Consider the following 139,180-nt stretch of genomic DNA (forward strand, 5'->3'; position numbering starts at 1 on the left):
AAAGACAACATGTATGGTGGGAAAAGCTCTGAAAAACAGCCACTGACTAAATCATTTAAAATGATCATTTTTTAAAAGTTACATTCTTCCCCCACCCCCAGGCAATTGGGGTTAAAATGACTTACCCAGAGTCATACAACTAGGAAGTATTAAGTGTCTGAGGGCAGATTTGAACTCAGGGCCTCCTGACTTCAGGGCTGGTGCTCTATCCACTGTGCCACCTAGCTACCCTGTAAAGTGCACTCTTTTTTGACAGACACTTATTTTTAGCAGAGTAGAATCTAGCTGGCAAGAATTGAGGTATTATGAAATAGTGGATAGGGCAATGAATTTAGGAAACTCTGGGTTCAAACCTCACTTCTATTGCTTAACTAACAGTGTGATTCTAGGCAAATCATACAATCTCTGCTTACTTCAGTTTCTTCATCTGTAAAATGAAATGTGGACTAGATGACCTTTAAGTTTTCTCCCAGCTAGTACAGGACCTTAATTAGGCAAGGAAATGACGGTGATTATCCCCATTTTCACATTTACCTTCCTTTTCCTAGACTAGACTTCCTCTACTGTCAAGACTGGGGTGGGCTCCAAATCTGAATCTACCCTAACTGACCATTAGGCTGACCAGCTTCATGTATGTTTGTTTTTGTCTCACTTCCTCCCAGTTGGAAGGCACAGCCAATATCAATGCTAACGTCCAGGTGGCCCGGCTCCCCCAGCAAGGCCAGAACGTGGGAGCAGGAACCCAGTGCCTGGCCATGGGATGGGGGCAATTGAGCAACAACAGGGGTCCGCCTGCCCAGCTGCAGGAGCTCAACGTGACTGTCGTCACCAGGCTCTGCCCCTCTGGCAACCTTTGCACGCTTGTACCCCGACGCCGCTCTGGGATCTGTTTTGTAAGTATCACCTGGTCCCCATTCCCCATATTCAAGTCTACAACTTGTCCCAACTCAGCTCCCAGTTCCTGTCAGAGGCCCATTAAGAACATTTAACTAGACTCAACAAAACTCAGAACATATGAGCATACTGGGATATAGAGGAAAGAGATCTGATTTAGAATGAACACTCCTGGGTATGAGTCTCTCTAGAAAGTATCTCTAGGAAGAGATAGCACAGTGGGCTGGGACAGACCACTGGGCATGGAGGAAAGCAGATCTGAATTCAAATCCTGCCTCACAACACTTGCTAGCTGTGTGACCCTAGGCAAGTCACCTTCCTCACACTCAATTTTCTCATTTGTGAAATATTGGTAGCATAAAAGATAGTATGAAATACGGATAGTAGCACCTACTTCCCAGAGTTGTTGTGAGACTCACATGACATAATTTTTGTAAAGTGCTTAGCACAGTGCCTGGTATATAGTAGGTGCTAGATAAATGCTTGTTATCTTTGCCCCACAGTGAGGGGATAGACTAGATGAATTTTAAGGGTTTCTTCCATCAAGGATGAGTAAGAGTAGGAGCCAGAGAGTCTCAGAATTAGAGAGGGAACCAGCATTCTGGAACGCCCAGGCCTAGCAGATTAAAGAGAGAAATAAGAATTTGGGCTGAATGATAGGGATGGGAAATTGAGGCTGATGAAGCAGGAGGGAGACAGCTCTTTGAACTGGAAAGTCCTCTAAATGTGCAACCTTCAGTTCAAATGCCATTTCTGCTAGTTGGAGGTTATGTGACCTGTAGCAGGGAAACCAATCGTCAGTTTTCTCATCTCTAATGAGAATAAAAGTGAACTAAAGGGGACATCATAATTCTGTGGCTCTTAGAGCTGGAGACCTTCAGCATACAACTGAATATAACTGTTTATTAAGCATTTACTATGTACCAGTGCACAAAGACAGAAACAAAACATGGAATGTTATAATCCTTGTAATGTGCTAAGTACATTGCCTGGCTCACAGTAGATGTCATATAAATGCTTATTTCCTTCCCTGATCCCATTGGAAGAATGACATGGATATGGACCTACCTCTGCTTTAGAAGGATTATTCCACTTATTAGCTAGGGGACCTTGAATTTAACAAGCATTTATTAAGTGCCTGCTGTATACTAAGCATTGTTCTGACTGCTAGGGCTCCAAAGACAAACATAGACACAGTCCCTGCCTATAAATAGTTTATAATCTATTGGAAGGTGCAGAGGAAACAACATGGAAATTGGACTGGAATGCCTCTGGGGTCTCTTTTAGCTTTAGCTAGATTCTATGAACATGGCCACAGATACATAAATGCAAATATTGTCAGATGATCCTCATTATAGTCTCGTAAAGTGGATGCTTCATTATTCCAATTTTTCAAATGGGGAAACTGAGATTAAGTAGCTTGCCTGTTAAGTGTCTGAGGTAAAACTTTTTTTTTGGCTGAGGCAATTGGGGTTAAGTGACTTAACCAGGGTCACCCAGATAGAATGTGTTAAGTGTCTGAGGCTGGATTTGAGCTTGGTTCCTGATCTCAGGGCTGGCACTCTATCCACTGCGCCATCTAGCTGCCCCTAGAACTTGAATCTTGTCTCAGGACTCACCCATGATGCCCCTTAAGAGCTTCAAAATAGATTTGGGAGTGAGTGGGGTAACTACAACTGAGATACTTTAGAAAAGCTTCTTGATGGAAGGAGGCACCTAAACTGGACCTTAGGAGCATTCTGCTTCACACTTTTTTTTTCAACTGGAATAGAGAAAAGAGATGACATAATCTATTCCATTTCTAAGTTCTATGACTCTAAGAAATCTGTCCCAGTTTGGAGATCAGGGAAGGTTCCCTGAAAAAGATGCCCTTTCAGCTGGACCTTAACAGATTGGTAGCCAGGGATATAGGCATGAGGTCCTCTAGGAAATAATAAGACTGAGTTTGTATAGAATGGAGTGAGGGTGGGGGTTAATTTGAGAGGGGACAGGATGTGTTGCTGGATAGCTCAAACCAAAGTCAATAGTCTTTGAGAGGCTCTTATCAATGCTAGGGAGCAGGGTCAAGGGGAGAAGAGGAGGCTGAGAAGTTAACTCAGTGTCTCCTCAGCTCTTCCCCAAACCCTGACCAACTCTTTCTCTTTGTCTTCTCCAGGGAGATTCTGGAGGACCCTTGGTCTGTAATGGAGTAGTCCATGGCATCGACTCCTATGTTCGAGGAGGCTGTGCCTCCGGCTTCTACCCTGATGGCTTTGCCCCAGTCTCCCAGTTCATCCGGTGGATTAACTCCATAATACGCCGTCGCAAACACTATGCTCACTGGTCCTGGAGAAGGATAGCCACCCGGAGGGAGAAGCTTTTCTAACCCACTTGCCCTCTCCCCATCATGCTGCTGCATATGTATGTATACTTTCCCATACTACAAGTGAAACAATAAACAATAAAATTGCCTCCCAATCATCCTTTCCAGCTGACATTTGAATGTGCTATGAGATTTCTTCTCACTTCCAAAGTATATGCCAGCAGGTGGCAGTCAACTCAAAGTGGTCTAAGTCTAAGGTGGGCTTCTGAGATTCCTAGAATTTTTCTGTGGGAAATAATCCTCTCTTTATTAGGATGAAGAAGTCTATTATTAAATGGTGCAGAACCTCAGAGGTCATATATTCTAACCTCTACCTAAATAGGGTTATCCACTATATTAGTCCTGGTACATAATTATCTGCCCTACACTTGAAGACCTTTAGGAATCATATCTTAGACCAGCCCATTTGGGGAACAAATATGCCAGAAACAAGCTTAATTCAATACTAAGCATGGTAACTGAGAGAAGGAAGAACCTGAAAGAGCAGAGTACTGCTCTTTAAAAATCTTTAAAATTCTCTTTAAAAATCTCTTGGTCCAACCACTGGTATATACAATTTTATTAGGTATAAGATCAAAGGCAAAAATCCACAATTGTTTGGCCCACCCTAGAGAATCATTTTCCTAAAAATCCTTCAGTGTTTACTTAACCATGCCTAATATTCTCCTTTCACTCTAGTCAAAGCAAGAGATACAGTCATTAATTTAATCATTCAAAAGATTGGTCAAGAAGATAAGGTTTGGGAGAGCAAGTATTTAAAGAAAAGGAGCAAAAAATGTGACAAATTCACAATGAGGCATTCTTTTTGTCAAAAGTCACCTTTATTGATGAGAAAAGGTTATGGACAAAATCCAGATATGATTCTGAGATATGTTTTTAGAAGGACTAATTTTTATGGACAAAAGAAATTTTGGGAGAAATCAGGAAAGAATTGGGGAGATAAAGGATGCTTGAAGAATCAAATCAGGGAAGAGTTTGGGAAATTAAGGATGCTCAATAGAGATCAAGGAGAGGTTGAGGAGATGGTCTCAGAGTGGATTAAAGAATTTTGGTTTTAGGGAGAGAAAGCTGGCCTGAGTTCCCATCAAATAAAATAGAGTGGTTTGCCATTTCTTTCTCTAGCTCATTTTACAAATGAAGTAACTGAGGGAAACAGGGTTAAGTGGCTTACCTAGGGTCATACAGTTAGTAAGTGTCTGAGATCAAATCTGAACTCAGGAAGATGAATTCTCCTGGTTTCAGATTCAGTACTCTCTACATTGTGCCACCTAGCTGCCACTGTTCTTATTATGATCCTTACATTAATGTTTTAGGAAGAACTCTTTGGGCTGATCAAGCCTTTGCTTCTCCCAATTTCCAGTTCACTCTACATCAATTCAACAGCTCATAAGAGATCTCAATTCCTGTGAAATTGTCCATTTTGTAATTTCTTATGTCACAAAAGTATCCTATGTGTGTGCGTGTGTGTGTGTATACATATATATATGTATATATATATATATATTTTAAAGGCTGATGGGGAAAATGCCAACAATCTTAGGTCTTTGTTGGCAGAAATTAAAGAAGAATTAAAAAGCCTCTTGATAAGGGTGAAAGAGGAAACTGTAAAGGCTGGCTAGAAGTTTAGCATCCAAAAAAACTAAGATTATAGCAACTGGTTCCAATACCTCCTAGTAAAAAGAGGGAGAAGAAATAGAAGCATAATCAGAGTTTATATATTCTTGGGCTCAAAGATTACTGCAGACAGTCATGAAATTAAAAGATCCTTGCTCCTTGGAAGGAAAACTGTACAACATAATAAAAAATAGATATCATCTTGCCAGCAAAGGTCTGTATAGTCGAAGATATGGTTTTTCCAATAGCAGTATATGATTGTGAAAATTGGAATATAAAACTGAGCATCCTAGAATTGACATTTTTGAATTGTGGTGCTAGAGAAGACTTTTGAGAGTTACTTGACAACAAAAAATCAAATCAATCAATGTTTAAAGAAATGAATTCAGTTTATTCATTGGAAAGTCAAATACTGAAACTGAAGCTTAAATATTTTGACTATATAATGAGAAGATGGGATTCATTGAAAATGACTGTTGGGAAAGATTGAAGGCAAAAGGAAAAGGGGTGACAGAGAATGAGATGGATAGTGTCATGGGAACAATGAACATGAGTTTGTACAGACTGAAAGATAGTGGAGGATAAAAAGGCCTGTTTGGGTCCATGTCATGAAGAATCGGACACAATTGGACAACAACATGTCCCACAATTTCTTGCACCATTCCTCAGTAGTAGGAGAATCCCATTAATTTCCAGTTTGAGGCGGCTATAATAAGAATAGGTATAATTTTGTACAGATTGATCTGTGGGAATCATGGGAATATTAAGAAAGGATGAATATTGAAAAAAGTCCATTCGATTTGGCAATTAAGAGATCCCCAGTAATTTTGGGGAGGACAGTTTTGATAATTTGAATGATAAGGTAAGAAATCAAATTTTAGAGAATTAAGAAAAGAGTGAGAAGAAAGGAAGTGGAGTCATTGATTGTATATAATCATCTTAAGGACTTTATTCACAGAAGGGAGGAAGGCTAGTAGGACAATCATTAGTGCGGTTGAATAGATGGACACCACTCTTCTTATGATAGATGATGAATTCAAAATACAGAAAAACACCTTTTTGGATGTAGCTAATGTGGTAATGGGCACTAGGTGGTGCCATTTAGCACTGAGCCATAGGCCTGGAGTCAGGAGATTTAGCTTCCTGAGTTCAAATACAGCTTCAGACACTTACTAGCTCTGCCACCCTGGACAAGTCCCTTAATTTCTCTGACTCAGTTCCCATATTATAAAATGAGCAAGATACATAGCCCCTGCACCCCAAGGTCATTGTGAGGATCAAATAAGAAAATATTTGTAAAGTGCTGAGCACAGTACATGACACATAATAGATGCTATAGAAATGATTTCCTTTTTTCTCCTATTTTTTTTATTTGTTTACTTGGATTTTTTTGCTCACCTGAGGAGTTGGAAGGGAGATGTAATGAAAGGGACAGATTACTTTTTTTAATATAATAGCTTTTTATTTTCAAAATACATGCAAAGTAGTTTCCAACATTCACTCTTGCAAAACCTTGTATTCCAAATTTTTCTCCCTCCCTTCCTCCCATCTCCCTCTCCTGGAGAGCAAGTAATCCAATGTAGAATTAGATTTAGAAGAATCCAATTCTTCTAAACATTTTTACATTTATCATGGTGCACAAGAAAATCAGATTAAAAGGGGGGAAATGAGAAAGAAAAAAAGCAAGCAAACAACAAAAAAAGTGAAAATACTATGTTGTGATCCACATTCAGTCTCCATAGTCCTCTTTCCGAATGCAGATAGCTCTCTCCATTACAAGTTTACTGGAGTTGCCTTGAATCATCTCATTGTTGAAAAGAGCCAAGTTCATCACAGTTGATCATCATATAATCTTGTTGCTGTGTATAGTGTTCTCTGTTTTCTATTTACTTCTTTAGCATCAGTTCATGAAAGTCTTTCCAGGCCTTTTTGAAATTATCCCACTGATCATTTCTTATAGAATAATATTCCATTCGATTCACATATTATAACTGATTCAGTCATTCCTCAACTTATGGACATCTACTCAAATGTTTGAGTGCTACAAACACTTTTGCACATGTGGGTTCTCTTCCCTTTTTTATAATCTCTTTGGGATACAAACTCAGTAGAGATACTACTGGATCAAATGGTATGCATAATTTGGTAGCCCTTTGGGCATAGTTTCAAATTGCTCTCCAGAATGATTGGATCAGTTCACAACTCCACCAGCAATCTATTAGGGTCCCAGTTTTCCCATACCCCCTCCAACATTTATCATTATCTTTTCCTGTCATCTTAGCCTTAGATTACTTTTTTAAAAATGCTTAATTTAAAATGCTTTTAAAATTCTGTTGTTTAAAAAAAAACAGAAACAATAATAATAGACCTTTAAAAAGAAGGCACAATTCAGGGAGGATTCTGGAAAGATGGAAGAGTAGGCTGGTAAATTTCAAGTTCTCAATATTTCCTCCACAAACAAATTTGCATCTCAGACCAAATATTGACTGGTGAAAAATCAATAAGACTCAGGGCAAAACAGGGGTCCTCCAGGTACAATCTATGAAAATCTGAAGAAAGACTCTGGGAGGGATCTTTATACCTCCTGGACTGTTTGTGGAGTTAGGGTCTGAATCTGGGAATACTGATTGGGAACACCAGGCCCGGCTGTGCTGCTGAGAACTGGCCCTGGGTGAGAAGGAACCAGCATCCCATGAGTGCAAAAGCATCCGGGCAAGCATGCTGCTGACTGTGGGCACTTGCTGAAGGATGGGGCTCTTGATTTGGGGTTCCTTGTCAGAGTGGAGAGCTGAAGTGAAGTTAGTGACACCATCCTCCCTCCACTCCAGGGTTAGAGGAATTACACTAATTCTTCTTATTTAAAAAAAATGAGCCAGCAAAAAAGAAAGAACCTCACCATAGAAATTTACTATGGGAAAAGGAAAGACTGGTGTTCATATTCCAAGGAGGACACTAAAGTAAAAAGAAAGTTTCTACCCTAAAGAATAATGTGAAATGACTCCCTACCCAGAGAGAATTTATAGAACTCAAAAAAAGAACTTAAAAATCAAATGAGAGACATTGAGGAAAAACTAAAAAAAAAAATCCAAAAAACCCCAAAAAGATTATGGAAAAAAGTTAACCAGCTAGAAAAGGAGATGCAGTCTCAAAGACAAAAATAACTCTTTGAAAAATTAGAATTGGGCAAGGGGATGCCAATGAAGCTATGAGAGATCAAGAAATAACAAAACAGATTGTAATGAATGAAAAAATAGAATAGAATGTGAAACATCTTATAAGAAAAACAACAGATCTGAAGAACAGATCAAGAAGAGAAAATATAAGAATAATTGGACTATCTGAAAGTTATGACAAAAAAGAACCTTGACACAATAATGCAAGAAATAATCCAAGAAAATTGTCCTGGAGTGATAGAACATGAGGGGGAAGTAGAAATACAAGAAATCCACTGATTAACATCTCAACAAGATCCTTTATGGAAAACACATAGGAATATTACTGCCAAATTTCAAAACCTCCAGATCAAAGAGAAAATTTTGTAAGAAACATGGGAAAAAATTCAAATACACTGGAACAAAATTAGAATGTGTAAGAAGCCACAATAAAAGGCCACAAGTCCTGGAATCATATCTACTGAAAATTAAAAGAACTAGGCATGTGGCCAAAAATATCATATCCAGCAAAATCATCTATAATATTGAATGAGAAAAAATGGACATTCAACAAACCTGCAAATTTTCAAACTTTCTATCTACCAAACCTGAACTTAATAGAAAATTTAACATATCAAAGATCAATTTCAAGAAACTCAACACGGACAAATTGTTTATATTTTTTTTAACATGGGAAATGAATACCTTATGTTTAAGATCAACATCAACAATAGGATAGCTCAAAAGAAAAATTGGGATAGAGTTAAGGTAAAAATAGTAATTATTCATAAAACGAGGTGCAGAGCAAGAATAGGTACAGAGGCATTAGAGAGGAGAGGAGGGTTCAGAATTCACATCAGGAATGGATTAAATAGGCAACAGTACATATATACCATGAAAGGTAGAGCACCCTCCAAAATCTATAAAGAAATAGGGGGGAAAGAGATGGTCGGAGGCAGAAGCTAAGGGTGAGGGAAGAAGACAAGGGAGGGATCCATGGTTAAGGGAAGTTAGGAGCAAAATTAAAGCAAAAAGTCAGCAGGCATGTGTGTATGTGTATGGGGGTGGAGGTGGGGGCGAGATATGTGTATGCATGTGTATGTCTATATCTACATATGTTTACATAAATATCTACATATGTTTACATAAATATATTCTTTTTTAACTATAGCCTGCTTGGGGGTGGGGGTGGGGATGAAAGGAGGGGAAAAGAATAAAATAAAAAATTGCACAGCAGAAAACAAAAGAACAGTTTATAAGGAAGTAAAGAAAAGAAGGACACTCATGAAGATAATTTTTTAAATTAAAGCTTTTTATTTTCAAACATATGCATACACAATTTTTAACATTCACTCTTGCAAAATCCTTTGTTCCAAATTTTTTTCTCCCTCCCTTCCTCCCATCCCCCTCCCTAGATGGCAAGTAATCCAATTTATTTTAAACATGTGCAATGAATATTATTTCTTCTACAATATATACACTTTCTTGAACTGGTCATTTGTTGTTCTATATTTTGAATCCTCTCTGGTATTCTGCTGCGTACATTACAATATTCTCTTTTATTTGGTTTTGCATTTTTTTCTGTTTTCCTTATTCTGTTTTTTTTTTAAGTAAAATTAAAAAAAAACTTTTTAAAAAAGGGTAAAAAAAGAAAGCATGATTATATCTACCTTAAGCTTCTCTTCTCCACATTAAATCTCTTCAGTTCCTCCAAGTGAAACATGTATTATTTATTTGTTTTTTTCTTACATCTCCTCACTTTCTACATCACCATTTACTGACCTTATCTAGATTCCTTCCTAAAATTTAACCCCAGGAATAGAAACAATAATCCTGATGGGGTTTGGTGAGAGGAAAACCCAATAAACATATTTCACAGACACACATACTTCAGAATACAAATAGTAAGTAAGTAAGTTTTTGTTGAGAGGTCAAACCATCCTCTGTAAATGGACTCCATCCCCATTGTTCTATTCCAGATCACAAGAACTCCCATCTCCATATCTGTTTCAGGCAGGGTGAGACTCCTCCTTTGGAAGGAAAGTCTTATTCTCCTCTTCTGGGGTTCCAGTTTCATGCACACCTACCTCCCAGGGTTGTTATGAGAATTAAATGAGATAAGAATTTGTAAAGGGTTTCTCCCAGTTCCTGGCACGTAATAAATACCTTATACATGTTAGCTATTATTATTAATAAGAAAGAGGGCAGGGAGACAGCATGGCATAGTGGAAATTATGTAGATTTGGAGTCAGGGGATGAATTTGCATCTTGGCTCTGCTGCTTATTAGCTGTATGATTTTCTTTATCTCCCCCCTTCTGTGGGAGTCAATTTCCAAATCTGAAAAAGTAACGAAATTAGACCAAATGATCCATAAGTTCACTTCTAGCCAAGAGCAAAATAAAGAAGTAGATAACATTATGAAATGCAAAATGGATAATTTTGATTATAATAAATTTAAAAGGTTTTGTACAAACAAAACCAATGCAGCCAAGATTAGAGGAAAAGCAGAAAATGGGTGAAATTTTTACATCCAAGGTTTCTGATAAAGGCTTAATTTCTAAAATATATAGAGAACTGACTCAAATTTATAAGAATACAAGCCATTCTCCAATTGATAGTCAAAGGATGAATAATTTTCAGATGAAGAAATTAAAGTCATTTCTAGTCATATAAAAAATGCCCTATTGATTACAGAAATGCAGATTAACACAACTCTGAGATACCACTTCATATTTCTCAGATTGCTGAGATGATTGGAAAAGATAATGATAACTATTAGAGGAGATATGGGAAAACTGGGACATCGATACATTGTTGGGGGAGTTGTGAATTGATCTAACTATCCTGGAGAACAATTTGAAACTATGCCCAAAGGGCTATAAAACTATGTATACCCTTTGATCCAGCAGTGTCTCTACTGGATCTATATCCCAAAGAGATCATAAAAAAGGGAAAAGGATCCACATATGCAAAAATATTTGTAGCAGCTCTTTTTGTCATGGAAAGGAACTGGACACTGAGTAGATGCTCATCAGTTGGGGAATGGCTTATATATATAAGATTGCTAGAAGAAGCGATCAGCAGGATGATTTCCAAAAGGAGAGATTTACATGAACTGAGGCTAAGTGAAGTGAGTTGAATCAAGAGTACATTATATACAGCAACAAGATTCTGTGACGATCAACTGTGATGGACTTGACTCTTTTCAACAATGAAGTGATTCAGGCCAATTCCAATAGATTTGTAATGGAGAGAGCCATCTGCATCCAGACAAAGAATTTTAAGGACTGAATGTGAATCACAACATAGCATTTTCACAGTTTTTGTTGTTTTTTGCTTGCTTTTTTCTTCCTCATTCCCCTCCCCTTTGATCTGATTTTTTTTTTTTTTGTGCAGCTTGGCAGATGTGGAAATGTTTAGAAGAATTGCACATGTTTAATCTATATTGGATTACTTGCTGTCTAGAGGAGGGGAAAGGTGAGAAAGGAGGGAGAAAATTTAGAACACAAGGTTTTGCAGGGTTGAATGTTGAAAACTATCTTTGCATGTATTTTGAAAAATAAAAAAAGAGTATACTGGCAAAAGTTTTACAATTAGCTCTCCAAGAAATTTTTAAAAAGGAAACAGGACCCCCTTTTAAGTTTAACTACATTATTTACATTGTCTCCTTCACTTTCACAGTAACTAAACAACCAACAAAACAATAAACCAAGTCCCACTTTGTAGCATTTACCACTTTTATCTAATCAACCAACAAAACAATAAACCATTTCGTTGGTATAAGTGTTTACATTGAAAATTTAACAACCAACTCTCACCTTTGTGAGCTAACTCCACCAATCCACTGCTTCCAGCTCTAGATTTCGTGACTATGAGGGAAGGGAATGATGGGAAAGCAGAGGGAGTAGGACAAGAGTACTATTAACTAAAGATCTGGGTTTCATCTTTGTTATTCAATCATGTCTGACTCTCCATGACTCCATTTGGAATTTTCTTGGCAAATACTGACGTGGTTTGCCATTTCCTTCTCCAACTAACTTGACAGATGAGGAAACTGAGGTACACAGGGTGAAGTGACTTAGTCACATAGCTACCAAGTGTCTGAAGCCAGTAAGAGGAGTCTTGCTGATTCCAGGCTGGGCATTTACTGTATCCCCTAGCTGCCCTGAGCCACTTAGCTAGTATAGGTCTGGGGGAGATTGCAAAAGCTAAGTCTAAACCCTGACTTTGGGGAAGAAGAGAGAGGGAAAAGACAGGGGAGTGGGGGAGAGGGGTGGGGAGGGTGAAAACAGAAAGGAAAAGAGAAGGAAGGGGGAAAGAATGGGGAAGTGGGGAAAAGGGAGGGGAAGAGTAAAAACTGAGGGTAGAAGAGAAGGGAGGGAGAAGGCACTGGAAGAGGTATAGAGGAAGGGAGAGAGGGAGGAGAGGAAGGAAAGAGGTGAGTCTCTACGTGCTGGCAGCAGATCCCAGGCACCGGTACCCACTCCCTGCTCAGGTCATCCCAGGTTCTGCCGTGTCTCCCTCCAGCCCCTCAATGACTGAGGCTCCAGATGAGTACCACCCCCATTCCCCACTCCCACATGTTTTTGCCAAGTCCTTCTTCTTGGGAAATCATGGACTTTCCTACAGTCCTGGGCCCTGTTCCAAGTCCAAGCGTGCTAGATCCCCAGGACCCGCCCCAGCTCAGCATAACTTCTCATAAAGGCCCCTGCCCCTGTTCCTACTCTCTGCTAGAGCTCGGGGGCAGGAGAGCACAATGATGATCACCTGGACACGGCTGGCAGCTCTGCTCCTTCTGGGGGTGGCAGCCTGTGGTGAGTAAGGTAGACCTCAGGGGGGCTCCCTTACCACCTCCACCCCCACCTCAGCATCAAAAGCTTCTGGATTTTACCAAAAAAGAGCCTTAGATGAATTAGGAGACCCAGATTCTACTCTCAGTTCTATCATTAAATTGCTGTGTGACCCTGAGTAAGCAGCATACTCCTTCTGGGATTTACTCCCTCATCTATAGGGGAAGAAAGGCAGATCATAGGGTCTGGCCTAGAATCTGGTCTGGAATTTCTGTAACTCTTTAAACTGAGTCCCCATTGGTGGAGTGGGAAATGACCTGAATTCAAGAGTTAGAATCTAGGGAACTGATTCTGGCAGTGTGACTTTTCAGTCACTTACCCTCTCTGTGACTCAGTTTCCTCACAATCATTAGATTAAGCTAATTCTCAGGGCTATGATCCAAACTCTGGGCTTTAGGCAGGATGGGGGTATTTAATTCTCTTGGATTTAACATTATGTGAGTCGGCCATGTGCTATGGATAGGAAACTGAAAAAGAACATGTTTTGTTCCCCAGAAGCATAGAGGGACATATTGTCTTCTGTGGACAGTGAGGTAATACAGTGGATAGAACATTAGACCTGAATTCAAATCTGTTCTCAAATATTTACTAGCTGTGTGACAAGTCATGGCAAGTCATGTAACTGTTTTCTGCCTCTGTTTCTTCATCTCTAAAATGGGCAGAGAAGCAGCTAGATGGCACAGTGGACAGAAGTCAGGAGAAGCTGAGTTCAAATCCAGCCTCAGACTATATAACATTTGCTAGCTGTGTGACCCTAGGCAAGTCATTTAATCAGGCCTGATTTTTAAAAAATTAGGTAAAAATCAGATATAAAATAGTCATAGCAATTAGGACCTTCCTATCCTGTTGTGAAGATCAGATGTGATGATATCTTTAAAAGTTCTTTGCAAACCCTAAATACTATGGTAGTAGCTATTATTACTGTTATGGATGCAAATAACTTTAATACATGGGAGCTTGAAACCAGTGCAAAGAAAAGTTCCAAATAAAAGAACCTGGAGGGAGGGAGAGACTCCTTTCACTTGTCCAAGGCAGGGGAAGCTGGAGAGAGCAATGGCTGAGCAGGACCAGGATGGAAGACAAAGGCTTCTGCAAGGGAGAGTTGGGGAGGAGTACCTGCCAAGTACAGAAGGTTATCTGTGCAGAGGAGGAATGTGGGAGGAGGGATTGAGTAACAGAATGCACCGTGTCTGGTTGTAGCATGGAGTGCTCCAAGCCTGGCAGTTAGAGCTTATGTAATCCCTGTCCTTTGTTGTACATGTGAGGAAACCGAGGCACAAAGTGAATCATGGGGGCATAGAGCTAACTGTGGAAGGGAAGGGGTTTTGTGGTCCACCTTCTTCATTTTACATGTGGAAAAGAGCTCTGAATTCGGCCTCTGCTCTGCTACTTACCCTACCCTGAGACTGGGAGCAGGTTACTGAGCCCGTATATGCCTCAGTTTCCTCACTTGTACAATAAGGGGATGGTCTAAAAAACCACTAAGTTCCCTTTAGAGCTAGAAGCCCATGATCCTCTGTGACCCCCAGTTTTTCCCTAATGTTGCCCAACAGTGCAGGTGTAAGGAGAGTCAGGCTGCAGATGGGGAGAGGTTCTCTGAAAGTCAGGGCCAGATATGGAGGAGGAGATGTCCAGAAGCATGTCCTACCTGGCCCTGGCTGTCCCCCAGGCTCCTTCCCTCAGTTTAAGTCCCATCTTCTCAGTTAAGTCTTTCCTTATCCCTCCAAGCAGTCCAGAGTTCTCCCTTTCTTGGGTTCAAAAACCCTATTTTATTTTGTATTCATTCCATATAAATTGCTGTATATATGTGTGTGTGTGTGTGTGTGTGTGTGTGTGTGTGTGTGTGTGTATTACATTTTTGTATTTATCCCTGGCGAATAGCACTGTGCTTGGCACACAGTGGCTTAAATGCTTACTGGTAAACTGATTAGTCAATGGAAGCAGCAAGCAGTAAGCCTCAATCCACTGCTTGCTTCCCCCTCACAGACTTCTTGTCTCCCCAGCTGCCCGCCCACGAGGAAGGATTTTAGGGGGCAGGGAAGCTGAACCCCACCTCCGACCATACATGGCATCCATTCAGATAGACGGAAAACACCTGTGTGGGGGCTTCCTCCTGAACGAGTGGTGGGTACTGAGTGCAGCCCACTGTGTGGAGGATATGTGAGTTTGAGGGGCAGAGGTGGGGTGGGTCTATGGGAGTGGAGATGGGTGAGAGAGAGAGAGACAGAGCGACAGAGAGACAGAGACAGAGAGACAGAGACAGAGAGAGAGAGAGAGAGAGAGAGAGACAAAGACAGAGAGAGAAAGAGAGAGCGAGACAGAGAGAGAGACAGAGAGAAACAGAGAGAGACAGAGAGACAGAGACAGAGACAGAGACAAAGAAAGAGAGAGAGAGACAGAGACAGAGATAGAGATAGAGACAGAGACAGAGAGATGAAGAGAGAGGAAGTAGGGTTGGGAAGGCTGAGATGGGAGGAGAATGGAGATGGTGAGGAATAAGTGTCGAGATGCTGGGGAAAAATAGGACCCCAGGAAAAGCACAGGCTTCTGGTTACTGTCTCCTCCTCTTATCCTTTCCTTATCCTCCCCACCCCGCCCCCTATTAACTTGAGAAGCAGATCAGGGCCAGTTTGGGCATAGACAAGCAGTGAGTGGGCAAGGAAGGAATAGAAACATGGATGAGACGGCCTAGGTCTATAACTTGCTTGCAAACCCTTCCTTAGATCACCAGGATCCACTGTCCAGGTGCTTCTGGGAGCCCACTCCTTGTCCCAGCCAGAACCTTCCAAGCATCTCTATGAGGTCCAAAGCCTCTTTCCACACCCTGACAGTCACCGTGACACCATAGACCATGACATTCTTCTCATCAAGGTCAGTAGGACCCCTTCTCCCCTACTAGCAATCCCACTAGAAAAGCCCAGGGGTTCTGTTTTCTGTTTTTTAGGGATCTCAAAGCATATAAATTACCCAGCCCTTCTTCCTTTCCCCTGGAAAGTGAGTATGGCTGCTGCTCCAGAAATCTCCTCCACCTAAGTTTTTAAGACATTTCAAAGTACTGAATTTTCCCTCTTAATATCCCTAGGGTTCTCCTCTCTCAAGGTCAACTTAAAAGTAACCTCCTATCTCCTTTCCCTGATTCCTCCCCACCCCCAGCTTCCAGAACCTCACCTCCAAACTACTTTGTATGGACTTTGTACAGATTAATATTGGTATATGTTGTCTCTTTGGATGTAATACAAATCTTCCATCGAAACTTGGCCCATAATCTGCCTTTAATAAAGGTTTGTTTGCTTGAAACGTGAGATAGAGGTACAGAAGCCCACGTTCTTAAGCTTATGATGGCCTAGAAGAACAGATGGTGGGGCAGCTAGATGGTGCAATGGACAGAGCACCAGCCCTGACGTCAGGAGGACCTGAGTTCAAATCGGATCTTAGACACTTAACACTTCCTGGCTGTGTGACCCTGGGCAAATCACTTAACCCCAATTGCCTCAGCAAAAAAAAAGAAAGAAAAGAAAAGAAAAACGAAAGAAAGAAAAGTAAAGAAAAAGAACAGATGGTGCTTTGAGCTCTTTAGCCTAAGTTTTTTCCTTTCTGCAACGAAACAAGGTGGGGTTCCTCGCTCCAGTCCCTCTATTCCTGGGATAGGGTGAAGGGGGTAGGCTCAGGGCCAGGACCTGGAGGATGGGTTGCCAAGACTCCCTTGCTCCCCACACCCTCAGCTCTCTGAGAAGGCGACCCTGGGCCCGGCCGTGCAGCCCCTCCCGTACCAGAGGGAGGCCGGGGACATAGCTGGAGGCACGTTCTGCTCGGTAGCCGGCTGGGGGATCACCACCCACGCGGGTCGGAAACCGGACCGCCTGCAGCAGGTCGACTTGCCCATCATGGACCGAGCTGTTTGCAATCAGCGTATCTACCATGACAACCTCATCACCGACAAGATGATCTGTGCCGCAAGCCGCAAGAAGGATGCTTGTAGGGTAAGGGGCTGGGCCGGGGGGAGGGGCAGGGAGAGGAGGGGGCGTCCTGCGGAGTGGGGGGTGGGGGATAGTGGGGGATGACATCTTGACGGGGGGCGGGGGAGGGTTAAAGGGGGGGGAACTGAGAGGTGTTGGGGGAGGCCTGAGAACTTCCTATAGGCCGATTTTGACTGTAGGAGCAGGAAGCTTGGATGGAGAAAACCGTCCTGGAATACGAGGGCGTGGCCCAGCAGGTGCAAGCAGAGCCCGGGGCCTGGGTCTCCGAACTCCACTATGACTGAGGGGAGGGGGGAGCTTTCAGCAAAGGGGAAAATGAGGGCCTTGATTTGGGCTGGAGTCTTTGAGGAGGGGCCTGGATCACCTTCCCTGAAAGACTTTCTCCTGTAACCCCCTAGGGTGACTCTGGGGGCCCCCTCGTCTGCAATGGGGTAGCTCAAGGCATCGTGACATCGGGCACCCGAGTGTGCGGAAACTGGAAGAAGCCGGGGATATATACTAAGATCTCCAGCTACGCGGACTGGATCGACAGCGTCCTTGCCTCTGAATCCTGAGAGTCCCTGACAGGAAGGGGACCTAATGATCCAAGGGACCTCTGGCTGTCACTCAGCCTTTGAGGATCTCAAAGCACCTAATCCATACTGATTGCCTTGATAAACCCAGTTGGCTTTGGAGCCCCTTTGCGTAAAACGTCCTCCTCTGTAGGGGATCCAAGGGAGCCGGAAAGGAGGTGGAATTGATTACCCTGCGGGGATACGGGTATCCCCCAGTTACTGGAAAGGGTGGGAGAAGGAGGTACTGTTAATGAAGCAGGCTCTCAATAAAGTGTTCACAAAAGCATCCCTTTAGCTTCCTCTTTTGGGGGAGAGGGTTAAGGGGCAGAGAGGAGAAGAAGGGGATTAAATGGAGAAAGGGGAGTGGACAGATTTGCTGCCTCTGGGAAGAGTTGGAAAGCATTAGAACTGAAAACGACTAAAACTTTTCTTCACAGAACATCATTATAGCTGAGAAGGATGTTGGAACAGAAAATGTCAGACCTCTTTCTCTCTCACTTTGAGCAGAGAAAGATTAGGTCCCTAGTGAGCCAAATGATGATTTAAGAATATAGATAAAGGGAAGATGGTGGGAAATTTATCATTAAGATGGTCAGAAAATTCCAAGCTCTTCAGATCTTCACCACAAACAAGACAAAATATTTTCTCAGGGAGAGTGTAGAGTGGTAAAAATAAACAAAAGTTGCAGCAGGACAGTGGAAAGCTCCCAGGACAAAGGTTGTTCCAGCCACAGGAACTTTCACCTCTCAGTGTGGACTCTGGAGAACAAGAAAAGATAAGAGTAATCAAGCTGCCTGAAAGTTATGATTAAAAAAGGAATTTTGATATAATATTATAAGCAATAATTACAGAAAATTGTCCTGAAGAATTAGAAGGAGAGGGGAAAGTAAAAATAGAAAAAAAATCCAATGATCACCATCAGAAAGAGATCCTATGAGAAAAATCTACAGGAATATCAAATTTGAAACCCCCGAGGTCAAGGAGAGAATATTAAAAGCAATAAGAAGGAAAAAAACCCAAATACAATTAGAATCATACAGGATCTAACAGTGTCTACACTAAAAGATCACAGGTCTTGGAACATCATATATCAAAGAACAAAAGTACTGGGGTTATTGCCAAAAATATCATATCCAACAAAATTTAAGCACAATCCCGAACGAAAAAACAATGAACATTCAATGAATTGCCAAATTTTCAGGATTTTATTGTAAAAAGATATGAACTTAATAGAAAATTTAACATACAGGATGCAAGATGTAAACATAAAAACTAATTACAAAGAACTCAATAAAAACAGATTATTATATATGGATAATAGAAATAATATGTCTCAGACTGTCATAAGTAATTCAGTAGTTTTAGGGAAAGATTAGGATAGAGCTGAATACGATGTGATTCTAAAAATCAAAACCATGTAGGAAAAGGTAAAAAGAATAGTTAGGTTATGCAAATGATGTGTGAAAGGAAAAGTGGCACAGAGGAATCAGATGGGGGAGGAGAGCTGGTAGTTTCAGAATCCTACTCTCCTTGGAAATGGGTTAAAGAGAAAACAATACATATATATTTAGAAGGATATAAAAACCTTTTTAAATTCAGAAAGAAATAAGAGGGTAGGGAAAGGGGAGATGATAAAGGAGAAATTTTTAGAACGAATCCTACTCACATCAAATCTGGGCTAAATTAGAGAATACATACAGTTGGAAAACAATAAAAGTCTTCTAAATTTATAAAGAAATAAGAGAGTGAAAGAATGGGATGGGAGGATAATAGAAGGGAGTATGATTAATGAAAATGGAATGAAGCGATAACAATGTATATATTTGGAAGACTATAAAAGTCTTCTAAATTCAGAGAGAAACGAGAGGGCAAGAGGAGAAGGTTGGAGAGGAGAGGAAGGGCAAGGTTCTTGGAAGCAGAATAGAGTAAGTACCTGAAGAGCAAGGTAGCTGGTAGAAATAAAACCAAAAAGTCAGAAAATAAGAGATATACACAAACATAAAATAAAAGTCAGGAATAGAATTTATTAGGTTAAAAAAAAGCAGGTAATAATCATGATCTCTGACAAAATTAAAGTTAAAAAGGATTCAATCAAAAGAGAAAAATAGGGAAACTACACTTTGTCAGTAATGTTAATTAAAATTGTTTTAGACAACTTAAAATAACTAAGATTAGACTATTGCTGTGGTATATTTAGGAAATGATGAGTTGGATTTAGGAAAGGCTTGGACCTAAGAAGGATGATGTTTTTCATCTTCAGAGAAAGATGACAGAGTAAAGTCTTACATAGATGCATATGAATGTAAAAAGGTATAATTATAGATATTTATATATGTGTGTGTGTGTGTGTGTGTGTGTGTGTGTGTATGTGTATATCTGCATTTAATTGTAACCTTCTTGAGGAGGGAAGGAAGGAAAGGGGAAAAAAAGAATGATGCAGAAAATCTGCAAAGAAGCAAAGAAGAGATGAATTGCTCTGCACATACTGTATAGTATTTATTATATAGACTTTCTGGAAATGGAAAGGTATTGCTTTATATTTTAAATTCTCTCTTATATTCTGCTATGTATGTGGCAACTTTTTCTTTTCCGATTTTGTATTTAAGTCTTAAAGTAAGAAAGATAAAAGAAAAAAAAAGATAGATGAAGCCCCTATACTGCCTTTTCTAGTTAAGAAAGCTTTTTGATTGATTGGCTGTGTGCTTGGGTTTAGAGAATGGACCAGAGTACCCAGGGTGACTAATTTGAAATTAGGGTAGGTAAAAAGGAAAGTGTTTAGGAATGTATGAGAGTATATATTATTTTTATTCCTAAGATTGGACTGCAGGATTATAGGCCAACCAATATCCAGGAAACTTTTTTTAAAATACACATACAAGTTCTCAGTGTGTGTATGTGTGTGTGTGTGTGTGTGTGTATATAAACTTGAAAAGATACACAAGGTATCAACATGTCTGTGCATATATTCATATATGTGTATATACATACATACATACATATATATATATATTCAGTTATTTCTTCTACATTGTGACTTTCCCTGATGTTGTTTCCATATATCAAGGATTGGCATAAGAAATTAAGTGGAACAGCCCTGAAGTCAGGAAGACCGGAGTTCAAATCTGGCCTCAGACACTTAACATTTCCTGGCTATGTGACCCTGGGCAAGTCACTTAACCCCAGCTGCCTCAGTAAAAAAAAAAAAATGCATGGAGGGTAGGAAGATGAGATTAACATGGAGAGAACAGAGTGGCTAGAGATGATCCGACTGTGAAGAACCTTCAATGCGAGGCAGAAGAATTTAACTTTTCTCAGTCAGCATGAGAGCCATTATAGGGTGACTCAAATTGAGGAAATGTCAGGTGCATCCCAGAGAATGATCTGCCTGGAAGGAGAAGTGGGATGCAGTGGAGGGCAGGAGGGCAGCAAGCTAGGCCACGAGTGGCTGAGCTATGGAGAGTCTGAAGGTCTTTCCTGGGTCGAGGACAAGCGACCTCTGGAGCAGCCCTGAGAAGGGGCTGACCAGTGCATGTGGCCAGGAAGGCTGTAGTCCAGGAGGGAAACTTTTCACCCCTTTCCCTGTGTTCTGTCCCACCTGTCCTTTTTCTCTTTGGTCCCCATCCATTATCAACGTCTCCTCCCTCCTAGGATTGTCCCCTGGGAGATATGTCAGCCAGCGTCACCCTTGGCTGAACTCAGGGTTATTCCTCTCCGATTTCACAGCCAGGACCTCCAGGGACTCAGAGGATGGGCGGAGTTTCCTGTCTCAAAGGCCTGGCGCTTCTCCATCTGGACTTGGCTCTCCTGTAGCCTTGAGAAATGTCCCCCAGGAGCTTTTCGACGGCACAGAGCCAAGTTAGGGACAAAGCAGGGCTCAGATGCCAGTTCTATCTAAATTCCTTGCTTCTGGGGCCAAATCCTGGACACAAACCTGGGAGTCTTAGAACCCAGGAGGTCAGGGCTGGAAGAGACTTTAGAACCCAGGAGGTCAGCACTGGGAGGGTCTTTAGAACACAGAGTGTCAGGGCTCGAAGAGACTTTAGAACCCAGATGTCAGAGCTGGGAGGGCCCTTAGAACCCAGGATGAAAGACCTCCTTCTCCTCTTCCACTTCCTTAGAACTCTCACAGAGGGAAAATGGTAGCACAGCACGCTAGTTCCACAAGGATGGTCAGACATATGTTAGAGTGAAGTGAGCAGAATCAAAGACAGTTTAGACAGCAACAAGAGCACTATAAAGACAAACACTTTGGTCATGCCCAACCATGTTCCACAGGCCCCAGGACAATTGGGTGGCTCAGCTTCTGCTGGGATATGATGCCCTCCCCGGCAGCAGAATGAGACCCATTTCTGGATCTGACTCTGCAGACTTAAAAAGTCTGTTTTGCTTTTTTTTCAGTTTGGGGATGGGGTGAGGTTGCAATGGAAGGGAGAGATGACTAAATGTTTGTTAACTGGAAAAAAAATTTTTTAAATGCAAAGGCCCTTTGGACATAGAAGCTCTTGCTTGGTCCCCCAATCCCTATTTTGGGAGTGGGTGGGATGGGATAGCATGGGGAGGAGGAGATTTTGGGAGACACTGCGCAATGAGGGGTGGCAACTAAGTCAGGAAGAGCCACTCTCTCAGCAGCTTAAAAGGAGAGGCCCAAGTCCAAAGTGGTCTGAGCCAGGTCTCATCCCCCCTCCCTTCATGGAAACCAAGGGACCAGCCAGACGTCTCTCCTGCCCTTTATTTAGCAAGAGGCCAGGTCTTGCTTCTTTGCTCTCTGGAGCCAAAGCTCACGTTCTCTGGGCTTTCTCTCGGTACAAAACATAGACTGTCAGGGCCGGGAGGAGCCTCAGAGACCAGCTCACCCAAACCAAAGCTGAATGAATGGATGAATAAAGCATTTAATAAGCAATTCCTATGTGCCATGCAGTGTGCTAATTGCAAAAGACAGTCCTTGTCTTCAAAGGAGTTTACACTGTGAACCTGTCCCAGTGGCTTGAATGAGGTATTTGAAAGCAGGAAGACCCGAATTCAAGTCTTGTCCAAGATACTTGGACTCATGTATGCTCTGGACTAAGCACCAGGGCTCTCTCAACCTTACTTTCCTCAGTTGCCAAATGAGCAGGATGCAAACCTTACAATGCTATATAAACATGAAGCTATATTATTGTTCTAATGGAGGAACTAACATATGTAGGGAAGCGGCATCCAGGGGAGGGAGTCCTGGAATAGTAAGCTGAATCATAGGCTTTCTCAGGGAGAAAGCAAGGAGTGGGGAAAAGGATGAGGAAGGGGGCAGAGGCGCAGGGGCAGGGAGGACCTGACCTGGGTGGGGGGGCTAGGCTGGCTTGGGAAGGCCCCGCCAAACTCCCACCATCAGCTCCTGGTTCCCCTGGTTTCCTAGTCAGCCCTCTCTCCTCCAACTCTCATCAAACCAGTTTTTTCTTCTCTAGGGAAAATGCCCCCATTTCCTCCCATCCAGTCTGCAAATCTTCCTGCAGCCAACTCTCATCATCCTGCTCGCTGTCTCTCTCCCCTGGACATTCTTCACTTTGTCCATGTCTTTCCTAACATGTGATTTCCAGAACTGAACACAATGCCCCGGCTGGGTGTGTCTGGGCCCAAGGACAGATGAATATTCCCCTTCCTCATTCTAGACATTTTTGCTCTTCTCTATGGCAACAACAGCAGCCATAACAGCGACCACCACGACCACAGCTGTAGCAACAGCAACCACCAACAGCCACAGCAACCACAACTACAATCCCCATCCCTGCTTCTCTAAGCCCTCAGTTTCCTCACTTGTAAAATGAGCCTTTTGGACTCATGATGAAAGTGCTCTCCATTTCAAGAAAGAGAACTGTTATTCGGAGTGTAAACTGAAGATTAATTTAAAAAATTTTTGCAACATGAATAATATGGAAGTGTTTTGCATGACTTCATATGTATAATTGATACTGATTACTTTTGGCATAAGTAGGGGAGAGAATTTGGAGCTCCATTTTTTAAATGTTAAAAATAAATAGATAATGAAGTCCCAGCTGGCTTCAAAATCTACGACACTATGGTTTTAAAGGGAGCTCGGAGGCACAGTGAACAGTATTGATCCTGATGTCAGCAAGACTCTTCTTTCTTAGTTCAAACCCCATTTCAGACATTTACTAGCTGTGACCCTGGGTAGGTCACTTCATCCGGTGTCTCAGTTTCTTCACATGTAAAATTATCTGGGGAAGGAAATGACAAACTGCTCCTGTGTCTTTGCCAGGAAAACCCCAAATGAGGTCAGAAAAAGTCAGGCACAACTGAAAAAAACAAAAAAACTCGACAAGACCTTTAAAAGATTAAAAGATAACAGCCAGCATTTATACATCACTTTAAAGTTTACAAAGATATCTTATCTCTTTTAACCCTATAATTACCGTGTAAGTCAGGCTATTATTATCCCCATTTTCACATTTAAGAAAATTTCTGAAGCCAGATTTGTTTTGTTTTGTTTTTTTGGCATTTTGAAAGCAAATTTATTACAGTTTAAAATGAGTACATTGTTGTTGTTGTATATAATGTGATTTCAGATTCTGTGATAAATAAAAATTGGCACTGTTTGATAAGATTATAAACTAGGCCCTTTGTTAAACAAAACTTAGGTCTATGCTAGCTATTAAAAGAAGAGTCGCCATTCTTACTAGATAGATTATTGTTTCTATCATCTCTATACTCCAAGTTACTAGAAAATCTGAAAATTCCACAAGGACTTTCTGTAGCTCCTATACTGTAGAAATATGTCCTCATGATAACAAAGTGATAAAATACTAAACTATTTCCCATCAGTTTTGGAAGAACATGAGTTTGTGGAAAACATTTTAAATAAGAAATACTCTAGAGCCTTTCCAGGGCTGCCCATTTGGGAAGTGCTTAACATGAGCATATTAGTCATTAAAATTTTCTTTCTGGCTTGTGAAGCCAGATTTGAATTTGAGTTTTCCTGACTGTAAGGCAAAAGCCCTATCCACTGCTCCCCTTAGCTGCCCTCAGCAAAGGACTATAGCTCAGCTGGTGACTGAGTGTTGGACCTGAGGCAGCAGAGATTTCTGGGAGAAAATGCTGGAAAGAGGAGATGAAAGGAAGCCAATTGTAGTTCGTGCAACAAATCCCAACTTGGTGCCATATGGACTGAGGCGGGGCGCCCAGGCCTTCTGTCCCCCTCTGGTTCTTTTCCCTTCAGAGGGACAATGATGGCAACTGGCTTGCAGCCACTGAATTTCCCACATGATGTCCAGCTGCAGGATGCCACATGAACTTTGAACCTGATTCCTTAAGTTTCCCTCTTTCCTGCATCTTTTACCCAGAAATCTCCACAAAAACTCTTGGCAGCAATATTAGTTCCTACAACTCATTGGCTAATGGCCACTATGTGTCACCACAATGGCAACAACAGCCATTATAGGCCCTTAACAGATTGCAAAGGGCTTTAAATGCCACCCAGATGAGCCTATATTTTACCCATAGGGAGACAGAGCTCTTCCCCCTAACCAAAATACAACATGAAATCAGGTATTGTTGCTGACAGGTGTAACTAGGTCTAAAGAAATATTATTTTAGCTTCATTCTTTTAGGAGATGTGGACAGAGGACAAACAATTGTAGAGGAACTTCGACTTAGATTCAGGAAGAAGGTGGGTTCAAATTCTACCAAAAACCCACACAAATTGTGTGATCCTGGGTAAATCACTTAGTCTCTCTTAGCCTGAGCCTCCTCATCTATAAAATGGAGATAGAATAGTTTACAGCATGGGGTTGTTATGAGGTTCAGATGAAGGATGTAAGTATTCTATTTCCAGACCACTTAGCATGTGAAGACCCTTTTAAATTGATTGCTGAAGCTCTATTTGTGCTAGCATAGAACTGGAAAATGAAGGGATGCCCAACAATTGGGGAAAGGCTGAACAAGTTGTGATATATGAAAGTAATGGAATATTATTGTTCTATAAGAAATGATGAACTGATTTCAGAAAAGCCTAGAAAGACTTACATGAACTGATGCCGAATGAGGAGAGCAGAACCAAGAGAAATTTGTACACAGTAACAACAAAATTACATGATGATTAACTGTGATAGACTCGGCTCTTTTCAACAATGAAATAATTCAAGACAATTCCAATAGAGTTGGGATGGAAAATGCTAATTTCCAGAGAGAGAATTATGGAGAGTGAATACAGATTGAAACATACTGTTTTCACCTTTTTTTCTTTTGTTTTCTTTTTTCTTCTGATTTTTCTCTCCCCATAATTCATATGGAAATATGTAAGAAATAAATATACATGTATAACCTAAAAAATTAAATTGGTTGCTGAGCCAGAGCCAAGAAAGCATTTAAGGGGACACTAATCAGCTAGGACATGTTATCTTTCCTGCTTGGCTATGTTTGAGTGAAAGAAACATGTTGTTAGCCTCTGGATGATGATGATGAGAAAGAGACAGAGACAGAGACTGAGACAGAGAGAAAGACAAAGACAAAGAAGGAGGGGAGAGAGAGACAGAAGACAGAGAGACAAAGAGAGACAGAGACAGAGAGACAGAGAGATAGAGACAGAGACAGAGAGACAGAGATAGTCTAAGAAAAAGTTATGATCCTGTGAATTTCACAAGAAGTTCAGGAGCCTGAATCTATGTTAGATTTTGCTGACAATTGAGCCAGGAGCAAAGGAACAAAGTACCAAGCAATCCATTTATCCAGGTTATATGACAAAAACAAACAAACAAACAAAAAAAAAAAACAAGAAAACCAACGGCCAGCTATGCTGAATCTGAAGGAAACTTGGTAATGTGAATGTTATGTAAATACTGCTTTAAATTTAAACTCAGTCTCCCATAGAATGAAATGCTAGAGGGGAGAACATGCCTTCAGATACTAGGAGGATGAATGTCATCCAATATATCTTCTTAGTAAACATTCTTTCATTTTCCACTTGGTTAGTTTCTTGGATTTCATCATCTCCAGAAACTTTTATTTTGCAAAGCAAAATCTTCTCTGAAAGTCTTACATCTCAATTGTGGGAACTGAATGTGGATCACAACATAGCTTTTTCACTCTTTTTGTTGTTGTTTGCTTTCTTTTTTTCCTTTCTCATTTTTTCCCTTTTTGATCTGATTTTTCTTGTGCAGCATGATAATTGTGGAAATATGTATAGAAGAACTGCACCTATTTAACATATATTGGATTATTTGCCATCTAGGGAAGAGAGTGGGGGAAGGGAGGGACAAAATTTCGAACACAAGGTTTTGCAAGGATGAATGTTGAAAATTATCCATGCATATGTTTTGAAAATAAAAAGCTTTAATTAAAAAAAGAAAGTCTTACTTCTCCAGTCCATTTTCCTTCCCAGTTTTAGTTCTCCATGCCTCTGAGCCAGGTAATCTCTCCACCAATTACCTCCCTTGTCCTTCCATTCTTTAACTTCTTTTTTATATGTGGTTTTCCTCTATCAAATTGTAATCTCCTTGAGGTCAGGGATTGCCTTATATTTTTATTGATATCTCTAAGCTTTGCATAGGGACTGGAACATAATATGTGCTTAATATGACTTGGATTGTATAAAACTAATTTACATTAATTGGCAAAATCATGCTGAGTACATAATCACTGGTGGTTAACATAGAATAGTAGACACCAGAATGTGAGCCCAAACTGATGGAATTAGAGAATTAGGGATGGAATTACCCTTACCACTCAGGGGTACTCCAAAAAATCCTAGGGAGGAAGTGTATCCTTCCTTGGACATTTGAATCATCAGTGTGAGTGAACTACGGTGGGGATCCTCAGGGAACTGTAAGAGTTATGTTTAGAACCCAGAATGTCAGAGCTGAGAGGGTTTTTAGAACACAAGATATCAGGGATGGGAGAACCCTTAGAACACAGGATGGCGAACTTGAAGCAAGCCAAACCAATGCATTGTAGAGTAACAACAACATTGTGTGATGATCCGCTGTGATAGACTTAGCTCTTCTCCTCAATGTGGTGATCCTAGTCAGTTCCAATAGACTTGGGATGGAAAACGCTATCAGCAAATAGAGAGAGAACTATAAAGACTGAGTGTGGATCGAAGCATAGTTTTTTCACCCTTTTTTGTTTGTTTTGCTTGTTTGCTTTTTCTTTGTGATGGTTTTTTTTCCCCTTTTGGTCTGATTTCTTGCACAACATGACAAATGTGGAAATATGTTTAAAAGGATTGCACATGTTTAGATTGTTTGCTGTCTTGGAGAGAGGGAAGGGAAGGGAGGAAAAGGAAAAAAAAAACATGAAACACAAAATCTTGTAAAAATGAATGCTGAAAACTCTCTTTACCTGCATTTGGAAAAATAAAATACTATTTTTAAAAAAAAGAACACAGGATGTCAGAGTAGAGGGAGCTTACAGAGAATATGGGAGCTGCATGGAACCTCAGAATAGAGAAAATCAGAACTAGTCAGGCCCTTCCAAACAAGGGGGTCAAAGCCATCATAGCATGACTGAGCAGGATCAATAGTCCTTGCTGTGGTTGCACAATCATGGACTAAAGTCAAAAGCTAAGGGATGTAGATTTAGAATGAAAAGGAAACAGAGATTGTATGGGGATACTTATGTATCTTGTATATATATTGTACTTGGATAGATAGATAAATACTTGTATACAAATTGTTAGAGATTGTATGGAGATACTTTGTATCTTGTATATATATATTGTACTTGTACTGATAGATAAATAGATACTTGTATATATATAGCTAGAGATTGTATGGAGATACTTGTGTATCTTGTATATATATTGTACTTGTACAGATAAATAGATACTTGTATATATATAGATAGAGACTGTATGGAAATACATATGGGGAAATTGAGGCTTTGAGAAATGAAATGACTTGCCCAGAGTCACACAAATTTACTTTCTGGGGAAGGATTTCAACCCTTCCCCTCCAAGACTGAAGCTTTACCATTTAGAGCCCAGAAGAGTGAAGGAGTCTAACTTGGGGTTCCCCAAGGCCTGGCTGATCCCTTCCTGGTCTTCCTTTTTTCGTCCCATGCTCTGGGGGTGAGCCAGTGACAGAAAGGCTTCCATTCAAATAGGACCCAATACCAATTTATTGTCTAGAATTTGTGTACCTACAGCAGATGGCCACCAGGGGGAGTCCTTACTCCTCGCCAAATGACATTTGTTTTTTGATCTGGAACTCCAACCTGAAGCCAAAAAGTTGTGCTGTTTTTTTTTTTAATTCTTCTGAATATATTTTTATATTTATCATGATGCACAAGAAAAATCAGATCAAAATACATATAAAAGAATTGCACATATTTAACATATATTGGATTACTTGCCATTTTGGAGGGGAGGGGAGGAGGAAAGGGGGAGAAAATTTGGAACACAAGGTTTTGCAAGGGTTAATGTTGAAAAATTATCCATGAATATGTTTTGAAAATAAAAAGATTTAATGAAAAAAATCAGCTCAAAAGTGAAAAAAGTAAGAAAGAAAAAATAAACAACCAAACAAAAGAAAAAAAAGGTGAAAATACTATGTTGTGATCCACATTCAGTTCCCACAGCCCTCTCTCTGGCTGCAGATGGCTCTCTTCATCACTGATCATTGGAACTGTCCTCAATTATCTCATTGTTGAAAAGAGTCACACCCAAGTTGTGACTTTTCAAAAAGCCAACTGGATCTGCCAGGTTTAATCAGTGCCCACACTTCCTTCACTGAGACACAGTCTGAGAGTTCTCTTCATCTTCACAGATGATGGTCCAATCCCAGGCTGAGACCAGGGGAATCTGTCTTCTGCCATAGTGTGTCTTCACCTAGAATATTGTGTTCAGTTCTGAGTTTGAATTTAGGGAGGAGACTGACAAGCCAGAGAGTGTTTAGAAAAGATTGACCAAATTGGTGAGCGAACTAGAGAGAAGCACAGCTCTTATTACATCACTTCTCTCTTCAAAATACTTCAGTATTTGTTTTTTTTCCTCTCCCATAGTTTTTCCCTTTTGCTCTGATTTTTATCTCCCAACATGATTCATAAAGCAATGTGTATTAAAAATAAATTTTTTTTTAAAAAGAAGCTTCAGTAGCTCCCTATTGACCATTGGATTAAAAAAAAACCAACACACCAAAAAACTCTTCTGTTTGATCTTTAAACCCTTCAAAAATTGGTTCCCTCTCATCTATTCAAGCTGATTACACTCTTCTTCCCATTGTTGCATTCTACGTTCAAAAAAAATTGTCTAACTTGCTACACATTTCATCTTTATATACATATATTGTATATATGTATACATATAAAACACACTTCATCTCCCATCTTCCTGCTCTTGCTTAGGCTATTCCTTCATGCTTGATACTGTCCCTCCTCTTCTCCTTCTCCTAGAACCTTAGCTCCTTTCCTTTAAGATTTAGCTCAAAGGCCACCTTTTACAAGGGACTTTCCTGCTTTCATTTGTTAGTATCCACTCCCAATTATGCTGCATTTACTTTGTATATTTTGTATTTATCTGCACATGCATGTTTTCTACACAGTAGAATGTAAGACCTTTGGGGGCAGGGACTATTTTATTTTTCCATTGATATCTCTGATATCTAGTGCACACAATAGGCACTTAATGTTTATTGAATTGAACGAACACAAAAATAGTATTTATTTAGTAAATACTAAATACTAAAACTCTCATTTGAATCTCGAAATGACCCTTTAAGGCAGGAGGCCCCAGAGATGCTAATAGCCTTATTTTATCTATAACAAATATCTTTACAGTATTGTTTAATGCCTGAGAGGAAATTTCCAAGGATCATAGAGATTCCCCAAGAGGAACCTAGACTAGGCAAGACAAGGAAACTGTGCTATTCTGGGGATTAAAGTTAGGGGAAAGAATAGAGGAAACCAGATTTGGACACTGATTCCCAAAGTGAAATATCTTTTGTTTCGGTTCTATTGTTCTTGCATTTCAAATCTTCTGGTTGTCAAGTGGAGTGTTTCAGCAGTTGACATCTGTTATTGCATCTGCAGTTAGAGCTGACCATGCTGACCACCGTGGAGCCCAACGGCAGCTTACCTGAGGATACCCATTGACCAGCTTTTGAGACATAGCAGCCATACTCATTGCTGCATCTGCAGGAGACCCAGACCAAGGCAGAGCCCATGTCCTGAAAATGATAGCTCTGCTGGTAAATTGGAGGGGAGACTGCTTCCCACTGCTTTTGCCCTGATTTCCTCTGTGATGGTCCGTGATTCCAAGGCTGAGCTCCAAGACACAGATCTCTACCTCCCACCCCGTTCCTTTTCTACAATCTGCAAGCATGGGGAGCTGGAGGAGTCCCTCAGCCACACCTGAAGAACCGGGAGAGCAATAAGGGGAAGGGAAGAAGACAATTTGACGTTAGGAGATGACTAGAGACAGGCGGGTCCATGTTATATAATTAAACTTCTTTTCTTATTTTCTCACTATCTGTAATTGTTTGGCCCCATATATTATGAGTCTTGTAAACATCAGGGGAAGTTATGACCAGAAATAAAAAAAAGCAAATATGGGTGAGGGTTCTAGAGTTATAGATTTCCAAGTTCTATTCCATTTCATCCCCTAGCAACTCTGAACCTGAGTAACGGGTTTGAAATGGCCTCTGGAGAGCTGTCTGAATGTTTGTGGGCTGAGTGCCCTCTGGTGATCAGAGAAGATATTGTAGCCTTTAGGAAAATCAAAAAACCAGCTGGGCTTGTTATTGGGCTGATGGCTCTAGATTTGCCACTTTGATATTGCACTTCCTCACTGGATAATTAATAGAGTGACATGCTACCTTACTGTAGGCTTAAGGAGCACAGTATGTGAGTGGATCCGGGTTGCTTATACTGGAGTGCCCCACCTACAGAGCCCTATGCAGGATACTCACATAATAGACAAAAGACAAAACTTGAGTCTCAGAGAGGTGGATTTTCCCCAATCACCAAGCATATAAGTGTCAGAATTAATAATTGCTATTCATGTATAACCTATATTGGATTATTTGCTGTCTAAGGGAGAGGGTGGAGGAAGGAAGAGAGAAAAATTTGGAACACAAGGTTTTGTAAGAGTGAATGTCGAAAGTTATCTTTGCATGTATTTTGAAAATAAAAAGCTACATGCAGCATGATAATTGTGCAAATATATATAAGAAGAACTTTCATGTTTTGGGTTTTTTTTAACAAGTTGAATAAACAAGTTGAATAAACATTTTTATTATAGCTTTTTATATAGAAAACATATGCATGGGTAATTTTTCAACACTGACCCTTACAAACACTTCTGTTCCAACTTTTCTCTTTCTTCCCTCCATTACCTCCCCTAGATGGCAGGTAGTCCCATACATGTTAAATATGTTAAAGTATATGTTAAATCCAATATATGTATACATATTTATACAGTTATCTTGTTGCACAAGAAAGATCGGATTTAGAAAGAAGGTAAAACTAATCTGAGAAGAAAAAACAAAAATGCAAGCAAACAAAACAGAAAGAGTACAAATGCTATGTTGTGGTCCATACTCATTTCCTGTGTTCTTACGCTGAGTGTAGCTAGTTCTGTTCATTACAGATTAATTGGAACTTGAATTGATCCTCATATAGTATTGTTGTTGCCTTACTGTATAATGATATCCTGGTCCTGCTCATTTCACTCAGCATCAGTTCATGTAAGTCTCTCCAGGCCTTTCTGAAATCATCCTGCTGGTCATTTCTTACAGAACAATAATATTCCATAACATTCATATATTACAATTTATTCAGCCATTCTCTAATTGATGGGCATCCACTCAAGTTCCAGTTTTTAGCCACTACAAACAGGGCTGCCACAAACATTTTGGCACATACAAGTCCCTTTCCTTTCTTTAAAATCTCTTTGGGATATAAGCCCAGTGAACTTTCATGTTTAACATATATTGGATTACTTGCATCTAGGGGAGAGGATCGAGGAAAGGAGGGAGAAAAAAATTTGGAACACAAGGTTTTTCAAGGGTGAATGTTGAAAACTATCTTTGCATATATTTTGAAAATAAAAAGTTTTATTTAAAAAAAAGGGAAAATCTATTATTTTTTTTTTTTTAAAAAGAAAGAAAAATAGTATTTGTGTCCAGGCCATTTTGTCTTGAATGCTTAGAGAAGAGATTTAGGAGTGAAGATGTGATAGTTGTCTTCTCAAAGCAATACAAATTACATAATTTTCCCAGAAAGCGGGAAGGCTGGTAAATGTCCAGAAACAATTGAGCTCAGCTCCAAACACATGTTATTAAGAGTTGCAAGTCAAAGCATAATCAGATTACAAGAGTGATTACAGCTCCCTGAGTTTACAGAGCCACAGAATGTCAGAGAGAAAAGGGTGTTTAGAGATTGTCTAGGCACTGGGAAATTGTCCTCAACCTTTATTTTTGCCATTGAAAATGTATGGTAGTTAGTTGGTATAGTTGGCTGATACCTTCTCAGAATGTTAGTTATATATGTTAAAAAAAAATACATGAGATTACAAAGGAAACCAGTAATATTGAAATTTATTGTTGTTCATATTTAACATATATAGGACTGCTTGCCATCTTGGGGGGGGTGGAAGGAGGGAGGGGAAAAAATGAAACATAAGCGAGTGCAAGGGATAATGTTGTAAAAAATTACCCTGGCATGGATTCTGTCAATACAAAGTTATTATTAAATAAAATAAAATTTTAAAAAAAGAAATTTATTGTTGTTGTTCAATCATTTCAGTTGTTGTCCAACTCTTTTTGAGCCCTTTTTGGAGTTTTCTTGGCAGAGCTATTGAAGTGGTTTTCATTTTATTCTCCAGCTCATTTTACAGATGAGGAAACTGAGGCAAACAGGGTGAAATAACTTGCCTAGAGTCACACAGCTAGGAAATGTCTGAAACTGGATTTGAATTCAGGCAAGAAAGTTTTCCTGACCTTAGGCTCAGTGTTCTATCCACTGCCCTTCATAGCTGCTTCTTATATTGAAATAGGATTATCAAAATTAAAAAAAAATGTTAAGCCAATTTACAGACCCCAGGTTAAGAACTCCCAATTTAGTCCAATATGCTTGTTTAACAGAGGAAGAAACTCAAGTCCACAGAGTGGAAAGGACTTGATTTTGAACAAGTCCTCAAATCCAGGGCTCCTGACTTTCAGCCTAGAGTTTCTGAAACCAGAACCCCCATCCTTTTTTTTTCAAACCAATTTAGTCTATTGAGAGGTCTGATTATATAGACCACATTTTCCTCTTCAAAGCTCAAAATCTTACAAAAGTATTTTTATATGTAATTGGGAAAAAATAAAATACTATTAAATAAAAGAAAAAATGGATAGGGAAAGTGCTGCGGATTCCCTGGGAGTGACTGCAGTCCATTAAAGATGGATGGTTGATTATCATGATGGCCAAGATAATCAGTTTGGTTTTGAGGTACACATGGGACATCCAGGGGCAGGTGTTCAGCAGGTGGAGAGGCAGATTCAGAAAGAAAGTGCTAGAACATGTGAATTTGAGAGTCAGGTGCATCGAGATAAGTGAACTTGGACAATGCCAGTGTTTGAACCCAGTCAGATGTGATGCAAAATGTTCTGGATTGAGATTCAGAAGATTTGAGCTTTGGCACCACCTCTTGGAAAACTCATTACCTCACTCTAAACTTTGGCTTCCCCTTCTTTTCAGAGGAAAGAACTGAAGGAGACGGTCTCCGGAGTTCTTTCAGGTTCTAATATTCTTCCTCTTCCAGGTCCTACATTCTTTTTTTTTTTTTTAATTTTATTTTATTTAATAATAACTTTGTATTGACAGAATCCATGCCAGGATAATTTTTTTTTACAACATTATCCCTTGCACTCGCTTATGTTTTGTTTTTTCCCCTCCCTCCCTCCATCCCCCCCCCAAGATGGCAAGCAGTCCTATATATGTTAAATATGTTGCAGTATATCCTAGATACAATACATATTTGCAGAACCGAACAGTTCTCCCGCTGCACAGGGAGAATTGGATTCAGAAGATAAAAATAACTCGGGAAGAAAATCAAAAATGCAAATAGTTCACATTCATTTCCCAGTGTTCCTTCTTTGGCTGTAGCTGTTTCTGTCCATCATTTATCCATTGAAACTCAGGTCTCTTTGTCAGAGAAATCCACTTCCATCAGAATACATCCTCATACAATATCGTTGTCGAAGTGTATAATGATCTCCTGGTTCTGCTCATCTCACTTAGCATCAGTCCATGTAGGTCTCTCCAAGCCTCTCTGTATTCATCCTGCTGGTCATTCCTTACAGAGCAATAATATTCCATAACATTCATATACCACAATTTACCCAGCCATTCTCCAATTGATGGGCATCCATTCATTTTCCAGTTTCTAGCCATTACAAACAGGGCTGCCACAAATATTTTGGCACATACAGGTCCCTTTCCCTTCTTTAGTATCTCTTTGGGGTATAAGCCCAATAGAAACACTGCTGGATCAAAGGGTATGCACAGTTTGATAATTTTTTGGGCATAATTCCAGATTGCTCTCCAGAATGGCTGAATTCGTTCACAACTCCACCAACAATGCATCAGTGTCCCCGTTTTCCGGCATCCCCTCCAACATTCATCATTATTTTTTCCTGTCATCTTAGCCAATCTGACAGGTGTGTAGTGGTATCTCAGAGTTGTCTTAATTTGCATTTCTCTGATCAATAGTGATTTGGAACACTCTTTCATATGAGTGGTAATAGTTTCAATTTCTTCATCTGAAAATTGTCTGTTCATATCCTTTGACCATTTATCAATTGGAGAATGGCTTGATTTTTTTATAAATTTGAGTCAGTTCTCTATATATTTTGGAAATGAGGCCTTTATCAGAACCTTTAATTGTAAAGATGTTTCCCCAGTTTGTTGCTTCCCTACTAATCTTGTTTGCATTCGTTCTGTTTGTACAAAGGCTTTTTAATTTGATATAATCAAAATTTTCTATTTTGTGATCAGTAATGGTCTCTAGTTCATCTTTGGTCACAAATTTCTTTCTCCTCCACAAGTCTGAGAGATAAACTATCCTATGTTCCTCTAATTTATTTATAATCTCATTCTTTATGCCTATATCTTTATGCCATGACCTAGGGGTCATGGACCCATTTTGATCTTATCTTGGTATATGGTGTTAAGTGTGGGTCCTTGCCTAACAGGTCCTACATTCTTGAGTCTTATCCAATTCTACCATTCTATGAAGTGGTCTACATTTTAAGATCCTTTCTAGCATTATATTATCTATTCTGACATCTTCCCATCATTCTGGGTTCTTTTAAGCCTTTAAGGCTTTTTCTAGCCCTAGTACTCTATATGTTCTAATCTTCTTTCTAGCTCTAATAATCTGGGTTCTAAATTCCCTCAGAGTTTGGACATTTTATAATCTAAATCCAGTCATTCCAGAACCTGCATGCTCTGTTTTATGTCCTAACCTTTCTAGCTCTAATAATCTGGGTTCTGATATTTCTCAGAGCTTGGACATTCTATAAACTCCAGCCATTTCAGAACCTGCTGCTTTGTTTTATGTTCTAGCCTTCTTCCTAGTTCTGATAATCCCTCAGAGTTTAGACAGAGCTATTGACATTTCAGCAGTGGTGGGGTCAGAAGCCAGGTGATGAGGGACTGAGTGGATGGCGAGGGAGAGGAGGCCACAAGAGCAGACCAGACTTTCTGGGAGTTTAGTAAGAACTTCACGTGGCCTGAATCCCCTGCAGCCTCCTCTTAGGGGCTGCATGTTCTATTTACTGCTCAATCACAAGGCACAACCTGCTCCTGGTGATCACCTCTTCTGATCCGTGTGAGGTTCCTTGTCCTACTGGCTCAATGGTGTTCTAAAGAGCCCCTCTTTGTGAGCCCACAATGAGACTGGTAATTTCCCCACCACTGTGGTCTTTATCCAATTATCTTCTTTAAGGGCTAATCATTCCTTGTCTGGCTGCTGTCTGGGACTGGGGTTTGGTGATTAAACAAGGCAGGGACACCTGGGGTGACAGTGCTCATTTCTGCAAGCTAGGGAGGTGTGAACACTCCCATCACCCCCCATCAGGCTTATGTTCACAATGTTAGATTCTGGAGCCAGCTTCCCTGGGGATCAAGGCACAAAAGCTTCTTCCAGCTGGCAAAAGGATAACAGAACTCCCCCCTGATGACCTGAACTCCTCTTACCTGCAGAGGAACTGATGGTCACCCATGTAGGGTGATGGGCAGGACGAGGCAGCCCTCCTAGACCCAAGTAATTTCTCTGAGTTGCCCATTTTTGATACTTGGAAGCCCATCATGGAGAAATTCATTTCCCTTGTATATCAAAGCCATAGACTGTCAGAGCTTGCCAGCAACTGGCAGGGGTGCAGGACAAGAGGGAGAGGAAAAGCAAAGAGAACAAAGAAAAAGCTCAGGCTAAGTGAGTCAAGTTGCACTTGACTAGTTTATTCAAGCAGGCAAGGTCCTTAAATCACAGAGAAAATTTGTTCTTTCTCATGGGAAAAGCAGTAATAATGAAGATAGGATATTTTCCTTGTTAATGTTTCATATTATTTTGACTTATTTTTTATTCCCCTTCCTCCCCCCACCCTCCCAATACTAACCGTCACAATGTATGCACCTGTTTTTCTGAACTTTAGTTATTATTTGCTACACATCTGGGATAGAGTCCAAGGACTTATGTCTGTGAGAAGAAGACCTTGCATCTTCCTTGTATCTGAGCTGAGCTCAAGGATTTCCAGACACGGCCCTCTACAAGAGCTGGCAGGATCTTGGGATGCAACATAGAACGTCAGAACTTAGAGGGATTAGAGAAAGGCCCTGCATCTGGGCCAGGCCTAGAACACCGGTCTCTTACCAGTTAGGTGCTGGTCAGGCCTTCTGTCTGCCACTAATTTGGAGCCCAAATTAATGGGGGACAGGGCCATAGCTTGCAGTCTCTTTCCCTCTGACCAGTTACATATAGGTAGTCTTCCCTGTAAACCTACTGGCCATTCACCCCCTGCACTGGGGCAAAAATTTGAACCCTATCTTTCAGTCCATTGGGTTTTCACTGTAAATTCTAACTGACTAAGCAACAGTCAATTTTTTTTTTTTTTGCTAAGAATTTTTGCAAATTTTGCAAATTTGCTAAGAAGGCCTGGAAATGATTTTCTCTCCCTCCAATTAAAATTATGAAAATTATCCATTGAGAAAGTAACAGAAATGTATTTTTCACAGAGGATCTAAAGAGGCTCTTCCTTGCCATTTGCATAACAAATTAATCCAGTTAACGAATGGGCTAATCAAGTACAGCAGATGGATTAAGTCCATAATAGAAGTCTCTGGAGAATGTACCTCATGGCAATTTACATTTCTAAAGTCCTGCTGTGATCGTGTCCTTCCCCCGATGAAGAGCTTTCAATGGCTCCCTACTGCCCATCACAGGTACAGAGCCAACCTTGTCTGACAAGAGGCTCAGCACTGTCTGTCTCCAACCTATCCTTCTAGCCTTCTCTCTGGACACACACCTCCTGGACAATGGCTCGAGGCAAACTTGACTACTGACCACTCTTCAAAGCTTTCCCAACCTCTCTGCCTTTAAACTTAGCCTTATGTCGGAAACATTCTCCCCAAACCCTGAACCACCACATCATAGGTATATACCTATAGGAAGCTATAGGAAGAAGGCAGTGATGAGTGTCATTTCAGGAATACGGGACAAAAAACACCACCTCTTTCGCACTCACCACTCCTCAAGTGTTGTAATTCCAGGAAAATTTAGCCAACAATGGCAGCTGAAAAGAATTTACCTGTAACTGGTAAAGCACAGACCTGGTAGGTCATAAAAACCCATCTACCCATTTAAAAAGACTCATCTTTTTAAAATCAACATTTTTCTGATGACAGTATATGGCTGACTCATGAAATACAGAATGTCCATCCAAACCATTTCTGCCTGCCTCTAACTGATCTCTTGCCTGAAGTGGTTGTGCTGTATCCCAGGGGTGGCGAGTTACCTCTAGCCACTCATAGTAGGAGCCCACTCTTCCCACAGATGCTGATGACTGCTCAGCTGAAAGAACTGATGTTTTAAGCATTTTACAAAAGCAAGTGGCCGGGCTCTGGAAGCCTTTCCTTTTCAGTGCTGAGGGAGGCAGGCTTGGTTTGAGTATGCTTTATTAGATGAAACTTTTCAAGAAAATATTTTGCTCTGTCAAATCAAATGCTTTTTAAAGCCAACAAATAATAATTGTAGTAGAACTACATATTCTCTATGCCTTTCAGTTAATTCTGTGATTGTAAAGATGTTTGGGTTTAATATGGTTTGTTAAAGTCTATTGCCTTTGTATACTTCTGTAAGGTATGTCCCATGTGAGATGTACATGTCAGCATGAATTGTCTATATATGGTTCACAGAGAAAACACAGATAAATATCTTGGAATTTTGCCCACCTCCCTCAAGAGAAACTTCAAGTCTTATGTGCTAAGAAGCCAGAAAACAAGACATTTCCAAACTGGAAAGTCTATTCTCTTCTAAGATTTCTAGTCTAGGGACTTGTTTTGTTGTTGTTCAAGCAGCTTTCCTGTATGTCTCTCAAAAAGGGACTGCAAACTCCAAGTTTATATCCACTAGTTTGTCCCTTTTGCTCCAAATACAAGTTACACAAAAGACCGTCACAAATAGTAAATAATTATTTCTCCAAGTAGCTACCAAACAGAAATTAGGGGCACAGAAAAAACTATCTCAGAAAATAAAGTGAATATATGTACTTATTAAAAGAGATTTCTCAACTCAACCAAGAGAAAGGACTCAAATTTTACCCCCAACCCCCACTGCACAGGAGGAATTTTTCAAAGTTTCTAAGGAGGCAGGTTGGAAATCAGAAACAAATTGAGGCACTGATTCTTCTGTGTCTGATTTCCCAGTCTTTTTTGTTTTGTTTCCAAAAGTTTATTCCCAGAGCCTTCACAAAGTCATGTATTTTTCTCATGCTTTCAATCAAGCCAGCATCAAACCAAGCAATGAAAGATACTCCAGGCTTGAAACCCAGATTACATCTTCCTCATGGACGCTCTCAACATGTGAGGAGATTACTCTCATTAATATTGTGTAGAGAAGAAAAAGTAAATATAAGTCTGCAGTTAATGATGCAAACCTGATATTTTTAGCTGCCCTTTCTTTTTAAGGAAAGATAAGGTTCATGATTTTTTCTGAGTGTTTATTCTCTCTCCCTCTTTCAGGTACTTTTGAGCATCTGAATGTACAAGAAACTAGGCCCAAAACTGAACAGTAAAGGGGTTATACTGCCTGGAAATTTCCCAGTGCTTTTTAATAACCCCAAGCTTCCGTGAAAGACTCATCTTTTTAAAATCAACATTTTTCTGATGACAGCGTATGGCTGACTCACGAAATACAGAACGTCCAAAGAATTGGTTATGAGTCACCCAAAGGGCAACTGGTGAGTGTTAGGGCAACACAGAGCCAATTGATCTATGACCAATGAAATGATCCATCAGGAAGGACTCTGTAAGACTGATGAGGAAGCTTGTCTCCCACTGTGGGCAAAAAGGTGATTCCCTAGGGTGCAGAGTGCATTTTTGGACACTAAGTGCACTTGTTTTACACCAGAGCTTTTGGGGGGATTGGAGAGAATTAAAGAGGAGGAGGAAAGTGATATTTATAAAAAGGTCAAAGTGCAGCAATGGAAAATTTAAAAATAAACAGAAGAGAGCAGAAGGATGTTTCAGAAGAGACACAAACAGCTATGCTGAAACTTCCATATAACATTTTAAATATATTTTACAAATTAATTATAGTGGAGATTCACAGTTCTATTTGCAGCTACCTTGTTATATTTTATACAGAAAAAAATGTCCATACTAGTTGTTTGTCAAGTTCACATAAAAAGAATAACTTTAAAGCTTTTCTTTAAAAATTGTTAAGTTCAAAATTTAACATGTATTGGTCTCTCTGCCATCTGGGGGAGTGGTGGGGGGAAAAATTGGAACAGAAGGTTTTGCAAGGGTCAATGCTGAAAAATTACCCATGCATATATATATCTTGTAAATAAAAAGCTATAATAAAAAAAATTGTTAAGTTATACAGCAGAAGTAGGCAACCAAGATGGTGAAGGAGCTTGACATTAGCCCCATGCTCAATTGAAGAAACATGGGATGGAAGTGGGAGTTAAGCACAGCTGGACTCAAGTAGTCAAAGTGCCCCGTGGGAGAAGGATCCTTTTGCTGTGGGACCACGAGGCAAATTTAGGTTGATACTCAAACTCTCCCAAAGTGGAATGGATTGCTGCCACATAAAAAGATGCATTTCCCCATCACTAGAAAGCTTCAAACAAAGATGACACGGCCATGTGCTGGGAGGTTGTAAAGGCGGCTCTTGCCTTTATGGGTATTGGACTGGGCAGCCTCTGAGTTTCCATCCCTCTGAGTCTCTCCTTCCTTCCCTGATAATTTTACCATTCCTTAAAGATTCTGCTCAAATTCTGCTTCCTTGGAGAAGTCCTCCCTGGTTTCCCCAGCCGTTAAGTGATGGCTCTCTGGCACTTAGAACTCTCTCCTGTACAATTAACATGATCTGTCATCTTGCATTATAATTTCCTACGTATAGCTTAAGGGCCCTTCCAAGAATTGTACTCTACCCTGCATATATGGGGTTTAGTTGGCTCCCTTTGTAAGACCATATTTTGTTCCACGGGTTTAAAGACATCCTGAGAGGGGCACGATGTCCCCAGCCTGACAGAGGGCTTCCCTCTATAGTCCAGCTGCATTCTTCGGCCCACAGACCACCTTATTCACGTCTCTTTGCACCAGAATGGGTTCTACCAAATTGGCCGAGGGAGCAGCTCTCCCAAGCGGGGCAGAGAAACTCCTGCTGTTCACACGGAGCATGTGCAGGTCTCCCTCCTGACCACACGGCTGCGGAGTGACCACCACCCACCAGCACAGCTCCCTCACAATCAGACGCTCTCTTCACATCAGGTCATCACACCAAGAAACCAGAAGGATGCCGGGGCTTACCTGGATTTTAGCACAACGTGAGCGTGAAGAGGTTTGCTGGGAGAGCATGACTGGGCAGGCCTGGTATTGGCTGGAAGGGCTGGACCGGAGGACAGTCCTTAGGGGTTCAATGGCGACTGGGATGGTTTATAGGGAAGCATTCGCACCAATGCCTTGGATCAAGGAGCCCACATCACACAGCCAACAGGTCCAAGCTGCCCCTTCTTTATTCTCTGTATTTAGTTGTGTAATTATGTACAAGGAAGCTCCCTGAGGATCCCATTTTGGCACATACTAGTAACATGTTTGAACCTTCTTCTGGGGGCAAAGGACACCCCATTGGCCCATCAGAGACTGGATGGCCACTGGCCAGGTGGGATGGGTTGGACACAACAGCCTTTTGGTCTATCCTTTCTACTTCTGACAGGGAGATTCTGACCTTCAGCTCTCACAGTCAACATACCCGTCTGACATTCGAGGCTAAGGCCTCTTAGAGTACCCAAGTCTCTGTACGCACCTGGCAGAGGGCTCCGTGTGCAGAGCACACGGTGTTTAGGGCCAGGCTATTATTCAGTGAGATTCATCAATCCACACAAACCCGTGAGACGTGTTTCCGAGTCCCCCAGCCTATCTCTGGAGAGACAGCTTTCTACTGTCTCATCCCCACCCAACAAGTTCAAAGGAAGCTGCCAGTGATCTGCAAATTAAGACAACTCTGAGATACCACTACACACCTGTCAGATTGACTAAGATAACAGGAAAAAATAATGATGAATGTTGGAGGGGATGTGGGAAAACTGGGACAGTGATACATTGTTGGTGGAATTGTGAACACATCCAGCCATTCTGGAGAGCAGTTTGGAACTATGCTCAAAAAATGATCAAATTGTGCATATCCTTTGATCCAGCAGTGTTTCTACTGGGCTTATACCCCAAAGAGATACTAAAGAAAGGAAAGGGACCTGTATGTGCCAAAATGTTTGTGGCAGCCCTGTTTGTAGTGGCTAAAAACTGAAACTGAGTGGATGCCCAGAATGGCTGAATAAACTGTGATATATGAATGTTATGGAATATTATTGTTCTGTAAGGAATGACCAGCGGGATAAATACAGAGAGGACTGGCGAGACTTACATGAACTGATGCTGAGTGAAATGAGCAGAACTAGGAGATTATACACTTCGACAACAATACTATATGAGGATGTATTCTGATGGAAGTGGATTTCTTTGACAAAGAGAAGATCTAACTCAAGTCCATCAATGATGGACAGAAGCAGCTACACCCAAAGAAAGAACAATGGGAAATGAATGTAAACTGCTTGCATTTTTGTTTTTCTTCCCGGGTTATTTATACCTTCTGAATCCTATTCTTCCTGTGCAACAAGAGAACTGTTCGGTTCTGCACAAATATATTGTATCTAGGATATACTGTAACCTATTCAACATGTAAAGGACTGCTTGCCATCTGGGGGAGGGAGTGGAAAAATCGGAACAGAAGTGAATGCAAGGAATAATGCTGTAAAAAATTACCCTGGCATGGGCTCTGTCAGTAAAAAGTTATAATTAAAAAAAAAAAAAAAAAGAAAATTGTTTTCTCCAGCAGGTGGTAGAAGGGGTTGACCTTGGAGAGCTCTCATATTAACGGGAGGCTTTGGTGTTTACACAGAAATGCTCCCCACAGCTCCCTGCCCCTTCTCTGCCACCTCTCAACTCCCTGAAGAGCCAGTCAGGAGAGGAGCAAATGGGGAGCAAGCCCGTCCAAGGGCCAGGGAGAGGCGGCTGGCCCCCAGGAGAGGGGAGCCATCTTCCCTCCACAGCCAAGAAGGCTCCGTCTCCAGCAGGACACAGCAACTGCTCTCGTGGACTCTTGTGGAGGGTGATGGCCTGAGTCTGGGGATCAGGGGCTCTCCCCGGAAAGCAGATATTTGGGGGAGGGGGGAACTGGGCCTCCTTAGGTTCTGCCACAGGAAGGACTGCCTTGTTTCTGGGAAGAGGGCGAAAGCAAGAAGGAAACATTAAAGCTGGGCTTCTTAACCCAGGAGGGTTAAAGCCGGGAGGTTTAAAAAAAAGTTCTATTTGTACATGTGTTGCATGCATGTGCATATATAGAGATCTATGTACATATTCTGCAGCTGGTGCCCTCAGACTGACTGCCGAGGAGACCTAGGACCCCGTAAGGTTAAGAACGCCAATGGGAGAGCCTCGGACGGGGACAATGGGGGGCCGACCCCCCGTCAGCACTCTGAGCCCCACACCTGGCACACGGCAGGAGCCTAATGACTTCCTCTTGAACATCCCCGAATGGTGCTGGTGGGAAGACCACCGCCTTCACCGTGAGGGCGCTCCCCTGCCTGGGCACTGAGGGAGGAGGCGCCTTCCCGACGGCCGGGCCGCCTGTGGGGCCGGCGCAAATACAAGAAAGGCTGCAGAAGCCCGTGGGCTGCGGGGCTCTCCGTCCCATGCCTTCAGTGAGCACTGCCCTCCTTTGAGAAGGCAGAGAACACCGTGGCCCTCAGGCTCGGGGCTATGGGGGAACGAGGACCAGGGGAGCGTCCCAGTCACCCTGGTCAATGTGGGGGAAAGCACGCCTGGGGCTGCCCCGGGTTATGCGCCATCTCTGACGTCTATTCCTCCGGGGTCTCAACGTCCTCATTTGTAAAACGAGATGGGGGGAATGGCTGCCGAGGCCCCTTCCAGGTCCAGATCCCAGTGGAGTCCCCTCTGTCCCTCCACACGTGCCCATGCTCTGTGACCTCAGCGCCCAACCTGGGCCCTCATCCACCATCAGCCAAGGACTCGGGCCCCACAGGGAGTCACTTGGCCAGTCACCCAGCCCGAGCCTGGTCCCAGCCGGACAGGGGGCCTGGCTCGTGGACGCGCTCCTGCGTCCCCTCACAGCAGTTACTCTCTCCTACTGGGGGAGGGGAGAGGAAGGAGTTCTCTACTGAAGACAGACAATGGGGACTCCGAGGAGAAAGATCCGGGGGTTCTTGGTTTTTGGCACCGAGTCCCTCACAAACCTATGTACAAGACTTCAGGCTGGCCCCAAGGCCCTGCCCACGCGGTGCCCTCGGGGTGGGCAGGTCACGAGTAGCTGGCGGGCATCCTGCGCCACAGGCCCCCACACAGACAGTTCTTGGTCCAGCGCTGCTCCCACTGCTTCACCGCCGTCGCCTTGTGGGGGGACCTGAGCACGGTGACGCAGCCGCACCTGGGGGAGGGAGCAGGCGGGTGAGAACGTGGGGGGCCCAGCCCGGGGAGGGGCGGCTGCAGGGCAGAGGTGAGGGCGAGCATGAGCACGGGCACAGCCCCGGGCTTCCGGGACCTGCATCAGGACCTCCCCGAGGCCTCCAGCAATCTGGGCAGCCTTCTAGCGATGGGAAGGGGAAGGCAGGGATGGGACAGCCAGCGGGGAGGGCCTGCTGTGCTCCAAAAGGGGCAGGGTCCAAGCAGGGGGACCGGCCGGCGGCCGTGGGAGGGAAGCTTCCCTTCAGAACTGTCTGAAGATGGAAGGGCCGCCGCAGGGCAGGCGGGCGGGCGGGCAGGGGCAGGGTTACGGCGGGATGGGGGCCCAGAAGCCCCAGCTTCCACTCTGTTCCTACCGCCAGTAACTTCAGGTGGACCTCCAAGCCAGGCTGCTGGGCCCTGGGGGATGGGCGGCAGAACCCGGCCTCGGGGCTCCAGGGCACTCACCTGGTGCAGGATTTGCATTCCTCGGTGGGGTACGCCCCCAAGTGCAGTCTCCGGAGGTGGTCAATCTTCGGCTGCCCAGGGGCTCTGAACACAGAGAGAAACAGCAGATCGACAGGGAGCTCAGACCCCAGGGTCAGGAGGGTCCCTCAGAGGACAATGACAGTAACAAAAACAGGATCAGAGGGTATACTTGTGAAGCACTTAACACAATGCCAAGCACACAGCAGGTGCTTAATACTTGTCCCTCCCACCCCTTTCTAGAGGATGCTGGAAAGCTCTGGGAACGCAGCCTCCTGCCCATCTCCCTACGTTTGGGGAAACAAGAGCTAACTCCCCGCCTGCCCCGAGCTTCTCCACCTTCAGCCCGATGAAGCTGGGGCTTCCCTTCCTTGGGATCGGGCATTTATCCGCACAAAATGAACCGAGGCGCTGAGATGGGGTTATCAAACAAGCTTTTGGGGAGGACCCCTGCGCGCCAGCTTCCCTGGCAGAACGCCCGCAGATACCGGTTCAGCCAAAGGAAAAACCTGACCAGGAGCTGTCCCGCATTGTTCTGGGCGGCCCGGGCTGGTGAGGAGCTCCCGGCCTGCGATGTGGGGAAGGGGCGCAGGGTCCCCGGCCAGCCCAGGCCTGGCTTTGGGAAACCCTGAAGGCCGGGTGTGCCCCAGCATGGGCCCTAGGGGCAGCACGCGCACTCCCCTGCCTTTGCCTGAGCACCCCCCAACCCTCCCACTTCCCGCAGCCACACGGAACACCTCTGGCTGCCTCTCTCCCCACCCCCGCCTGCTCCCACCTGGCGAGGACCTCGAAGGGCGGCGCGCCGGCATAGCCGAGCAGCCCGGGGGCCTTCCCAAACTGCAGTCGCACCAGCTGCTTGCTCTGGAGTTTGCTGATGATGCCGTCGCTGATGGGCAGCCAGTCCAGGCTGGGGATGAGCAGCTGACTCGGGAGGAGACAACACTCGTCAATGAGGGTCTCATCGGGCTCCGAGGGGTGGTTCTCATCCCGACCTGGAGGAGAGAGGCTGCTGATGGGCAGGAAGCAAGAGCAGGGTCCCGAGGAGATGGGCCCTGGCGCCGGGCCTGTTAGCAGCGGCAACGGGGGGAGGAGGAGGAGGGGCTTGGTGACTGTCCGGCCACAGCGCCATGTCCAGCGGGGTCCCCAGAGAGCCTGAGCAGGGGGCTGTTCTTCCGAGCCCACCCGGCCAGACAAACCGAACACTCTATGATGCTTCTGCTCCCTCCAGCAGACACTTGCCAGGCATCTGTACCCCAGGCTGCCCTTCTCATCCCCTCCCAGAAGCTGGGCCCACCTCGGAGCCTTGGTTCTGGAAGGGGAGCTGCGACCTCACCCTGCTCACAGCCGGGCCTCCAAAATGCTTCTGCATCATTGCATACCCACGGTGCCCCCACCCCCACCCCAGATCCCCGATGGGCGCTCCTCTCCCGTGGGGCTGTGGGCCCCTGTGCTGGCTTGTACCTGCAGGCCCAGCACCATGCCTGGCACACAGTGTCAGTCGGGGGTCCTCAAACTACGGCCGTGGGCCAGATGCGGCAGCTGAGGATGTTTATCCCCCTCCCCCAGGGCTATGAAGTTTCTTTATTTAAAGGCCCACAAAACAAAGTTTTTGTTTTTACTATAGTCTGGCCTCCACCAGTCTGAGGGACAGTGAACTGGCCCCCTATTTAAAAAGTTTGAGGACCCCTGGTGTTAGTGAACACTTTCATTCACTTTTCTGATCCAGAGACTGGCTCAGACACTGACCTGAGCAAGCTCGATCCCTTCTGGGAGCCCCTGAAATGAGGGCTGACCCAAGGGGTTACCCAGTGTCGAGGGTCTCAAGCCCCTTCAGGCTCTGACATTTTGGGGTCCAGGTGAAAGGCCACGGCCCTCCCAGGTCCCAGCCAGCCCTGACATCCCCACCCCACCTGCAAGCCCAGCGATAACCACCCACACCTGCAGTCGCGGCCCCAGCTTCTGCTCAGAGTCTTTGGGCCGGGAATTCACAGCCTCTTGAGGGAGAATTCCACTCTGGGAAAATCCTAATTGTTGGGAAAGGGGACCCAACCTTCTACAAAGCGGGACAGGTCCAGGCCCTCCTGATGATGGTGACCTGCCTGGTCTCGGCTCACCCACGTACAGGACCATCACAAGGCCCCTCATGACCTGGCTGGACATGCTCCCGCTGACCAAGGCCCTTCTAGGGCAGCGTGCCCAGAACTGTAAGGCAACAAGCCTCCGGAAGCAGCCCGTGGGGGAGCACCTGGGAGGGGCCTGCCTTCCCCGGCCCAGAGCCCCCCACCCGGCTGCGGGCCCCTTTCCCCAGGCCCTGAGGCCCGGTCCCACTTGCCCCATCCTGCGCCAGTGGTAAGGGATTGAACATTTACCCATAGGAAATGTCACCTTATTTGATTGAGTCCCCGGTTCTAACCCTCCTGAGAGGCAGCCGGGTGGGCAGACAGGCCGTGCTCAGGGCTGGGGAGGCCCGAGTCCTGCGTGAGGCGCTGGCTAGCACCGTGGCCCTGCCTTCGCCTCTGTGCGTCAGGGTCTCCTCAACTGTACAATGGGGGTCTCACAGCGACTCCCTCGCTGAGTCGTGGGGACGGAACGGTGTTTCGGAGCACTCTGCAAGCCCTGAAGCGCCAGTAAGTGCTGGCGATGGTTACGGCCGCCGCCACCTGTGCAGGGAGCGGCTCTAACTCGGTCCCACCCCGCGTTACCCTTCTGAGGCCGCACTTGTTCGGCCCCGGGTGCGAGCCATTTGACAAGCACCACAACCTGCCCGGTTTCCCTTCGGAGATGAGGAGGCTGTGACCAGCAAAGCTCCAAGAGCTCCCAGAGTCGCAGACGAGCCGGCTCAGCCTGGCGGCCACCTCTCCCCTGCTTCCTGGGCCGCGCGGCACTAATCACTTCTCCCCGCCCCCCGCAGACGAGGCTCCCCGTGGCTTACAGCAGAGCCAGAGCTTGGTCAGGAGCCGGAAAAGGAGAGACATGCTGTCCTGGGTGTCAGAGGTCGCAGTGTAGATGGGCAGGCAGCTTGGTTTCAGGAGGCCCCAGATTCGAATAACGACCATCAATTCTCGCAGCATGCCCAGGGAAGCGCCATCGCGTAGAAAGCTGTGGCCTGGGCGGACGGGAGAGCCCTGGTGGGAATCCAAAAGTAATGCTGCTGTAAATCTTCCTGAAACCTGTTTCCATCCCGTCATTCCCCTGGGGAGCAGGTGGAAGGGGAGGTTGGTGACTCCCTGGTGGGGAGAGCCAGGAGCACCTGCTGACCTCAGAGACTGAAAGGCCTACTGTTTTCCTAGGGCGTATTCCCTGTCAACCCTGGGGAGGTAAAAGCACCCACTCCTGGTGATTCACATGGTGACAGATAATGCTGCCAAAGCAAGAACCTTGCTGAAGAGGAAGAAGTTCTCAGCAATGAAGTGCAGAAACCGTGGGCAGGGGCTAGTTCATCACCACTGCCAAGTAAAGGTCACATCTGAAATGGAATCTGGGCTTCTGATTGTGCCCAAAGGGCCATCAAACCGCGCATCCCCTCTGACCCAGCAGGGTTTCTACTGGGCTTATACCCCAAAGAGACATTAAGGAAGGAAAGGGACCCACATGTGCCAAAATGTTTATGGCAGCCCTCTTTGTAGTGGCCAGAAACTGGAAATGGAGTGGATGCCCATCAACTGGAGAGTGGCTGAATAAGTTATGGTATATGAATGTGATGGAATATTATTGTTCTATAAGAAATAATCAGCAGTGCTTGCCATCTGGGGGAGGGGGTAGAGGGAGGGAGGGATAAAGTCGGAACAGAAGTAAGTGCAAGGGATAATGCAAAGAAATTTTTTTTAAAATAAAAAATTAAAAAAAAAAGAAAGAAATTTGGAGATTTGACCTATATATCAACTTCATAGGATTGCTGTAAGAATAAATGAATGAATTTTATACATTTAAAAAAAAGAAAGAAAAGAAATAATCAGCAGGATGATTCCAGAAAGGCCTAGAGAGACTTATAGGAACTGAGGCTGAATGAAATGGGCAGAGCCAAGAGAATATTGTACACAGCAACAAGATTATGTGATAATCAATTCTGATGGACATGGCTCTTTTCAGCAATGAGGTGATTCAGGCCAGTTCCAATAGACTTATAATGGAGAGAGCCATCTGTACCCAGAGAGAGGACTGTGGGAAGTGAATGTGGATCACAACACAGTATCGGTTTTTTTTGTTGTTTCCTTGATTTTTTTTCTTTTTCTTTTTTTTTTCTTTTTGATCTGATTTTTTTTTGTGTGTGCAGCATGATAAATGTGGAATTATGTATAGAAGAATTGCATGTTTAACATATATTGGATTACTTGCTATCTAGAGGAGAATATGAGGAGAAAGGAGGGAGAAAAATTTGCAACATAAGGTTTTGCAAGGGTGAATGTTGAAAACTATCTTTGTATATATTTTGAAAAAAAAAGCTATAATAAAATAAAAAAAAGAAAAAAATTTGAGCTCCTGGGCCAGAGAGAATGGCCTTAAGGAGGGCTGGTAGAAGTCATTTGCATGAAATTTATCCAAAGGATTTTAAACTGAAAGGAAACTACCTACCAAACCAGATACTATAGAGAAAAGCAACCACATGAGAAGACTGAGGTAGGAAATCTGGAAATGCACTAGAGACAGAATCTAAGAGCTATCAATAAACACCACGGTCTCAGACACTTGGACGAGGGCACAAAGGATAGCTAAGAGGCAATGGGTGGAAACACTGAGTATCCATGAGTATCCCTGAGTAGCTTTGGGGACCTTCACATCTCATTCAAGGAGTCAAACAGCTAAGATATGGGAAGGGCAGAAGGGAGATTCTTAGGAAGAAGCCTCTTCTGCCTTCCTCCCATTTTTATATGGCACTGAGATCTGCTAGAGAAAAGGCAGAAATCAGGGAGGAATTCTTCAGGGATGGAGCCATAACATCGCAGTTATGATGGATCTGGTGGAGTGGGGAACTCTCGGCCAGAAGGAGAGCAGCTTGTTTTTGTTCTAAGCTCCCAGATGGTCTTAAAGATAAGGGAGATGGTACTAAGCTCAATTCTCAATCACATGGAACAACTCCAGATGATCACTCCACCTCAGAATTTGGGATAAAGAAAAGAAAGCTTACATGAACTGATGCTGAGTGAAATGAGAAGAACCAGGAGATCATTATATACTTCAACAATAATACTATATGATGATCAATTCTGATGGATGTGGCTCTCTTCAACAATGAGATGAACCAAATCATCTCCTTTTGTTCAATAATGAATAGAACCAGCTACATCCAGTGAAAGAACTCTGGGAAATGAGAGTGAACCACTACATACAATTCCCAATCCCTCTGTTTTTGTTCGCTTGCATTTGATTTCTTTCACAGGTTAATTGTACACTATTTCAAAGTCTGATTCTTCTTGTGAAGCAAAATAACTGTATGGACATGTATACATATATTGTATTTAACATATACTTTAAACATATTTAACATGTATTGGTCTACCTGCCATCTGGGGAAGGGGTTGGGGGAAGGAGGGGAATAATTGGAACAAAAAGTTTTGTAATTGTCAATGCTGAAAAAATATCCATGAATATATCTTGTAAATAAAAAGCTATAAGAAAAAAATTGAAATTAAAAATTAATTTAATTAAATTAAAATTTTTTTAATTGGAAAAAAAAAGAAAAAAAAAGAAAAGAAAGCTAGCCATAGTGTGACCCAAGACTGGAGGAGGAGAGATGAGTAGGATCCAATATCCTAATCTTTTATAAAACATACTAGGCACAGTACTTGGTGTTGGAGATACAAAGTTCAAACACCAAGAGTGCTGGTCCTCAAGGAGCATCCGTTCTACTGGAGAAAGACAACATTATACACAGATAATAAAATACAAAGTATATTCAAAATAAATACAAAGTAATTGTGAGGGATAGGAACCCTAATGGTTGCAGTGATCAGTGAAGGCAACCTGTTGGAAGTGGCACTTGAGAAGATCCATGAAGAGAACTGGGAATTCTAAGAGAAAGATGAGGGGTGCAGAACCTGGGGAGGAAGAGAACAGATAGTCTGTGCAATGGCGTGGGAGAGGGACAGCCAATAGACCAGTCTGGCTGGAAGATAATACAAGAAATGGAAAGCAGTGTGAAATCAGTCTGCACAGGAAGCTTGGAATTAGATTGAGAATGGTTTTAAATGTCAAACAAAAACGAATTGTATTTGGATCCTAGAGCCACTTAAGTTACTATTGTTAATGTCATTTGGAAAATGAAGACCATAAGGCTAAAAGGAGAAAGATCAGGAGACTATAAATGAAGCATTATTAGGCTTAAGCCCTAAAAGAGATCAAAGAAGAAGAGGAAGGATCCACACACACACATCAAAATATTTAGAGCTGCTCTTTATGTAATGGCAAGGAACTGTAAGCTAAGGCAGAGTCAGCTCTCCATCAACTGGGAAACGGCTGGATAAGATTTGGTATGAAAATGTGATAGAAAACTATTGTACCATAAGAAATACCAAAGGGATGATGGCAGGGAAACCTGGGAAGCCCTGTGCAAACTGATGCACAGTGAAGCGAGCAGAACCAGAATGGTGCATATAATGACAATAACAATAAAGACAAGAGAGTCTAAAAGACTTAAGAATGCTAATCTACACATTAACCAACCATGACTGCAAGACAGAGGATAGATAATGTAGCATGATACTCATCTCCTGACAGAGATAACAATCTCAAAGTGCAAAACAAAACTTTTTTTCTTTTGGACACGACCAATGTGGAAGTTTGTTTTACTTGATTATTCATATTAATCACAAAGGTTTTGTTTTTCTTTTTCTTTTTTCAATTGGGGGAGTGAAGATAGGAAAGAGAAAAAATAAACCTTTGTTAACTAGGAAAAAAATTTTTTTGAAGTAGAAGTGAAGAGACTTAATAACCATAAAACACCAAAGCAATGTCAGTTTAAACTGTTCTAGGCCACTGTGCTGGTAAAAGCATCAAGATAAGGAGGGCGAAAGGAGACACCAGGCCAGGCTGGCCTGCTTGCCCTCTGCCCACTTTGGCCGAGGACAGAGACGCAGGTACACCCTCACCTGGTTGGGCAGGCTGGCCAAGAGGTAGAGCACGAAGTCTCCCACCCACTGGATGAGCTGCTGCAAGGACTGCAGGGTGGTCATCTCCAACACAAACTCTTCAGTCTTCAGGTTGATCATCACCTTGTCGATATCTAGAATCAAAAGGAGGTGTGACTGTGGGATGCTGGAGCATGAAAGGTCAGCTCAGGAATGCCCTGAACATGGAGAGCCAGGGCCACCAAAGCCTCCGGAGGCCATCCCCCATCTCTGCTCACAGCTTGGCTGCCTCTGTGGGGCCGGGTCTTCCCAATGTTCCTTACTTGCAATGGCTACAGCGGGTAAACAGAGCAAGCGTCCGCTCCCCCAGCCTCTCCCCTGCAGTGTGCTGAGAGTCCGACCACTTTCCCAAACGGGCCACGACAGCACGTGGTCTGCCCTGAAGGCAACTGGGTCTGGAGTGTTTCCTGCCTAACTCCTCTGACCCGGAGGAAGGAGGGGCTGAGGCAGGCTACATGCCCAACAATAAGAGGGAGGCTGATGTGAACCTGCTCTGGGGGCAGCACACTGGCTAGGATGACACAGACCAGATCCGGATCAGGGCTGAAGGGGCTGGGGGAATACAGGCAGCCCAATACACTGTGGTGGAGCCAGGAGCCAACCCAGCCGTTCTGGGAAACAAATTCAGAAGTGAGAAAGTAAACGCGCTGTTCATACTCAGAACAGCCCTAGTGATACCAGTGTTCACAGCAGCCAAGGGCTGCTACGAGGGTAAAGAACTGGAAACAAAGTGGGCTCCCACTGCCAGGGGAGTGACAGTGAACCCACCTAATAACACACTTCTCTTGGGGAGGAAGCAGAGGCGAGAAAGAGTCCCAGGCTTAAGCCCCACCTACCGACGTCAGTGATCTTGCTGCAGATTTCAGTCAGCCGGTCCCCAGGACTCTTGTCTGGAGTGTTCAGGAAGTGGGGCCGGAGCAGAGACTTCAGGGTGGAGCTGATGGCGATCAGGAAGAGCTTGGCGTGGTAATCGCAGACCCGGGCCACGGTGCAGGAGGAGAGCTTACAGAGGGAAGCCTTCATGGCCACAATCCGAGTGGACAGCACCTGCCACGAGACGACACCAAGAATGTTGGAGTGGGGGACTCAAAAGGTCTAAGGGAGTCAGTGGCAGGGCCAGAAGCAGGGCCGGAAGCAGGGCCAGCTCCCCGACTCTGACTCTGAGGTGTTGCCCCTCCCCAATCTCTCAACAACCCAGAGTGAAGCAGGGGGCAGAATGGTCAGAGTCACCCAGCCTGAGGCACTCCTACTAAACCTGCTTTTCTCTAGGACTAAGAAGGAAGCCAGCTATGAGCTGCTCTCTCGCAGACACCGCCCCTTCCCCAATGCCAGCCCCAAACAATGGCTCTGCAGAGAGGGCAATCGTGATGGTCAAGGCTCAAATGCATCCTCCCAGCATCCCCTGCCAAAGGGATTCGCAGCTTAGAATTCCCAGTCTAAGTTGTATAAGATTGCAGACAGGGCTTATCTTCTCTACCGGACTGCAAGCATGACGAAGGCAGGAGTCGTGTCTTATTTATCTCCCTATCTCCCTGCTCTGTATCCTAGAATAAGCACCACGTACAGCACGGAGCAAATGCTGAGCCCCGTCAGTGGGGGGGCTTGACTCAGGAGCTTCTCCTCCTCAGGAGGGAACAATGGGAAGAGAACTGACTTAACTGCAATCAATCCAATTAGGAGATCTGGACTCAAGCCCCTGCTCTGCCTCACCAACTCATCTTGGGCAAGTGTATTCCCCTTTCTGACCCTCAGTTTCTTCTGTGAAATAAAATCCCTTCTTTGAAAGACTTTGGAGAAACTCAAGGTGGGAAAGGATTCCAAAGGTAACTTAACACAATTCCTGACGATATCCCAATTAGGTGGTGCATTAAGTCTCCATTTAGAAAATAACCAGGATCCCTTTTCGCTCTAGAATTCTATGAAATGTTTTCAACACTCCCATAAGAAGAATTTGTCCATGAAAACTAATCTCTGGGTTCCTCGCTTCTTGAATGAGCCATACCAGTGATGGCCAGACTGAGTCACACTGCCACAAGGCACTTCTAGAAAAACCAGATGCACGGAAAAGCGCCCCAAAACCACTGTCACGGGCATGTCAACAAAACGGTCGGGCATCCCCTACACTAGAGTAGTGAACAGCCTTACCTTTCCATGAACCTAGAGAGAACGGCTAATAAATGAGCTGGAAAGAAACTTAGTCATCCAAACCACAGAGAGATCTCAGGAATCCATGAACTTTGGTGGAGAAAAAATGACATGTTTAACTCAATAGAATTGGTTTCCTTTTGTGAACTTATGCACTTTAGCTTATGCATTTAAAAAAAAAACAACTACCATGATTCTGAGGCAGCGAGGTGGCGCACTAGATAGAGCACCAGCCCTGGAGTCAAGAGGAGCTGAGTTCAAATCCAGCCTCAGACACTTAATATTTACTAGTGGTACGACCTTGGGCAAGTCACTTAATCCCAACTGCCTCAAAAACAAGACAAGGCCGCCCCTTGATTCTGAGATTCAGGGGTCGCAGGCTTTGCCTGGCTGTAAAAGGGCCCTGGATAAAGAGAGGTGAATAAGCCTCAGAATCCAAGATCTTCTGTTTCATGGAGGAGAAAGCCAAGGCCCCGAGAAGCCAGACCTTTTGATCCCAGGTCATTTGACTATTTAATAGAAGAACCGAATAACTAACCCTGAAACAGTCCATTTTACAGACTAAGTCCCCCATATACATTGGGAAGACCACAGGCCCCAGGGAGTGGCTTTGCTTTTCCATACTGTAATCTTAGGGAATAAACCTGGACTCTAGCCTCCAGGTCAGGATTCTACCATCATCCTTCAACCCCAAGGCCAGGAGGGTGAGCTGGAGGATCAGCACACGGTTCTGTAGGAATTTGGACCCTTAGTCCTGGAGTCTAAGAGTCAGAAACAGGGTGAATGGTTCACCCTAGGAGCTGTCCAGCCAAGCCCTGCGGCTCCCGGCCCACATCTGGGCCTGGGGCTCTGCAGCCCCAAGCCCTGCGGCTCCCAGCCCACCCTGCCTTCCCCTGCCAGGACGTGGGGCCAGGCCCTGCGGCTCCCTGCCCACCCTGCCTTCCCCTGCCAGGATGTGGGGCCAGGCCCTGCGGCTCCCAGCCCACGCTGCCTCTCCAGGCAGACCCACTCACCTGCTGCAGCGCTGCATTCTGACGCATGTACTCTTCATGGAGCTTTTCCACCAGGTTCTGCACCATGTTGGGCTGCACGTGCAGCAGGATATCCCACCAGTCATAGCCTGTCACCATGCAATATTCCAGCAAGAAGAGCAGATGGCGCAGGGACATGTTCATGTCCAGGGCATGGCCCATGGAGGGTGAGATGCGGAGCATGCTCAGCTACCGGGAGAAGACAAAACCCTGCGTTAGAACCTTCAATCATCCCCTGCTTCTTGTGCAGTGTCACCTGAGATGGGCAGCACCTGCCTCAGAAACGGCACAAGGCCTCACCTAATCCTGGGCCTGAGCTCACCAGCCCTGAGTTAACCCCTACAAACTTCGCTTTCTTCAGCCACAAGATGGGTAGGACATGCCCCGCACTGACGCGCCTCCCAAGCTGCTCTGAGCCAAGTGTTCTGCAGGTTTTAGGTGCTACAGGACAGCTGCGTGTGCCTTATTTGTGTACAGTTGTCTGCACAACGCCGTCCCCGCTGGGCTGTGAGCCCCACTTTGCCTTTCTTTGTCTTCCCAGGACTAAGCCAGGGCCTGGCACACAGGCGGCACCATATAAATGCCAGCTGTTCTTGTTACATTCAGCCTACCTTCATCCTCCGGAAGAGATTTCTCTACCGTTCTGCCCACAGGAAACGCACCCAAGCGAGCCCTAAGTCAAACTGGGGTGGGACGTCTGCACTAGGGGCTGCACGCCCTTCTCCAGCAGCCAAGGCTGTCTCGGGCTAACGGGCTCAGGGAGGCCTCCAGAAGACGCTAGACTCTACATGATCATCATTCCCAAGGCACAGTACCCGTGGCTGGCCTGGAGATGCACAAAGTAGCAGGAGTCGTACACTTGAAGCACTTGCTGGAGACCGGAGCAGAATATTTCTAAAAAGCAGCCTCTATTCTCTTCAGCCACGTCTGCACCACTGGGATGATTGAGCAGGCACCCGTGACTATCCGAGCAGAGGCGGTGATCTCTGGTGCTGCCCATCACGACCCAAAGGGAAGCCTGCCTGGGGGACAACCTGGTGAAGCTACAACTACAAAGTCTGCGGTGGAAGGACCCCTGAGGCCGTCTCTCAGGGTGCCCCGGAAGGCAAAGCACCGAGGAGCCAGCTGACAAGCCCAAAGGGAAGCACAGGCCTTCGGAAAGGATCAGGCCTCGGCAAGGTGATTGGGAGCGAGGTACAAGCGGCGGGCAAGGAGAACACTGACCCATCAGGGATGGGGAACAGAGGACCACAGACTTAGAAAGACAAGGGACTTCATGGGCCAGTCCAGCTACTTTTACAAATGAAGCGACTGAGGCCCCTGGGGAGAGGGGACAGACGGGTAGTCACCCGGACACTGAAGGGCTGTTTCCAGGCTTAGCAGGACAAATCTGCAGGAGAATGCGGGAAGAGAGGTTCTCAGGGCTCTCCCACAAGGGGGCCCACCAGCCTCTAGGGGGAGCCCTAGGGAGGTCCATGATCTACGAGGTCCAGCATCTTCAGACACTGGTCTAAATATCCTTGGGGAGGCCCAGAGGAATAATACCCCAAAGGGTAGGGAACAACAAAATTTGTGAGCAAGGGAAAATTCCAGGATATTCAAGGAAGGAGGAAACTGGAGCAGAAATGTCTCTAAGGGAGAATTCGGCAAAGGGGGGATCTTCCCAAAGAGACCACTATCAAAGTGCAAAGAATTAATTTCCTGACAAATTCAGGGGAAGTGAAGATGGAGGTCACAGCAGGAGGATCCTGGAGGAACCAGGCTGAGGCCAGTGAAGAACGGTAAGGGGAGGACAAGGAAGTGTCCAAAAAGGGAAGAGAGCTCCATGCTGGCAGATGAGAGGATAATGGACAACAGCGGGCAGAGTAACTGAACATCTGCTCTAGAGCTGACGGCTCAGGACAGAGAGACTGGAAGTCAGGAGGACCTGGCTTCAAAGGCAGCCTCTGCTCTTTACTAGTTGCATCACCTGCACAAGTCACTTTGCTTCTCTCTGCCTGTTTTCTCCCCTGCTGTGAAAATGGGAATAATAATACTAACACCTTCCTTTCCTCCCAAAGCTTTAATGAGCATCAAACAGGATCCTATTTGAAACCCGCTTTGCAAATCTTAAAGCACTGCATGTAAACAGTCGCCATTCCTTTTCTTCTCCCAAGAATGCTCTTAGGGAAGATGACAACAAAAGTGGTTAGCAGGGAGCAGGACCCCCAGGCAATAAGGAGATGATAACTTTATCCCTGTTTTTTGAGATGGTCAGAAAGCTATGGGTCTGGACAGAAATGGCCACGTGTGACTGGTGGGATTCCACAGGGGAGCTTATAAAAGCCTTTAAGAATGGGAGAGGTGGCACAGGAGCGAGAGATGGCAAAGATATCACTATTTTCAGAAATGGGAGCCCATAAACCAGAGGCTTGACTCCCACTGCCAGCCAGCTCTGAGAGCACAGGACTAAGGGGAGGGCTTGTCAGCACTCAGGAGGAAAGCTCTGGGCACAGACCACCAGCAGGGCTTCACCAAGGAGGGCGTGCCAGACCAGAGACAGTTCCTGTTTCCGTACCGTAGGTCAGGGAGGGATATAGCAGGGACACACCTGGATTTCAGCAAAACATTCAATAAAGTTTCATGACGTGGACTTGGAAGATGTCTCTAATTCAAGGGCTCAGAGAATCATCCTTAGTCATGACCTGTCAACTTTGTAAGTCAGTGACGTTCATGGAGCTGCAGATTAGACTGGAAAGAGTGAGGGGTTGAAGAAAAGAAAACTCATTTCACAAAGGCTAGGGGAGAGGTAGCCATACATGACAGTTCCTGTGGAAAGGCATCAGGGGATCAGGTGGACTGCAAGCTCTTCATGAGTCCAAAGTGTGAAAGTGAAGTCCAAATTTCCTGCTACTCAGGTAAGTTTTGTAGACAAGCTGTAGCATGTGCAGGATGGTGAGGATGAACACGGAGGTAACCAGTAAACATGGCACAGGAAGATGAAGGAAACGGCAATGTTGGGGGTTCCCTTTTCTCTCTAGTTTGTCTTTCGCATGACTTTCGAGGCAGAAACCCTTCCCATCACACCTCCCTGCCCGACAATTTCCCACGGCCCCCCACTACCACCAGATGAGTAAACAAATTCCTCAACACAGCATTTCAGGTTCTCCAAAATCTTGCTCCACCTAACTCTGCTGTTCTTACATCACACTGCACCCAAAATGAGCTCTACTGTTAAAAATAGCAATAGCATTTAGGTAGCATTTCAACATTTGCAAAGGCAACACTGGGAGGCAGAGGCCATTATTATCCCCATTTCCTCAGAAGAGGAAACTGAGGCTGAGAGAGGTGAAGTAACCGGCCTCAGCTCAATGCTGGGGAAGGACCCCAAGTTGGATCTTTCTGACTCCATCCCCTAGGCCACACTCCGACCTTCAGCAGTCTTGACCTCTCCCCAGAGCTGCGTGACCTTGCTCTAAAGCACCTTCTCTGGAAGACTTCCCTCTCCCTCCTGCTCTTAGTGTCACTATGTCTCTTTTGTGTTAGCCTTAAGTGCATACATATATGTCCTATTTCTCAGGAGAACACAAGTTCCTTGAGATCAGGAGCTATGATTTTTGTCTTTTTATCCTCTGAGACTTTCCCCTGGTTTTTGTTTGTATCTATTGTTTACATGTTATCTCTCTAATCAGACTGTGAGTTCCTTGAGGACAGGCCTGTCTTTTACTTTTCTATGTTTCCCCAACTCTTAACACAGTGCCTGGTATATAGTAGATACTTAATAAATGCTTGCCGACTTTGTATTCTCAGCCCTACACACAGCAGGCACTCAATAAACATCTCCTGAATTTGCTGAATAACTGCAGAGAAGAATTCGACAGCTACCTCACCCACCCACCCCTTGTATTCCAGGGCTTTGGATGTGAAAACAGAATTAGATCTTCTTGGCTCAGGTCCTGACAATGAAAATAGGAGCAAAGGAGCCTGCAGAAGGGCAGATTTCATCTTTTTTTTTTTTTTTTTTTTCAGATTTCATCTTTGTAAAAGGATCTGAGGTTTCCCAAAGTCGAGTGGCTTGTGCTCAGAATGGAACCAGACAAAGAGAAAGTGCCTGGGAAGGAGACTGAGAGGAAAGTGCTGGGCTGAGCAATTGAAACCTCAACTGAACAGCAGCTCGGTTAAGCTGAAGACCTGTCACCAGAAGCCCAAAAAAGTCAAAACAGGCTGGGTCAGGGCAAGGTCTCTATTTTGTAGACATGAAATAAAAAGAATTCAATGCACTTCAGAAAGAAAGAGAAGGAGAGAGATAATGAACAGCTTTGCTACTTAGAAGAGAAAGATGGAGCGGGCAGCTGAGCTGGAGGTCCATGGGAATCGGGAAAGGCCCCAGAAGGCCAGGCCCACCTGCCCAGACAAAGCCCCTTCCACCAGGCAAGTTAGGCAGCCACTCTGTAAGGCTCAGGGGTGGGGCAGACGAGCTGCCAGCTCCTGACTTCCTCCTCCTAAGTTACCTCCTGGTTCTGAGAGCCAGCCCTTGCATGCTTTGCCTCACTACCAATCTGGCTCAAGTTCTTGGTTTAAACAAGGTCCCCTCCCTACTTGACCCTGTCTACTGGACTCCAAGGGATTTCCCCCTCCTTTCTACTGGAATCTGCCACTGGACTTGTACCACCTGTACAGGAACTAGACAGTAAGAACCATGAACCCGATTTCTGACTTCATCTTATTTCCTTCTTTCTTTCTTTCTTTTTTTTTTGGTTTAGGATTTTGTTCTTCTGTTGTTTAAATTTACGTTTTATTCATCCTTCTTCTCTGAAAGTGGGTAGATGCCTAAATAAATTCAATTCTCAGAAACCATTCTCCCGAATTATTACTAGGGAAGTCCGTGATTTTATCCCATCCCTCAACAAATAAGGAGGGAATGAGAGTTCTTGTACATTAGCACTTGTCAGAAGACTGGGAGTCTGTCCTATGGCTTCTTCCTCTGTAAAACAGGAGGCAGAGGGGAGCAGAGCCTGGCTTCTGGGAAGGCCTGAATTCAAATCTGGCCTGACACTTAGCTGTGTGACCCTGGGCAAGTCTTGCTGCCCAGTTTTCCCAACTGTAAACTGGGGAGAGTAACAGTGCCCACCTTCTGAGTTTGGTGTAAGGATCAAATAGACGCACATTGGCAAAGCCTTCAGCCCAGGGCCTGGCACAGAGCGGGCGTGTAATGCAGGCCGTTCCCTTCCTTCCCTGAGCTCTGCCCCCCAGCCTAACATGCAGCCCCTCCTACGGGGCATCTACCACAGGTTCTGCGGGAGCGCGGGTCCGAGGAGGCGGGGCGTACAGGACGGAGACGGTTACCTTTCCGTGGTTATCGATGCCTACAAGAGCCAGCGAGGTCCAGGAGAGCTGCATAGCTTTGAAGTGGATGGAGGGGCCGGCGGTCCGCTGCCTCTTGATGGACGGCTCATCCACCGGGCGCTGGGTGGAGGAGCCATAGAACATGGCCATCGTCTGCAGGGAGAGGCGGTGGACGATGTGGACGCTGCCATCGTGAAAGGCCAGGGCCAGGCCTGTGGGGCAGGGGAAACAAACAGGGTCAGACCGAGGCCCTGAATCTGATCCGAGGGCCTCATCTTACGAGGACACTGAGGCCCGAGAGAAGCCGTCCCGGGCCAGAGATCAGCCCGCAGGTTAGTGGCCGAGAGATCAGAATGCAGGCCCGCTCTCAGGCAGTGTCCTCGCAGCCCTGCGCGGGCACCAGGAGGCACGTGGGGCTCCATCCTCCCCCCCAAGGGAACAAGGCCTGAGTCAAGTTCCCACCGTGCTTCTCCTAGGCTGACTGACAAGTGCCCTAATGACCACCCACACAGGTGGTCACGGGCACACGGAAGGCCCAGACCCCGCCCGCCTCATCCATCGGGCATCGGGCAGGCCGCCCGACATCTCCCCCGTCCACTTCCAGCTAAGAAGATGCAGCCCCTGTAGCGGGGGGGGAACATGACGCTCACTGATGGACTTGCCGCTCCCCTCAGGGGTCCCTCCAGGGTCAGCCCCAGCCCCACTTCCTCAGACTTCGGGGAGCACGAGCTCTAAGTCTGGCCTCACACTCACTGGCAGGGAAGGGGGAGTCAGGAGGGAGGACCCCGCTAGCCTGGGGGCCACACTTATTATTCTACTTCCTTGATAACTTCTCACTTGTATTGTTCCCCTAAGAACAGAACAGAGAGAAAGCCAAAGGGGCCCGGGACACACAGAGGGTGTCAGAGATCAGAACCACTGCCCCCAGGGGGCCGCCCCTGCCCCAAGCCCGGGGGCCAGGGCCCGAAGCAGGCAGAGTAAGGAAGGCGTCCGTTCCAGAGATTCAGACGGAAAGACAGCAGAAGCCGGGGCAAGGGACGGCCGCTGCATTCAGGAGACAGCCAACAGGCCATGTGGCCAGGATGGAGACGGGCCCACATCGGTCCTGGAAGGGGATGGAGGCCAGCGAGAAGGGGTGAAATGCCAAGCGGAGTGTTTCGTTTTCTGCTCAGGACCAGAGTGAGCCAATGCAGTTTCTTGAACGTGAAGGAGCTGCAGCGGCCAGGGGATGCCCAAGACCCCACAATTTCTGACTCTCCATGTCGCGTCCGAGAGGGCAGGGCCCACAGAGCCACCCACAGCCCTGTCTGAGGCAGCTGTCTCTTGCCTCTCCAAGGCCTCCACTTAGCTACCCAAAGGATCTTAGAGAGTGCCTGGCACAAGCCCCTCTCCCAGTCCCCCCATCCCCATTTTAAAGATGAGACCTGAGGAGGTCAGGCTCCATCTCCTACCACCCTAAAATCCCATGATCCTATAATCCTTCCCAGCCTTAGGAGATGGTTTTTTTTACTTTCTCTGCCAATCGTGTCCCTTCCCTAGGTCTCCCTGAACCAGAGAAATGAGGAAAGTGGTCTTTCTAAGGCGCCCCTGCGGCTGAATCTGAGTCCCCTGCATGTACAGAATGGTTCTCAGGAAGACCCCCACTCCATCCTCTGGCTGGAAGAGGCAATGACAGGGAAAAGGCTCAGGAGCCCATGGGCACTTCACCCCTGCTGGGAGATGAGAGAAGACCCCCTTATAGAGATCAGAGGAGCCCAAGGGCCCGTGTCCGAGGATGGGGAGAGTTATGAGGGGACAGACCGGGGCAGCCGCGGGAAGTGTCCGCATCAGCCAGGAACAGGCTCAGAGCTGGCCAGCCTCAGTGGCCAAGGAAGCTGGCCCAGCTGCCAAGTACCTGGCAACTAGGAGAAGGATGGATGTCAGAGTGTGGGGGCTGCTGGGCTCACCCCTAGACTGGCCAGCGGGCCTGGAAGACTGATGCAGAGACTGGGCCAAGCAGCCCCCAGGCTGGGGAAGGCCCAGGGGGCAGCTGGAGGTCTCTTCTGGAAGGCAGAGGTAGGACGCTTCGGGAAGTATGTGGGTCTTTCCTGATCTGTGGGTGCCCGGCAGTGTGAGCATGCGAGGCATCTTCCCCAGGGCCCAGAGGGTAGCTGTGAGTCTGTTCCAGGACCAATGACAAAGCCTGACAATGACAATGTCTGGAATGACCCTATCAATACTGGGGCACCTCTAAGCACCCCAGGTCTGAGAGCGGGACCCTGCAGCACTGAAATTCAGGGAAACCGTCGCCCCCTGAGAGACCCATTTCCTATTCCTTTTGCTCTTACTGCTACCTTTTGCACTTATATAAGCTTCATTGCCAAATATTTCCTCTCCTTCCCTCTCCCCCCACTGGGAAATCTCCCACAAAACAAAAAATTAAAGCAAACAAAAGGCAGTATGGCAAAGCCACCCGAGCCAGAGCGTGTTTAGATCCCTCTCCCTGGTGCTGCTGACAAAAGCCTCAACAGTCAGTGATGGATCAGCCCGACCCCTCCCCTCCCTGGCCACATGGCCCAGAGACCCCCAGGCACAGGCTTGGAGTCTCTCCACCTTCTCCTTTCTCTTGTGGCCACATCCCACACACTCAGAACACTATCTGTTGGGGGGAGGGTCCTGGATGCGGCAGGCCCCGAGGTGACACAGTGGGGCCCTGAGAGCCCCTTCTCTGCTCTCAGCTGAGTGTGACTTTGGGCCAGCCATTCCCATTCTCTGGACTTCCAATTCCTCATCTAGAAAAGAGGAGTTAGGACTCGGAGACCCTTCCTGTGACCTCCTCTGGGTAGAATAGTACTGCACGCTTTCCTTGCCTCACAGAGCTGCTGCAAAGATTAAGTGTCACCTGCATTGTTCCCTGAAAAGTGTGATTTAAGGATCAACTATCATAAACAGGAAATTCTGCTTAACCCCAGGCCCAAAACAGCTTCCTGGTAACTTAGGCTCTCGGCCCCTCTGGCAGGCTGGTAAAACTTACAGACCCCCACCCAGAAGAACCTTTAGAAATAATGGAAAGAAATGCTAAATTTATAAAGTTGTCGGGTTTTCAGCCCCATCCAAATTCACAGACGCTTAAAGTCCATCCATAGACCTTATAAAAATCAGTGCCCTCAGGTTAAGAATGCCTGCCAGAGAATCACTACGGATGCCCAAAGCTCCCTCTCCTGGGCCCCTTGTGCCCCACCCCGGGGACGTGTGAGTGTGCATTTTTGTGTGGGTACAAATCTGGATGTGTCTGAGTGTGTGTGTGAATGTGTAATTTGGGTAAGTGTGTAAGGGTGAGTGTGTGTGGGTATGGGGAGTGTATATGGGTAAGTGTGTACAGGTCAGCGTTTACACGTGTGTGTACATGTCTGAGTGTGTGTACACGTGTGAATGTGTGTATGAGTGTGTGAATGAGGGTGTGAGAGCGCGCGTGTGTATGTGTGTATATCACATGTAATTTATATAACATATACAGCGGCTCGGCTGAGGCCATACCTAAGCCAGGGCAGAATTTGGTGTCGTTGGCCACTTTCAGGTCCGTGTTGGTGAGCGAGATGGGCAGCTTGGGCAGGGCCACGGCAGACACACGGTCCAGATCATTGGTTGCTGAAAGAATCCGCCACTTCAGGATCATCGGTTGTTTGTCTCCGACTTCAAATACAGCATCAGAAAGAAGAAAACAAATAGAACACTTGAGGGGGGGCATGAGTCATGTTTGCTATTTAATGTGATTGAAACTAAGAGACCTTTCCCATCCCCGGCTCTTTCCTGTCAACAACTCTAAAAAGGGAACATAAGAACTGATGAATTGTCCTGAAGCTGCGAAATGTCATTAAGGAAGCAAAGCTTGTTCTGTTTCACATTTAATGACTCTGATGCCATGGAGATGGAAGCAGAGAGGGCTTACGGAGAGCCATCCCATCGGCTCTTCTGGAGAGGGTCACAAGGGCCCAGCTCTCAGGCATTCAGAAAGCTCAGAACATCCATTACACTGAGCAGAAAGCAGCCTCTTTAACTCAATGTTTACAACATCTGTGCTTTCAAAAACACACCAAAGCACTGCTTAGGTTTGGAAGTGGGAGGAAAAAGGGCAGGGAAAAAGGATGTAGGACTGTTTCAATCCCACTAAATGGAAAGTACCAGGAGTCCTGGGCCCTGGGAGAGACAGAAAAATAATACAGAGACCTTGTCCTCCAGGAGACTACAATTAAGGAGCAGGGGTGGGGGGGAAGGGAGGAATTGTACTAAGTCATGTGCTTAAACATAACAAAGTTCAAATATAAATAAGTAAGAGGAGTATACAATATGATGGGAATAGAGAAGGAAGGGATCACTTCAAGGTGAAGTGGACAGGTCAGAGAAACAGAGGAAGGGACTGCTAAATGAGGATGTCCCAGAGGCAGAATGTCAAAAGGTAATATTGGAGTCATATCACAAATATAAAACAAAGAGTCAGAAGTGACTGAAAAAGAACAACAGCTGAACCATTCATGAAACAAATTTGGTATTATAGTTTTTACTGAGACTTGGCTGAAGAATGACTAGGAGATGCTTTCAAAGGACATCTTAATCAAAAGAAGATAAATTTAAAAAGGAAAGGAAGAAGAGTACATATGTTTGAAGAAATGAAGAAACCAAAGGAAGGAAGCAAGGTGAAAGAGCATTTGAGTAAATATTAAGAATGATAATAACTGATATTTACATAATACTTAAAAGTTTCCTAAAAGAATAATAAAGATCACCAACTATGTGCCAGGCACTGTGCTAAGCATTTCATTTATTTAATCTTCACACCAATCCTATTTTACAAATGTGGAAACAGAAGCAGAGGAGTGACTTGTCCACCTAGTAAGTGTGTGAGGCTAGGATTTGTCTACAGGCTCAGCACTCTATTCACTGTGCCACCTAGCACTAAGTACATTATCTCATCTCATAATAACATTAAAAACAAGTGTTTCTAAGAGAAATTCCATCTAAAATTACTGTAGACGAAATAAAATACTCGAGGGTCTACCTGCCAAGACAAACCCAAGAACTATATGAACACAATTACAAAACACAAATAAAGTCACATCTAAATAATTGGAAAAATATCAATTGTTCATGGCTAGGCCTAAATTGGTCTACTTGTTTAGTGCCATACCAATCAAACTGCCAAAACATTATTTTATAAAACTAGAAAAAATTAGAATAAAATTCTTCTGGAAGAACAAAAATTCTTCTGGAAGAAAAAAGGTCAAGATATGAAAGGATGGTGGCTTAGCAGTACCAAACCTAAAACTATATTATAAAGTAGCAGTAATCAAAACCATTTGGTACTGGCTAAGAAACAGAGTGGTGGATCAGTGGAATAGATTAGATACACACAACACAATAATCAAGGTCTATAACAATCCAATATTTGATAAACCCCAGTTTCTGGAATAAGAACTCACTATTTGATAAAAATTACTAGGAAAACTGGAAAATTATGTCAGAAACTCAGCACAGACCTACATCTCATACTCCATACCAAAATAAAGTCAAAATGGATACATGATTTGGGCATAAAGGAGGATACCAAAAACAAATTAGGAGAACAAGGGATCACTGACCCGTCAGAGCTTTGGAAAAGGGAGGAATTTATGACCAAAAAAGAACTAGAGAACATTATGAAAGTCAAAATGGACAACTTTGATTAGATTAAATTAAAAAGTTTTTGTACAAACAAAACCAACAGAAACAAGATTAAAAGGGAAGTATAAAGCTGGGAAAAAAATCTTTTATAGCCAGTATTTCTGATAAAGGTCTCATTTCTAAAACATATGAAGAATGTGTCAAATTTATAAAAATACAAGTCACTCCCCAATTGATAAAGGGTCAAAGGACACGAACAGACAATTTTCAGATGATGAAATTAAAGTCATTTATGGTTATATGAAAAAATGTTCTGCATCACTGATGATTAGAAAAATGCAAATTAAAACAACTCTGAGGTACCACCTCACACTCTCAGGATGGCTAAGATGACAGGAAAAGATAATGATCAATGTTGGAGGGAATGTGGGAAAACTGGAACACTCATGCATTGTTGGTAGAACTGTGAATGGAACCAGCCATTCTGGAGAACAATTTGTAACTATGCCCAAAGGGTTATCAAACTGTGCATACTCTGACCCAGCAGTGTCATTACTAGGTCTGTATCCCGAAGAGATCATAAAGGAGGAAAAGGACCCACATGTGCAGAAAGGTTTGTAGCAGTTCTTTTTGTGGATTTGGAAAAGGAGTGGATGCCCATTGACTGGGGAATAGCTGAACAAGTTGCAGTACATGAAAATAATGGAATATTATTGTTCTGTAAGAAATGATGAACAAGCCGATTATAGAAAGGGCCGGAAAAATTTACATGAACTCATGTTGAGTGAAACAGGTAGAACCACAAATACACTGTACACAATAACAGCAAGAATATGTGATGATCAACTATGGAAAAACTTGGTTCTTCTCAGTGCTTCAGTGATCCAAAGCAATCCCAAAAGACTTTGGACAGAAGACACCATTTGCATCCAGAAAAAGAACTAAGGAGACTGAAGGGAAATCAATACATGCTTATGTTCACTTCTTTTTTCTGTTTTTTTATTTCTCTCATAGTTATCCTTCTTTATTCTGATTTTTCTCTCCCAACATGATTCATAATGCAATGTGTATTAAAAATAAATTTACTACAATTAAAAAAAAAAAAAAAGGAAAACAAGTGTTTCTAACTTCATTTTATAGAAGAGGAACAGAGGCTCAGAGGTTACGTGTAACACTATGAAATGTCACAGGTAAGTCTCAAATCCAGTTCTCTTCTGACCAGAATGAGGTGAGTTTGGGAAATAGGTAACAAGCCTGGTAGGGACCACAAAGATCTTCAATGACTGAAGCATTGCCACCTAGGGTGGGGAAGCTGATAATTTCTTGGCCTGCCTTATGATAATAAGGAACCAAGAAGATACTCTGCCCTTGTGGGCTGGCCGCCTGTCTGAAGTAAAAGCAATGGAGCCTTCACTGGAAGGGACCAGCTCATCTTAGAATGTGGGATAGAGAGGAAAATGGAGCCGACCCACAAGCACTCTGGCCATCCGACTAGGGCAAGAGTACAAAGAAAGGACAGGAAGGATGCCACCAGAAGGCAGCAATGCGGGATTCTGACAGCTGCCAAAAAAAAAAAGGGCTCTGGTCAGAAGGGAGAGGGGCTGTCTAATGAGACCGGTGGGGATGCACAAAGCAACTTGGGATTCCAGAAAGATGGCAGTAAGGAAAGAGAAGTGTGTGGGGGTGGGGTGGGGGTGAGGGGTAGGGAGGGGAAGATCTCATAAGAAGAGAGCCGAACTAGTTCCAATGGCCATGGGATGGAGAGAGCCAAATGCTTCCAGAGAGGATTCTGGGGGTGGATCACAGCATAGTCTTGTCACCTTTTTGGTTGTTGTTTGCTTCCTTTTTTTTTTTTTTTTTTTTTTCTCTTTCTTATTCCTTTCTGATCTGATTTTTCTTGTGTAGTGTGATAAATGTCTGGCATGAATATGTACAGAAGAATTGCACATGTTTAACCTGTATTGTATTACTTGCTGTTTTAGGGAGGAAGGAGGGAGAAAAACTTGGAACACAGTATTTTGCAAGGGTGAATGTTGAAAACTATCTTGGCATTTATTTGGAAAAACAAAAGCTATTTTATATAACTATATAAAAAACTATTATTTAGGGGGAAAAAAAAGAAGAGAGCCGTAGATTGGGGAAGTACAGTACATGGATGTCATTCCTGTTGAGCTGTACTGATACTGAGAAACAACGAATATGAATAACTCTGAGAAACTCAGGGAAGATTTCAGCTAAGAAAACAATATAAATACTAATACCTACATGAAGGGAAAAAACAAAAGCCCAACCAGATGCTATGTGATTTCAGAGGAGATGAAAGAAAGGCACTTCTTGCCCTTGTCTGCAGAGCACAGGGACTATGGTCTGTTAAGCACCATGCCTGGGTGAAGGGGCAGGTCAATTCTCCGAGAGCCTCCACAGCTGTAAATCATAAACTTGAAGGAGTTACAAAGGAGCCTTTGCTGACCCAGGTGTTGCGGACTGAGAATGAAATAAATTGGAGGCAAGAGGGAAGAGGAGGGAGGTTAGAGAATGCAACGGTCTCTCAGTTTCCTTGTATCATCATCCTCTCTCATAAAGAGATCCATTCTACAGATCTCCAGCAGCCACTGGCAGGTGGCTCTCGTATCACAACAAGGTCAATTTGGTGAGTTTTAGTAAACTCCATTTTTTCCTTTCTTTTTCATTCTTTGTTATATGAGATAGCTCATGGAGGAGAGAAAATATGTTAGGAAATGAAAGTGATTTTTAAAAAGTTCAAATTGTTAAAAAAAAATTATGTAAATAATATATATTTTTAAGGGTTAGTGTCAGGAAGGCTAAATACAAAATAAGCAAGAAAAGCTAGGGATGACAATGTTTACTGGTCAGTAAGATGTTTTGTTTTTTCTTTTTTTAAAATTCATCCTGGGAAAAACAAGAGAAGCTGCCTCCCAAAAAGGGCCAAGATCTCTCTGCAGACAGATGAGCTGAGGATCATGGGTGACATGCAGATGCCAGGACCATCAAGTTCTACTTTGATTTTTTATAGAAAAAGAGCATTGATCAGTGTCTGCATCTGCTGGCCTAGGGATTCTGGCCACCTAGCCCTCTTTGAAAAAAGGTGGGGAATGGGAATGAGGAGAGGAGTTGCCATAGGACTGAAGAAGACTAAATATCCTGGTTATCAAAAAAAAAAAAAAAAAAAAAAAGACTTAAAAGTACAAACTAGTCAATTCAATTTCAATTCCTGGTAAAATTTTACTTTTTTTTTTTTTTTTTTTTTTTTTTTTTTTTTACAAATTGTAAATAAAATATTTTATAAGTTGAAAGGGATTATACAGATATTTTTACAGATCTAGTTTTAATGATATACATTTATGTGTATGAATCATATGTATATGCACCTTGGGGTTTATAAAGACACACACACATATACACACATTCTCATCTGATTTGATCCTTGTAACAGCCCTGCAATGTAGATGCTGTTATTATGCTCAAATTACTAGTAAATAGCTTTTCACTTTTCAAAATACATGCAAAGATAGTTTTCAACATTCAACAACCTCCTACTAAAGAATGGCGATGGAAGCAGAAAAGCACAGATGTAGAGTTAGGAAGAATCTTGGAAGCCATTTAACTCAATCTCACTCCCATTTTGTAGCGGAAGAGACTAGGGGCTGGAGAGAAGAAGGGACAAGAGCACCTCGAGAAAACAGAAGCATAAACAAAAAACTAGCTGAGCTCCAGCAAGCCCGGGTCATGGCACATGAACACCATTTCCTTTTTTGACAAAGCAGGCAGGCTTTCCAGCTGACAGGCAGGAATAGGGACAGGTATCTGACCTGTGATTTTGCTGACACAGAGAACCCCCAGGGGAGGAAACTCCCTTTACTGATGTAGGAGCACGCCTCCTCAGCGACTCAGATATCAAGGACTGAGACTTACCCAGAGTCACAAAGCCAGTGGGCATCAGAGGTGAGTTCTGTTACATGTGTTTGACAAAGTTTCTTATACTATTTTTTTTTAAAAAGTAATCAGGGTTAACTGACTTGCTCAAGGTCACACAGCTACTAAGTGTCTAAGGCTGCATTTGAACTTGGGTCCTCCTGACTCCAGGTGTAAAGCCTCTTGGGGCTTATCTAGAATCACACAGCAAAAAGACACTCTGGTCTGTACAGAGAGTCTTTTTGTTTGTCCTGCCAGCAACCAAAAAATAACTGCCAAAGTATGAAGAGACAAAGATTCCAAACATTCACTTAGAAAAAAACCCACTCTTCCTAATAAATACAAACAAATAATTCTGAGGTACCATCTTCCTATCAAACTGGCAGAAACTTTTTTTTAAATCATCAAATTTAATATAAGTTCAAAATAAGGCTGTGAAAAATAAGACATTCTCATACAACCAATGGAATGGCTAGAATCCCTTCAGAAAGCAATCTTATGATATAAAAGAACAATAAATAACAACCATATATATCCTTTGACTACCACCCCCAATTCTACTATTGGAAATAAGACTAAAAAAATAGCTTTTAAAAAAACTTTTAGGGGAATTATTTTAACATAGAAACATTTAACATTTAACATAGAAACATTCAGTCCTAATACAAAAAAGGAAAAGTGACTCCCCAAATGCAGGGGTGAACAGACCACAAAACAGGACCGAGCAAGTGCCTGAGAAGTTACGGACATTCTACGTTAAGGCTCACTTTAACTGACAAGCAGCCCCAGACGGAGCTCCTTTCCTTGGTTTCACGGGCGGGGGCTCAGAAAGCTTTTGGTGGCAGAGGTCGGCGGGACCCTCGGGACAGGAAACTCACCCACAGGGGAGATCTGCTGGAAGATGTTGTTCACGGGCAGGCCTTCCTTGCGCAGGGACCAGCACTCCACGATGCTGTTCATCTGGTTGGAGGCACACAGCAGCACCTGCGGGGCACAGGGGAAGGCAGCTGGAGCCCTCGGGCCTATGAAAGGGCAGGGCTCCCTGTGGCCCGGCCAGGTCGCTGCCCGCCCCTCGGACTTGAGCTGCACCCACCACCGGCCTGTCCCCCCTCCACGCTCCTGACGGCCGGCTCTCCCTGTTGTCAGTCAGGCCGCCACAACACGAGCCGAGGTGCCCGTCTGACTGCGCCAGCCCCGTTTCACCCGGCATTTCTAGTCTGCTCTCCCGCTCCCCTCCCTCCTCTGTCTCTGGGTTTTTTTTCACCCCTCCCCCGACGCCATGTGCCCTCTCCTGCCCCACGCCGACAGCACCCTGCACCACGCCCGCCCTTCCTCCCTCGGAGACCCCGGGGGGCACTGGGGCTGACACTTTCCCTCCCAGCCTGCCTGTGTCTGGGCGCGGGTTGTACCCTCCCCCAAGAGAATGTAAGCTCCCTGAGGGGGGGACGTTCTCCATCCTGTCTTGGGCACAGCGCCAGGAGCGGGCACTGGAGAAACGCCGTGGAGAGCAGAACTCTAAGCCTTGGAAGGGGCCTTGGAGACCTATGGAATCTTTTCTCATCTTCATTTTCTAGATGAAGAAACTGGATCCCAGAGGCATTAACTCCCTGAGCCTCAGTTTCTCCATCAAAGGGATGGAGATAATAACATTTGCAGCCATCCACAGGAGCGGGCTGGTAGGAGCAAAGTGCTCTGTCCACGCGCGCCTGGGGAGGAGGGCGGGGAGGGGAGAAGGCGGCCCACCTGCTCCGACATGTCTCTGGCCAGGAATTTCAGGTGGGTGATGGCGGGGTACTTGTCCTTCCGCGCCGGGTCTGTGGTGCAGCGCATGAAGAGCGACGGGAGGATCTCCGTGTCGATCCTGCACTTCTCGTTCACCACGCTGACGCACACCTTGTAGAACTGCACCGGGGAGGTGCTGCTGCCGTCGGACGTGGCGACCACGATGTTCCCGCCGCCCGTGAAGGCGATGTCCGCCAGGGCCACGCGGCAGCGGAGGCGGCACAGGCTCTCCGTGGAAGTCAGTACCTGCCCGTTGGGCTTAAGCAGGGAGACAATCACCAGCCCGCTGATGGTCACCGCAATCCAACCCTCCATGGGCTTCCCGCCAAAAAGCGTCAGGGATGGGGAGAACTTGACTCGAGAAAACTTGTCGCCAAAACTGGAGGCACCAGACTGCAAAGAAAGAAACAGCCTGTTGAATGCTGTCCTTTTAAATCAAGGACCTCAGGGACCAGAAGTCTCCTGGTCGGGGTCAGTGGAGAGCTCCCGTGACCCCCCCTTCTCCCTGGACATAATTTTTCTAGGTTTCAGTCCTTAAAGGAATCGTCACCGCACTGACACAGATTTCATCTCTACTATGACTTGATAAATGGTATCCAAGAGTCACTGCGGCCAAAAAAAACCCATCAGCCTAATGCCGAGTGGACAAGCGTCTCTGGACGCCCGTTAACCTCCGACGAGGGACGTGCCAATGGCGGCCGATGCCATCTGGGTCAGGTAGCCAAGCATTACTGCCAAGCAGCGGCGAGGCCCCCAAACCCGGGACCTTGTGAAGGCCATAACACCGATTCCTTCCTGCTCTGTTATGTATTTATCCACCACTAAAAACCATCCTCCGAGACTGGGGCACACGGGGGCTGCAGGTGATTCCCACAGAACACCACGGGAGCAAAAATGACAGCAGAAGCCACTAAGCTGGGGAGGGTCCGTCATGGGTCTGTCGCCCTCAGACCAGCCTCAGCCCGGGAAGGAGCATCTTCAGAAGACTGGGGGGAAGGGCTGAAGGTTTTTTGCACAACAATTCATGCTCCTGTATCTACAAAAGTCTAGAGGGACTGACATTGCAATGGGGGAGAGTGCCTACTCAGACCTTTTGAAGTCCTGAATAAGGAGAGGGTCCTTGTGACCTTTTATTATAATTTAGAGCTGGGGATGACTTCATTGCTTATTATTCCTTTAAAAAAAAAAAAGAACTGTATTTCTTCGGTTAAGGGAAAGTTAGCGTTACAACTTGATTTCAAAGACTTAATTTTTCTGCACAGGTTCGAATTGGGTCTCCTATGGAAGACCATTATGTCTACAAATACCCAATGAATTTAAAATAATCTCAAGTTAACAGGAGAACTATCATTTTATGGATCTTTCTATTTAGGAGTCAGAGGCTCATAAGGTTTAAGACTGAAGGGACTTGAGTCTAAATTCTTTCATCTTAAACATAAGAATACAGGGCCAAAAGGTTATGTACTTGCTCAAAATCATACACCTAGTTGGTAGGGGAGGCTAGCATTCAAACCCAAGTTTTCAATAGGCTATCTACAGTCCCATGTGGTATCTGAGGAGGGAGCTGGACTGTCACTGTCCTGGAAGGGGGCAAAGAAGGCTCATTTGGATACTCCAAGAAAAACAAAGAAGAGTAAAAGAGTGAAATCTACCAACTCTTGTTTCTAAACTTCAATCAAACTATGAAGGTGCCAATGGAACCTGTTGGGTTCCAGAATGACAGAAAAGCTTCAAGATTCAAGGTGAATCATATCAATCTTAACATTCTCACTGTAAATGAGACCAGAAGACAAAGGGAAACTAGGGTTAATGGAAGGATGACTCACTGACTCTCCTTGGAGAGCTAAATAATGGAGTTTGCAGAGTTGTGGTTTTTTTGTAATTATGCATCCAAAGGCAACCAGACCCATATTCCAACTCATATTACAGAACTCTAGATAATTATTTACAAAAAACCACCATGGAAATAATTATAGCCCATGAACCAACACCTGTAGCAGAGAATGAAGACATAGTGAAATTCTATGAAGAATTTAGTAAGACTCTCCAAATTAATTTAACACACACTTTAATATGAGACAACAGACACTATGATGAGTGGTTAGAAGGCTGATCTCAGCAGCAAGAAGATATGGTCTCAAGATGGCTGTGTAATTCTGGAGAGATCACTTAATCCTTTAGGGTTACGGGCAATTCTCTACAATTGTTAACTGAAAAACAGATGATTATCTGCATGGGGAGAGAGAATTTCCTCATTTCTAATCTGGTTTAAAAATAAAGCAACAATAACCCTTTAGTCCTATAATTTAAGTGTCAAGGTAATCTTAGGAAGGCCAGCAAAAAATGAAGGCAAACATGATTCAGAAACAAAAAATAAGAGACTTATAAACCTTACAGAGTCTGACTATGCCAATTAAATAACACGAAAGTTTTGTCTGTCGTGATAGAGATCATGGTCCTTTTGCATGAGTCAAAAGAAACATCCTTAAAGAAAACAAAGCAAAGAAAGAACAATTAAACTAAAGCAGATGTTTAGTTTATGCTGGATAAGGCACAATTCAGAGGACGCTGAAAAAAAATCTCAAGATATGTGAAAGAAAGGAAAATGTCAAATGCTGCACATTATGTCCAACAAAAGACAAATGAGAAAATATCAACATGAACCCATAAGTCAATTTTCCATATTTATGCATAATATTTATGACCCTATAGACATATTGAAGACATCCTTGGAGGTCAAAAAGAAGAGGGATCTCATAGAGATGGTAGTCTCACGGAAGCTCCTGGGAGTTTTCTGAATAAAGTCCCTAATCAGTCAAAAAAGTACAACCTGATTCCACATAAGAGAACCCAAGTGGATGAAAAATGCTTATTATAGTCCAGGTGACATGAAAGAGCCTCTCAAGCTCAACCATTAGTACACATATCTTGGACAAGCCTAGCAGACGGATGGGAACTGGGCCTGAATTGGAACAGAAAGAAAACAGGGCTCTGCTGCCTTCGAGAAACTGCAAACTGTGCATACCCTTTGGCCTAGGGATACCAAATGAGGCTTAATCTACAAAGAGATCGACGAAAGAGGGAAAAGAATCATATATACCAAAATATTTATACCAAGCCTTTTTGACATGGCAAAGAGTTAGAGACTAAGGGGCACTGTCTACCAACTGGGGAATGGCTGAACCAATTATGAAGATCTAAAGTTGTGGGGTACCTGAAGGGCTCTGGAAAAGCACACGGAGGGGATGGGCAGGCTGTAGCACACAATTAACAGGAGAGAAGGCAGTATCCTGTCAAGAGATGTGGCATCTACCTAGCGAAATCAAGGGCTAACAGCTGGACAGCCCACACAGTAGGCTGAGATCACTGTCTGTTAGGATCTGGAGGAAGTCTTCAGAACACCATAAGCTCTTGGTGCAGTACTGTGGGAGAACATGGAGATCATGAGACCACTGAATTAGTACATAAGGTATCTCAGCTTGAAGCTGTGAGAACTGGATGCTAGATTTAGCAGGGGACTAGAAGGAAGACAGAAGGAACTCTACCCGTGTACTCTCAGTTCGAGGCAAAGCCAGGGCTTTTTAGCTAGTTGTCACAGACCAAGTTTAAAGGTACTCAGGGATCTTTTTACAAAACAGGTGAAAGAGAAAGACTCCAAAAGAATGGAAAATATCACAGATTTTTGACTTTAAAAAAAGTGACTGGTCACTATTGGTCAGAGAAATGCAAATTAAGACAATCCTGAGATTCCACTACACACTTCTCAGATTGGCTAAGATGAAAGGAAAAGATAATGTCAAATGTTGGGGGGGATGTGGGAAAACTGGGTCACTGATGCACTGTTGGTGGAAATGTGAATATATCCAGCCATTCTGGAGAGCAATTGGAACTATGCCCAAAAAGTTATCAAACTGTGCATACCCCTTGATCCAGCAGTGTTTCTACTGGGCTTATACCCCAAAGAGACACTAAAGAAGGGAAAGGGACCCCCATGTGCAAAAAATGTTTGTGGCAGCCCTGTTTGTAGTGGCCAGAAACTGGAAAATGAGTGAATGCCCATCAATTGGAGAATGGCTGAATAAATTGTGGTATATGAATGTTATGGAATATTATTGTCCTGTAAAAAATGACCAGTAGGATGAGTTCAGGGAGGCCTGGAGAGACTTACAGGAACTGATGCTGAGTGAAATGAGCAGGACCAGATCATTATACACTTCAACAACAATACTATATGAGGATAAATTCTGATGGAAGTGGCCATCTTCAATGAGAGGATCCAAATCAGTTCCAATTGATCAGTAATAAACAGAACCAGCTACACCCAGCGAAAAAATTCTGGGAAATGAGTGTGGACCACAACATAGCATTTACACTCTTTCTGTTTTGTTTGCTTGCATTTTTGTTTTTCTTCCCAGGTTATTTTTACCTTCTTTCTAAATCCAATTTTTCTTGTGTAGCAACACAACTGTATAAATATGTATACATATATTGTATTTAACATATACTTTAACATATTTAATATGTATGGGACTGCCTGGGGTAGGAGGAAGGAAGGGAAAAGTTGGAACAGAATGTTTTGCAATGTTGAAAAATTACCCATGCATATGTTTTGTCAATAAAAAGCTATTAAAAAAAAAAAGACGACAAAGAGACCCGAGTTTCAATTGATAAATGATGGACAGAAGCAGCTACACCCAAAGAAAGAACACTGGGAAATGAATGTGAACTATTTGCATTTTTGTTTTTTTTCCCGGATTATTTATACCTTCTGAATCCAATTCTCCCTGTGCAACAAGAAAACTGTTCGGTTCTGCACACATATATTGTATCTAGGATGTACTGTAACCTATTTAACATATATAGGACTGCTTGCCATCTAGGGGAGGGGGTGGAGGAAGGGAGGGGAAAAATCTGAACAGAAGCGAGTGCAAGGGATAATGTTGTAAAAAAAAAATTACCCTGGCATGGATTCTGTCAACATAAAGTTATAATGAAATAAAATTAAATTAAAAAAAAAAAAAAAGACTAAGTTCAAACCACACACACACACACACACACACACACACACACACACACAAAGTGACTGGGTAAGTGGATTATACATCCTGGCAATTTCTACTCATCTCTATAAAACCTTGATGAAACTGGTATTAGATCAGAGAAGGTTTCTTCCATGAAGACATTAGAGAGAAACAGGTGGGGTCACATCCACCCCACTGTGCTACTAGGAGGCACCTTTGGCTTTCAGGAAAGAACCTCTCATGAGAGAGAACACTAGAGCTGGCAGGGCCCTCATCCAAACATGCCCTCCCACTTCAAAAACCATAGCAGCCCATCAAAAACAAGCCTCAATTCGTGCCTGGTTTCTTTCCTCTGGAGTATCATTTCTCAAATAATCACACTCTTCCTCTTGTCCATCTTTGCTTAAACCCCCAGTGGCTCTGATGACCTAAGGGAAAGAGGCAGGCTCCTGAGAGGGAGAAGCATCTCATGGCAGCAACAATTTAGATAAGGGGGATCCCTGACACTTAGAAGAGCAGGAGCCCGAGCAGAGATCCCCCAAACCAGAGGAGGCCAGGGAGTGCAGCGGGCCGGCAAGGAGAGGAGCTGTGGGCAGGTCGGGGCTCCGACCCCGCTGCAGTGGGAGCACAGGGACCCAGCCCAGCAGGTCCTGAGCATGGTCCGGCTCAGCCCCTCACCAACCTTCTCCACGTGCAGGGCAAGCTTCACTCCGTTATGTAACCAGGACAGAGATACAATGGGGTCGCCTTCCACCATGCTGCCCACGGTGTTCTCCCAGCTGTTGGCCAGGTGGTCGGTCATGCTCCAGCACTTCACATGCCCGTCAGCATCGGCCGACAGGAGCCTGGAGCCTGAAAGAGAAGCAGAGGAGTGAGGAGAAAAAACTGGCCAGAAAGCCAAAAGGCAGCCAAGCAGGCCCTGAGATTCCTTGAATCTTGTTTAAGGCTTATTCGTTAAAAAAAAAAAAAAAAAGTAATAATTCCCTGATGCCTTCACTTTTATATCATTTCAGTTTCCTTTCAAACATAATCCCTGCTTACGCTCCCTCTGCTGTGTAGCAAGGCTTCCTTACTGTATAAAAATCAAAAAGAAAAAGCTAAGTTCCAACATTCTGCAAACTCAGCATTGCCTATGTAATAGCATGTGTATGTGACATTTTAGACCCATAGGCCCCCACCTCTTCAAAGAAAAAAGGTTCAAGACAATTGTCAGGTGAAGAAATTGAAACTATTCATAGACATATGAAAATATGCTCCAAATCAATATTAATCAGAGAAATGCAAATTAAGACAACTCTGAGATACCACTATACACCGGTCAGATTGGCTAGAGTGACAGGGAAAGATAATGGGGAATGTTGGAGGGGATGTGGGAAAACAGGGACACTGATACATTGTTGGTGGAACTGTGAACACATCCAGCCATTCTAGAGAACAATTTGGAACTATGCTCAAAAAGTTATCAAACTGTGCACACTCTTTGTTCCAGCAGTGTTACTACTGGGCTTATACCCCAAAGAGATACTAAAGAAAGGAAAGGGACCTGTATGTGCCAAAATGTTTGTGGCAGCCCTGTTTGTAGTGGCTAGAAGCTGGAAATTGAATGGATGCCCATCAATTGGAGAATGGCTGGGTAAATTGTGGTATATGAACGTTATGGAATATTATTGTTCTGTAAGGAATGACCAGCAGGATGAATACAGAGAGGACTGGCGAGACTTACATGAACCGATGCTAAGTGATATGAGCAGAACCAGGAGATCATTATATACCTCAACAATGATACTGTTTGAGGATGTATTCTATGGAAGTGGATCTCTTCGATAAAGAGAGCCTTAATTGATCAAAGATGGACAGAAGCAGCTACACCCAGAGAAGGAACATTGGGAAGTGAATGTGGACTACTTGCATTTTTGTTTTTCTTCCCGGGTTATTTATACCTTCTGAATTCAATTCTCCCTGTGCAAAAAGAAAACTGTTCGGTTCTGCACACATATATTGTATCTAGGATATACTGCAACCCATTCAACATGTAAAGGACTGCTTGCCATCTGGGGGAGGGGAGGAGGGAGGCAGGGGAAAAATCGGAACAGAAGTGAGTGCAAGGGATAATGCTGTAAAAAATTACCCTGGCATGCGTTCTATCAATAAAAAGTTATTAAAAAAAAAAGAAAAGAAAAGAAAAAAGGTTCAGACCCTACAATGTAGGGGAAATGGGGGAGAAGGAGGTGAGGAACTTTATGTAAGTGGACAAAGATCATTGGTGTAATAGGAGATAATACTACTAGTATTTCTACAGTGCTTAAGGTTTGAAAAGTGCTTTATAAATATTATTTCATTTTGAGCCTCACAACAACTCTGAGAGGTAGAAACTATTATTATCCCCATTCTGGGCTAGTTGTGTGACCTTGGGCAAGTCACTTAACCCCAACTGCCTCAGCAAAAAGCAAAAAAAAAAAAAAAAAGAAAGAAAAAAGAAAAGCAAAAAAAGAAAATTCGGACAGTGAAGGGTTAAATAATTTGCCCAAGATCATAGTTAGCTAAGTATATGCATCTGGATTTGAACTCGGGATGAGGAGGCCTGCTGCTCTATCCTCCACTCTATCGAGTTGCCTCATAGTATAAGACTAGGAGGCAGAACCCCTGGAGTCTCTATAATGTCACTAACCAGCCATAAGGCCTTAAGTAAGTCATTAGCCAGTCAATGAATGAATATTAAGTGACCACTGTGGGCCAAGCTCCGTGTTAAAAACACAGTGGGATGAGAGACACACAAAAAACAAGATAGTCTCTGCTCTCAAGGATCTTACAACATAGAAAGAGCTGACATGAGAGAGGAATTAAGGAGGGAAGATATACTTAGGGGGCGGGGCAGGTTGCAATCCTGAGCGGTCCAACAGAGTACCTGGGAGGAGAACTAGAATGGCCACCCTCCCCCCTCTAATCAGAGAAGGGAAGGGAATGAAGGGGCAAGGAGGAGGAAGGAGGTGCTGAGGAGGTGTGCAAAATGGGGACACCAATCCTTACCCATGAGAATAATATATATGAAAGAGCTTTGGAGAAATGTTCCTGCAGCTGAGGATTGCTAAGGTCACGATACAAAAGAAAATATTTAACAAGTGCTTTGTAAGCATAAGGTACCACGGAAACAAGGTGTCCCAAAAGTCTTTAAGATTCAATAGCTTTACAACTGCATTCAGACCTAGGGATCACCTTGTTATCTATAGGCTATTATACTAAATATCCCCCTCTGTGAAATGGACTACAAGGGCTCCAACACCGACCGTCTCCAGCTCTACAATCTGATGTCCGAGGGCCAAAGACCAAAGCACGACTATTTTAAAAAGTGGAACTTCATCCTTCAGGGGCTGCCCTACTCACCCTCACCCTGCACCCTGTCCAAGGGCCACACATGCCCAGTATGGCCCCAACCTGGCCAGTAAGAACAAGGGACAGAAAATAGAACTCCCATTACCAGACTGATCCCACTCCAGGCAAGTGATCATTTCGTTGTGTTCAGAATTAATAGAGTACACATCCCAGGGGTGCTCCGTATCCAAAATATGAATCATGTGGGTCAAATCTGAGGAGAGAAAAAAAAGCAGATACTGATGACACTTTATCAAAAACCGCCTTCGGCAAAATGGATAAGGAGAAAGGCTTTCAAAAACCCAAGCGCCTTCCTGCTCACTTGTCAAAACATATTTAACCCGACACTCAAGGGATGCTCCTCACACCAGGAAAGGCACGATCCCCAGGCACCTCAAGGTTTGGATGTATAATGCAAGGGGAAATTACAAATGCATTAGAAAAATAGCACCCAGAATCTGGTAAGGGGCAAAGTACTGTATTAAAATGGGCTAATTATGTTTCTTGTGAGACTGGTAGTGCTGCCATAAATCAAAACCATCTCCCAAACCCAATACCCTAAGTTCAGAACCAACAAGAGTTGACTGAGTTCACCAGTGAGGGAGTCGCGCCCCCCCCCCCCGCCCCCACAGCTGAAACTCCCCAAAGGAACAAAAGAACAGAGCTTATAGGGGTTTCCATTTAAGCAGGAGGTGAATTGGGTCAAAGGGACTTTAGAATGGATGGAGGTGGTGAGGGGGTGCACAGAGTGTTGGACCTGGAATCAGAAGACTCATCTTCCTGGGTTAAAATCTGGCCTGGAACTCTCACTAGTTGGATGACAACTAGTTATTTAACCTTCTTTGCCTCAGTTTCCCCTCTGTAAAAAAAGAAATGCAAACCCCTCCAGGATCCCCAAATGAGATCACAAAACTCAAGACTCAACTGAAAACATCAGGCCTGGACAAGGCAGTTCTCGGGGCCTGCAGGATAGGAATAGGGGTTGCAGGGAGGCTGCTAATAGCATCACAGTTAGCTAGCTCTTATAAACCTACTCTAAAGGGCAAAACAGTCTATAGGAGGTGGGGAGAGGATAAGGACTGCAAAGCAGAATTAGTGCAAAGTGGCTTTAGCTTTCTTTTGCAGTCAATGCCTAAGGATGCTCTCTATGACCCCAGGCCCCGGTTGTGAAGGGAGCTTCTTATGCTGTGAAGAATCACAGTTTCAATCAAAAACAAACAAATGGCTAGTGTGCATGGAGCAGAAAGAAACCTCAGAGGTCTCAGCTTAGCTCAGCATTTCTGCTCCCCTCCCTCATTCTGTAAAAGAGGAAGCAGGGGCCAGAGCCACAGTAATGACCCTTAATCCAATGCTCTAAGATACAACAGGAGAACCAGGGAATTCTAAGGAAAGGATGGACTGCCTAAACAGGTCATGATCTCCGCTTGAGCACCTGGCTCTATATCAGGGCTTCTTAAATATTTTCCATTTCTGATGCCTTTTTGTCCAAACAATTTTTATGTGACTCCCAGGTGTATACACACACACACACACACACACACACACACACACACACACACACAAATACATATATATATATAATAGGTATCAAATCAAAGTAAATCAAAGATTTACTGATAATAAATCAAAATTTCAGTTAGATAATTCAATTACAATTTAAGAAGTTTTGCTCTATATCAAAGTGGTTGAACCAGATTAAAATGTAACTGGGAAATGTTTAACAATAAAAAAAAAATTACATTCAGCAGAGATCATATTAATTTGTGGTTTCCTAAGTCAGTATGCAAGGAGTCTTTCTTTTTGGGCTTGAGCCAAGTAGCCCAGGAGTCCTGGGTTCTAGTCCAAAATCCATTTCTGAAGAGCTCTGAGTAACCACCATGAATCCTGGTTTCCTCATCTGAGAAACTGGGATGAGAATAACATCACTCAGTTGCCACTCACTTGATAATTGCTGAATTTAATTAAACCCCAAGGAGATAACCTTAGCTTTGGAGCCAGGAGCCCAAGGGGCCAGGTCCCAGTTCTTTCTATACTTCTGTGACATGTTACTTAACCTACTAAGCCCAGTTACTCATCTACGCCAGACTACTACGAAGAAAACACTTTGTAAACTGTAAATCACTCAAGAATTTCAAGCCATTACTAGTATTCCTACAGCAAATGACATACCTTTCTCCTCTTCATTTTTCAGGTCTGTGGTAAAGGCTATAAGGTTTCGGCAGGACCAGGCACAGACCAGTGGAATGGAGGGGCAATGATTGCTTTTGGGCCTTTTCTCCCACTCACAGACATAGGCCAAATCCATCATACCCCTAGATTGGTTTCTAGGGTCCCCAGCTTGGGTCCCTCAGACCAGGAGACAAAAAACAGCGGGTCCTAAAAAGAAAAAAAAAAAAAGCATTTGATTGTCTTTTTATTCTTTAAAAGCTTTTGAATTTCAGTCTGAAAACAGTCTAGAGACACTCAAAGAAGAAGCATTTGAGAAATTTGTATTTTATTTTTCCTGTTTCCCTTTAGTGGAGGTAATGTAAATCTCACTAATAATAATTTTTTTAATTCAATATTACTATTGTTTTAGTTTTGTTATTATAATTCATACTTACTATTATGATAGCTGTAATTTTATTTGATTATTCTCTTGTGCCAGTAGCAAGATGGCCCAAACCCCATCACACAGGACCCTACCAGCTTCTTTCTGCCCCTCCTCCTACCTACTGAAAGAAATCTTTCTCCGTCTCCTCCACTGCAAGTGCCTTCCCTCTGAGAATACTTTCCATCAAGTCACGACAAGAAGCCTTTATTAAGCTCCTACTATATGCCAAGCATTGTGTTAAGTGCTAGAAAGAAAGATTTTTTTAAAGTCCCTACTTCCCTAGAAACTCACAACGGGCGGGTAAAGAGATTATGCAAACAACTATTTAAGGACATCTTAGGGGAAATCACCAGCATTAATTAGGAAAGTGTACAAGCTGTATAGATCTTAGAGGCCCCTAGTTAGTTACATGATGTCTCCCTATTATGACGTGAGGTTCTTGAGAGAATGTTCTTTGCATCTCCAGCAGCACTTAGCAGGGGGCCCGGCACGTTGTAAGGATTTAACAAATTACTTGTAGACGGGTTCATGAGGCAAAGAATTAGCAGTTCACGGTATCCACCTCAAATCGGTCTATACCATTTTCAAGTTTTTTTACTATCTAAGGGCAGGAGTACAGAAAACAAGAAAATAAAACAATTATATGAAGAGTGTTATTCCTTCTAGCATTCTCCCATTATTCCTTTTTTTACCCTCTTTTTTTAATTTTAATTTGGAGACTCGGTCAGAGTCAATGTCAGAGGCAGCATTTGAACACAGGTCCTCCTTTCCTGCCCACTGCTGCAAGCACGGGTTCTCAAGTCTCCAGATAGTTCAGGGGATCGAGGGCTTCCCATTCTCCCCACACCTACCTCAGGGACCTCCTCCAACACCTCAAGCCCAAAGCCAAGCTCCCAGCACGCTTTCAACTAACAGCCCGCCCTTTCCTTCAGGCTCCTCCCTCAAGCAAACCCTCACCTCAAACACCGCCTTCTCTCTTCAGAACTCACTCGATAGCAGTCTTCTTCTAAGGCTCCACCCCCTGAGCGACTTCCTTTCCCTCGCGCCCCGCCCTCCAGGACTCTCCTGGAGCCAAGCCCCGCCCCCCTCTGCACATTCCCGACCCGCAGCCAAGGACGGCCCCCACACGATTGCACATCCTGTACGCCGCCTACGTCTCACCTCAGCTCTGTCCAGCCTCCGTGCCCTGGTCTGCTCCCGCTCCTGCCTCAACTGCAACCGGAGCGGTTGCTCCGGCCTCCCGTCGGACCTGCTCAGGGAATAGCAGACCAGCCCCACACGGAAACGCCGAGAGCTACAGTGTAGCTTCGCGGTGGCTTCTGGGATAGAGGAGGTTCGAGCCTCACGCCGTCCGCCATCCTATGGGGCGTTTCATTTGGGCGTCATATGTTAATCACGCCAACACCCAGCAGCCACTACGGTCTCAGTAAAGCAAAGATTAATTTCAAAATAGAAATATTTCCAAGAGTTTTGATAATAAATATATATTTAAGTGGTGTTAAAAAAAACCAGTTTTTTAAAAGATAACAAAGCTTATGGCATTCAGAACTTTCGATTGAGTTACCGTATGTGAAAGGTCTTTGAATTTCTGTGCCTTAAATAAAATCTAGAGCCAACAGCGTTTGTGCTCGCTTCGGCAGCACATATACTAAAATTGGAACGATACAGAGAAGATTAGCATGGCCCCTGCGCAAGGATGACACGCAAATTCGTGAAGCGTTCCATATTTTTCTCGTCTGTCCAAAGTTAGAAAATTAAATCTATATTCTGCCTTCTCCAGCTAAGGAGGTCACCCCCTGTCCAGGGAAACACTTCCTCGTCACCTCCACGTCTTAAAATGTCTTCCTTCCTCAAGATTTCAATCAAAGCGCAGATTTCCAGGGACTAATTTTCCCAAAAGAGAAAGGAAGACCTATAAAAAGTGTTCACACCTGCTAATCCTGGCAGAGAAGAGTACCAGGGCGTGGGGACTTTGTGGACCGGCCGAGAGACTCTATTTAAGGGGGGCTACATATCTTTGGGCTCAACTCAAGCCCGACCTTCTCCTCTACTTCCGGCTACCTAAGGCCTGTTCCCAAATTGCTTTGCAATTCTCTCCCCACCCCCACATTGTTTGTTTCATCTTTACTTAATTTTTATTCATTTATTTTTAATACACATCCCTTTATGAATCTTGTTGGAGAGCGCAACAGGGAAAAATCATGGGAAAGGAAGAAAAAAAAAGAAATGCTATGTTCATAGCATGTGTTGGTTTCCATTCAATCTCCAAAGTTCTTTTTCTGGAGGCAGATGGCATTTAATGTCTGAAGTCTATCCGGACTGCTCGGGATCACTGAACCACTAAAAAGAAACAAGTCTTTCCTAATTGGTCACTTTTGCATTGCTTTTGACGAGACTTACATATAGGTGTTATGGAGTCAGGGAATGTGAGCTCCTGGAAGGCAGGGACTATTTCATTTTTTACTGTATTCCCAGTGCCTGGTACAGGGCAGATACTTTAAGGGATTATTGGTTGAATGAGAGAAATCCCGGGGCACATCTCATGATTGGCACTTGTACTGGCTGAATGAAATTAAACTTCCAGGAGATGGCTTGGGCCCTTTGGTTCGAGTCTTAGATGTACTATATAAATCATATAAATAATGTGGCCTCCCAGAAACCTCCCTGGGCCTATTTCCCCCTCAGGAAAATGGGGTTCATATATCTCTATCACCTAACTCACAGGGAGGGTAGATGTGATGTGGGAAAGATTCCTATCTTTGATTCCCATTCCCCCACCCCCCCAGTTAATGTAATTACCCTCTAACTCTGAGCCAACTTTGGGGCTACACCCAAAAGCCCCTCGAGCTAAATCTCCCATTATAAAAAGGAGACCTCTTTGCAGAGATCCCAAACATGCTAGCCATGTGAGACCCTCGTCCACTGGACCCTCTGTCTGGTGCCCTCCTTATCTCTACCTTCACCTATTCAGGGGTCCTCAAACTTTTTAAATAGGGGGCCAGTTCACTGTCCCTCAAATTGTTGGAGAGGGGCTGGACTATAGTAAAAAACACAAACTTTGTTTTGTGGACCTTTAAATAAAGAAACTTCACAGCCCTGGGTGAAGGGGATAATCGTCCTCAGCTGCCGCATCTGGCCCGCAGGCCTAGTTTGAGGACCTCTGAATCTCCTTACTTCCAAACCCAATAATAAACCTCATTTATCAATCTAGCTCTCAGGCCAACAAATGCCCTTATTGGGGACTCCGGCGGCTACTAGACCTCATTTACCACTGTATCCTTGCACTGAATCCAAGGGGGTTGCAGGGGAGCTCTGTTTGACTCCCTCTACCCCAAACCTGCCACTAGACCTCAACTAAAGCCTAATTTCATTTAGGTGCCCCAGATCTAGAGCCCAACATTTGGTTCCCTGACGAAACGAACACTGGAGACTAGATAATATGGTGACCGAACCAAACCCCACCTTTTCAGGGCACTCAGAACCAGTCTGGGTTTTGAGCTGTTTGGGCAGTAATCTTCCGGGAAAAATCTGCATTCCTTCTTCCGTCTCACTCTATCTCTAAAGGTAGTGGGGAGAATATCTGCATTCTGTCTCATCCCGCTTCCATTTCAGGTAAAAAGGCTTCTATTTTTTACAGATAGCAGGACCAAGCAATCCGGAACTCTGGACAAGGTAAAAGACTTTTTTTCTTTCCTTATCTTGCAGTGGACACTGCAGCCGTCGTTGGAGCTCTAAGCTCTGGCACAAGTCTTTAGGAAGTTTTTACCTGTCTAGACACTCCCCTGCCTCTAAAATCTTTCCTGGAGCAGAGGCTTTGCTTGAAGAAACTCCCTCTGTCCAAATGCTTTCCAGAGATGAAGGCCCTTCTTTTGCATCTCAGCGCATTTCTCATCTTTTTTCTCTGTCACCAGAAAGCCCTGTTCTCAGGCAGGAACTCTGAGACACAAGAGAAAGAGTCTCTTTAACAGCCCCCTCCAGACCAAGGAGACACATGGCCATTTTGGGGACCCCACCCCTCTCGGGGGTCCCAGCCAGCGCTCTCTTTGCTCTATTCTGGGGAGATAAGCGGAGAAACGTAAGAGGAGCCGTGTTTGGGCCCTTCTCCCACGCTACTGTTAAATGTAATGGAGTCTCTAATGGTCAGGCTGTAGTCACGAGAAGAAAGGTCACTGAGTTGGGGTGAGTTTAGAGAATGTCCCTGGACAGGGGTAAGCGGTCTCCCCTTCAGGTCTTACTCTCCCAGCAAGATTTGGGGGCTTAGATGAGCTGCCCGCCCTCAAGTTCCTGCGTGGAACCGCCAGAGGAGCCCTCACCGTTCGGGATGCACTGCGCCGGGTAATATGGCATCTCTTCCTCCCCTGCCCTCGCTCTGGCCTTTCCTCCCCCTTCTTCCATGGAGTGGGGAGTGTAGAACTCGGGCCTGTTTCAGACCTCTCCCATGTGGCTTGGTAACCTGCCATTTAAATGCTCCCATCCTGTCCCCTTCTGGGGGGTTACTGTACAGTGGGGAGATTGGGGACTCAATCTAAATCTTCTCAAATCTCCGGAAAGGTTTTCCCCAACTTTTAAAAGGGAACTTTGCTAGCAATCTGAACAAGTGGGCCGCGCCCCTCCCAGACCTTTACCTGGCTCTTAAAGCCGCAGCTTCCAGCCCTCAGGAAGCGTGCTCGTCCCATACCTTTTAAAGTGGGACTGGGTTTCCCCAGCCCCATCCTGTGTTAGATCAATGCCCCGCCCGTCACAGCCTTTTAACTGTAGAAGCCTCAGAATTATGCTTTTGCATGCTCACAAGGCTGTCTGAAAAGACAGGGGATTTTAAACTGCTCTCCGTTTTTTTTTTTTTTTCTTAGCCTCACTTAAGCTCTACTTAAAACCTTCTCTTAGCTGCTTGTAGAGAGATAACCTAGCTAAACCAGGCTATGTCTGTCTGTCTCTCTCTCTCTCTCTCTCTCTCTCTCTCACACACACACACACACACACACACACACACACACACACACACACACACACACACACTTTCCTACCTACCCCTACAGGTGGGAACTCTTTTGCTCCTAATTTTCTTAGTCCCAAGACCTCTTGCTCTTAACACACTCTGTTCTATTTTCTGGATTGGCATTCTATGTCCCTGCCAACAAAGGTTTTTTTCTGGGCTCCAACCCTGGCCAGGTTGCAGCTTCAAGAAAGACCCTTGGAATGATGGCTGGGGAAAAAAAGTCCAGGTCAAGGCAAATTAAATTCTTTAGACGATGGCTTTTTTTTTTTTTTTTTCCTTTTCTCCCCTCATTCCTTGACTGCAGCAAGAAATGAGTTAATGGGAGAAACTGAAGCCATTTAAGAAATCCGTGAACACCTTAAGGAAAGAAGTCTGTCTTTCCTGTTGTCCTTTTCTCCAGCTCTCTAGACTTGTTCCCTGTTTTCCCTCTCTGACCTCCCTGAGGAGTCAGGGATGGCATGACCACCTGTGTTCTAAAACAAAAGAAAGCGGGAGATGTAATGGGCTGAGGCTCGAGTTGATGCACTGAGGTCCCAAGCATGTGAGGCTAAATAGTATTTGGACCATACTCTATTAATATTTATGCTTGAAGAAAGAATGCCCCCGCCCACTCTTTGTGCAAGTCCTGATGTGTTGTGTAGGAAATGACGATTTTGGTGGGTGGAGGCAGAGGAGTGGAAAGGGAAGCGGAAGGAGAGACTGCTGGCTGGCATTTTGTCACAGCTGCTCCCATTAGTATTGCGACTGCCCTTCACCTCCCATCCCCCTCTTCTAGCTGGCTTCCTGTCGCAACTGCCCATATTGCTATCACAATCCCCCTTCATCTGAAAAAGAATAAAGAGTGAAGATTTTTCCCTTAACCTGAATTCCTGACTCCAGCTGATTTTAAATACGAGGTCATTACATCCCTTCCCCATTCCTAGAGATACTACGGCTCCAGGAGCCCAGGGGCTATAGAATGTGCATACTGTCTAGAGTGAGGTGAGGAGCTATTGAAATGGAGAACACACCCACTCCTACCACACTTCTCCTTCGCTACCCTGCCCTCAATGTGGATGGCCCTCTTAGGAGGTTTCCACTGAGGCAAACCCACCATATCACCCTTCTATAAGTGGGGGAAGGAAGGAAGGGGGGGTGGCTCAAATTCCTGCGCTAATTTGAGCTTGCTGACAGGCTCCGGGAGTCTTTAGAGGAAATTAGTCTGTCATAAGACACTGTGAGGATGAAATCCTGGTTTGGGGTTTTGTTTTTGTTTTTGTTTTTGGCAAACGGCCCTTTGGGAAGGCCTTTGTGACACCTTCTAAAGACATCTAGGAAGATTACTTTATAGAATGGGAAAGTTTTCAGGTTTTGCAATGAATTAGCTTCCCTCCCATCCCTAGAGATTTTTAAGCTGTCTCTTAATGCAGAGACAAACACCGGGCTTGAGAAAAATGGCTCAATCTCAAAACCTGAATTCTGAATAGATTAGCTGAATACCAATCTCTCTCTCCATCCACCAACTCTCCAGACAAGTCCATCCTTTAAAGTGCTGTTTTTCTTTCAAAGGCTGGGATTGATTAACACTTTGCCCTCAGGCAAAAGCTTCGAGCCAAAACACACCCAGGACACTTGCTTCTTTTAAAGCTAAAAAACTCAACCTAATGAAACCTAGGACCCACCCACCTCCTTGACTTTTTCGGAGTCCAAACCTCAATGTTTCTTCCACTCTGTTGCTAACAGCTGTTGCAACCTGAGACTCTCAGCTCTTTTCTTCTTAGGGCAACTTCTGCCTCCTGAAAAAACACTCGGAGCAGAAGCGCCTTTTAATACAAATCTCTCCCAGACTTAGGCCTATAGGTGCCCCAGAAACTGTCTGAGGAACAATGGAGAAACTGCATCACACCACAGGGGCTGAACTGGTCCCCGACGTCCTGCTTCCCAGTAGGGAATTGGGGTCTGGCCTTGTTTCCCCTTTTATCCCAGGACAGTCCCAGCACCTCAGGGGCTGGTAAGCTGGGTTGGCAGTGCTGAGATATTTTACACTCCCTCTGATCCCTTCCCCCCCCACTTCCCCATAAGAGTGGGGAAAGTGTGTGTGGAGAAGGGTCAGGATCTTTGCTTATTGAGGGAAGAACCAAATCTTTTTAAAGAAAGGCAGCACAGTTAAAAGATTTCTATAGTTAGATGGGCCATCAGCATTCTTACAGGCAGCCCACAGAAGGGACCTGATGCATTTCCTGCTGTCGTCATTGAAATGGACAAATCCCTCCTTTCCACCTCGGGCCAGCAGAAGAAAGTTTGCTCAGCTAGATTGGGGGATTTCTTTTGCATTTCAAAAGGCCGGCTCAACAATGCCCTTAAGGGTATCTGTTCAGGGAGGGTGGTACTCAGACGGTACTCGAATCTGATCTATCTATGTTAAAATATCTGCCCAGGTGCGGATCACAGATTAAAATGTAACAAGCCGAACAGAAATGCTTATAAGGCTGTCTTTAGTTCTGTAAGGTACAGAATTCGATCAGAATTCAGTCCCGAGCTCGGTACCAAATAAATTCTAAAACTTTCCTCATTGCGGCTGTCTTGAATTTTATTGCCTGGGCTATTTCATTTGGAGGTTCTCCCCCCCCCCCCCCCCCAGATAATAGAAACTGAGAACTGGATTAGAGATTAGAGACCTCTCCATCTCCACCTAAGCCTGGGCTCAGGACCTGGGTCTGTTCCTTGGGAAAAGACTAGCACTCTGGCTAACCCTAGAGCCTCTGGGGAAAAGGAAGCAGTTCTTCCTCCTCAGTCCCGCCTACAGTGGACAACTAAATCGATTCGGCATGTGGGAGAGTAAGTCTGTCTGGGTACCTTTTGGGGTAACCATCTGGTTATCTCTGTCTGATTGGATAATTTGAGACGAGAGTCCTGTCCAGTCAATCTTACTCTCCCATTAACAAAATATTAAAAACTCTCTAATCTCTCTCCTGCCTCAGTTTCTCCGGCATTACAGCCATCTCCACCCTGGGTGACACCCCAGTTTTAACCTGCTCCCGAAATCTGGGTTTCAATCTTTGCACTCTCAACTGCCCTTCAGCCTGGAGAACATGGGACAACTGACTGGGGACGACTGACCAGGACAAACACTCCTTAGATGCCCTGCTGCCATACCCACACCCCACACCTCCCACCTCACCTCCTGGGATGAACCCCAGCTCGAAGCAGTTAAGAGGAGATCGTCGCCCCTTTTCCTGAATGCCTTTGGAGGTGACTGCTTGAGGGGGGGATGAAGAGGGGACCCCTGAAGTTGGAAAATCCTGGAAGGGGAAAATCTTCAACTCTGCCTCAGTAAGAGACTTTGCCCCATGTCTTTTTTTTTTTTTTTTTTTCTTAAATGAATTTAACTTCCAACTGCTTGAGGGGGGAATGATGTGGGAAAGATTCCTATCTTTGATTCCCAACCCCATCCCCCCACTCCCCACTCCAATTAATGTAATTACCCTTTAACTCACAAATCTTGGTCCCTTTGTATTCCAATAGAAGATCCAGGCCTGTCCCAGCCCCTCCCAGATCTGAGCCAACTTTGGGACTACACCCAAAAGCCCCTTGAGCTAAATCTCCTATTATAAAAGGGTCAGCTGGGAACCCCCTCTTTGCAGAGATCCCAAACATGCTAGCCATGTGAGGACCCTCTGTCCAGTGCCTTCCTTATCTCTACCTTCACCTATCTCCTTACTTCCAAACCCAATAATAAACCTCTTTTATCAATCTAGCTCTCAGGCCAATAAATGCCTTTATTGGGGACTCGTGCTGCTACTAGACCACATTTACTGCAGTATCCTTGTGCAGAATCCAAGGGGGGTTGCAGGGGAGCTCTGTTTGACTCCTTCTACCCCAAACCTGCCACCAGACCTTAACTAAACCCTAATTTCACTTAAGTACCCCAAATCCATACCTCAATATATGGAATAGAGAAAGAGAAGGTGAAGAACTTATAGGAATTATGAATTCTTTTTCTGTATTTTATTTTCATTATTTCTGTGTTTCCCCTATGAGCTATATAATATGTGCAGACTCATATTTACTTAACCAGAAATGATGACATTTATCCTTGTTCAATGTTATCAATATTTAGATTATTAAATGCTGTCAGCTCAGTAATCTGAATTTGAAGGTCTGACTGATGATTCCTCTCCGAATCAGGGAAACAAAACATTCCGTTCTAATCTGCCTTTGGCACTAATGTTTAACATTCAATTAGGGGAGAGGGCACCTATTTCTCAATGCTCCCCAAGTTATGATGTAATTCTTTGTAACCAAACCTATAAAAACTATATATCTTTCTTAAATCTTTAGCCCTTCTACTGTGAGCTTTCTCTTTTTCCCTCCTCACAGTGGAATTGATCATTTTCATGAGAATTTATTAATAAATAACTTTTCTGCTTTCTACTGAGTGATCTCTGAATAGTCATTTTGGGTAAGGGTCTTCTACATCCCTCACAGTGGTAAAGAAAACACTTTACAAACTGTTAAGAACTTGAGAAAGTGAGCCATTGTTAGTATGGTGGAAACATATTTAAAAATCTCTTCAGTTGCTCAAGAAAGACTAATAAATAAATATTTTTGGTTGCCTAAAGTCCTTTTAAGGCTTCTTGCCTTTGGAAAGTGAGTAGAATAAAAACTAAAGTCTTCCTTTTAAGTAGAAAAAAGAGGAAAATATCTGGGACTAGGGCATACCTCTTTTCAGGTTAAGATTCTTGTACCTTCCCACCCCCTGAAAGGATTAGACTATGACCCATCCTTCTCTAATCAAAAAGACTAAAATAGAGGGAGGAGACTTACCTTGGGGATGAACAATTAAGGAAGGAATGGATTAGTGAATATGATTCTGGAATGGTAACCCTAGACTATATTTAAATATATTATAACTTTTTTTTTTCAAGATTCCTATAAATTGCTTTGTTGTAGAATCAGAAGCTAGTGAATATAACAATTTGGACATATCTTTCTCTAATTTAGACATGTTTGAATTTTAGAATAATGTTAAACTGATAAAAATTATTTCTGGCATACTTATGCCTAAAAGACAGAGTAGAGAATCAGTATTTTATCCTTAATTATATCCTACAGCAAATGGTCTACTTTTCTCCTAAAGTGTGTGGTGAAGGCTACAGGACCAAGCTTAGATCTATGGAATGAAGGAGTAGTGATTTATTTTGGGCCTTTTTTTCATATGTCGATCAACAGATAGTAAGGATTTAAGAAGCACCTACTATGTAACCTTTTTTTGCTTTCATTTTTATTTTCTTTTTCTTTTTTTAAAATGTATTTATTTTTTAATACAAATTGCTTTATGAATCATGTAGGGAGAGAAAAATCAGAGCAAAAGGGTAAAATCATGGGAGAGAGAAAAAAAAAGAAAAAAAGAAGTGAACATAGCATATGCTGATTTACACTAAGTGCTAGAAAACTACTCTCAAGGATCTTATATTTTAGTAGAGGAGACAACATGCAAGCAACTATGTACATACAAGAGAAAAACATTATAAATGACAGGTAATCTGAAAGGGAAGGTTCTAGCAGTATGAGGAGCTGGAGTGGTCTCCTGTAGGAAGTAAGATTTGAGCAGAATCTTTGAAGGAAGAGATGAGATGGGAGTGTGGGAGGAATGCTCTGGGCCTGAGGATAGTCATGGAAAAGATATAGAATTGAGATGGAATCTCATATGTGAGCAAAAGCAATAAGTTATAAGAAGACTGGAAATGCAAGAAGGGAACAGATTATAGAGGGCATTGATTGCCCCCTCCCCCCCCTCACACACATATATTCAATCCTGATGGTAATAAGGAATAACTGGAGTTTACTGAATAGAGGGGAGATGTGATCAAAGCTTACTATGACAAATGAATGAAGGATAGACTGCAGTGGGAAGAGAGTTAAAGAGAAGAGACCGACCAGTAAGCTGGTGCAATGGTTCAGACATTAGTTGATCAAGGTCTGAACCAGAGAGACTGCATGTCATACTGGACATGACAGAATTTAGCAACAGACTGGATATAGGGTGTAAGAGAGTAACAAGTTAAGGATGATGCTGAGACAATGTAGCATCTTTGGCATCAATAAGGAAGCTGGAAAGAGGGAGTTTGGGAGTAAAGATAATGAGTTCTGTTTTAAACATGTTGAGTTTGAGATGTCTATCAGGAATCCAGTTTGAAATATCCAATAGGCTACTGAGTGACCCAAAAAGGAAGGATGGGAAAAAGAGTTTTACTACATCTGAGAGTAGAAATGATCATTGAATCCTGGGAAGCTGGTAAAATAGAAGAGAGGTAGAAGAAGACCCAGGACAGAACACTGGGACAGCCCCAATAAAAGTGACCTAGAGAAAGACTCAGCAAAGAAAACTGAGGTGAGAACAGATAGGCAGGAAAACCTGATGAGAACAGTATACCAAAAATCTATAAGGGAGAGTGAATCCAGAAAGGGATCATTGACAGATGGTCAGGAACAATGAGGATTAAATAAAAATAATTAGACTTATTGAGATTAGATTTTTTGAGAAATTATCAGTAAATGGGAGAAAGTCATTTTACCTGAATGATGGAATCAGGAGCCAAACTGTCCAGAGTTAAGGAGAGAGTGAGTGGAATGAAACCATTACAAGAAAGTACCCACCACAGACACCCTTCTCAACAAATTTAGGCAAAAGAGGGAGCAAAGATAGAGGATGATAGTTAGCAAGAAAAGTTTGGTTTTCATGTTTTGTTTGTTTAAAGATGGAGGAGATATAGACTAATCATAGGCAGCAAGAAAGCAGCCATAAATAAGGAGAGAATGAACTCAGAGTGGCATTATAGAGAGAGGGGAAAATCTTTTAGAAAAGATGGGATGGAAGGAACCACATGCACATGCAGTATTCAGGAATTTGTTTTGCCCACAAGATTCCTGGATTGCTTTTTTCTAGGATTCCCCAATCTGGGGCCCCACAGCACAGAAAAAAATCTGTAGGTCCTAAAAAAGACTGCTTTGTTTTTGTGATTAATAATTTTTGCATTTCAGCCTGAAAATAGTCAGTCAGTCAATAAACATTTATTAGTCACCTTCTATTGTCAGGGGCTTTGCAAAGTGCTGAGGATACAAAGAAAGGCTAAAAAAAAAAAAAGCTCTGCTATTAAGGAGATAACAATCTAACGGGAGAAACAAAATGCAAACAACTATATTCAAATAACCTACAAACAGGCATCAACAGGAAATAATCAACAGAGATGAGGGGGAATCAGGACAGGCTTCTTACATAAAAGAGAGGATTTTAGCTGAGACTTAGCATTTTGGCCAGAAAGCAAGGATGAAGAGGGAGAATATTCTAGGCATGGGAGACAGAAAGTGAAAACATTCAGAGCCAGGAGATAGGATGTCTTGTATGGGGTACAGCCAAAAGAGTACTGAATCAAAGGATAAGCGGGATGGGGACTAAGAAGATTTAAAAATAGGAGGGGACAAGGTTAGCACTCGGGAGGACAGAATATTTGATATTTGATCCTAGAAGCACTAGGAAGCCACCAGAGCTTATTCGATAGGGTAGTGACATGTTCAGATTTGCACTTTAGGAAAGTCACTTCGATGACTGAAGGGAAGACGGATCCACTCGCAGGCTATTGCAATCGTCCTAGCACCGGGTGATAAGTCTTCCCTAGAGTGTCAGAGAGAAGTCGTTTTGGAAAGATATCGCGAATGGGCTTCAGCAGATCTTAGCGACATCTTGGATACAGGGAAGCGGGGAGTAAGAGAGAAAGGAGTCTAGTCATTGTAGACCTACGGTTCGGGGAATGTGGTGCCTTTGACATTCATGGGAAACAAAATAATTAAATGAAGGATACTTTCATGCTTCAAAAGTCCTCCCTCGGCGCTTTTCCTACCCGATGATGCAAGCATTGGTGCTAGAACCCAGTTTCCTTTGCAGACAGTTTGGGAGGTAGAGCTCCTCCTCCATCCTCCTCCACTTTCAGGTCTTACCCCTCATGCCCCAAACAGTTCCTACCCCTTATGCCCAGTTCTTACCCCTCACGCCCAATACTTACTTCTAACTTCCCTTTCAAGTCCTGCCCCCTAATTTACAGCCACGCCCCCTACCCTCGCACTCATCCCAAGTCCCTCCCTTTCCGTCTCGCCTTTCCCTTTAGGCCCCGCCCCCTCATTCGCTCCCCCACCCCCACCCTCTAGAGGATTTTTGTCCCTCTGCCTCTTTCTTCCCTCCAGGCCCACCCCTTCAGCGACTCCCTTTCCCTCCCATTGAGTCCCACTATGTCTACCTAACCCCCTCGGCTGCAGAACCTCCTGGAAAAAGGAGGCGGGGACAGCTCTCTGACAGCAGAGCTAGAAGGCTTGACTTCGGGCGTCATATGTTAATCACGCAAATACCCAGCAATCACTACTGTCTCCCTCAAAGGAAAATTTATTAGAGAGAGCTAGGATTCTAAGATTTCACATCATAAAAACATAATAGTATACAAGATAATGCAATGTAAAAGAATTTGGGATGAAATCCAAATATTCATAAAATAACCATATGTTAAAAGTATTTATGTTTTTAGACTTTAAATAACTCTGGGAAAGCCCAGCCTTTCGTGCTTGCTTCGGCAGCACATATACTAAAATTGGAACGATACAGAGAAGATTAGCATGGCCCCTGCGCAAGGATGACACGCAAATTCGTGAAGCGTTCCATATTTTCGTCGCCCTTGCAATGTTATTTTTAATTATTAAATAGGAAATCTCTCTGGTCTTCCCTTTAAGTAAAAAGGAACAGTGAAATAAAGCTGGGAATCATTAAGCTATTAGAAATCATTTGTAGTTATTGTGGATTTGTTTTGAAGAAATAAAATGAAACTGCCCTCCTGCTGTGTAGACAAAAAGAACAAAGGGTAATTCAGATAGTGTACAGATCAAGAGTTACGAGGGTAAGTGACGCTGGAGGAGTTTGAATTGCAATTAGAGAGAGAAAAGGTTGAATTGCAATTAGGGACGTCGGCGACCCCTCTTGGGAACAAAAATATGGAACGCTTCACGAATTTGCGTGTCATCCTTGCGCAGGGGCCATGCTAATCTTCTCTGTATCGTTCCAATTTTAGTATATGTGCTGCCGAAGCAAGCACAAAAGTTGGCGCTTTCCCAGAGCTATTTAAGGCCTAAGAAGTTAAATACTTTTAACATATGGTCATTTTTATAAAGAACTTGGTTCTCACCATTTCATCGTGATTCTCTTTTGCATTACATTATTTTATGAATTATTATGACTTTCTGAAGTAACATCTTAGAATTCTCTTTCTCTAATAAATTTTTGAGACCGTAGGGGGCTACTGAATGTTTGCGTAATTAACATACGACGCCTGAACCGAAAACCCTTCTAGCATGATTGGCGGACAGCTTCCTTTATCCCAGGGGGCTCTGCGGCTGAGTGGAGCCGACGGGAGGGAAAGGAACCCTGAAAGGGCAGCTGGGGGGCGGGTCCTGGAGTACCCCAGAAGGAGAGGGAGGAGGCGGGAGTGCCAGGAGCAGGGGCGGGGCCTAGAATGCAGAGCTGACTGAACGAGTGATGGGGCGGGGCCTGAAAATAAAAGCCCGACGGGAAGGGAGGGACCAGGAAGGAGAGTAAGGGTAGGGGGCTTAGCTGTAAATTATGGGGCGAGGCCTGAGAGGGAAGAGGTAGGTGTTGGGCTTGGGGTGTAAGAAGGGGGAGGAAGAGCTGTCGGCGGGGCCAGCCGGGGCTCTCGCATCAGGGCGTGCATCACTGGGTAGGAAAAGGAGCCGGGGAGATCCTTTGAAGGAAGTGAAATTAACTTTATGATCTTTGCCAGTCGGCAGGAAACTGACGCCTTGGGGAAACTGCTGTTTGTAAACCCAGCCGGGCAGCGGCTGCAGCAGCTTTCCCCGTGCTCCCCCCAACACAGGCCTGCCTATTGCGGCGTTAGAAGCTTTGTTTCTTCGGGTGGACGCCCTCACCGCAGGGCTTAGTTCTCCCCGAAGCTTTGGGGACACAGGGTTTCCCGAAGAAGAGGGTCTCTGTAGGAGTGGAAATGAAAGGGGTGCAAATCCTGGGCCTGTCACTCTCTATCTGCCCTCAAACTTCTTGAATTTCTCTGGGGCTCACGTAGCTACCTTTCCCTCCAGTGACAGGGATCCTCTGTCTTTCTAAGGCAACCATCTGCCTCGATGCAGCTCTAATCATTGGGTCAAAATACCCTTTCCAATTGGAACAAAAGGCTTGGCAATTGTCAGTGCTGTAAAATTACCCATGCATATAACTTGTAAATAAAAAGCTATAATAATAAAAAAGTAAATAAAAAAGTAAAAACTACCCATATCCTTTAAAAAAAATTCCCTTTCCAACAACTTGGAACACCGTTCCTGCTGCTTCCTAGCTCTGTATCTACTTCCAATCTCTTTCACATAACTGACTCCTCAAACTGAAGGCAGCCATAGGGCCTAATGTTGCTCTCCAAGCCAGACACCTTCAGGACTTACTCCCGTGATAAGCACCCATCCTACTCATTCTCTTTGGGTTGTATCCTCTCCTGCTTGTCAAGGTTCCTTCTTAAAATATGGTGCCCAGAACCTAACACAGTGAACCCAGTTGTCACTCAGGGTAAAGTTACAGAGACACTTATTTGGGGCACTGCCTCTTGCTGCAGTTTAGGACCAAGGTAGTTTATGGTGGTTACAGTATTGAGTTTGCACTACCAAAAAACCCCTAATTTTAAAGCTAGGGAAACTGAAGCTTAGGCTGGGGAAAGGATTTGCCTAAGTTTCCTCCAAGGCAGAGAGAAAATCAAATTGAGGAATCAATGTTGATAAATAAGAGAGTAGATCAAACAAACAGCAGCATCCGTCTTCTCAGGTTCCTCGGTTCACTTTTCCCAACCTATTTCCCTCTCGGGTTGAGAAGCCTGAGGCTGGCCCCGTGGGTTCCCTTGTCTCTTCAGGGGCTGCCAGGGCCGCCAACCCCATGATGCCGATCGCCTGCCCCTCTTCCCGAGGCCCCAAAGGGGAAAAACAAAACACACAGATGGGGCTAAGTACAGAGCACCAGGAATTTATTACACCCGCCTTCCCCAAAGCCAAGCAATAGCCAAGGCCTCGCCAGCAGCCCCCTTTGCCTCCTCCACTCATGGTCCTCAAGGCCTGTCTGGGCAGTGAGACCCAGAACAGAGGTAGGCCCAGGGCATCAACCCTCCAGCCAAGTCCCCTGTGGCTGACCCACGGCTGGGATCAGAGGGGAGGGGAGAGGAGGCCCAAATGTAAGAGTGTGGGCAAAAGAGGCCGTGCCGACCAGGGAGGCCCTCCCAGGATCACCAAGCTCTGGGTCCCGGGGCCCAGGCTGAAAAACAGCTTCCCAGGAGAGCTGCTGTGGGCCGGGCCCTAGAGCAAGAGGAGAGGCCCAGGGCCCTGCAGCTTCACCCTCCATGCAAGTGATAACAAGTGAGTCTGCAAAAAAGGCACCACAGGAAGACACATACAATTTTAAAACCAAACACACATCCCCTAAAAGTAGGGGTCAGGGTTACTATATGTGGTTTTTTTAAAATTTATTCTCTAGGAGATGAAGAATGGAGCTGCCCTTCTGCAGGAATGGGGATGGGGGCAAACACACACACACATATTATAGAAAAACTATAGTCTTATTATGGGCAATAATGGAAAGCACCCCCAGCCTGCTGGCCACATTAATTCACAGGACGGCCATCTTCCCTCCGGTCTGGATTGGACACTCAGACCGGCCTGGGGGATGGCTCAATGGCTAGGGAAATGGAGAGGTTGGGAAGGGGCAGTGCGGACATCTCTAACTACACAAATTGATCATTTGAGAAGAGCTAGATTCTAAAGAGAATCTAACTCAAATTTGGTTTCTTTTTAGACCAAAATAGACCCACTCCTACACCCTCCCCAACCCTTCCTCAAAAGAAAAAAAAATCTTAAAAAAATATAATGATAAAATCCTTCCTGCCAGCCTGCTTCCCTCTGGTTCAGATGGTACTGATCTGGGAAGGGCGGCTCACTCCCTGAACTCTCCCCTGCTCAATGAACAACTCCCAGCCCCAGCCCAGGCCTCTGGGTCACAGCAAACCAGGGTTGTAAACATCCGTGAGGCTTAGACTGGAGGGAGTGTCCAGAGCTTCCTCTGAAAGGATCTGAGGGGGAAGCACCCCAGGAAAATCTTTCAGGGATCCTCTTTCCAAAGAAAAAGGCTGAAGGATTAAAGGGAAGAGGAATGAGAGACTTTCAGGTCAGGGGTGAAAACCACTCATACACACAAAAAAAAATCAGGACTTCTGAAGTACCTTGTAAAAAGAAAATTAAAACACCAGAAGCAAACCCCAGATCTAAGCAAAGTGGGCCAGGCAGAATTTAAGGAAGATTAAAAAAAAAAAAAAATCAAGATAACAATGATAATCAACAAATCTGGGATCATGCTGCCCAGGGGTCAACAAATCCTCTTCCCACCCCCCACCCCCAAGGGAGGGAGATAAGAGAAGGAGCATCCTGGCCCCTGGGTGAGGAAGAAGGAGGGGTGCCATCAGCTCCTCTGCTCGAGGTAGGCAGACAGAAGCTGCTCCGGAGGCAAGAAGTCGGTGTGTTTGTTGCTCACCTTCATCTGCCGTCTACCCTCAAAGTCGGAACCTTCCAGAAAGGGACACAAAGGGGCACAGAGAATTAGAAACAGCCTGAGCAATCACCAATGGAGACACGGGGCACAGGATGGGGAGATCCAGGATTCTAAGACTTTCAAGAATTACAGCGGAAAGGGGTCCTCAATCATCCTCTTGTCTCATTGTCCATAATATACATGAATCCCTCAAGCAACATCTTACAAGAGTTCATGTAACTTCAGTTGGAATAGCTCCAGAAAGAGGGACACCATCTCGACTTGATCTGGATGGGATCACACTTAACCTAGCCCCATCTTCAGAAATCATCTGTACTCCTGCTCTGGACAATAGGAGAAAGAAGATGGCCCCTCCCAAGATTATACGAATAGCATTCTGCTTTTATAGCTCTCTTCTTATTCCTAGCAAACAAGCTTCTCAGAAATCCCCCTTCTTTTCCATGTGCCAGACTCAGAATGCGCTCCCCTCCTTCTCCCAGAATGCTTACCTTCACAAAGCTCTCCCTTCCACCATGTCTTCCTCTACTCTCTCCCCACCCTCTTCTCCCTCCTCAAATGTTCCTAGAATTCTCTGCCCTCTTACTCCCTATTCTGTATTCTACTTATCTATGATTATATGCTGTAGCTAGTGCTTAGTCCATCCCAGTCCAATACAAGGTCTGGCAGGAAAGGGACTACTCGTTTTCCCCTCTAGGTCTGGCTTCTAGACCAGTGATCTCAATTCAATTCTACCATCAGCCTGCAAATAATGGACAAGAGAGTAACTGTTAACAAATCAGGGCTGTCTTAGAATAAGGATTATGAGAGTTGGGAGGAATCTAGAGATTACTTCATCCAACTGCTTCGTTTCACAGACTGGTAAACTGAGGAACAAAACAGACTGAATAACTTGACCAAGGTGAAAGTACAACTCCATGGGCAGAGAACCTGGAGCTCTCCCTTCTGGACTCTGCTTTCTGACTCATTTAGGCAGATCTTCCCCTCCTCCACCCTGACTCAGATCCTCCAGGCTGAGCCTAACAGACAGACCACCCCCCTTACTGCAAGAGCTAGAATCCCCCTCACCCCTCCTTCTTCTATCTACCCACCCCGTAGTCATAGAGACAGCTTCCCTATGTCTGGTTGCCATGACAGCCTGCTCCTTGGTTACTCAGGAGAAAAGAAAGCCCCGCTGAACACAGCTGGTCTATGTGGATGGCCCCCACGTCCTCCAGGAGGCTAAGTGCCTTCTGCCCCCTAATTTCCCCTCCAGGCCATTAGAGAGAACACTTAAGCCCTTTAATGAGTGCAGCTTCATTAAGCTAAAGAATAAGCAGGCCTGAGTGCTCCCTTGTGGCCCCATTCAGCCCTCGCCAGTCCCCCCTTCCAACAGGCTTCAATTATCCAAATCCAGGCTTGGGGCTGCACCCCCCAGCCTCAGACTCGGTGGTCTTCCTTGGGCTGTTTCCATGGGACATCCAAGCTAGTAAGAGCCAGAAAACAGAAACATGAGTTGATTCTGATCCGGCTGCCACTAACTATCTGGGGGACGTTGCTCCCCCTCTCTGGGCCTCCATTTCTTGGCCTAGATGGGGATGAAGCCTTAGAGGTTTTACTTCCTTCAGGGAGCAGACCGGTAAAGCTTGAGGGTCTCTAGCCTCCTAAGGGTTTCCCATAAGTCGATGCAGGGCAGATATGGGGCAGAACAAAGTCCACAGAAGGCACTCACTGGCAGAGACCAGGTCCATGTACTGGCAGAGGGCATGAAGCAAGAGCCTCTCAAAGCTAGGAGGAAGAACAACAAAGGGTTGGCAAGAGTGGGGACAGAGAACTGGGCTCTCCTGCCCACCGGTCCTGGAGAGAATCAAAAAGTCACCAAAGTGTATTCTGAAAAGGCCCAACCTCTGCCTGGGCAGAAAGTCAGCATCCCCACCCCCTAAATCCCTACCTGGGGAACCTGGGCCAACCAGAACCCACCCATTCCCCTGCCTCCCAAGGGAGAGGTCACTCTGGCCTTGGCCCCGAAAGGGAAAGGGGAAATCAGGCCAAGGAGAATAGATTGGGGACGGGGAGAGTAGGGAACTGGCCTCTAACCACGTCTGGGGAGAGGGCTGAAGGCTCACCTGCTATCCATCATGGCTGTGTAGACAGATCGAGGGGTGACAGAGAAAAACCTCAGGAGCTTTCCTTCCAGCCCCTCTAGTGTGTCCTGGGAGAGAGAGGGAGGGGGTCCCATCAGCCAGGACAAGGATGGTGGGGAAGCCCAATCTGGACCTCCCTTGGGAGGGGCAGAGCTCCCCCCCATCACTGCCCCTCCCCGCAGGGAGGGGAGAACCAGAGAATGGCACCTCCTTCCTGTGTCCCCTGTCAAAGCAGCACCCTCCCCCTCTTCTCTTCCAAGAACCTCCGGGCTGGAATATACCTCGGGAGCTATCCAGACCAAGTCCTCCCTGATTAAGGAGCCTCTCTCTGAGATAAATGCTTGCGGACTAACTAAAACCGGCCGGAGAACTCGCAGGAGCTCCGAGTGCCCCAATGCCTGTTTGTGCCCTGAGAAACAGCAGCTGCTCTGGGCACTGAGTGCCCGAAGACTTAGCGCCATACATGACAAAGGCACCGGGCTCTGCCATCAGTCTGCTCTCCAGTGGAGCCTCAGTTTCCTCAGCTGCAAAATGGGGAGCCTAGCTCTCCCACTGCCAGGTGTAGCTGGAAGGAACGCTAGATTTGGAGGCAAGTAGCCTGAGATCAAGCCCTTTCTTCCAGGTCCTTTCTCCTGTACGCCTCAGGATGCCCCTCCTTAAAATGAGGGAGCTGGGTTAAAGAATATCCTAACCAAATGTAAAATTATTTACAAAATAATATTTGTAAAATGTTTACCCCAAAGCCTAACATATAGTAGGGGCCTGATAAATGTTTGGTTCCCTCCTTCCTAGACAATGAAGACAACAGAACTTGTTTGGGTGTAAGCTTATGACCAGCTAAAATGCATAATGTTTCTTATTGTATGCAGCTGTAATGGAAATAAAGTAATTTTTATGTTAAAAAAAAAAAACTATCCAAAGATCCTTTCTAGATCGGAATATTATAATCTTATGGCTTACCGGGAAGCCTAAGAACCAAAGGACAAAAAGCCTTGGCAAGTCAGGAGTTAGGCCAACAGGAGGGGCTGCCAGGTGCCGGGTGCCAGGCAGGGGGCACAAGGGCCGCCCCTCTGACCTCTCGGATGTCAGCCCTGGCGGAAGACAAAGACTCAGGGACAAACAAACTGCGCGGTGCAATTGCCAGGCCTTGGCGGGCTGGCGAGATGCGCGGAGAGGTTCCTTAACCCCTCCTGCGAGCTGGTGCCGGTCACGGTGACCTAGCCATGGGAGGCGGGTGACATCTGCATGGCTGCAGCCGAATACACGTGGAAGGGGAGGGGAAAGGCAGCCACCAGCCCCTTCTACGCACACAATCACCTGCACTGAGGCGAAAGCTATCTAAAAAGGGGACGGAAAAACACAGGAAACCTCTGCTTGCCCCGGGAGGGAGGTGCAGGGAACTGTGTCAGGGGTGGGGGCAGGGAAGGCCTTAGAACACAGGCCCTCTTTTGTGCTGTTTAATGTCCGAATCTCTAGTACCTCACCTGATGTTTTCTTGGGAAAGATACCAGAATCGTTCCTTCTCCAGCTCATTTTACAGATGAGGAAAACCGAGGCAAACAAGGTAAAGTGACTTACCCAGGATCACACAGCTAGTGTCTGAACCCACATTTAATTAAAAAAAGGAGTCTTCCTGACTCCGGCTGCTATACCACCTAGCCACCCCTTCCACAACTTCTTTTTACCAATCAGGTGAAATTATTTCCAATCAGGAAATAAGGTCAGAGAGGGATCTCAAACAAAAGATGGGATTAGGATTCAAGCAATTTCATCCTAATTACTTAAGGCAGGCAGAGCACAGGAATTCATAATAAGGAATAATAATAATATTATTGTCTAACACTCTGATAGGGCTTTTGCAATGTTCTTACAAATATGATCTCCTTTTCATCTTCCCAACAATCCTGGAAGGGAGGTGCCCTTGTTATCCCTATTCTAGATAGATAGATAGACAGATAGATAGATATCGAGATAGAGAAAGAAATAGAAAGGGGAGAGAGAGAGAGAGAGAGAGAGAGAGAGAGACAGAGAGAGAGAGAGAGAGACAGAGAGAGAGATAGAGAGAAAGAGGGAGAGACAGAGAGACAGAGAGACACAGAGAGAGAGAGAGAGAGAGAGAGACAGAGAGAGGGAGAGACAGAGAGAGAGAGAGAGTGTATGTGTGAGAGACAGGAGGGGAAAGAGAGAGAGAGACAGAGAAAAAGAGAGTGAGAGAGAGAGAAAGAGAGAGAGAGTGAGTCAGTGAGAGAGAGGAGGGGAGAAAGAGAGAGAGAGAGAGACAGACAGACAGACAGAGACAGAGACAAAGTAATTAAATATCTGAGGCTGGATCTGACTTCAGTTCTTTTGGACTCCAGCTCCAGCGCTCTATCCACTGCACTACCTCCCTGCTTCCAAAGAGCTTTTCTTAAACCATTTTTGCATACCAGGTGCTGCAAGGAACACTGGATAGAGGTCTTTCCCAGTCCTGATATCCTAACAATGTTCAACCTAGCTCAGACATTCTGGGGGCCCTCCCTCCTCCCACACCGTATGTTCCAGGGGCCCTTCCAGCTTGGACAGTTTCATGACATAAGTCATCACCACTCACCATGGGGATTCTGCCCCGCTTCAGGGTGCTCCTCAGGCGACGGTTAATCCTCTGGAAGCAGGCCTGGGCCGTGTAAGATGGATCTTCTGGAAAGCAATAGAGCTGAGCTAAGCTAAATGGTTCTCCCAAGGGCTTGACTATCCCAGGTCCTGCCTCTCCCCTTGCCCAGTCCCAGGGGCCCCCATTCCCAAAGGCTCTTCTCAAGTCCCTCCCCCAGCACCCGTGTCCAGAGCCCTGCCCTAGTGGGACCTCACAACACCTTTCCGATTATCTTCATTCTTAGCTGGGACCTTCCTTTTCTGCTTTTTTGTAGCTTCTTCCTCCAGGTACAAGAGCACTCGCTCTTGCTCCTCCCCAGACCGATTCATAAAATCACTCCAGATCTGCAAAAATAGAGGGGGCGGGCGGCAGGAGAAAATGCCAAATTAATTCCAGGGGCCTTGGCTGGAAGGAGCTGTGTCCTTCCCATAAAACCTCTGCCACCCATGGTGGAGGAACAAGGCATCCAGGCAGAGAGGGCAGGATCCTCCCAAGGTCTTCAGCCTGGGTACCTGGTCCAACCCTCTGGGCAAGAGGTTCTCCTGACATTCAGCTTGCTTGAAAACTCCCAGGGCCAGAGCAGGGAGGCAAGGGTGGAGGAGGTAGGGAGCTACCATGGAAAGAGGTCTAGTCTCATTCAGATGTGGACTGCCACCAGTATGGGTAATTCACGGCTCTCTGGGCCTCTGGGCAAATGGGGGAAGGGATGAAATGGCCTCTAAGGGCTCTTCCAGCCTTAAATCTTAGGACTGAAATTATGGCCTGGCAACAAGACTATATGATGATCAATTCTGATGGATGTGGCTCTTTTCAACAATGAGATGATTCAGGCCACTTCTAATGGTCTTGTGATGAAGAGCCATCTGTACCCAGAGAGAGGACTGTGGGGACTGAATTAGTTTACAACATAGTATTTTCATTCTTTTTGTTGTTGTTTGCTTGCATTTTGTTTTCTTTCTCATTTTTTTTTTTTCTTTTTGACCTGATTTTCTCATGGAACACGATAATTGTATAAATGGGTATATCTATATTGGATTTAACACACACACACACACACACACACATATATATTGTAACTTTTTATTGACAGAACCCATGCCTGGGTAATTTTTTTTACAGCATTATTCCTTGCACTCACTTCTGTTCTAACTTTTCCCCTCCCTCCCTTCACTCCCTCCCCCAGATGGCAAGCAGTCCTATACATGTTAAATATGTCACAATATATCCTAGATAGAATATATGTGTGCAGAACCGAACAGTCCTCTTGATTTAACATATATTTTAAACATTTAACATATATTGGGATTACTTGCCAGCTACAAAAGGGAGTAGGGGGAGAGGGGGAAATTTTGGAACACAAGATTTTGCAAGGGTCAATGTTGAAAAATTATCTGTGCATATGCTTTGAAAATAAAAAGCTTTAATTAAAAAAAAGGAAAGAAAGAAAGAAAAGAATTATGGCCTGGAAAAGTCATCTAAGTCCAACCCCCTCATTGGTCAAGGGAGGCCCAGGAGAGGGACATGCTCAAGGTCACTGAGGTAGCAGGCACTAGTGACAGACCTTGGGGTCCTTCAGGAAATCATTTGTTCCCAATGCATTGTGAGATGAGCTCTCATTTTGACAGAAGGTTTTCTTTCTATCAACCCTATCTGCCTTTCTTCAAACCTCAGAACCCCCTCTTCTGGTTCTGCCCTGGGGGAGTTAGACAGAACAAGTCTCCTGTTCTATGTAGCCCATCAAATATTGGACCACAGATCCCTTTCCTTTTTAGTCTTTTTATTTTGGGGGCTAAAAATCCTGATTTCTTTTGACAGATCTTCCAGGTCACCAGTGCCCTCCCCTGGGCAGACTTTGGTGGGCAAAGGAGAGGGGGACCATTCCCTGCCCATCAGTAGGACCCCCCAACAAAGGCCCTCTACACTCACGGCTCCTGGGCCTGCCTCCTTGGGAGAAGGCAACTTTCAGGGGCCAGAGCAGGCTCTCTGCTTGGAACAGGTGAAGGGCTGGGGGTGTAGCAGATCGGAGAGAGCACAGGACCAAATCCCAACCCAAAGCCCCTGATCCAGAGTCACTGATCTACCCACCCCACCAAGACATCTTGGAAGCCATGGTGTTCAACACCCTCATTTTCCAGACGAGTTCCGGGGGCGGAGTGGGGGGGGAATGATATGCCAAAAGTTCATCCAGGTCAGAGGTGGGATTAGGACCCAGCTCTTCGACCCAAAAGAGTCAACACAATTTTTGCCATCCCAAATACCACTGCATTTCTCCGGCCATGGAGATGACCTAGAGACAACTGTCCATGTTTCCTCTGCAGGGCCTTCTGCAGATAAGCTGACTGTGCCCTTGGCCAGAACTCATCTGTTTAAAGGGAAGAGATTAGAGCTGTCATCTGCCTCCAGCCTCCCACAATCTGGCAGTTGACGGTTCTCCACCATACAAGTTCCCATTTGAAAGCCAGGGCTAATAGAGGCTGTGTGGATCAGGAAGGATGGGAGGCGAGAGAAACAAAGACAAAGCACAAGAGACTGTATCGCAGAAGTAGCTACTTCTCGTCACTGTGTATTCTGCAAAAGGAAAGAACTTTTGAGGGGGTGGAGGAATGGAGGGGAGGGAGCCATGGGATATTATAGGAAGGATCTCACCAGCCATTTCCAAGCCTAAGCATTGACCAGCAAAGAAAGCCTCCAGTCTGCACCCACTCAGATCTGGCTAATAATGGAGGTGGGGCTCCCCACTTGGGCAAGGCTAAACCCCAGCAGAACGTTACCTAACAAGAAAAAGGGTGGGGATCTTTTCTATGAGCCTCAAGGCTGAGCTGTGGGTTGGTTTGTAGGATTATGATTTTTTGAAATGATCCTAACAAATCAGAAGGTTAGCTTCCGCCCCAATGTGCTTATTCAACTTAGAAAAGGCCGTTTTTCTATCTGTCTGTGTGAGCAGTAGAACAATAACGATAAAAGACTCATGATAATGTGTTGTGTCCCTGTTCTTATCTGAATTCAATAAAAAAATATAGAAACTGTTCACATATGCCTTCTCAATGGGGGCTGGGCGTGAGGGGGAGAAGGGAGAGAATTTGGAACTTAAAGTTTTAAAAACAAATGAAAAAAAGTTTTACATGTAACTGGAAAACAAAATATTTTTGGGAAAAGTCCATTCAAACAAGATGGGAAGGAATGGACTTCAATGCAATATAGCATTAATGGAGTCAGGAAGGCCTGAATTCTAATCCTGCCTTTGACACAAGCCGGCTGTGAGACCCTGGACAAGTGAGCAGCTAGTGAGTGCCCTCCAGGCCATTCTGTCAGAGTAATTGCAGAGCAGAGGCAGAGGTAGAGGAAGTTTCCTTATTGGGAATAACTTAAAATTACGGAAATAATAACTACTATTTAAGTACTTTACATGTGATCTCATTGGACCCCACACACACCCTACTGCCTGAGAAGTAGGTGCTATCATTGCCCCCATTTTTCAGCAGCAGACAGAGGTTAAAAGGTTTCCCAAAATCACAAAATAAGAGGAAACCTCCCCAGAGTTCCCCCACACTGATGACATCCCAGGTCTGGACCATAAATAACAGGAAAAAACAAAAGGCCCTTTCCTTGTGAGAGGACCAGATAGGATTATATTCATTTTACAGAAGAGGAAACCGAGAAGAAAAAAGGGACTTCACCAGGATCACGCAGCCAGTTAGTAAAGGAGCCAAGAAATCACTCCCTGGGATCCCGCCTCCAAGCCCAACCCAGACCATAATAATAACAATGATAACAACATGATAATGAAAGATAACAACAAAGAAACTAGTCCTAAGCTTTCCGTCCTCCCCAGCTCGGGCCAGGAATTATCTAATGAGCTGAGGAGCAGGAGGCAGATAAGGAGACTGCTACTGAGGGCTGACCTCCACTCCCTTGGAAAGGAGAAAAAAACACAAGCTTTTGATCCTCCACTCTCCCAGGAGGGGAGTCAGCCTCTGAGCCAGCAGGGCAAGGCCTGGGTTCAAGTCCTGTCCCTCAGTGTAGACCTACCCCAGAAGAAGGGGTTCCCTCTGCCAATGACATGGAACCAGATCAGGGCCTTCCCACAGGCCCTGCAGGGCACTGTAACCTCAATAGTTTGCCTCTCTCTTCTGGACCCCAGTTCTCTTCTCATCCATTTTTTAAAAAAGGACCAGGGACAATATGGCTCTTTGGACCCCTCAACGCCTATTGACTTGTGTAACCTTGGGAGAAGTTAACCTGGGCCTCAGTTTACCCATATGAGGATCAGCCAAGATGTCTTCTGAGGTTCCTTTCAGCCTAGATCTGTTAGCATCCCTTCAGGCTGCCATTGTAGGTTCTGGACCCTTTGGGGCCTGTCACACAGTGACAGTCTATGGGTCTGGCAAGTAAGACTCAGGTTTTTTATGTAAGCCCTTTTGTGAACTCTCGGAATCTCAGAATTGGGAAAAAGGCCTGTGGCCATCTAGCTCAACCCCTACCAGGAAGGGGATCCCCTCCCCTCCAAGGCTCATCCATCCTTTCCCCAGCAGGCACTATTGCCCCACCTCACAGACCACAAAACAGGTTATTGGCCAAGACTGTGGAGAAAGAGTCAGGGAGGGTAACGGGATATTGCAAAAAGACTTAGAAGAAGGGATGTGTAAACAAGCAAGCTGAAGGTGGGAGCGGGGAGGGAGAGGGGCAGGACCCCACAGTTGACAAGGATCCCAGCTCCTAAGATTGGGGGGGGGGCGCTTAGTCTCATCAGTGTCACAGACCACCCCACCCCTGGCAGGGCACTGGGGCTTCTCCGGAGTCACGTTTGTTGCCTACATTCCCAACAGAAGAAGTGCTCAGTCAGGGGTGAGTGAAAATAAAGAGGTGATTTGCCCATCTATGGACCTTCTGAAATCTCACTGGTTCCACGGACCCCAGTTAAGAACTCTGACCCTGGGAGCTCCCAGGGAGACCTAACAGAGGCTCTGAGGCTTATTGCTCCTCCAGGAGCCCGAGTCGGTGCTTCCCCAGCTGGCACCGAGCTCAGATTCCTTCTTCCAGCTCCAAGGTGGAGAGGTCGGGCAGAAGTGGGTTCCATGCCAGTGTTACTGACCTTGCCTCCCGATCGGATTGCACGGGTCTCATCTTTCCTTTAACCCCCACTCCGTCATGCACGTTGGTGCCCTTAGAAGCGGCTACTGGCCCTTAGAAGAGGCCATCCCTCCCCCACTCGCCCCCATAGCAATTTCTATTCCAAGGCTAAACTTGGCCAGACTAGTTGAGCATCCCCAGGCTACAGATACAGCCCTTAGATCCTCTGCTGACCCAAGGCAGGAGGACACTAGGGGCCAAGGGCAGGGAAACCTTTCAGACTAGATGGGGAGATCTTGAATCATCACTGTCAGTGCTAAAAGGGATTTCAAGAGGCTAATATCCTTCCAACAGGCAAAGTAACTCTATCCCCATTTTGCAGGGCCCAGAGACTGGCTTAACCCAGGGGTCCACCAGCCCCCAGGAGTCCAGCCCTTCCTCTTACCAGATCATGGTCCTCAGAATCCACCTGGCTAAAACTCAGTGAGGTAGCCAGTGACAAGAATATTAGGCCCATTTTACAGATGCCTAAAATTAGGGCTCAGACATGAGAGCCAACTCAGGCTCTCTCAGAATGCTGCTGGACCATGAAGTTAAGGCAAGCTGTTTTCCAAGATGCTGGCCCCCTGCACAGGGGTCAAGTCCTGAGGGTAGGGAGAAGAACAGCAGGGGCCTCCTACCTCAATGTAGGTCTCGTTGCTGCAGGCTTTGGCAAAGATGCTGGGAGTGGCAGGGAGGGCCAGGTCCCCCTCATCAGGGGAGCATTCAACCCTCTCCATAAGTGTCATCAAATAGTGACCTGTCAAAGGAGAGCCCTTTGAGATTAAAAACAAAACCCCCCAGACTACCCACGCATGGGTTTCTCAGCTACCGTTAGGTCAGCAAGTTGGGGCCCACACGAACTGCTGGAAGGGGTCACTGGGGCCAGAGGGGAGACCCCCAAAGAGACCCTCTGACCCAACCCCTCTGATGGGAACAATTGCCAGAGAAGGTTATTGTTCTCAAGCTCATTTGGAGAACTTAGTCACAGAGCCAGGACCGGACGCCAAAGCCAGTGCCTTTTCCCATGATGTCCCACACTAGGGATCTTTCAGATTACATGAGACCAGACCGGAGAGGGAAGAGGGAAGAGGGAGAGGGAAAAACAAGGGAGGAACTCGGAATGATCTGGATGCTCCGATGACAGGCAGGCTTCCAAGAAGGAAATCCCCCCCTCACCTTCCCCCATGGTCTGCTAGACCTAGGACCCTGATGGGAATCAGCCTGTGAAGAGCAACATGGAGGGGGAAGGGTTGGGGAGAGCCCTCCATCTTCCCTTCCTCCTCCCCCACCCTGCTCTGGGAGCCCCGATAGCTGCCCCCAGCCCCACCGAGGTCCCACTCACTGTTCTCCATCTGCTGCAGCCTCTTTCGACCCTTGGCCCTGGGCGTGAGGTCCGAGTTTCTCACCGCCTGGTTGATGAAATACTGCCTCCGCTTGGCGGGGGTGAGACGCTTGGCCCTCGAGCTTGGGAGGTGGGAGTGGTAGTGTCTGTGGGAGCAGAAAGAGCCAAGAGGTTCTTCTCCTCCCCCCAACCTGGCCTGGATGCCAGACAAAGGCCTGAGGAACCGGGGGTGGGGAGACACGGGGGCAAGGAGCACGACCGGGAGATGAGGGGGCAAAGGCCTGGCTCAGGGAGAAGCTGTGTGAGATGGGAAAGGGTGCGGCTTGGACACTTCGCTGTGTGATTTTGGTCAAGGATCCTGTCCCTGAGGTTTCCCAAGAGTAAGAGATTTATTAAGTTCAGAATAAAAATAAATTGGAAAGAAATAATGCAGGGGCAGCTGGTGGTGCAATGGATAGAGCCCCAGCCCTGAAGTCAGGAGGCCCTGAGTTCAAATTTGATCTCAGACACTTAACACTTCCTAGTTGTATGACCCTGGGCAAGTTACTTAACCCAATTACCTCACTAATAATAATAATAATAATAATAATAATAATAATGCAGACTGAGAGGAGGGATTAGTTCCTTGTGATTTTGGTTGAGTAGTTTATTTTGTCATGTACCACTTGGTGTACAGCACACAGTAGGTGCTTAATAAATGCTTCCGATGGAGTGAGATGGTCTCTTCTATGGTCCCTCTTCCAGCTCTTACATTTGTGGTTCTATGGTTCTGAGGACCTTTGAAGACTTGAAATGTTTAGCAGATCCTCCCCAAAAGTGTTTTTGTTTCTGTTTTCTGAGGCAATCAGGGTTAAGTGACTCACCCAAGGTGATGGAGTAAGTACTTCCTGTGGCTGGATTTAAACTCAGATCCTCCTGACTCCAGAGCCTGTGCTCTGCTCACTATGCCACTTGGTTACTAAGTCCGGGAGGGTCCATGCCCTCTGAGTCCTGGGGTCTCACAGAATGAGACCCTGACCAGGGGGGAGGGAGAAGGACAGTGTGGCCCAATCAATCCGTTGCTCTGTCACTTTATGCACTGAACCCCCTGGGGCTACCTCTGAGAGGCCGTCAGAGCTAAATCCTGCCACTCAGCCGATTAAATTGTCTTAATTACTCCAATATATTACCATGCAGGGCAGGCAGAGGCCTCCCAGAAGACAGCTCAGAGGGGGCCCAGTGGGGGGGAGGTCCAGGGCCCATTCTGGGCCGATTGGGGGTCAGGCTAATGGAGGAGATTAGAGGGGAAAGCGGGCTGGGCCCTGGGGAGGCACATGTATGAACACAAAGCTCCTCGCCTCCTCCTCCAAAGGCCCAGGGCCACAGGGGAAAACGCCACCGAATCAGTTCTGTTCAAGAAATGCCATTCTGGGAGACACCAGATACCCAGGACTGGCGAATCAGGAAGCACATGGGGACAGAGCAGTGCAGAGTCCCGCTCAGGAGGCCAGGGCAGCTGGGTACAAGGCCCAGCCCAGCCACAATTTTGCGCAGCCTTAGGCCATTCACTTTTCACTGGGTCACAGTTTCCCCGTCTGTAAAATGAGGAGGGTGATCCCCAAGGACCCTCCTAGGAAGGACATTCTGGGTTCTAAAGGTCGTCCTGGGGAGGATATTCTGGGTTCTGAGGGGCCCCTTGGGGAGGACATTCTAGGATCTGGGGCCCTCCTGGGAAGGACATTCTGGGTTCTGAGGGGCCCCTTGGGGAGGACATTCTGGCTTCTAAAGGTCGTCCTGGGAAGGACATTCTGGGTTCTAAAGATCCTCCTAGGAAGGGTCCTCCTGGCTGGCTGTGATGTTCAATGCCTCCAAGGCCTTCTCATTTAGAATGATCTCTAACCCAGATTTGTTTGGAAAATGGGGTATTCAAGTCAACATTCTATTTCCCTACTTCTAAGGAAGAGATGAAAGGTGAGGAAGAAGCTAAGGGTTTCGCAGTCTCATAAAATGAAGAATACCAGTGACTGTTCATTAGAACATGAGCTTTGATGTCCAAGGTTCTGGGTTCAGTCTCACTCCCCAACTTTGCCCCCTGTCTTCCGCCCTGGATCCATTCCCCGGGAGGGGCGAGCTGACCCATTCCCAGGGCTAGGGCCCGAGAGGAGCGCAATGGGCCTGCCACTGACTCTGAGAGCTGGAGAGCTGGACCACAACTGGGCTCATCACCTCTGTCTCAGCTGGCTGGTTCCCCAAGGCTCACTGATCCAGGATTAAATCCCACCGACCAGGTTTGACAGGAAAGCCAGTGGAGAGACTTTTAACTGACACAGTGTTGCTCCGGGATGGAATCTCTTCCTCTTTCTAGACCTCAGTTTCCCCATCTGACATTTTGTGTTCTAAGAGCCTTTCCCAGCTCTGACCATCTAGGTTTCCTAGGCTCTGACAAATGCAAGGGGTGGAGAAAAGAGCACCCTGAAAGAGCAAGAACTACTCTACAGAGCAGCAAGAGGTGCAACGGAAAGAATCAAGGACTGAGTGCAAATCCAGTCTCAGACACTTACTGGACTGGAGAAGTCACTTAATCCCCATAAGACCCTATGATCTTGGCCGTGGCACCTTAATGTCTGTGTCCGTGGGACTTGCTAAGACCATAATGCTTTATCATTTTAAATCTCGATTATTAACAACCACACTCCCATTTCTTAGGCCCTTTACTAAGAGAACTATCAGAGCATATGAATTCCAAAGAAACCCAGCTCTACCACTTATTAGCTATGTGACCCTGCACAAGTCCCATTTCCTCCCCTCTAAGGGGAGAAGGGACAATGCTTTCAGTATTTGTCTTGAAATGCTTCTTACCAGAGGAAATCACTTGCCCTTTTTTAAAAAAAGACAATTCTTTTATTATTATTATTATTTTTTTTTTTTTTTTGGCTAGGCAACTGGGGTTAAGTGACTTGCTCAGGGTCACATAGCTAGGAAGTGTTAAGGGTCTGAGACTGAATCTGAACTCAGGTCCTCCTGATTCCAGGTTCAGTGTTCTATTCACTGCACCATCTAGCTGCCCCGAGGAAAGCACTTTCTAAATGCTAATAACAAATTTCCATTTGGATGGGCCTCAAATTGCAGAAAATTAGCAGTGAGAGACTCCCCACTTTCCCTCACAACATCACCCTATTGAGGCCCCCTGGCATTTCCCCGGCTCCAGTTAGCTGGAAGGTATCCAAGCCACAACTACCCTGAGCCCGAGAGATAAAAGGAGCTGAATCACCCCCAAGAGTCCCCGTGGGGCTGAGAAGCCTGAAAAGAGGGCAAGATCCTTCAGCTGTAAACAAGTCGGGTTCTCTCCACATGGGGGGAGGGCGGAACCCACTGCCCCCAAAGGCTGAAGGCCAATAAGTTTGTATACCAACCATCATCATTCCAAGGGCCTTGGGAGGCTCAGATACTTGCCCAGAGCCCAGGAAAAGCTCTATGGGAGGCAGAGAGGGACCTGGACACCAGCAGAGGAAGGTCCTTATCCTGGCTTGACAACCAAGCCCCTGGGGGTCCCATCTGAATTTAGAAATCTTCATGGAAACAGAAGGAACCCTAGATTTGGAGATAGTTGGGCTTTAGTTCAAACCAGGTTCTGACAGTCCCTATGGGATCTCAGGCAAATTATTTAACCCTGGGCCTCATTTTCCCACCTTTAAGATGAGGGGCTGGACTAAATAAATCAGGAGGGAGACAGAAAGCTAGATTTAGAATTAGGAAGGCTAAATTGTCGGCTCAGAGATCCTAACATGTGATCCAAGAACTAAAAGGAAAAAAAAATTCAACTCCTGCATTTTAATATAATTTATTTCCTTTGTAATCTGAAGTACTTGTTTTCTTTTTTTCTTTTTCCCTGCCCTCCCCTTAGGGAATTGGAGTTAAGTGACTCGCCAAGGGTCACATAGCTAGGAAGTCTTAAGTATCTGAGGTCACATTTGAACTCAGGTCCTCCTGACTTCAGGGCTGCACCACCTACCTGCCCCAGCTTATGTACTTTTAAAATGCATTTAAAAACATTATTCTGAAGAGGCGCCTAGAGTCAGGAAGAGCTGACTATTCTACTGACAATAGCAAGTCACTTAACCCTGTTTGCTTCAGTTTCCCCATGTGTAAAATGAGCTGGAGAAGGCAATGAAACCCCAAGTGAGATTACAAAGACTGAATAAGAACAAGCTACAGCACATTTTATGAATATCCTCTCATTTGTCCTCAAAATAACCCTGAGAGGTAAGAACTATCATTATCCCCATTTTTACAGATGAAATTGAATCAATGAGAAATTTCAGGATTTGCCCAGGGTCACACAGCCAATATCAGAGGCAGCATTTGAACTCAGATCTTCCTGACTTCAGACCCAGCACTTTATCCACTTCACCACTTAGCTCCACAGGAAGCTGCTCCTAAGTTCAAATCCCCTACCTGACACATGTCGGATGTGTGAATGAGTAAGTCATTTAACCTGACTTTACTTCAGGCAATACACAAGGATTATAGAGTGCAGGATGATGTCAGCCTTTCTTCATAGATGGAGTTTCCTCACATGGGAATTCCCCAAATTGGGGGATTCACAGGTTTAGACTTGAATATAAATGGGGCATCCCAAAAATCTTGGGGATGGTACAATTTCAAGGTATTAAAGGTTAAAATTTTAAGCTCTTAAAGCTTAAGATTGTTTTATGACTTTTGGGACACTGTAGACATGGGAAAGCTGAGCTTAAAAAAGGTCAGTGAATTAGCCAAGAGTTAAACAAGCAATAAAGAAAGAATGGGGGAAGGGTGTCAAGTTTCCCTATGGTCCAGTCCATCATTCCATCTATGTACACATCTCCCAGCCTCATTAGCTTCCTCCTCTCACTCCTTCCCCCAGCTTCTTTCATCACCATGGCCTTCATCTGGCTGCTCTGAGTCCCTAGAAAACTCTCTGGTTTTCCCATTACCCCTTCCTGTCTTAGCTCCCTGCCTAATTCCAATTCTCTTAAGGAGAACCCCAAGACTCTTGCCTTAGCCTTCTTATCTCTACAGCTTGTCCATATGTACTTATTGGCCTATTATCTCCCCTTTAGTCTATGAGGTCTTTGAAATCAGGGACTGTTTTTGTCTTTCTTTCCATACCCAACTCTTAGCATATTGCCTAGCACATAGTAGGTTCTCAATAAATGCTAACTGATCAACATCTTGACTCTACTCAAAACCCCTTCCATGGCTCCCTGTTGCATCAAAGTCAAACTGCTCTGCCTAGCATTCAAGGCCCTTCAAAATCAAGAGCTGTCTCCGTCCTTTCCAGCATTAATAAAATGATTTCCCCCTGGGGCATCGCCATATTGGATTGCACCCAACCCCAAGCTTTCCTAACTTTGGGCCTTGCTCAGGCTATTTCCTAGAAGAACAGCTTCCTCCTCTAGTCCAGAAATCTCACCTAACTTTTGAGCCTAGCTCAAAGTATCTTGATTTGTTATGTATCCTAGTGATTAGTGCTTTGTGTATTTTTTCCTCCAAGACATGTGGGCTCCCTAAGGGCAGAGTCTGTGTGTTATTTAAGCATTGAATGAGTCTATAGGAGGGGAAGGCCAACAGAGGATTCTACATCCAAAAGATTCCTAATTAATATATCTGTTATAATGAACTTAGAGGCCCTTATATAAAGGACCCTAGCAGAGCTTCAGGGCCCAGGAATAATAATGGTGATGATGATGATGGTGGTGATGCACTTTGAACTTTACTGGGGAGGAAGGAGGCAGGGTTAAGTGTGAGTAGGCTGAGTGAAAGGGAAAGATTGAAGAGCGAGGAAGAATTTACTATTTGATCCTTACAAACCTGGGAGTTAGGAGCTATTATTATTGCAATTTTACAGATAAGGAAAATGAGGCAAATAAAGTTTAAGAGATCCACCCAGGATCACACAGCTAATAAGAATCTAGTCTTCCTGACTTCAAGTCCAGTATTTTATCCAATGGATCACCAGTAGAAATGCTTTTTAAAAGCTCCCCAACCCAGGCTCTAGATAGACTGAGAGAGAAGGGGGGAGGGGGAGGAGAAAATCCATCAGATAAGATTTGGGGCCTAAAAAGTAAACATAATATCAGGAAAGCAGAGCTTTCTAGGCCCACACATATATTCACTACTACCACCACAAACAAAAACAGACATAATGACTTTTCTGCTCCAACTTGGTCTTCTAGCTCTGGAGGTTTGAGACTGGCTCTTGATTCCAGAAGGAAACCATACTAAAATCCCCGATCTGAAGACTTTAGCCTCAGCTCTCTTGGAAACCCAGCTTACTGCTCCCCATAGCAATTCTCCATCCCCGTCCCTCTATTAGTCAATTAGCAAGCAGAGTTCTGTGATGGAGTCATTGGAAGAGTTCCCAGCCATAGCAGGGGAAGGAGCCCTTGGCTGAAAGAGAAAATCTGAATTAGATTCCCATTTATGCTATTTATAAGCAAATAAATAGAATAAGTCAAATCAGCCTTGTGGAGCTTCAGTTTCCTCACTGGCTAAAAGAGGGGAGAAGTGGGTGGGGGGAAAGTGGATGGTCTGAGCAGTCTTTTCCAGCTCTCAAAAGATGACCCTAGAAAAGTGACCTCTGCCCATTAACACACATTAAATAGGAAAGTTGGGACTCCCAGCCCTGTTATCTACAAGGAAAACTTTTTCTAGGAGGTAAAAACTTGGCATATCCTGGGTCCTGAGAAAAGAGACTGCTCCAGGCGGTTGCCAGGAAGCTGGTTAAGTACAATTAGTCACTTCAGAAACTCTGTTTACACTTTATTTCCAAAAGCTTTCAGTCCTTTAGCCAAAGGGCTGAGCCCACAAGTCACAACCATGAACAAGAATTGTAGAAGGGCAGGGACCCAGACAAACAATTAGCTTTGGGAACAGAGATATATACAGAAAGGTAATTAAAGGCCAGAAGGATAATTCGCCTGCCCAGCACTGGACAGCAGCCAATGTTGAGTGGAAGGAGGGGACTCTTGGCTGTTGGCTAACTTAACCGTAGCTGCTTCACAGCACCGCCTTGGAAGCAAGGAGCTTATCAGGGACCCTGCAGAAGCAAAGTCTGGTGATGTTTATTTCCCAGAAATCAATCTCTACCCAGACCCAATGTACAGTAGCTTGCGTCCAGGCCCTTTCAAAGTCAAGTCCAACCAGAAATCAAACCCTCTCTGACCCCCAAACACATACACAGACTCCTTTGGGATTCCAAACTCCTTACAAACACTGCCGGCCCCAACATACAGATGAGCAATGAGGAAATCCTGACTCATTCAAGATCAAGAGCAAGGCTTCTCACCCAAGACCCCCCACACCCTAACCCTCCCCCCCACTTTACAGGGAGTATTTTAACACAAGCCCCCTTAGGGCCAAATCAGTCAACTTTTAAGACACCTTCACATTCTCTACTCCAAAATACCCCAAACCTCTCTCTCTACACTCAGCACCCCACTATCAGGAAGCCAGGCTTACTGCTGACACACTCCACCTTTCCCACAAAAACCTCGGGAGGAAATAGCCCAGAGGCCCTAGACTTTCAATCATGATTATAAACTAAAATCCCACAAAGTAGCCAGATACACCTATCAGACCTTGGACAAAATCCCCTTCCATTCTTGGGTCTCAGTATCCTTAACTGTAAACTAGAACAGGGATCTAAGAACTTTAAAAAACAAACCAAAAAAAGCAACTTTTGATCACTATATTTTAGTCGAGCAAACACATTTCAAATATAATCAGTGTCCTTTAAAATCCTATGCATTTAAAGACTGAGAAAGTTCAAAGACCATAACAGAGTGAATATCAAGACAGGCAAAAAATGACGCGAACTTCTGGACTTATCAAAGGCTCCTTCCAACTCTGATATCGTATGTTCTACATTCTAAGGATTCCAGGTGTGGGACCTTCCATGTTCTACCCCTCACCCATTCTTTCCCCCTAGTTCTGGCCTTCCATGACTCTCTACTTTAGCCATGAATGGATGAAAAAAGTTAGACAAGAAACATGGAGATCCCAGAAGGTAGAAGAGTTCAGGAGAAAGGAGGCAGGGTTAAGTGTGAGTAGGCTGAGTGAAAGGGAAAGATTGAAGAGAGAGGAAGAAGTTGGTACAGGAGCAGGACCTTCCTTCCTCATCCTCAGAGAGGTGGGAGGGGGCCAGGGCTGAGGAAAACACCTGGGCCCAAAGGAGATCTGCCGGGTTCCGGCTGAGCTGAGGAAGGATGGTGGCAGGTGCATGCCCAAATTAGAGGAAGGATATTTATTTACCCGAAGAGTAAATGCCTAAGTAAGGCAAGAAAGACCGACAGTCACAGAGGGGAAATTCGGTGTTGGAGGCAGAGCTGGGCTGATAGTAAATCTTAGACCAGAGGATCATGGGACCAGAAGTAGGGGAAAGTGTCCTAGGAAGGCCAAGTCAATCTAGGAGGGTCAAGTCAGTCCTAGGAGGGCCAGAAACAAACAAAGGAGATTCCAGGATGATCAATGGAGTCCAGAGTTAGCCTGAGGGTAAATCCTAATGTAGCCCAGGACTTGAGACAGATGGAGAAAAAATGAGAGTCAGAGGGTCAGGGAGGACCAAAGCAAAACTGGGTTAGGGGGGTTCCGGAGCAAACCCAAAAGCCAGAAGTCAGGAAGCAAATTGGGAGGAGGGGGGAGTAGAGGTAGGGCTAGAGAATCCGAGGTACAACAAAGATAAATCCTGGTTCGAGAGGTCCCAGCCAGCCAGTAAATTCTTAGATCAGCTAGCAGAAAGGACTCGGTCCCGGGGTAAGAGGGAACCCGACCCAGCCTGTGGTTAATGACTCAAATCAGTGAGACAAGAAAGGACCAGAGCCTGCCAAGGTTCGATCTCGAGGTCAGAGAAGACCCGAGTCAGCCCATCTTTAAAGCACCCCTTTCAGAGGGACCTGCCCTAAGCCCCATTCCGGGGTCGGACCAGGGGCGTTACGCGGGTAGGTGGAGTGGGCTCTGTGGGGCCTGGGCCCCGGCGCTCACAGGTAGGGCTCCCCGCCGGGCGGCGCTCCTGGGGGGGCCGCCGCTCCTCCTCCGCCTGCTCCTCCTCCCCCGTCCGCCGCCGGGGCCGCCGCCGGGGTCCCGGGTCCGGGAGCCGCCGCCTCGGCAGAATTGCCCTCCACGCTCTTCAGCACCACCATAGCGAGCAGCGCCGCCGCCGCCGCCGCCGAGCCCCTAACCCTTAAAGGGGAAGCGGCCCGGGGCAGGAAGTGACGGGAGCGGGGCGGCCGCGGCTCAGCTCCCGTCGGCCCCGCCCAGCCCGGGGCTGGGACGAGAGGCGGAGGCGGCGGGGACACGCCCGGAGCTCCCGGGACTCGCTCCTCCCTCTGCCCTCCCCCCCCCGTTTTAGCTGGGGGAGAAGGGAGAGGAAAGAGGGGGCCACTGGACTGGCGGGCCGGGAGGGGCTGGCCTTTCCCACTCGAGCTGGTCCTTAGCATCGTACCCACAAATCCCCTCCTCTCCATCCCCAGTTAGGCCACTCCGTTGGGCTCGGCCGCCTTCTACCGAGGTGACCTTGGACCAAGTCACTTTCCCTGGCGGGGTCTCAGTTTCTTCATCTGAAAAATTAGAGAGGCGGGCTAGTCTCTGAGAGCTGTTCCAGGTAGGCTCTGTGGGAATCTAGCCCAGATCTGGAGAGAGCAGAGGGTCTCCAAACCTGATCTGGTCCCCACACCTTTTCGGGAGATCTGTGAGGTCAAAACTAATTTCCTAATATACTAATATCATTTCATTCCTACTAGGGCAAATGTCGCCAGATCGGGCCCACACAAACAAAAGCTCTTTGGTAGGAGGTGCTCAGTTTGTGGAAGAGTAAGGGAGTCCCAAGGCCAACAAGAATTTGAGAATCCCTGATACAGAGCGGCTACCACTTCAATTCAGGCTCATTCAACAATCATTTGCCAAGTGTGTCAGGAACTGGGCAAAGACCAAAACATGAAAATAATCTTTCCACTATAGGAGCCTATATAGCCATGCGCAGAGACCTCTAAATTTAATGAGTCTATAAAATAGAAATACATTTTTGAGGGGGAATACACAATTGGGGGAATCAGGAAAGTTTCTTAGAGAAGACAGCACAGTGATGTGTTAGTAAATGTTTAATATTATGCCACAGTTCTCTTTTATTGCCCTGACTCAGTTTCCCTAATTATCCTGACCCACTCCTCCCTCAGTTTTCCTAAGTGTTCTGCCTCAGTTTATAATTGTCCTGCAAAACCACCCCTCCATCTTAATCAGAATATTTGATAAGGATAAAAGATCTTATGTTTTAGAATACCAGAATTCTATGGGGGAATTTCCACTCTCCAACCCAAGCTATCAGAATATCAGATACTGTCTTATCAAGATGACTCTCTCCATCTCCTGAGTGCCTCCCCTTATTATATCACGCCCTCTCCAGAGGCTCACCCCACCCTGTCAGAATCCCTTTCCAGCTCTCAGCACCCGGACTTTGCCCCTGCCTCAGTCTACCCCCTGAGTCTGAGCCACGTGTATATAGGTTATTGAGAACTCTCATGGTTTGCTGGATTCTTGGAGACGATAGTTTCATTCAGCCCTGGGACCAAACCATGGATCCATTTGGTCCCAGTATATCTCTCCCTTTTAAATAAATTGTCAAATACTCTCTAAACTCTATCTTGCCTCAGTTTCTCCAACATTACAATAACTGACTCTAAAAAAGAAGAAAGAAAGAAAAAAGGAAGGAAGGAAGGAAGAAAGGAAGGGAGTGAGGGAGGAGGGAAGGAGGGAAGGAGGGAGGAAAAGAGGGAAAGAGGGAAGGAAGGAGGGAGGAAGGGAAGAAAGGAGGGAAAAAGGGAGGGAGGGAGGAAAGGAAGGGAGGAGAGAAGGAAGGAAGGAAGAAAAGAAAGAGGGACATATTGTTGAGATATTTCATTCATGTTTTACTCTTTGTGGGACCTCATTTAGGACTTGCCTAAGATCATACATTTGTAATATTTGAATTCAGATTTGAACTCAGGCTTCCTGATATTCTTTCCATTGCCCCCTACTTTTAAATGTAGTCGATATTATTCACATTTTCTCCATCACTTTCTTAAGTCTAGACAATCAACAAACAACAAATCAAGTCCTAAATTTTAGTGTTTGCCAGGATCCAAGATTAACTACTCACACTGTTACTTTAGTAATTGGTAGAAACCAGATCAGTATCCCCATTTTACAGATAGGGAAATTGAGACTGAGAAGTTAAATTACTTGCCCAGGATTAGATCCTAACTCTAGTTCCAACACTGTACCCAAATGCATTTTAGAAAAGCATAAGTACTGACCAGTATGCCTCCACAGGCTATGTACAAAAAATCTTCAAGATCTAAACATTTCTGTGTTATTTGGTGGCTCTTACTGCCAGTTTGTAAAGAATCCTGCTACTGTTGCTAATTTGCTAAAAATTCAGTAGTTCTCAAAGTGTGGTTCAGAGAACCTTAGGGGAGTCTGAAACCCTTTCAGAAGATGTACAAATTCAAATTTAGTTTTTTTCTAATATGGTAAATATCTAAAAAATATAATCCACATAATTAAAAAGTCTTTGGACAGATGTTCAATAATTTTTAATAGTATAAAGATACTGAGAATAAGAGTTTGAGAACTACTGTGCTAAATGGATCTCATTTGCGGATATATGATTAGGGAGAAGCTAAAAGAGAAAGAGAAGAAAAGTCAGATGACCCTGAGCTCTTAGTCTACTTGAAGGTTGTTTCATGGAAATGGTTGACCACCTGCCTCTTGTTACCTAAATGTTGGCGAATACAAATCTGAGCAGGCCATTTCTCCTTCCCATAGATCTTAGCTTAGAAGACTTGGGAAAAGTTTTCTGAGAAGAAGCAATGGTCACTAGAAACCCATCGGATTTGCCAGGTAAGGACCATAGCCAAGCTTGGAGCTGAAGAAAGGGGCATGTTTTAAAACCTTCTGCCCAGTGGAGTCCTATACTTAACAGTGATCAACATGATCCATGGCATGAATACCCAGAAATCCAGGGGAGCCAAGTTAGAAACTCTAAAGTATTCATGACTTAGCCTGGCACTCAAGGCCTTCCTTAAATTAGCTTGAACCCCCCTTCCCAGACTCTTTGCATTTCCTCAGCCCCCTATCACTCTTCCAACACAGGACAACATCTTTTATAGTTGGTTCTTTGGGATAGCCAAAGAAATGTTTGTATTTGGTCCTGGTATTGAGTTCTGAGGAGGATCTATGTTAGAATGGGATCTCCAAAATGATTTTTCTCAGGCTAGACCAAACACAGCAGACTCAAAAGCTCTATCTACCCATGGTCTTTAGTTTCATTAAGATAACCTAGTAAATTTGAACCACCCTGTTCTACATATGAGCCACAGAGATTTTCTGTGTCTCTAGCACAAAAAAACGCTAGGTCTGAATCCTAGCAAAAATTTGGCCACTTTGTATTCCATTTTCCCTTTGTGATTATATGCCTTAAAATCTGGGTAACTTTAGCCAAGGGGAAAAAAAAGGAATCTGTGTGAGAAGGGACATCAAAGCCTATCTAGTTCAATTCATACCTAAAAAGGCATTGCCTGTACAATATCACTAAGCAGTGGTTATCTAGCCCCTGCCTGAAGACCTGCAGTGAGATATCAATCCCCCTAGGCAATCTATACCACTTTGTTAATTGTTGGGAAGTTCTTCCTTATGTCAAACCTAATTCTGCCTCTTCAGCTTTCTCCCATTGTTCTGGGCTCTGCATCTTGGGATCCAGCTGGATAAAGCTAATATCTCTTCTATAAAACAATCCTTCAGGATCCATGAGAGAAAATGCTATTCACTCTCAGAGAAAGAAATGGCAAGTAGAAATATGTATATTACATATGTGTTTGAGTGTATACGTGGAAGTTTATAAATATCTAGATGTGTGAACATACACACACATACATAAATATGTTTAATTGTAGTCTTCTTTAGGATGCTAGGGGGAGGGAAGGGAAAAAATAAAGAAGTACACAACAGAGAACAAAAGAAAATTTACAACGAAGCAAAGAAAAGCTGGGTAGCTTTGAAAATAATAAGTAATATTTCTTATATAGGTTTTCTTGAAATGAAAATTTGTTGCTCTATATTGGATCCTCTCTTGTGTTCTGCTGTGTACATAGAAATGTTATTTTTCTGTTTATATTTTGTATTTAAGTTTAAAATCAATTTAAAGTTTACCAAAAAACCCAAAAGAATCTTTCAAAAACTTGAAGAGCTATTGTTGTCTCCTTAAACTAAATATCTCCAATTCCTTTAATCAATTCTCAAAGGTTTCACTATCCTATCACCCTCCTCTAAACACTCTTATAAAAACTCTTCTTAAAATGACCAGCAGGATGATTTCAGAGAGGCCTGGAGAGATTTACATGAACTGATGCTGAGTGAGATGAGCAGGACCAGGAGATTATTATACACTTCAACAACAATACTATAGATGATCAATTCTGATGGACGTGGCTCTCTTCAACCATGAGATGAACCAAATCACTTCCATTTGTTCAATAATGAAGAGATCCAGCTACACCCAGCAAAAGAACTCAGGGAAATGAATGTGAATCACAACATAGCATTTCCACTCCCTCTGTTTTTGTCTGCTTGCATTTTTTATTTCCTTCTCATGTTAATTTTACCTAATTTCTAAGTCTGATTTTTCATGTGCAGCAAAACAACTATATGGATGTGTATACATATATTGTATTTAACATATACTTTAACATATTTTGCATGTATTGGTCTACCTGCCATCTGGGGGAGAGGATGGGGGGAAGGAGGGGAAAAATTGGAACAGAAGGTTTTGCAAGGGGCAATGCTGAAAAAATTACCCATGCATATATCTTGTAAATAAAAAGCTATAATAATAATAATAAAAACCTTCTTAAACTGTGGTGTTCTGAACTAAACATGATACTCTTGATGGGGGCACATCCACAACAGACTATAATAGAATTTTCATTTCTCTCTTCTTGGACTATATGGTTTTTTATGCCACAACTCAAGAACACATTAGCCTTTTTGACTTCTATATCTGCTAACTCATTGTCACTGTCATTGTCAGCTCATTGGGTTTGTGGTACCCTGAGACCTTAAGATCTTTTCCAGAAAAACTTGTATCTAGTAGTGATAGATAGTAATATTTCCCTCATCTTTTATTTGTGAGATTGATTTTTTAACCCTAGTGTAACAATTTACATTTGTCCCTATGATAGTTCATCATAACTGATTACGTCAAATGTTTTGTTCAGTCTAAACAAATTACATTTACAAAGTTGCCCTGTTTTTCCAGCCTAGTAAGGCTGCTCCCAAAAAAGGGACATTAGTCAGTCTGGCGTGACCTATTCTTGATGAAACCCTGCTGGCTTTTTGTGACTGTTGTTTCCTTTTCTAAATAATTTCTAGCCAGCAAGACATCATAGTCTGAGAAGACAGATAATGAAATCGCTTTCTCTTCTCCCCAGTGGTAGAGGACTATGCAATGTTGATATCCATTATCAGATATTTTCACTGTTTTGATTGCTTTCTCAACAATTTTTCTTTCTCTTTTCTTTCTTTTTTCGTCACAAGGGCAAAACCAATTTGGGGGCATAGAGAGGCTATAAGCTGGTAGTAATATCTGAAAATGACTGTTATTTTTAAAAGATATTCAAAATTTGTAAAAATTTTTGTAAAAATAAAATAACATTTTGCCAGAATTCAAAGTCTAGCTCCATAGGCTATAATTTGCAGACTCCAGTCTCTGACTACAGATGCTGATGCTTCACTTCTGAGCAAATGGGCTGGTGAAAGAGTGGAGGAAGAAGGTGGAATCTGAGAAAAGACAATGGATTTTCGCCAATTCATTCATTCAACAACCAGTTATAGAGTGTCTCTGTGTACAGGACCACATTGTAGTTGGCACTGAGGGACATACAAAAATTAGATTAAATATGGTCCTACTCTTATGAAATCTTAAAGTATAACAAAGTGATAAGGCACCAACATAAATAGTCCAGATGTCCTCAGTGCATATTTTTGTTGAATATATAAGATAAAGAGATAACCTTTGAATTACCTGCAAATGTCTTATTTCAATCCAAAATCAATCATAAACTATCAAGACACTACCCTGAGTCATGCTGGCCCCAGAACATCATGAGACCTGACCCAGCTAATCAAAGCTTCTCTGTCTCTGAATTGCTCATCAGGGTTTGACATTAGCCAGCACCTTGAGGCTTATTTGCATTGAGAAACCAAGAAGTCAAGTCAATAAGCAGAACCATTTAGTCCCCTAAGCCAATCAAGCCTATAAAGCTGGTATGACATCTTTTTTAGGGAAAACTTGCTTAATTTACAAGGCAGGGAGGACAAAATATTGTTCCTACCATGTATGTCTGCATTGCCATTTCTTTTGGGGGTTGCAGTAGCCACATGATCTAAGGAAATCAGACAAACCTAGCTGTCGAAAGTCATGGAAACTCTAACCTTGAAGTCCAGTCTGATGACCAAGGTCTTGGTCTTGCTCAAAGGTTAATTGAGATTGCCAGATGTTTGTACAGTGCAGACAGGAAACTGCCAAAAAGACAACAGACCACTCATTCCAGCTGCAGCAATTCGCAGATTGTCAAAGTATGGTGGGGTTGTGACTGGTTTCACTGAAGAGAAGAGTCGTGATTCAAATATATTCAATGAACACTTTAAAGTATTACTTTAAGAAAAGAAAAGAACTCTTCAGAGGAGAAGAAAATACATAAAAGATTGCATGGTCAACAGTGTGAAATGCAACAGAAAAGATTAGGATCGTGTGTGTGTGTGTGTGTGTGTGTGTGTGTGTGTGTGTGTGTGTGTTAGGATCAGGATTTGGAAAAGGGAACACATGGGGAAAATATAAGCATCCTGGCTATTTGTGGAAGCTTGACAATGAAGTGGGGATCAGTGGAAGATCTGGAGTCAGAATGCAAGGGTTGGCAGGGAAAGTTCTTGAGAGCAGAAGAGATCATCAAATCAATCTCCATCACAAAAGAGAGATGGAGTTCTACCAGAATAAACTACTGTATAATACTATATATGTATAATACTATAACACTACTGATTATTGTCAGTCTGGAAGTATTATGTGCTTGTCAGACACAATCTCCATGGTGAAACTTAATTTTAAAAAATAATAATGAATAGATTTACTAGGGAAGTGACTGCCAAATGAAGACAAAAAGCAGTCCAAAATCCTTTTATAGTGGAAAGGGTTGAGTAGCTTATATCTAAGGCTCCCTCCAGCCGGAACTTGCTGTGGTTTAAGGTTCCTTCCAGCTACAACTTTCTATGATTCAAGAAGTAAGGTTATACTGTTTCCACTTGTGAAGCTGCCATGGGGAAAGGGACTGAACTTGTTCTGCTTGGCTCCAGAGGGCAAAACCAGCAGCAGTGGGTGGAAGTTGGAGCAAAGATTGAAGCTCAGTAAAAGGAAGAATTAGCTACCACTTGCAGCTTTCCACCAGAAGCTCACGTAGGGGCTCTTTGTCGCTGGAAGAGACTATGGATCGGGGAGGTGAGCCTCTGAGGCCTGTGACCATTCTAGAATATATTCAATGTCCTTCAGCGGCAGGTTCCAATTCGGGTTCACCTCTTGGACGCAGAATTTGGGTCCGTTTGGAGGCAGGAGATGAAGAAGAGGGGAGAGGGAGATGGAGAGAAGGAAGGAAGGGAAGATGGTGAAGGGAGGGGAGAGGGGAGGAGGAGAAGGTGGGGAGTGAGGGAAGAGGGAGATAGGAGGGGGAACGCGGAGTAATATAAAGGGCTGCTGGGGGTTCACTGCAGATTGCTGACGAAGCCAGAGAGGTTGCAGCGTGGATCTGGCCGTTCCAGTGCCTCTGGCTGGCCGAGCAGCAGCCCGAGGTCCCCGCGCTCCCCACCCCGGACCGAAGTGACACATACAGAGACAGTAGGGAAGAGAAGGGGAGCTCCTGTCCCCACCTGCTCGGCAGGGTCCAGTCCTGCCTCAGCCTGGGGTCTCCCTCTCTTCCCCCCCACCCCGGGTCTCCAAGGGTGCCCTTCCCTCTACTTCCATCTCGCTCTTGTGACAGCAATACGGGAAGGTCTCTTGGAAGGAGGAGGGGGAAAAGGCCGGGACCATGAAACAGTCTGGGGGACCAAGGCCGGGGTCGGAGGTCAATGCCTCCTTTCCGGCTCTGAACCAGTCCTCCTGTCAAGGGGTTGGAGCTGGGAGCGGCTGTGCCAACAGCTCGGGGCGCTCCGGACCTCCGCGCCTGGTAGACGCTTGGCTGGTACCACTCTTCTTCGCTGCCCTCCTGGTAGTGGGCTTGGCGGGCAACTCGCTGGTCATCTACGTGATCTCAAAGCACAAACAGATGAGGACCGTCACCAACTTCTACATCGGTGAGCCGGTAGAGGAACCCCGCCCCCCTACTGGGTCAGAGGGATGCTCTTCTCCCCTCTGCTCCTATCCCAAGTGACTCGGAGAGGATCTTCTGCGGGCACACCGTATGCCTCCTCCATCCCCACCCCCTTGACTTTGCCCATCACTGAAGCCGGCAGCTCGCCCTCAAGGGAAAGGGGCGCTTCCCTACTTAAGTTCGTTCAGATTCCGCGCCCCCTCCCCCCCCCATTTCCCCCGCAGCGGAACGGGACTGTCTAGGGGAGAAGGGAGGGTACAGGTTCCAGATTCCCATATCCTCGAGCTGTTTAACCCTGGGACTGGGGGGCTGGGGGTGGAGAATGGGGATTCGAAAGAGAATTCATTCAAGTCCATCCGCCTCCACTCAATCTGAAATATGTAGTTTTGCGGGTGCACGGTTCTGGGGCTCTATTTTAGGAGGGGAAACTAACTGGGAAAAATAGACCAAAAAGAGGAAATCCAGCATCATCTTGGTGGCAGAAGAGAGAACTAGAAGGGAAGGCACAGAAAAGTCAATCTCTTGTTGAATATAAGGGAAAACATCTTAGCCAGTGGAGCTGTCCAAAAGCGCAGCAGCTTGTGTGGGGAAGTGGATGCTTCGGAGGTGTCCGGAAGGGTGCTGGCTGTCATTTGTGGGAGAGGGGCGTACACTGGGCAGGAGTCAACCTCCTGAAGTCCTTTCAGCCCTCTAGGTATATGAGATGGGGATGGGGAAAAGACACTCTCAGGCTACAGTAATGAATAGAGAGTGTGCTGGATCTGAGCGTGAAGTCTTGCTCTACTTATTCGCTGTGTGACCATGGGCAAGCCTTTTTACTGTTTTTCTGTTTGTTGAATAAAGGGTTTGGATTGGAAGTCTCCCCCCAAATCTGATATCTGTGCTCTGTGTTGCAAAATCTATTTTAACTCTAACTCTAAATCTAAATCAATCCTACAATCTTCTGATTAAAGGGCTCCTTTTGCACTGGACTGGGGATGATAATGGATTCTGGGACTCCTTTGTGGAACTAAGGACCTGGCTAGAGGGTTCAGGGCACCGAAACCAGTGCTCTGAGACTGGGAAAAGAAAGTTGGTGGTGGGTGAAAATACCTGGTCCCTATATGTGATCCAGATTCTTGGAATTTAATAGGAGAAACGTGGGCTTCAAAGAAAACAGAGAAATCTCATTACTTAGCCCATGCTAGAAAAGGGACACTGTCTCTCCTTCCTGGGAGGGTTTGGCAGGATCTTGAAAAGAAGGGCATTGATGGGGGGAATGAGATAAATTCTGGAAGTCCTTTCTAGCTAATGAATTAAGTTCTGATCAAAACAGAGTTTGGGGGGAGGGGAGGCAGGGAAGATCTGGATCTTTTGTTGGCAGTATGTTTTTTTGGTGGAAGGAGGTACGATGAGAATTTGAACCAAATTTGTGCTTCAGCTTACCTGTCTTCCCCAACCTATTCCGTCTCCCTCCACTCTAGCCAACTTGGCAGCCACAGATATCATCTTCCTGGTTTGTTGCGTGCCCTTCACAGCTATGCTCTATCCCCTTCCCAGCTGGGTCTTTGGAGAATTCATGTGTAAGTTTGTCAGCTACATCCAGCAGGTGAGGAAGGGTTGGTGGGATGTCCCTGTGCAGAGGAGGGGGCTGCCGAGCAACCCTGCCCAGACTGTCCTCAAATTGCCCATGGCCCTATTCCTCCCCTCTCCTCTCCAGCTCTTTCTGTTTTTCTTCCTTTAATCTCCACCTCTTTGCTCTCTTTCTGTGGCCATTTCTCATTGCCTGTTTCTCCCTCCACCTTCCCTTATTCTGTTTTTCTTCTTTTTCATGGTCTCTATATTGCTTTCCTCCTTTTTTTCCTTTGTCTTGTTTCTCCTTCTCTTGTGTCTGCTTCCACCTTTTTACCTTTCTCTCCCTATTTGTATCCTCTTATTGTCATCCTCTTCTTGTTTTTCTTCTGCCTTTCCTGTCTGTCAATCTATCTCTCTGTCACCCCTAGTCTGTCTCTTTCCCTAGATCACTTGAGTGATTTTTCAGTCCCCCTTGAACATTCCTTGTCTCTTCATCTCTTTCCTTTAGGCTCCCTTTGACTGTCCCTTTCCCCCAGCCTTCCATTTTCCCTTTGCCTCCTATCTGCTTATCTCCTATTATTGTTTCCTTCTCTCCTTGTGGACCTCCCTATTCTCTGTCTCCTTTTCTTAGAGCTCTGTCTTTTTTTCTCTTTCTTCTTTTCATTTTATCCCTTTCTTTCTCTGCCTCTCTTTCTCTCTTCAATTCTCATATTATTCCCTTCTCCTTCTTCTCCTCTTCCTTCTCCTTCTTCTCTTCTTTCTCTCTCTCTTCTTCAATCTCTCTTTTCAATTCTTATATCATTCATTTCTTCTTCTCTTCTTTCTCCTTCTCTCTCTCTCTCTCTCTCTCTCTCTCTCTCTCTCTCTCTCTCTCTCCCCCCCCACCTTTTCTCCCTCCTTCCTCCACCTCTCTCTCCCTTTTTCCTTCTCTCCTTTGTATTCTTGGGTTCCCTGTCTCTTTCTCTCCTGTAGGAGAGTCCTCACCTTCTCTTTCTGCTCCATTTCCCTCTTTTCTCTCTTGTTTCCCCTTGACTCTCCCTCTCTGGGCCCCTCTCCCTTCCTTCTCTTGCTCAGTTTAGTTCAATGCATGGAGCACCTACAGAATTATGTGTACTTTTGTGCTCAGTAGGAACCTACTTCTGCCCCGTTTCCTTCCTCTCTCTTCCTCCATGCCACTTTTTTGGATCCAGACTTCAGCTTCTTTTCTTTCTCACTGTCTCTGCCTCTTGTTTGGTGTCTCTCCCTGCCTCCTGTGTCTCTCCATGTTTCAGTCTCTGTCTCTATTGTCAGTGCCTTCTTGCCCTGTTTGGAGCAATAGAGAAATGTGCTGGATTTGAGCGTGAAGTCTTGGTCTGCTTATTCGTTGTGTGACCATGAGCAAGCCTTTTTTACTGTTTTTCTGTTCCTTGAATAAAGGGTTCGGTAGTGGGCTGGTGGGCAACTTGCCTGGGAGGCCTGGCCCCTTCCACCTCAAGCATCACATAAGTAGATTAATAATAACTTGAAGGCATGCTGAATAGCCATTTTGCTGTCCTTGGGCCTTTCTTTTTTCCTTGATATTCCCAGTCCAAGAATAGGAGCTGCTCTCTCCTGCAGGGACAGGGAGTATTTGAGGTTCAGGTCTCCATAGGAGGCGTCTCCAGGGACTCCATTCCAGAACAGAATGAGATACTTTAGATCCAGATTGCCCCAGTCCCAGATCTCTCAAAAACTTAAGAATTTTGAAAAGGTGATTGAAGGGAAACTGAGACCACTCTTGCTCTAAAAACAGAATCTAGATAACATAGTGGATGAGCACTGGACCTGGAATGAGGAAGATCTGAATTCAAATCCTGCCTCAGATACTTACTAGTTTTGTGATTCTAGGCAAGTTATTAAGCAGTTGAAAGCCTCAGTTTCTTCAACTATAAACTGGGAATAATAATAGCACCTACCTCGCAGGGGTCCTCAAACTACGGCCCGTGGGCCAGATGTGGCAGCTGAGAACGTTTATCCCCCTCACCCAGGGTTATGAAGTTTCTTTATTTAAAGGCCCACAAAACAAAGTTTTTGTTTTTACTATAGTCCGGCCCTCCAACAGTCTGAGGGACAGTGAACTGGCCCCTATTTAAAAAGTTTGAGGACCCCTGTACCTGCAGTATACTGAGGATCAAATGATGGTATTTAGAAAGAGCTGAAATACAGCAGGTGCTTAATAAATGTTTGTTTCCTTCCTTCCTTTTCCTCTAGACCTGGGGGCACAGGAGGTGCCAGAGGAAGGCATGACTAAGGGAAGACTGCATGAAACTGAGGGGGTGGGGTTCAGAGTGAATATAGATGACATATAATGAAATGGCTGGGAGGCAGGGAGTGTTTAACCTAGGGAGAGACACCTCAGACTTGGACTTAGAAGAAGGGGGAAATGAAAGTAGGAAAGATGGGGTCCATAGCCAAGAAGTGGGGCTGGGGAGGGCTGGGACAGAGAGGGAAATTGAGGCCTGGGAGAATGGAAGTTGGGATGGAGGGCTGAAGGATAATGACAAAGAAATGAGAAAAGTATTAGAGAGTAACACAGCCAAGGGAGAGCAGGAATTAGGGATAAGAATTAGCTAGCAATTGAGGGAAAAATAAAATAGTATTTAAATTTTTTTCTTAAAAAATTTTTAATAATAGTTTTTATTTTTAAAATACATGCAAAGTTTTCAACATTCACCCTTGCAAATCCTTTTGTTCCATTTTTTCCCTCCCTTCCTCCAACTCCCTTCCCCAGACAGCAAGTAATCCAACACTATTTAAAAATTAATAATAATAATACAATTTTAAAAGAACTATCCCAAAGTGGGAAAACCCTCTTAGGAAGTATTAGGATCCTGTTCTTTGGAACTCAAAGCAGAAATGTGACAAACACTTGTCTGAGATGCTGTAGAGGGGCCATCTCTGAGGTCTTTTCCAAGACTGGAAGATTCTGTGATGGCTTGACGTGGGATAGGGCAGAAGGAGAGCAGGAAGAAAAAGACTTGAGGTGGGGGGACTGGGTCACTCCTGCTTTTTCTAGGTGTCTGTCCAGGCCACTTGTGTTACCTTGACAGCCATGAGTGTGGACCGCTGGTACGTCACGGTGTTCCCCCTCCGCTCCCTGCGCTACCGTACCCTGCGACTGGCCTTTGCTGTGAGCCTGGGCATCTGGGTTGGTGAGTGCTTGGGGCCTTAGGGAGGCTGATTCCAGAAGTCATTGGGTTGTCTGGGGCTACTGGGCTTTATTTTGGGGAGAGGGTAGAGACAGATCATCAGAGGCCTGAGCAAAGTGCCTGGAAGCATCTCAGTTGGTGATTCTGGTCTTGCCTGATGTGAATCAGTTCCTAAGGTCCTAGCTCCCACTAGAGCTGATTCAGGGGCTCAGGATCCCAGAATTTTCACTGATAACCATTATTCAGATTCAGATATTCCCAATATTCTTTCATTGCTTCTTGGGTTTGGAGCAAAATCACTAACTGTGTGACTTTGGACAAAGTGACTTCCCTTTTCTGAGCCTAATTTCCTCATCTGTAAAATGACAAAGAACTCAAGATCCTGCCTCGTGTCCCTGAAGGGAAAGGCAGCCTCCATCCTTTGGGCTGGAAGGATGGAGAGAGAAAGGGGGACACTTACGGAAAGGGCTGATCTGTCCCCATCTCAGGGTCCTTCCTGGTGTCCATACCTGTGCCCATGTACAACCGCCTCACTGAGGGCTACTGGTTTGGGCCGCAGACATACTGCATCGAGGTGTTCCCATCGGTGACCCACGAGCGCGCCTTCATCCTGTACAACTTCCTGGCCGTCTATCTGCTGCCTCTGCTGACTCTGTGCGTCTGCTATGCCGCCATGCTGTACCAGATGGGACGGCCCACTGTGGAGCCAGTAGCTGACAATAACTACCAGGTGTGCCGGCCCTCCCTCCAGTCCCACACAGCCCTGCCCTCCTGGGGTGGTGGGGAGAAGAAAGCAGGGGCAGGAGGGGCAGCCCTGCCCTCAGCAAGGCCCTCTGGAAGGTACAATGGGGAATTTCAGGAGCCTGAGAAATCAAAGGAAACTGCCCCAGAGGTGACATATTCAAGTAGTAGAGCCTGAGGCTTCTGACTCCAAAACAGGCCCAGGATATTATTGAAGCAGTAAAATGAACTTCCCTCTTGATAAAGTGATAAATTCCCCATTATCAGAGTTCGTCTAGGATCACAGTATTAGACTAGGGAGAAACTCTGTCTTCTAAGTCAGTCATTTTACAAATGGCCTGGACTTGCTAGTGATGTCAGAGACAATGTTCAAACCCTGGTCTTCCTTACTCCCAGCCTCGTTCTCAGTCAGCTAGGGCACCCCGCCTTCAGGCAAAGGCTGTTTGTCAGGGAGATCACTGAGGGCACTTCTGTTCAGAAATAGAAGGCTGGATCGCTTCTGAACTCCCTTCCAATACTGAGATTCTGGGGATCTGGAGTAATTTTAAAAAAAGCCAGGGACAGCTAGGTGATGCAGTGGATAGAGCACCAGTCCTGAAGTCAGGAGGACTTGACTTCAAATCTGACCTCAGACACTTGCTGTGTGACCTTGGGCAAGTCAGTTAACCTCAAATGCCTCAGGGGGGAAAAAAGAAAGAAAGAAAAACCAGTTATTCTCATTAGCAACAGTCCCATAGAAGCTATTCCAGTATGAGAAGGTCAGATTCCTGACCCTCATTTTCTCTTAAATCACTGGGAAGCAGACTCTGCCTCAGTTGGACTATCCCCTGAACAATGGCTAGATGGTGCAGTGGATAGAGCACAGGACGTGGGGTGAAGGAGACCTGAAGTTAGATTCTGCTTTCCACACTCATTAGCTATTGACTCTGAAAATCTGACTTATCCTCTCTGTTACTTCATTTGTAAAATGGGGATAATAAAAGCACTTCCCTCTCAGAGTTGATAAAAACATACAATATTTGTAAAGCACTTTGTAAATCTTACAGTGCAGTCATTATTATTATTATCATTATTAGCCACATTCTCCCTCTCCCCCAACCTGGGGTTCCAATGTGGCCAAGAATGTTCAGGAAACAGTTAGGGCTCTGGGAAGCTCTAGGGAAATGCCTTTTAGAAGGCAAGAGACACCGATCTCCTCATGTATAACACATTTTCACCCTAGACATTTAGAGAAGGAGCTGAGTGGGGAAGGAGGAAGGATCACAGGATCTGAACTGAAAAGAGTTTCCAACTCTATAGAGAGCCTAGCCCACAAAAGGCAACAAGCATCCACTTGTGACCCCTCAAGAAGGTCCCTAACAAATGTTCATCCGTTCTAACTGTAAGTGATGGTCAAAAGTGGAATGAGTTTTAGGGATAGGCGTTCTCATTAGATAGAAGCCTTAAAGAGAAGGTCATATTAGCCATTACTGGAAAATTTGGAATTAAGCTGGGAATGTGTCTCTGCAACTCACACCTTCTGGCCTTAGTTCTTCCCTTAGAGACAAATGGGACAGGTTTATGAGGACAGTCCCCAAGATGGCTCTTAAAACATAAGGACAGCTCACATATCTCTCTCCAAGTCATCTCTTCTTCATGTTAAACATTTTCAGTCCTACAATTGATCCTCCATCCTTGTATGACATCCTCTGGATGGAGAGAGTCGGGGGGGAGGGCGGCGGGGAAGAGGAGAGTGGAAGAGGGAAGGAGCCAGCATAGATAGTAGATCTGTATAACAGCCTCCGTGATCTCTCTCTTATTTTCTTTCTCTGTTTCTCACTTCCTCCCTTTTTTTCCCCATTTGTCCTCTCCATCCTTCTTCCTTTCTTCCATCCTCCTATTATCCCTGATCTCTTTCCTTTTCCTTCCTTCAATCTTTCCTTCCCTCTCTCTATCCTTCTTTCATCCTCTCTCCTCCCATCTTTCTATCCATCTATTCTCATTATTACTCTCTCCTTCCATCTTTTTTCTTTATGTTCCTCCTTTCATTCATCCCTGTTTTTATTCTTTTTTCTATCCCTCCTTCCATTCACCTTCCCTATCTCTCCATTCTTCTCTCCATCTCTCCCTCTTTCCATTTTCCTCTATCCATCCTTACTTTCCACTTCTTTTTCCATCTTTTCTATTTCTATCTATGCCATTCTTTTTACCCCAAACTCTCTTCTTTTCTTGATCCACCCCTCTCTCCTTCTACCCATCTCCTCTTTATCTCTCCTTTTCCCCTTCTCCTACTCTTCCTTCTAACTTCCTTTCACTCCTCCTTCTATGTCCTTTACCTATCCTTCCACTTTTCCACCATCTCATTTATACATCCCTTCCTTCTTTCACCTTTTATACTTATCCTTTTCTTCTTCCATCCATCTCTTCTTTCATCTTTCCCTCTATTTTTCTATTCCTCCTTCCATCTATCTCCTTCCTTCCTCCATCCCCTCTATCCATCCCTCCTTTCTTCCATCCTTCACTTCTATCCTTCTATTCTTTCTTCCAACCATTTCCTCCATTCCTCCTTCCTTCATCCATCCCCTATATCTATCTTTCTTTCCATCTGTTTTCTTCATCCCTTCCTTCTTCCATCTATCCTCCCACTGTTCCCTTCCCTTCTTCCACCTTTTCTCCTCTGGCTCAGGTGCAGCTGCTAGCAGAACGTTCAGAGGCCATGAGGGCTAAGGTTTCCCGTCTGGTAGCTGCTATTGTGCTGCTCTTTGCTGTGTGCTGGGGCCCCATCCAGCTTTACATCCTACTCCAGACCTTTAGCCCTGGATTTCAACGTGACTTTGCTGCCTACAAGGTGAAGATCTGGGCACACTGCATGTCCTACAGTAATTCTTCCCTCAACCCTGTGCTTTACGCCTTCCTGGGAGCCAATTTCCGCAAGGCCTTCCATAAGGTCTGTCCTTTGGCTGGACGTGTGGGCAGTGCCAGCAACCCCAGCGCCAACCTCCACACTGAACTGCAATTTATGTCCTCTGGGGCCCCAGCCTTGCACCGACAGACCCAGCCGGAGGGAGATGCCCCAGCTCCGGTAGCCCAGTGAGGTCCACTGGCATTGCTTTAGAGAAGGGCCGCCCCATCCTGGAACCAATCCCTCACTCCATAGGACACAAGACAAACAACCAAAGTTGTTGACCCCAGAAGCCTCCAGTCTAACAGGGAAGACAAGATTCACTTAAAGGAAATCAGAACAGGATGGCCTATATCCAGTGCCAGATGGTTGTTTCAGCTTCTAAAGGCTAGAATTGCAAAGCTGGAGGGAATCTTGGAAACTACTTAACCCACTTCTGACATGAGACCTATTCTGATTCTCCCCAACTGCAAATGTCCCTACTGTGCTCCCATTACTTAGTATAAAGTTTTGTATTTATATGTCTGTTCATATTGTTTCCTGCCCCTTCCTAATAGAGCATATGTTCCTTGAAAGCAGATAATGCTTCATTTTTTTTGTCTCTGTATTCCTAGAGCCTAGTGTAATACTGTAATACAGTACGTACTTAATGCATGCTTTCTAATGGAATGAATGAATGATATGGAAGAGAGGGAAAGGCTGGAGAGAAGGAAATCTGTTCATGGCTACACATGGGAATTGGTGACATTCCCAGGGCAAGAACCAACTTCCCTGCTCCCAGTCCAGAGTTCTTTCAGATACAGATGTTAATCCACTAGTGGAACACTCCTTCCCAAGAAAAGGGCTCAAACTCTTATCTAAAGAACCAGGACTGCAGGCTCATAACTTGCCAGTAGATGTCACTGTTCGCCTATTGAAAATCTTCCAGGACCCAAGCCAGGAACTGTCCTAAGAACTATATCAAGATGCTCCTTTCTAGTTCCTGGAGCCCACAGGGAGCTCCAGAGCATATGCAGGAGCTCGGGTTCCCTTCCACTGAGTTTCTCCCTGCTGGTTCTCCCTCTTTATCCCTTCAGCCAGACAGCTGGTAAAAGTAACACATGGCAAATTTCATTTTCATCAGCATTGGACAGTTCCCTTCTCCAGCACCAAGGACCTCAACAGCAGCATACTTCCCATCCATCCCCTCCCAGTCCCTGATTCCAGAATGAATAAGTGGGTGCATTGCAATGCGCTCTTGGGCAAGCCACCAGATATTTCTGGGTTCTAGCGGGAGGATGCTAAGAGGTTCAGACTTCTTTTGGGATTTTCAGGATACACCAGAGGTTCAGAACTCTATGTCAGTACCTCCGTGTATTGTATATACAGGGACAGAGGAAACTGATCTAAGAAAGTCAAGGATCAAATGAGATAGTCTATGAAGTCATTTACAAACATTATGGTTTTTGAGTTGGTTAGGGGGTCATCAGCCTTCCTAGCCTGGGTTGTGGGACTAGCTTGGCTTGGCTTGGGCTGTTTACTGGTCCCAAAAATGGTTTGCTGCAAGTCAACTGC

The 139,180-nt window shown here is 45.0% G+C and overlaps 5 protein-coding genes and 3 non-coding genes across 10 annotated transcripts in view; 5 read left to right on the forward strand and 3 right to left on the reverse strand.

Annotated features, from left to right (window-relative positions):
- Positions 1–3,368, forward strand: part of LOC127545084 (neutrophil elastase-like) — a 9,235-nt gene extending 5,867 nt beyond the window's left edge. Inside the window, exons 4-5 of the mRNA XM_051972125.1 lie at positions 663–893; positions 3,050–3,368. Of these exons, the coding sequence (XP_051828085.1) occupies positions 663–893; positions 3,050–3,259 (441 nt within the window). The 3' untranslated portion in view covers positions 3,260–3,368. The remainder of the gene's footprint in view (positions 1–662; positions 894–3,049) is intronic.
- A 9,355-nt stretch (positions 3,369–12,723) lies between these two features.
- On the forward strand, positions 12,724–17,690 carry CFD (complement factor D). Its single transcript, XM_051972126.1, has 5 exons — positions 12,724–12,837; positions 14,877–15,033; positions 15,597–15,744; positions 16,596–16,853; positions 17,249–17,690. Exons 1-5 carry the CDS (start codon positions 12,780–12,782, stop codon positions 17,402–17,404), a joined length of 777 nt encoding a protein of 258 aa, XP_051828086.1. The 5' UTR covers positions 12,724–12,779; the 3' UTR covers positions 17,405–17,690.
- A 19,107-nt stretch (positions 17,691–36,797) lies between these two features.
- On the reverse strand, positions 36,798–84,440 carry MED16 (mediator complex subunit 16). Its single transcript, XM_051972127.1, has 15 exons — positions 84,216–84,440; positions 82,631–82,837; positions 80,568–80,675; positions 77,775–77,944; positions 72,033–72,464; positions 71,168–71,273; positions 64,236–64,391; positions 60,720–60,931; positions 55,377–55,583; positions 53,055–53,265; positions 52,180–52,313; positions 48,027–48,219; positions 45,870–46,086; positions 45,077–45,160; positions 36,798–44,594 (listed from the first exon to the last, which is right to left on the reverse strand). The coding sequence occupies exons 2-15, from the start codon at positions 82,767–82,769 to the stop codon at positions 44,468–44,470; spliced, it is 2,496 nt and encodes an 831-aa protein (XP_051828087.1). The 5' UTR covers positions 82,770–82,837; positions 84,216–84,440; the 3' UTR covers positions 36,798–44,467.
- Positions 84,441–84,678: 238 nt separating this feature from the next.
- LOC127546174 (U6 spliceosomal RNA) lies at positions 84,679–84,785 on the forward strand. Its single transcript, XR_007950008.1, has one exon. It is a non-coding gene; the product is annotated as a U6 spliceosomal RNA (small nuclear RNA).
- Positions 84,786–96,638: 11,853 nt separating this feature from the next.
- Positions 96,639–96,745, forward strand: LOC127546177 (U6 spliceosomal RNA). The gene has a single exon (XR_007950011.1). It is a non-coding gene; the product is annotated as a U6 spliceosomal RNA (small nuclear RNA).
- Positions 96,746–97,059: 314 nt separating this feature from the next.
- LOC127546176 (U6 spliceosomal RNA) lies at positions 97,060–97,166 on the reverse strand. Its single transcript, XR_007950010.1, has one exon. It is a non-coding gene; the product is annotated as a U6 spliceosomal RNA (small nuclear RNA).
- A 1,921-nt stretch (positions 97,167–99,087) lies between these two features.
- On the reverse strand, positions 99,088–121,348 carry R3HDM4 (R3H domain containing 4). Of its 3 annotated transcripts, none has more exons than XM_051972129.1 (8): positions 120,879–121,348; positions 111,879–112,024; positions 111,175–111,293; positions 105,645–105,768; positions 105,386–105,468; positions 102,778–102,863; positions 102,384–102,439; positions 99,088–100,689 (listed from the first exon to the last, which is right to left on the reverse strand). In XM_051972129.1, exons 1-8 carry the CDS (start codon positions 121,331–121,333, stop codon positions 100,586–100,588), a joined length of 1,173 nt encoding a protein of 390 aa, XP_051828089.1. In that variant the 5' UTR covers positions 121,334–121,348; the 3' UTR covers positions 99,088–100,585. The 3 variants fall into 3 exon arrangements, with proteins under 3 accessions (XP_051828089.1, XP_051828088.1, XP_051828090.1); XM_051972128.1 differs by having other exon boundaries at positions 105,386–105,471; XM_051972130.1 differs by lacking the exon at positions 102,384–102,439 and having other exon boundaries at positions 100,594–100,689; positions 105,386–105,471.
- Positions 121,349–128,683: 7,335 nt separating this feature from the next.
- Positions 128,684–138,209, forward strand: KISS1R (KISS1 receptor). The gene is made up of 5 exons (XM_051972131.1): positions 128,684–129,266; positions 130,747–130,871; positions 133,872–134,007; positions 134,493–134,734; positions 137,411–138,209. Exons 1-5 carry the CDS (start codon positions 129,002–129,004, stop codon positions 137,816–137,818), a joined length of 1,176 nt encoding a protein of 391 aa, XP_051828091.1. The 5' UTR covers positions 128,684–129,001; the 3' UTR covers positions 137,819–138,209.
- Positions 138,210–139,180: the final 971 nt, after the last annotated feature.

The sequence above is a fragment of the Antechinus flavipes genome, chromosome 1 (assembly GCF_016432865.1).
Source record: "Antechinus flavipes isolate AdamAnt ecotype Samford, QLD, Australia chromosome 1, AdamAnt_v2, whole genome shotgun sequence".
Lineage (NCBI taxonomy): Eukaryota > Metazoa > Chordata > Mammalia > Dasyuromorphia > Dasyuridae > Antechinus > Antechinus flavipes.

Bases quoted from the DNA above. Each gene is read 5' to 3' on its own strand.
- CFD (XM_051972126.1), top strand. From the start codon at position 12,780: ATGATGATCACCTGGACACGGCTGGCAGCTCTGCTCCTTCTGGGGGTG. The intron at 12,838-14,876 runs GTGAGTAAGGTA...TTGTCTCCCCAG, and splicing joins TCTGGGGGTGGCAGCCTGTG to CTGCCCGCCCACGAGGAAGG. The intron at 15,745-16,595 runs GTCAGTAGGACC...CCACACCCTCAG, and splicing joins ATGACATTCTTCTCATCAAG to CTCTCTGAGAAGGCGACCCT.
- MED16 (XM_051972127.1), bottom strand. From the start codon at position 82,769: ATGATGGATTTGGCCTATGTCTGTGAGTGGGAGAAAAGGCCCAAAAGC. The intron at 48,220-52,179 runs GTGAGGGTGTAC...GATTCCCACCAG, and splicing joins TGGCCAGCCTGCCCAACCAG to GGCTCTCCCGTCCGCCCAGG. The intron at 45,161-45,869 runs GTGGGAGCAGGC...CTCTGTGTTCAG, and splicing joins CCCTTCGAGGTCCTCGCCAG to AGCCCCTGGGCAGCCGAAGA.
- R3HDM4 (XM_051972128.1), bottom strand. From the start codon at position 121,333: ATGCTAAGGACCAGCTCGAGTGGGAAAGGCCAGCCCCTCCCGGCCCGC. The intron at 111,294-111,878 runs GTGAGTGGGACC...CTCCTTTGACAG, and splicing joins GCTGCAGCAGATGGAGAACA to GTCACTATTTGATGACACTT. The intron at 102,440-102,777 runs GTGAGCCTTCAG...TCTTCCTCCTAG, and splicing joins ACAGCCATGATGGATAGCAG to CTTTGAGAGGCTCTTGCTTC.
- KISS1R (XM_051972131.1), top strand. From the start codon at position 129,002: ATGAAACAGTCTGGGGGACCAAGGCCGGGGTCGGAGGTCAATGCCTCC. The intron at 134,008-134,492 runs GTGAGTGCTTGG...TCCCCATCTCAG, and splicing joins GAGCCTGGGCATCTGGGTTG to GGTCCTTCCTGGTGTCCATA. The intron at 134,735-137,410 runs GTGTGCCGGCCC...CCTCTGGCTCAG, and splicing joins TAGCTGACAATAACTACCAG to GTGCAGCTGCTAGCAGAACG.